This window comes from Eupeodes corollae, chromosome 3 (genome assembly GCF_945859685.1).
Source record: "Eupeodes corollae chromosome 3, idEupCoro1.1, whole genome shotgun sequence".
NCBI lineage: Eukaryota > Metazoa > Arthropoda > Insecta > Diptera > Syrphidae > Eupeodes > Eupeodes corollae.
In genome coordinates, this window is record NC_079149.1 from 22,235,510 (window position 1) to 22,358,888 (window position 123,379).

Genomic DNA, 123,379 nt, shown 5'->3' on the forward strand with positions numbered 1-123,379 from the left:
TACTATTTAATATATATTTACATAAGAAATAAAATACACTACACTACGGATACCGGAAGGGTGCCTTAATAGCTTGATAGTAAAACCAAATGAGTTTGATATAAACCTTGATCGGTTTTTATTAGATTTCTGTTTTGTTTTTAATCAAGAACTTTATATATAGAACTTCTTAGCAATACTAATGAGGAATGCGGGATCACCGGAAATGTGATAAGAAATAATACTACATATTTCACACACTAGTTTCCAACCTGTTTCAACACTTGCCTTTTCATGAAACCTGACATATTTATTTAATTTAATACTGTTAGTATTCGACCTTTAATAATGTTAAACTAAAAGAATTACTATTGAGAATTAAAACGTTTATTATTTTGTAGACCAACAAAGTCCATACTAGAGTGGATGTATTTGCCAGGTTTCAAAATCATCGACATTTTGACTAAATCTTTCGGAATTTTAATTTGTTCAAGATCATATTCTGTAACTGAAGCCAGCTGACCATTCACAACGGCGTAGATACCTCGAATGCGTGCTTGAACCACATGCCTGTGAACAGGGATTTTTCGAACAAAATTTTCTTTAGCGACGAAGCACATTTCTCACTCGGTGCGGGTATGTTAATAAACTTAACTGTCGTATTTTGGGTTCTGAGAATACTCAAGCAATTGAAGAGAGGCCATTACATGCACAAAAAGTCACTGTTTGGTGCGGTCTTTGGTCCGGAGCTAGGTGTGATTGGACCTTACTTCTTCGTAAACGACGATGGAACGTCTGTCACCGACAATTCGGAGCTTTACGGTCATATGATAACCGACTTTTGCTGGTGCAGTAATTTTTAAGCTTTGGTAGTGTCAATTAACCACTAAAATCATGACATTTGACAATGTAAGAATTTTGTTTTCATCGTGTTCACGCCAAACATCTCCGAACTCCAGATAAGAAACAATATCACTCTTTTAATAGCTGAGACACCGACCGAAAAGTGAAGAAAAATGTTAAATGTCAAAAGGCAGGATATTTGAATGATATTGTTTTTTTTTTACTTCATAGCAGGGCCCAAAACTTTATAACGAAATAAAATTTTCATCAAAAGTGGATAGCTAATAATGTTTTTTATTTAGTTTTGCTTTGCTAACTGAAATATTTATTGACAATTTATAAAATTGATAGATATTTCTATCAATACAAAATAAAACATATAAAATATTCCTATTTTATTTATTTATAATAAATTAATGATATTAATTCTATTCAGATCAGATAATCATAACAAGTTGGTGTTGTAAGAGTAGGGTGGCTGAACTTTTGTGATTTGGCATTCATCCATTTATTTTAGTTTAAAAAAGTTTTTTTTCCGATGTTTCTTAACAGATTTCAAACTTTTATAACAAAATTTATTTAAGTATAAATAAACTTGGAGTAGCAAAATTTAAAAAATCTACTTATTTTCATATTTAATTAATTAATTAAGAATAACAAAAAACCGCAAAAGTTGTGCATAATTTTTTCATTCCTAACTAGTTTTTTATGAAATTACGAATAAACACATACATTTAAAATTTATAGTAATTTTGTTTTTTTTTTTTGCGGAATTCCAATAACTTGGCCAATCCCCAAAAAATATCTATACCAAAATGCATACGATATTATGCCAAAACTGTGCTTTGACTTAATTTCTAACCTTTTTTATTATTTTTCGCGAATCAAGTATTACGCAAGTCCAATAACTACACCACCACCAAACTATCTGTCCATTGAGTTTATGATAAAAAAACCAAAATTAAATAAATCTATAGCGTAAATTGGACCGCTTGGCTTTGCTGGCTCGATGGCGTCGTCGTCGCAGTCGCCGTTTATCGACCGACTCCAAAACGACGACGAAGCAAACGGACGTTAGTGAAAAGTGGTCAGAGTTCCTGGCACAATTTCAATTTCAGATTCAAATTCTCATACAAATATCAATTTTTTTTGAAAACTTGTTTCACAAAGGTAAGTCTTTGAGACTGCCTCGAAGCTTCATATCACTTTGTTTGTGGTGTGTGGCTTCTACGAGTATGATACCTATTAACTAATCGAAACTGGGGTCTTAAAGTTGAGTTAGTTGAAAGCAAGAGTTATTGTACTATATAGTAGTTTACAATCTATCTGTAGCTTGCAACTTGTTGAACGGGTCCTGCACGAGTTCAATTTCATGTTTCGCAGGAAAATCAAAATGAAAAAACCATAGGCAAAGCTTTGCATCTTTGCCTAATCTATGCAAATAAGATTTAATAAATAAATTGAAAACCTGGTTAATAATACATAATTTCTTGCAAGTTGTGTTTTTTTGATGTTGTTGTTGTTTGCTTTGGTTGTCTTATGAATCATATCGTAGGTAGAATTATGTTGTTTTTTCTCATCTTGCGTAGACAACTTGTTGGAGATTTTTACAACTTCATGCTGGGACTGGTAATAAAGTGTTCAATAAAAGATGTTCACCTGTTATTCAATTTGCGTACCTATGTACATATAACATAATATACATATGTTATGTATCTATGAGAAGTAATTGGTTTTTGAGATTATTTGTCGTACACCATGGCGTATGAGTTATTTATTTATTTTTAGGCTTTCTTTAATAGAAGATTGTTTGTACAGTTTTTAAGTTTAGAAAGATTGGTAATTTGATTGTCTTTTGACTTTCAAAAAATAAATTGGTATTTACGTTTTATGTACATATTTATTTATGTATCTTTTAATTAAGTAAATGTCACTTGCACTTATAATAAAAGACAAATATTTATAAACATATTTAAATCATCTTTAACTGATGACAGCTAATGGGGAGTCGTTAAATAATCGACAAACCTAGGTTTCTTCTAAATTCAATGACTGCACTGCAAAATAATGAATTCAATATTCTTTTAAAATGGGGCAGATAGCTATAAAATGAAACACATCTTTCCTTTCATTCCGGTTACATGTTTATTGTTTATGCTTATTAATTCCGTCGAATGTTCTTCTACAAAATAAGTTATTTCATTTTAGTAGTGATTCAATTTGCTACAATACAATTTGCTCTGAGAATTCTGAGCTTCCTCCTCTGTTTCCCGTTTTCTCCAGCAATTCTTCGCCAGTTTCTTCCAATCTTGAACACATCCTCCTTATTCGACAGTATTATTTTTGGTATCCAAAAATATAGTGGAAACGTCAGACTCTAAATGTAACATATAGTGGGACGAACTAGAAAACCTCTACTGTTTTATAGATTCAGAATTCCCAAGCTTGTGCTCCATAAAGAAGAATGGAAGTTGAAGTGTAAGGAAGTAGTATGTGAAATACTTTTCTCATGTATACAACTACCCTAAAATAAACAAATAGCTCGCTTAAAATCTACTAATTTGACTTGAAGATATTTTTTCATGTAAGAGTTCGATGGAATCAACACTTACAGATATTTGTACTTCTAACAATTTCTATTTGCTTCCCTTGAATTGCTCACTTTTCACTTCGTTTCAGGATCATCATTTTCGATTTGCCCAAGTTGCTGCATGCCATCATTTGTCTCTGCGATTGAAACTATTTATTTCATTTGCATATATTAAGCCTGAAATTTTTGTACGACGGAGCACAAAGTACCTCTAAGAGAATCCTGGGTCCTTATGAATACCACGGATTTTAGCTGAAATATTTCTAATTTTTTTTTATTTTTGATATCTTACAACATTTTTTCCACCAGATTCATTTTTGACCATAACAACCTGCTGCAAATTTAATCCCGATTGGGTTAGAACAATCAAACCCAAAGAAAACTGTTGGTTTTATTTAAACTGCAAAAAGGTCAAAGATGTAAGTTTCCGGATTTATATAGCCAACCCCGCTGTTAAAACCCCAATTAGTTAAAACTATGTCCCAAAGGTAGAACATATTTATGGTCATTTGTAAATAAAAGTGCGCAACACTACGTCATCGTTGGTTCCTACACTTTAATCAAATGACGCACCTTTTGTAAGCTTGATTGATGAAACCAATTTGCTTGGTGCACCGTTTGCTGTCAATTTGATACTACTAAAGAGTGATATCACTCCGCCTGTACTTGAAAGCTTAAACAATTCAATAGGACGAATTTTCTTTGGGACTTTTTCAGTTGCTGGAGTAACTAAAGATCATGCCATTAACAAATCTGCTAAAGATGTGTTCACGCCTGCAAAACCACTGCGTAAGCTTTTACATGTGTAATATTCTACAAGTCTTTTACCGAGTGGATGGAAAACAGCATGTCTCCAGCCTCCTCACCCTCTAACTGTCATCCCATTGAACTTACTTTCATTCTTTCAGAGATCATGGAAACGCTGACAATAAGGCTTTCGTAGCAAACAGCTGTTCTCAAGGTTTATCTTACCGAATAATGGAACAAATTTGTACATCCTTTTGGAGAAAGTAGGACTATTGCACTTGATATCAAAGGCATTTGATAAAGTTTGAAATAAAGCAAACTTATCGAAAATGCGTTCATTTGGTAATGATGAATCTCTTCTTTCTTGGGTTTGAAATTAAATTTCAGACCGTTAAATTCAAGTACAAAGGCTGCTGGTGTGCACCAGGGCTCTGTTTTGTCTCCTATACTCTTCCTTATGATGTTTTGTCCGAAACTTCTACTAAATTGTTTCGCTGATGACAGTACGCTCAGCTTTTTATATTCATATTTAAGATTCTCATCCTCGTTCTTTGGATGGAGACTACCAACGGCACCGTACGATAAGCTCATTAAATTCTGAACTTGAAAGCATTGTTCAACGAGGAATCAAAACCTTGTAGAGTTTAATGCTTCGAAAACTAATTGTTTTCTTCTGTTGCAAAAGCTTAATCCTAACTCAATGTCACTATTCATAGGTGGTACTTGTACTTAAAAGCTTTCAGTATGTGCTTGATGCACTCCACTTGTTGTGGAGTGATTACATATTTGACAACGCCCAAAATGCTTCTAAGTGTTTAGGTTTTCTCCGACAATGCCAGAAGTTTTGTACCCCTTCTGATCTGGCCATAATTTACAAAGCTTTTATTCGTCCAAAACTTAAGTATAACTCTCATATTTGGGCTGGTACTCCAATAACGTACTTGAATCTTTTAGATAGAATTGAAAAGAGGGCTCTTAAAATGATAGAGGATCGTTCTCTTACGAAGTCATTTACTTCTCTTGAACACCACCGCAAGGTCTCATGCCTATCCTTGTCTTATCGATATTTTTACAAACAATGCTTTAGTGATATAGCCAATTGTATTCATCTCCTCAAACAATTCAACCGTAATACCCCTACTTGTAGGAATGCTCATAAGTTTACCCTTGATCCCAATTTTGGACGTACTGTAAATTATAGGGATACTTTCTTTAGCCGCCCTACACGAATGTGGAATCCTATACCAAGCTCAATATCTCCCTCTCGTTACAATGTACAAACATTCAAAACCAACGTGCAACAGTGTCTCGTTTGTAATCCTATCCTTTCCTAATTGCTCGGACTGTATCTTAACATCATAAGGGTATGCATAACCCCTTTAGTGCGCGCTAAAATAATGTCTTTCTGATTAACTGACATTTTTAGAAATTGTTTTTCAGCATTTCATCATTTCTCAAAGCCAAAGTTAAACCACATGCCAATAAATTAAATGCTTAAACCAATTACAGAAGTAGTTATAGGTCAAAAACTCAATGTTATTTGAATATTTATAACAATGTTTTTTCGTTTTTCTTTACAGGAGTTAAAACCAAATACTCATAATGAATATTAACCTCAAAGGCCAAGGACTCCGTTTATGTAAGTATCTAGTTTTTTATTAATTTCGTTTTCATCATAATTTATGTTCGTAAAGAAGTAATACTTTAAATATTTTAATTTAAATTACAATTAAATATTAACGTCAACAATAAAAACAGTCATAGTAATTATAAAAGAAACTCACTAGAAAACATTAAAAAAAAGTATTCTTTGTACTTGTTGACATTGTCCAACTACTTAAATTATTGTTTTTCTTTAAGGCTATTTGCGTTCACGTGTGGTTAAGTTTTTGTTTTTATTTCTATTCTTATTTTTATGTTCTGAATCAAATATTTCTTAGTAATATTTTTAAACAATCACCCAATCACTTGAATTTAAATAAAAACTAACATAAAGAATTATAACTCGTTTAAAATTTGATTACTTTCTCAGACCATTTCAACTCAAGTTAATGTTTTTTAGTTTGTTTAAAGTGAAGAGAACGTTTATTTGAATCATGTCTTGAAGGTTTTTAGTTAAACGTACAGGGTTATTCATTTTACGGTATTTCGCATGATCTTGGCGGCCAGTCGATATTGACTTTGCGAGAAATTAAGTGGCCCGGGATTGTTACTTGAAATAAAGCCAAGAGTTGTGTGGCATATGTTTCGTCTTGTTGAAACCACATATTCTTCTATAGCTGAACAAAACAGAAGCTGAAAATAGTAGAGTCACATGACCATAGCCCTCCGAATTGATTGTGACTGAATTGAAAAACCAAGGCCCGATCACACCTTCGGATCAAACAGTGAATTTTTATGGATTTAATGGCCTCGTTTCAATTACTTGAGGATTCCCAGAACCAAAAATAGGCAATTTTGTTCGAAAATCGCCGTCAACCGTCTGTTGTTCAAGCACCAATTCGTCTTATCTACCACGATGTTGTGAATGGTCAGCTGGCTTTAGTTGTTGTGTCAGCTGGACTTTATATGGATGTAGATACCCAATAATGTGCCTCAAGACAGTGCTTATTCCTGAGAACGACAAAGAATCAACACATTCGGGTCTTCGGCAACACTTTCGCTTCGAGTAATGATACTTTCAGTGGTACGACCGAAACGATGATGCACAGGCCTTACAAAAGCTAAGACCAATGTGGTCTGTTCAAATTTCTTTACAATTTTATCAATTGCTTGCGTAGTTGGAGGATTATGTAAACCAAAATCTCCACTTAAAGCACGATATGTGGCTGTGGCAGAATCAAAATTTTTCTACTTAGTTTGACAGCTGCCGAATTCCAGGCCTATACTTTTGAACCCACACAATGCATAAGTCGTTATTATGTTTCTAAAAAGTGTGATAAATATCTAGAGTAAGAGAAAGTTTTAACTTAACTTCAAGATGGGTAAATAGGTTTTATAACACGAATAGCAATACATTTTCATGGAAATAAACTCATAAAAACCTAAAATAAGTATTTCAATCAATATTTGCACCTTCAACATTCACATTCAATTACTCATTGCAACACTTATTAGTTTACTCTTTTATTTTTCTACAAAGCCTTGTGTACCAATAAATGATACAAGTTCATACGTTGTATGTCCTCTAAATGCCTTTTTTCGAAAGTTACATCTATTACAAATCTTAAAAACCGCAATATTTGTATTATGACTTATCCACTGCTGAAATAATAATATTCATTCATTAAAGGGCTTTGATTGATATTACTCAGCAAAAAGATTATCGCATTTTTTAAACTATCTAAAACCTGTAATTATAAAATAAATTACTAAAATAAAAAGGTAATTAATGCGTCACAGATTTAATGTTGAGAGATGTTAATTGATCTTAAATAATAACCTTTTGAAACTACAGTGGTAGTTCAGTACAACAAATATTATTGTAACAATTTATCGATAATCCGAAGTTTTTTTTCAAGTCCATTAAATTATCGTAACTTTAGTTATGATCAAATATTAAAAACGAAAATGAAACATTATTTTAATAATAATTACTATTATTATTTTTACAATAACTCTTACAAACGTCTTATCTTAATTGTTTGTGAAAAAAATATTGTTTTCTTTAACTATCAACATTTTCGGGAAAGTAATGGCTGTTTACAGAACATTTTTAGAAACAAAACGTAAAAATTTCTGATATGAAGAAATACAATCTAATGTCAAGTATCATTCGTTATATTTTAATAAATATGATTTAAAATCATGAAAATGAAAATAAAAATGAATCAGCATAAGTGTTCATATATGCGTTTCGCCCCGATATAATGGTTGGGCTCATCAGAAGATGATTATTACACCTTGTACTGACGCATATTTTCTAAAATAAATCGAGATTCCATAAAATCCGAGCTACATAAAGCTACTGCGAATTATATAGTTGCTGTAAGTCTTCAAAGAAGATAAATTGTAGCTATTTTTATTGCCTTGCTATGGGAATTTTGATGAAGAAATATTTTACTTTTAACAGTTGAATCATTCGTTATACTGGATTACTACTGTAATTTTAGAACAGATAAAAAGAAACTCGCATAACTAATAAATGCACATATATTATTAATAATATCTCCGTTAAAACTCGTCATTCACAAACTAACTACTGTTTCAATCGATTAAATGTTCATCAATCAGTATTGGAATATAATTATCATCAGGTTTTGATCTTTGAACTGAATGAGTTATAGGAGCAATCTATATGACACTTAGAGTAACATTAATTAAGTACCTTTGTAATTAGAAATGTTTATGTATGAATGGCGATTCCAACAGCTGATTCGATAAATAAATTTTGTACGTAACAAAATAGTTGCTATAGGAAATATGATGTTAGATAGATTATTAGGTTGGAGGGGGAAGGGATAGGTACGGATAAGTTAGAAATAAGAGCATTGAATCATTTTTGATTGTCAATATGGGCTATTTAATTCAATGATGTTTTTTCTTCAATTAAATACACGTGGTTTATTTATTAGTTTACAAATTTGTATTTATTAATTGGTGGTATTTAATAAATAATTAAATATTTCCATAACAGCGTTTTTCTGTATCTAGCTAAACATAGCAAAATCTAGAGCTAATGAGTATTTTTAAAAGAACTTAACTTCCCATTATTTTGAAGAAATTGTGAAAAACATGGAATGCAAAATTTAAGTTTTATCTGTTTTCTGTCAACACATATTCAAGAAGTTAAATCAACATCGCAGTATTTTCGTAGAGCTTCGATTTTTGTATTGAAACATTGCAGGGAAAACACTGACTGTCTTAAAACAATATTAATGTATGATATAACTTTAAAGTCAGTATGTTTCTATGTTCTAAAAATGTTTATGTAAAAATTAAATTTTTATCAATAGGATATTTCTAAAATATTATTTTCTATTCGAAAATCATTTTTTAATAATTTTTTAGTTTTTTTTTTGAAAAATAACTCAATAAGATTTTTAAAATTTTCAATTCGTCGAATAGGACCAATTTAAAACACTTTATATGAAAAGTATGTAATATGCAAGCAAATATAAATTTTTTTTTAAATTTTTGAAAAACCTTTTCCAGAATTTTTCGATCTTAAAGAAGAAGGTTATCTCATATCATATGTAAAAAACCTTTGAAAGTTTTGGATTCAAGAACATTTTTGGTCAGTAATCTCACCAATCTAACAAAACTCTACTTTTTCCATATCCGATTCATCATCTAAAATTGTTTCTTTCACTCTTGCTAATTTTCATAAGGCTCTTTACAAAATACAGTCTTATTGCAATTTTTGGACAAAATCTAATTTCTAGACTATTTTACCATAAAGAACAATTTTTACTTACTTTGAATTTACGGTTCTTATTGACTTAAAAATACTCTTTATTTATGTAAGTTTAGGAAGAGTAAAGAAAAGCTTATTACAAGTAAATTCATATTAAATTAAATGGATCTCTAATGCATGGCTATTAGCTAAACAGAATGTCAACTTAAACAAATTCTATTTTTTTCAAAATTATTCATATATTTTACATACTCGTATCTTTTCGCCCAAAACCATAAGACCCAAATCCTTAAATGTCATAAAGCCCAAAATTGCAACCAAAAATCTCAAAAAGTTAAATTGCCAAAAAACCCAACGCGAGTGTCATAATGCCCAAATAAATTTTAAATTTTCAAGTTGAAAGTTGTCATTTTGACCAAAATAATGTTTAAATTTGAATTTGAATTTGGAACGACATCAGAGTTGTGATTTGTGACATTTATTGAAGACATTACGCCGATTTTGATTTCTATCGATTCTATTTCTAATCACCGAACGATATAAAATACAAATCGTAAAATGCCATTAAGCCCGAAAAGAAAAATGTGGTAAAAATATATCACTTAAAAAACGTCACAAAGTCAAAATAAAATGTTATAACATTTAAACCAACTTTCTATGTCTTAATGCCCATATTTAAAAATGTCATAACGCCCAAAAATGTATATCAAGCAAATATTTTGGGTGGTTGCATTCTCTTAACAGTTATAAACAGTGAGGTATGTATGAGGGTATGCTGCCCCGCGCAACTCCCCTGCTTATACTCCCTATAGGAATTGGGGTAGGTGCAAAGTAGGGTGTAAGAAAAGAATCTGCATTCAAAATTACCTTTTGGACCATTCAATTCAAGTAGTATTGTACGGGTTCAAATCTGATATTCATAAAATAAACGCTGGTGTGCCCAGGGCTCCGTTTTGTCCACGACGCTTTTCCTTATTTTTATAAATGATCTTTTGTCTGAAACTTCAACCCACTATTCTCATCCTTGTTCTTCGGATGTGGACTACCAACGGCAGCATATGATAAGCTCATTAAGTTCTGATCTTGACAGCATTGTTCAATTGGGAATCCAAAACCGTGTAGAAACAACTATCAGTTCTAGGTGTGTGCATTACAAACCACTTGTTGTGGAGAGATCACATATTTGACATCACCAAAAACGCTGATAAGTGTTTTGGTTTTCTCCGACGATGCAAGGAGTTTTTTACCCCTTCTGATCTGGCTATAATTTACAAAGCTTTTATTCGTCTAAAACTTAAGTATAACTCTCATATTTGGGCTGCTGCTCCAATAACGTACTTAAGTCTTCTGGATAGGATTGAAAAAGAGCTCTAAAGATTGGAGATCGTTCTTTTACTCAGACCTTTGCTTCTCTTGAACACCGCCGCAAGGTCTCATGCCTGCCATTGTTTTATCGTTATTTTTATAAACAATGCTCTAGCGAAATAGTCAGTTGCATCACTTCCCTAAAACAATTCAACCGTAATACCCGTACTGCTAGGAATGCCCATCAGTTTACCCTTGAACCCAATTTCGGACGTACTGTTAAGTACAGAGATTATTTCTTTAGCCGCATCATACGAATGTGGAATGCCTAACCAGGCTCAATATTTCTTATAGTATCCTCCTTTCCTAATTGCTCGCACTTGCTCATTATAAGGGTATTCATTACCCCTTTAGTGAACGCACAATAAAAAATAAAAAAAAGAAACTTTGCATAGACACAACTTCGCACCTGCCACAAATCCTATAGTGGACCCAAGTAGGCGGATGGCAATGGGCAGCATGCAGCGCAATACATATTTCAGTATTTATAATACCATTTATATTTATTATTATTTTTATTTTTATTGAAAATATGACTTTATTTCGTTCTCTGAAAGTGTTGCATTTTCTTCTGATAAAGTTTTTCGGCTATGAAGCCATTTTTGGGCGACATGGTATTTTTAATATGTTGATTCTTTTTATTTGGAATTTCATAAAACCCAAAAACTTTACCGCCCAAGGAATCGTAACATTGACCAACTCATACAACAAAAAAATGTTAAGAGAATTGTTTTAGGCAATATGACATTTTTAATTTGGGTGAAATGGTTTTTAGCGAAAAGACTTAACGCCACAAATAATGTTTTAAGAACAAGAACGATAGGTTTCAAATAAACGGAATTTTAAATGTAAGAAAAATTTAATAAAATCAATTTTATGTGATATATATTTGTTTTAAGCAAATTTGTATTAGTAAGACCATCATTTTGATTTTAAGTTCCTGATTTTTTTCTTCGTGACTCTTTGTTTCCTTGAAATGGTCTTCACCAATTGCAATGAGAATATAAATCTTGAAATTTTGTCCATTGTTTAGGTCTACATTGTATTTTGTTTGTATTTATAAACTATATTTAATCGAATTCGTATGACTTTTACTTATCAAGTAGAAAGGCACCAAACTGCAAATCTAAATAGACATAATGGATTTATTTAATTGAAAAACATTAAGACAAAGATTATTTATTTGGTTTTTATTACACTCTGAAATAATTATCGTAAAATTAAATACGGAGTCCATTAATTCAGAAATTTAATTTGGATTTGTTTATCTATATTGAAATCGTTTTTGTATACTATTATCATTAAAGTATTCTCATATTCAATAATTAATTTTAAGAAACATTTTATTAATGTCTACTCAGTTCTAAAATATATATTCTTATTAGATTTTGGACTCCGGATACCATTCAAGCTTAACTGTTCCAAAACTGTATCAAACGACCGAACCAATTTTATGATCATATCAAAATTATTCGTGGAATAGAACTTCCTTCAGTCTTGATTGGATTTGATAAAATCGTTTTAATCATTTGAAAAAAATGTTATGAAGTTAAACTTAATTGATATCCGGGAGTCAAAATTTGTCAACTTTTAGTAGTAATCATAATATCGTGGCAAGCCCATTAGGAAACTATTTTTTGTGTTCATTAAAATTTAGTTCCAAATGTCTTAATTATATATCAGATGTAATAAATTATTAACACCCTGTAACTTTTCATTTTTCTTGAGAAAAGATTGAAATGTTTGGCAAAAGATGATGCATACTTTTATGATAAAACTATTTGCTTTGTTTGTTTCTTACCAAAGTTGCATATTTAAAGGAGATATAATACAAATACAAAATAGAAGGCAATTGTGTGAGCTTTTTTTATGACCTATGTTTAAATTTAAATTAATTTTGATGCAGAGGTCTAGCTTTGTATATGATTTACTGAGCAAAAACAAATTAATACATTTTCTTATTAGGGGACTATCAACTAAGCGACCATATAAAGGGACAGGATATGGTGATCATAATGATCTATGGTCAAATATGTGTTAAAATTGGAACGAGAGTATTAATTTGGATTTAAGTATTTCTACATAATGTAATGATGAAATTAACAGACAAATTGCAGCTATAAAGTAGAACAGTCTATGTACTTTAGTTCATAGTTTTGAGGAGAATTATTGAAACACTTCGATTTAAAACTTTCCGTATGTTTAGTGTTATATTTTTCTTAATAATACCGTCGATGTTATAGTCAATTCAACAAAAGCAAAATCCTTTATGGTTACACTAAGTCTTCAACAATTAAACTTACGTATATCTCATTTCTTAGAATATTTCCTCGATATGTTGACTTATAAAATTAGAAATCAAATCGAAATTCACTGCACAGTCAAAAGAATCCGGTATTGTCTTGAAATAAAAAAAAACAATATCGTGCGTCACTCGTACCTACCTGTGTGTAGCCGTAATTTATTCGCACCATAATAATGAATATTACTGCAATTTAAAAACTTACTCAGCATATTTATTTCGAAATAAAGCATTATAACTTCGCAATGTCTATACCACCTATGTTTATAAAAAATTAACCACATTAATTCACTTGTTCGATTGTTTCTTGTGTTTGCAATGTAGCTTTCTTTGTGGCCACAAGAAAAAAAAACAAAATTAACACTGTGTCAATTTGTATTTTTCACACGTTTTTTTGATCAGAAAGGCGTATCAAAAAGAGACGCACAAAAAAGTACACATCAACAATACAATATAACAATAATATCGATATCAAGGTAGATATTTAATGTGAAGGACCCTTACTTAAAGAGGATTCCTATTGAGTGAAATCATCAGAATTTCTTTTCTTTTTCTTAACAACAATAAACAATATTTACTTAAATTTCAATGTCAAACAATTACATTTGTTTACGTGAACAATAAGCGCGCGAGTACAATTGATGTGGTTGATCTTTTCTTTACAAGCAAGAAAACAAAAGAGTTGAACAGCAAACTTCCTGATTTATACAAAAGAAAAGAAATATACTTATGTACCTGAGTTGGATAGTTTATTTTAAAATTAATCACTGTGGCGCTATGAAACAATCACAAAAAATAAAAGTGAAAATAAAGAATGATAAATCACAAATTGAAGGCATAGGTGAACCTTTTGTTAAGATTACATGATGTGGTAATTTAGTAAATTTTGTTAACAGATTTGACTTAAGAAGTAATTTCATAAGAACTGTTGAAGGTTCTTTTTAAATGATGTAAAGTTATTATTTTATATTAATTTCAATGCCAAAAAGAATAAAATTTATAATTATCAACAAAGAGCCTCTCTGTAGGTATGAAAAAAATTGCTATTTTTTAATTGTTAATGAAAACTTAAATTTTGTGAAGCAAACACGCGCCGCCGCAGATAATGTAATCACATTTTGGAAGTACATACATACATAATTTAGTTGATTTAAGCAATTAAGCTTTTGCGGTGAAGGCTGTGGATTTGTCTTTTTTTTGTTTTGTTTATTGGCAGAAATTAATTATTACCAAAGTATGGTGTACAAAAGACTGGTTTTGTTATAAGCAAAAAAAGAAGCAAATGATTTTTAATTTTGTAGGCAAAAAAACTTTTCCTTAAACTTAAATTATTTTGTCACGTGAAAGATTTAATTGTTTATGCAAATTTTGTACTCATCATTGTTTTACCTTCTTGGAATAATGTTTAATTTAATTGACCTCAGCGTTTCCAATCTATTTTTTTTTTTTTTAATATTATGTTTTATTTTGTGGTAAGAGATTTCAATTTAATTTTCTGCTGTCAATATCAGAAACCACAAATTCTAATCTAGACTACACTTTCATAATAAGCAGAAAAATGATTGCAATCTCTTAAACACCAAATTAATGTCAAGTCCAAAACTTGAAGTGAAAGTGAAATAAGTGTTATATTTGAATTGAAGTCCCATATGTGAATTCATACTTATAGGTCTCCAACTCGTCTAAAAGTATAATTCAATTATTTTTCAGAATCGAAATACCATTGCTTTTTTTAGACTAAATACATAGGTATATATTTTTTATAAAACAACTTAAGGTTGTTGCTAATGTGTACCGTCAACAAAAAGTTATAAAAGTTTTAAAAAAGTACCAAATGTATTTCTATTCTATAAATTGATTCTATTTTTCACACCTTTGTAAAAATTATCTAAAGCTTTGACTGAGACTATTATTATTTTAGGTTTTCTCTCTCCACGCTTTCCAATCTAAAAATAGATATTTGTGTATACATAAATTTACGCAAAATATTTATATTCCAAAACAAACAGCATTATTGACAATATATGGAAGTGTAACTACAATGTAGGGTTTTCCAATTAGACCTTTCATTTTGAATAACCATTCAGAAACTACTCCATTGCTAAAATTTAAACTATACACGCGTTTAAATTGAAATTTCTTATTGGACAACCCTATATTAAGTTCAAATAAAAACAAAAATATATATTTGACGTTTTCTATAAAATATATTGACATCATAGAAGAACCAATAAATAAAACGACTGCTTACATTTCAAGCATACAAATGAATGAATATCGAAAAATTAATATGATCAACAAAAATAGAAAAAACAATAATTCTTGTTTTTTTGTTTTGTAAGTATTTATTTAAAATTTAAAAACTTGAATGATAAACATAAAATTAAAAAATATAACAGAATAATATTATAGCTAATAGCTTTATCAAAAATTTAAAACAACAAATAAAAGAAAAGTAAGACTCAAGATAAATTGCTGAAGTAACACTAAACATGGCTAAGAGACTTAAGTCAGTTATTGAATTAAAAGCTAAGTAAACATAAACTAATGGCTTATTAAAACAGAAACAAAAAGTATTTGCACCAACTTAGTCAGCTTATAAATATTGTTTTCTTTTTTTTTTAAAGTCATATGTACATATATCCTAGGAAGAGAAAATTGAACCTACGTGACAAGATACACGAGAGCCCGAACTACAGAAACTGTATATAGAAATGAAATAAGAATAATAATTTTTTAAATAACAATTTTGTATTCATTAAACGGATTTTAACAATTAAAATATTGACTTATGTATCCACATAAGACAAAACGACGTATTTTTATGACAACTTAGACTTTTTTAAATGTTGCAAACAGTCTATTTTGAATGACAAAAATTTTTATTGAAAAAAAGTTCAAAACCTCTAACCCATTTTCCCTTCCTCGATAAAACAATGTTAACCTAGTCAAATTGATTTGATTAAACTTGAAAGAATGAAACACATTTGATTTGATGTTACACAACAATGTTGTACAAGTTTTCACTTCAGTTCTTTTGTGTTGAATGGATGACAACATTTTTCCAAGCATCTGCCCATCCCAGAAAATAAAAACAAAAAAAGAAAAATATAACAAATAAATTAATCAATCTAATTTAATAGAATGACAATAATCAATATTATAATAAATAAAATTGAAAACAGAGCAACGAATGATCTAATTTCATTTCCACAATGAATGAGTTCAATGATGCGGATAGATCGCGCAGTGTGAGTTTTGTTACATTTTTTTATTTCTATTTTGATTTTTCTTTTATAAACAAAATAAAAACTTAATTTCTTCCTGCATAATGCCAGCTGCTGTTGATTTCTATATACTCGTACATATGTATGGATGTTATATTTTCAACAACAGGGCCACAGTTGCAAATGTTGCGCAACATAAAATAATCGCGCAACCAGCAGCGAGCAGGTATAGACTTAAGATTGCACACAAAATTCAGCTACACAACCATCACTATTTTTCAAGCCGGCGCGGCGGCGCAGCTTAAATTACATTGGTGCAGAATAATTTTTAAATTGGAGTAAAACAAACAAATTTATATCAATTATATCAAAAAATATAAACATAAAAAAGAGGCTGGGATGCGACCCACGATGATAACTTCCCATCCCGTTTTGTAGGGAAGTTTGTAGGTTTTCGTGTTGGGCTAAAAAAGTTGTTAGTTGAATTATTCTTAAAAAATTAAAATTACCAACTATATTTTTCATATAAAGAAATAGTTTAGTTTCAAAATCTAGTTTTGTTGAAGAGATTTTTAGTCGAAAATCTTTGTTTCCTATTTTAGTAGCATTTTATAATTTTTTACAAATTGGATGAATGAAATTAATTTAAGAAATATCATGAAATGAACATGAATTTTTACCAAATTTGCGTACTATTTTTTTTATAAAATTAGGTGGAATCCACAATATCAAATTTTTGAAAAGATATTTGAGTAGAAAATCACTTTTTACTTTTTTTGTTGACAACAATATTTTTTAAAAGATAAAAGTAGTTTGAATCCAATATCAAAGTTTTAAAACGATATTTCAGTCGAAACTCAATTTTTACCAACTTTTATTAATTTGTTTGTTTAAGTTTTTATTTTTCATAAAAAAAAACTGTCAATTCTATTTTTTCAAAATTTTACTTAATGTTGACGCCAATATTTTTTAAAAGATAAATAAGTTAAAAGCCAATATCTCAAAGTTTTGATAAGATATTTGAGTCGAAAATCAATTTTTACCAGTTTATGTTAAATTTTCTTTTAATTTTTTATTTTTTGTTAAAAAAAATGTCAATTCGATTTTTCTCAAAGTTTTAGAACGTTATTTTTCATTGCACAAAATTGTTTTGGAAATAAAATCATTTTGTGTTCGTAAGGTTTTCGAGGTGACAATTTTTTTTTTAATTTATTGAAACCACCGTTAATTATATTTTTTTCAAAAAATATACTTGTTTGGTATTAAGTTACAATATAATTAATAATTTAATTCAAGTCCCTAGAGTTTTTGGTTTCGTAAGATATTTACGATTAACCTTTTTTTAAACTGCTATGGTAAATAAACCACCCACGCTATTTTCTTGAGAGCCCTTTCTGCATCTTTTTGCCATATTATCTGTATAACAAAATTTATTTGAAGTCGATATCTCTTCTGGTTCTTGAGCTATGGACGACAAAAAAAACGTCGCGAACATTTTTCTAAAAATCTTTTATTTCGACTCTAGGGACCTTGAAACGTTGAGAAATGTTAACATTTTTAATTTGACAAATCGGAATAATTACAATAACTTCCCATGGGAATATAATTAAAAAACCTATTCCTTATTCCGAGTTATCGAATGTTTTAAGTTTTAAAGTGTGGTTAAATTTTTAGGGGCGAATTAGATTTTAAATAAAATACAAATTATCTAAAAATGAAGTGTCATTTCTTTTTATTATGATAATATTTATATAGTTCAATTATGTATAAAATAAATTATTGGCCAAATGGCCACCTCTACCTCGGCGGCACACCTCCAACCGATGATCTAAATTTTCGATGACGCTGAGGCATAATTGCAGTTCTTTGCCGTTAATGTGCCGAATTAACTCATCCCTTAGCTCCTGATTTATTTCCCGCTTATTGATGTACACTTTTTCTTTCAAATAACCATAGAGAAAAAAGTCCAACGGTGTCAAATCACATGACTTTCGCAGCCAATAGCCATTACAAACACGTGAGATAACACGGCCATATCGTCCACGTATCTTCCATTCGGGACTTACAAATTTTGTTATCATCTCACGATTGCGAATACCATTCACAGTTACTGCCTGACCGTCCTAATTTTGGAAAAATACGGACCGATGATGCCGCCAGCCCATAAAACGCACCACACAGTCACTCTGTGTTGCATTGGTTTTTCGACAATCACAAATCGGCAATTCTGCTTCTTAACGAGCCACCAAGGTGAAAATGTGGCTTATCACTGAAGATGGTTTTCTTCCAAAATTGACTATCCACTGTTGCCATTTGTTGGCACCACTCCGACGCTTGAAATGGTCAAAGGGCTTTAGTTCTTGACACAATTATGCCTTGCAGGCGTGGTAATAGCCACTTTTTAAGCAACGACGAGCGTAAGAGTTGCAATTGTTGAGCACAACGACGAGTTGAGGTGGACGGCTCTCTAGCCACACTTTTAATAGTACCATTTTTCTGATTGTTAGCACATTTGGACGATGAAATTGACCCAAAAATCAATAAATCAAAAAGTGCACGATATCATTTTCATTTGAACGCCCCTTTTTCATAATAAGTCTGAAAAACTGTAACGCGTTTTTTTATTGTGTAGCTCTCTATGATTCAAATTAATTTATTCTGAAATTGAGAAATATCAAATGAAATCCAGAAAAAAACAACTCGGCTCTTAAAATTAAACCACCCTTTATTCGAGTGAAGCTCTCGGCTTGAAAGTGTTACAGAACGACCCAAACGTGATTAGGCAAATTTTTCGCCGTTTCTGTAGTACATTTTTACAAGTTCAAAGCATTCCATTTTTTAAGTGTCATTCTTATTTCTTAAGTGTCAAATATGAAAAGATGACAGCATCAAAAGTGACAGCTGCTAGGATACATTCTTATCATTTGTAGCACCAATTTTAACTGAAGGCGAACAGTGAGTGAGTGAGTAAAAATAAAATAAGACACTTTACAGTTGGCTTCATTTATTAATAATCCATTATAGAAAATTATGACAGCTGTCAAAAAAAAATAAACCGCCCATTCGAAAATGTCAAACTATTTTTCACATTTTTTCATTAACACAGAACTACGGAACGCAAAAGATTGATAAATAATTTAATATAATACAAATTGTTAATAATTTTAGAATTTGGTGTTCTTTTTCATACTTTCAACCCCACTGTTTGTCTGTCATAGGTATTATATTGAATGTGTTAGCAACGAGTTCACCATGCTGCAGCCAGCCACATTTGCAGCCGCCACATAGCTGCAACTTCATACTACACTAAAAGTGCTGCGCAAGAGGCAAGATTAAAGTTGATTTTCAGGTTTTTCTTGTGAGTTTTGGTTATTTTTACCACCTCTCTCTTCACATCATCCATGTGTAAACATATCTTCAATAGTTGCCACAACTTAGGTTTTCTGTTTTGTTTTTAAACTAAGATGCTGCATGTGAAAATAGCCAAGCTACAAAAATACAAAAACCTCAAAAATAGTATATGCAACAGAAGACTTTATATGAAATACGATTCAGAAGCTGTAAGATTTTTAGTCAACACACAAGGTGTGCTTAGATACATAAGATCTCATGGTTTCAAGCCTAATGACTTCTTTTTGTGAGTTTTAAGTGAATTTCTTCATATTTGAGGGTAGACAAATATTGTAGGATTTTGTAAATTAGGACTTGAGAAATTGACATGTAAGAATTTGTATAAATTGGAAGATGACTTCCTGAATTTGTAAATAGTAAGCTGATTTTTCAAAAAACCTAGAAACCATGTGGAGGAAGGAAGAGTAACCCCAAAAACACGATATTGACTATAATTTCACTTCTTTGACGTTGTTTAAAGTTAGTATCTGCACAGATATCTTTAAACTTAAGGTCATGACTGCAAACAAATCTCCATTCACTTATACCCTGTGGGGTCAAATGATGGGAAATGATGTTGCAAAAGCAAATGACCCACTAAATTGACTTCAGTATTTGAAGTCTTGAGTTGAAGATGACATTGACCGGGCCATGGCAGTGGCCCAATTAATCATTAAAAACGAAAAAGTGTAGAAAGAGAAACTCAACGAATATTAGAAGAAACGAAACTAACAAATAATGAACAAAAAAAATAAACAATTACACAAAACGTATAAATAATAATTATTTGTCTGCTCCAACAATTTTTTGGTTTGGCTTTTTATTTACTCTTCAAATAGATTCATAGTTTTTTAATTGCATTTTATGACGCTCTGCTTCATAGTGGAAGGGGTTTGAAACAAATTATTTGTAAGCAGAATTAAAAATCATCAATTGACCTTGACTCACAGGTGCTTTGACATTTTTTGTTTCTCGTCTTTTAAACTTTTGTTGAAATTTTTGATTTAACCAATGAGAGATTGCGAAAAACTTTGTGGTTGCATAAAACAATATTTCGTATATTTATAAAAATTGAATAAAAGAAAACGCGATAGCTAATAATAATAAGATACCTAATTATATCTTTCATTCAGCTATTTTGTTCATGAACTTGAAAAAAGGCCAACGGAATAGTTTTTTTTTAATGATAGTTTGCGAATACCAAACATAAAACCGAAATACCAAACATAAAACCGAAAGTTGGTAGCAATTTTTTGGTAAATAGCTTAAGGGTAGGTTGCGGTTTCAATTAATAAATTTGACTCTTGATAAATGTCCCGTGAAGCTTAAAGTGATTCAATAAAAATGTGTCCCTGAAAATGATGCTGTGCGTGTGATAATAATCACTTGAAAATCTTTGATGATTTTGTAAGCTTTTAAAAATTTTACTTCTGGTTTGATGAAAATTATTAAGTTTTTTTTAAGCCAATGACATTATTAAAGAAATCGGTCAAAAGGTAATATGAGTTTGCAATTTTTGGCATAATTATTTTTTCAATGTTAGTATATTTCAGAATATCAGTGGGAAATTTACTAATGGCTAGAGGTGTAATCAAACCATTTAGGTATTGAAATGGAGTCAAAGGCGATTGATTCGTTAATACATATTTCTCACACTATCCTAATTTTTTAAGTTTTTTTACGTAAGTTGGCTTCACTGGCTTGGAACTCTTGTAACGGATGTATTTTTTAGAAGTAAGTTTTCGGAGCTGATTTTTTGACAGCTGTCACTTGATTTAAGCTAAGATCAGTTTGCCATTTTATCTACACTAATATTATAAAGAGGAAAGATTTGTATTTTTGTATGCAACGAATAAACTCAAAAAGTACTGGATCGATTTTAATAATTCTTTTTTCATTAGAAAGCTACATTATTATTAAGTAACATAGTCTATATTTAGGACTAGATAACTATAGAAATCTTTAAAAATTCCTATTAAAACCAACCTAATGTGTAAAAAAAATTATCCATAAAATGGCTTTCATCGCATATGCTGCGAAGAGTATTAAAAGATAGGACAAATAATTAAATGACAAAAGTTTAAGAGAAGAACAACAAAATGTAGTTGCTGCCATACCGCGCGGTACATATGATGTTAACGAGTTGTCAGAATTTGTCAATTTAAATGTAACCAAATTAGCGGCAGATCAAAAAATAGCGTAAGATGATATAATTGAAAGTTTGGAAAATAACAGTGGTCAACTTTTTTTTTCTGGACGCTCCCGGTGGCACGGGTAAAACCTTTCTTGTAAATTTAGTATTGTCAAAAGTTCGCTTATTTCTGCAAAGCCATTAAATGATGGAGAAACGGATAATTCTACGTTTAAATTACCGTTGGCTGTTTCTTTAGATCCGTAAAAATGGTCCACTTGGAAAGCTCTTACAGGACGCGTCGCTGATCACAATGAGCCATAGTGCTCATGTAGAAGCAGTGGACCGCATATTAAAAGATGTAAGACACTCATGCAATATAATAGGTGGCATATCTTTTGTTTTCACTGGAAACTTTTGTCAAACTCTACCAGTTGTAACACGTGCCGACGTTATTAAAGCTTGCCTCAAAGCATCACCTTTCTGACTATCAATTAAAACTCTCAATTTGGGCACGAACATGAGATCAGTCTTATGCAATAACCGCGGTGGTAATTTTTCTCAGAAAATATACCTAAATTAGGAGACGGAAAATTTACTACTCCAATTGCAAACAGCTACCAAGTACTGTCGGATATTCACAGTCTAGAAATTGTTATAAACACATCAACAATCTTACAGTAAGAAATTTCCATTGGCTCTGTTCGAGACCGATATTGTCACCCAGAAACGACTCAGTAAATGAGATAAACGAAATTATTATTGAAAGATGACTTTAAATATTACAAATCAACTGACACCGTGTGCAACATTAAAGATACAGTGCACTAACCAGTGCACTAAATTCCTTCAATCCAGCTGGCTTGACACCTCATGAACTAAAATTAAAAATAAGTACGCCTTTTATGCTTTAAAAAATGTAAGCCCTCCCAATATGTGTAATGGTTCAAGACTAATGAACAAAGAATTAAGAGATAATGTGATTGTAGCAACTATCATTACGGGTTCCGCAGCCGGTCAGCTGGCACATGTTTCGCGGATCCCGATGATACCAACTGATTTGCCCATATCTTTTTTGTCACGTCAGTCGATTTGTCTTGCTTTTAATATTTTGTTAGACAAAAAATTTAAAAACATTATCTTTCCTAATACTTTACATCGAATATCAATTTTTAAAAATTGTGCGTACAATACTTCTTTGTAGACTTTAATTTTTATGAAAATATCTGACTGTTGGATTTTTATAAACATTACTTAATGTCGAAAACAATATTTTATATAAGATGAAATTAGTTTAAAGCCAATATTTCTAGTTTTTTAAAAAGATATGTGAGTCAGAAATCAATTTTTACCAAAGTTTTAGCATTTGTAAAAAAAAATTGTTAATTAGAATTATACCTGACGTCAAAAACTTTTTTTGTTACATAAAATTATTTTAATTTTTTTATTTAGATTCTAATGACTTTGAAACTTCGAAGCATGATTACAAAAACCTCCTGGGAAGTTAATAATATCAAACCCTTATCTTTTTTAAAACATACAAATTTTTGGCCATACCATCAAAATATATGAGTTTTATTTCTTCATAAAAACCACAAATCTTAAAAAACACGTTTTACTAAGTTTGTATAACTTTTAAGTTTCTTCGTTCGTAAACTTCATTATAATGAAAAATTTTGTTTTTTATATCTTTTTTCAATGTAAAATATTAAAGTTAGTCCTAATTTGAAAAACCCATAACATAAAATATGATTCATTTAGTGTTTTGAAGGTGGGAACGCTGGCATTTGAAACCTTTGAAACCTGTCAAATGAGCTGTCATTTGAAGTGACATGATATCAATTGAATTTTTAAAATTTGCGCTAATGGATAGTTTAAAAATCAATTAACGTGGTTAAATTTTGAAAGGTAATACAAGAGTGGTAAACGTAGCCAATTTTAGTGCATTACAAAAATAGTCATCATAAACGACCAACTACGGAAGCGATTGTCAAAATTGAAGAAATTGGAAAAAATGAAAAAAATGCTGAAGCAAGTGTTGATAATGATCCAAATTGATTATTTTCCTGGCGTTTCCAGAACTTGAAGATTTCGTCGGTGCACCTCATTTTTAACAGCGATTGAAGATCATGACTTGAATGTTATGGGGTTTCAACAAGACGAAGAAATGATAACTTTCCTGGTCGTGTAATTTAACGTCAATATTCTATATATAGCATTTGATTTTGTATGATTATGTATACACAGAAGAATTAGTTGCGATTTGAAACCTGAAGTTATGGCCGAGGCACTGCCTGAAATGTACGAATAATTGATAAGCTAATCTTTCCTAAGCGACCATTTAAATGATTTTGTTTTTTGCACATTCCATGGTAAAGTTAAAAAATGTTATTTAGTTCCAGTATTTCAAAAACTCCAAAACAATATTGTTATTTGTATTTTCAACACCTTTTGAAGGACTGCAAATATTTTATGAGACGAAAAATATTAATGGGTGCTAAAAACTAAAAACCTAACAAAAAATGTAAAAAAGTTGGTAAAAATTGATTGATTGATTTTCGACTAAATATCTTTTCAAAAATTTGAGATTATGGCTTCGAACAGATTTTAACTTATAAGAAATATTGTTTTCAACATTCGAAAAAATGTTGGTAAAAATCGAACTGACAGTTTTTTTACAAACAAAAAAAAATAATAAAAGTTGGTAACACTTGATTTTCGACTTAAATATCTTTTCAAAACTTTGAGGTATTGGCTTTAAACTACTTTTATCTTTTAAAAAATATTGTTGTCAACGTTCAGTAAAATTTTGCAAAAAATCAAATTGACAGTTTTTTTACAAAAAAATTATTAAAAATTTGTAGAAATTTACTGTCGACTCAAATAGCTTTTTAAAAATTAAAAATATTGTCTTCGAACTTGTTTTATTTCACAGAAAATATTGTTTTCGATATTTAGTACTTTTTTTTTTATAAAAATTCAATAGTCTTTTTTATCCATAAAAAAAAATGAAATCTACAAAAAATAGTAAGCAAATTTGGTAAAAATTGATGTTGGGTTCTTGATATCTCTCGAATTAATTTCATTCTTTAAATTTGTAAAAACTTAAGAAATGCTACTAAAATTGGTAAAAAGTTGTTTTAGACTAAAAATCTATTTAACAAAACTAGATTTTCAAACTAAACTATTTCTTTTTATGAAGAATATTGTTGGTAATTTTAAAATTTTTAAGAATAATTCAACTGACAACTTTTTTAACCCAACAAGAAAACCTACAAACTTTTAAGCAAGACAAATCAAAATATAGGATGGGAAGTTGTTAGTGTGGGTCTCTTCCCAGCCTCTTTTTGTTATTTAAATTTTCAACACCTCCTGAAGTACTAGAAATATTTTATATGACCCAAAATATTAATGAGTGATAAATACTGAAAATTCATCGTAAGCCACGTTAACATTTTTAGAACAGCCCTTTTAACGGTTGCTTTTTTATCGCTGTCATCGTGAGTTTGTTGGATTATTTAGTTTCTTCACATAAATTCTTTTTAAATTTAAAAATATCGGATAAACTTTATATTTTAAATTAGATACTAATCACATTTTGATAAAATTATTGTTAAAATTGTTCACCAACATTTATTTAGTAGATTTTTTACTAAAAGAACAAAATACATCTTTTTGCTGATGCTAGTTCTTATAATGTTTAAAAACAAATGTTTATACACATTGTAAATATAATTTTCTAATCCTCATTATTTAAGTATTCATTGAAAAATCAAGCACGTTTAAGAAATCAAATCCATCACACTGTTGCTTTGGTATATGGCGTATGTAAACGACCTTGTATATAAATTTCATTTCCATCACTTTAACATCGCCACCCAATAATCAAAATTCTCCACCTGTTCCTTAACAATACCTCACCCAGAAATGAAACTAAATCAGCCTTTAATCCGGCTTCGAAACATAAACAAAATACAAAAAACAATAATAAATCTTCTGCTTCAGCCCTCGTGTGCCGTCACTACCACATGAACAATCTTCTTCAAGCCCATCCCGTTTCGGTGTCAGACGTTATATTATTCAAATACCTTGGCTTCTAAAATGTTTGCTCAGCCATGCCCTCTCATTGATCTGACAATCAGACATTTCACATAAAATTCAAAACCTAGATTCACGTGGAGGTACGAGTACATCAAAAATTTAGAAATCTCATTGAGCAAAAGCAATAAATTTACGAAATCTTCCAAAATATGAATCCGAGCTTTGATGAAAAACAAAAAGAAGAAAAAACCACCAAGTTTTGAAAAAGAGAGTGATAAGACATAAAACAACAACTAGTTGCTCTGGTTGCAATATTGTGGCCTTAATACCTACTCTCTATATGCACGACTTAAAAAATAGATACTGGCCAACCGCAATATGAGCAAGAAACCGTGCGTTCGTCGCGTCTGTTAGTCCGGTCTGCAGCTAGCGCAATCAGAGAGTGAGATACATCAGCAACGGGCCAAGCCAAGGCAGGCCCAACAATAAGACAAAACGCAAGCCACTTGTTTTTTTTTTTTTGAGAAATGTAGTATTGTGTTAAGCCCCATTCAAAAGTATCTACACAACAAAGTCATCAGAAAAAGTATCTAGGTAGATATACGAATACAAGTCGAGCCACAGAAAGAGTATCTCAATCCGGTGATTAAAGATTTCTTCAACTTTAGTTACACCGAGTGTCGTCGTCGCGATCGTTTCAATTTCAAGAGCGTCAAGAAGAAGCAACATTTTTGTTTTTTTTTCTTTCGCTTTAAATTTTGTTTAAAGAAACTTCTTCGTTTTTCTTTTTACTGCCGACGAATGTTTTATTTATTTCAATTTTTTGAAAATTCGGGAAAACTTAAGTGTTTCAAAAAAAGAATTCCTCGAGAATTCTAGTGAAAAAAAAGTGTTTCAAAAAGAAATATAGAAAAATAAAAAGAAGAAGAAAGAAATCCAAAACGTGTCTCATATTTTAATTTAGGTATATTTTTGAGTTCTTCTTAAAAGTATCTTCAAATATTCATACAAAGTGCATCTTCACTTCGCTTTCATTTTCGCTGAAACAAAAATTTAAATAAATTCACCACACGCAAAGCAGAAGCACATAAAATTAATATTTTAAAAAGTTATGTCAACTCAACTCAAAAGAATCGTAAAAGTGAAATTTTTCCGGTTAACTTGATTTCGTTCGGAGTTTTGGTGTCTCCAAAAACAGAATTTAATTTTCATTTAAAAAAAACAACGAAGAATTAAATAAAAAAAAAAAAGTAAAATCAGACAGAATAAGTTCAAAGAGTGCGCATGCAGATTTTATTTTGATTGTCAAGAAGTGTTAACATCAAAAGGTTTTATGTTTTAGGCTTAAGATGAAAAGTGTAACAAGGTTTTATTTTTTTTTGAGAAAGTTGTTCTTTTTTTCTGTTAAGGAGAAATTTGTTTATTTTGTTCTGATTTTTAATTTTTTATTTTTTTTTAGTATTTTAGTAACTGGGTGTATTAATTTTCTCTGTTGTATTTTTGTTGCAATATACATTTTATATGCGGAAAAGCATGCTCAAATGTTGATGATGCACCATGTCTACCTTTATATCTCTCCACCTCCTTTAAGTTTAAAAATTCCAAGAGTGTATTATATGGAAGAGGTATTTGTGATACGTGATCAGCCTTTTTTTAGAGCTGGAAATGATAGTGAAGTTATAAGATACGAGTATGTTTAGATTTTTGTTGTCTGATAGTTCGATTTGTGTTCCGCATTTTTTCTTTTTTTCATTTTAATTTCATTATGGTAAAATCAAGTGAAGGAAAAAATGTTTTTGAATGGAGTTATTTAGATTAGACCTATAGCAATAATGGTATTGAGGAATTTTCAAAGAAAAATATAAGAAACATTTAGATAACTTTATTTAAATATTGATGACAATTTAAGTGGAATTTCTAATAAATTCGATTAGTAATGTCTTTGGGGTTCTTGGAACGAAGATAGAAGAAAATTTGTTAAAATATTTTGTTTTTAAATAAATTCTTTCGAGCAATAAAAAGTTTCTATGGAAATCAATCGGGTTTAGATACTTTTTAAGATTCTTTAATATTAAATATCACAAACTGATCCGTTTCATATAAATGTGGATGCTTTTTGTAGGAATGTTATGTCGGAAGGTATAAATAGCTGACCTGTTTTGCTGAATTGCTGATAAAATTGTGAAAAAAATACTACAGCACTGATTTTATCATTGATTTCTACTAGAAAAACTATCCCTGATATTTAAGAAGTCGCTGCTTTTCTATATAAATTATCGGATAATTGTTTAATAGTTTTATTTTTATTTTACTAAAGGACAATAAAAGCGTGAATTATGGAGATTTAGTAGATTTCCGATAATTTTTGCAAAAAATTCAAAATGAAATTTTCCGGTATCGAAAATACCGACACATAAGCTATTTCAGCGCTGAAAAAAATATATTTAAAATATACGCAATTTGAATTTCAAGTCTATTAAATAATTCAGGACTTAAAAGGTGGGTAGGTAAAAATTAAGAGTGTTACTCTTTTGATCCAAAGATCCTCAATTGTTCTTTGATTAAGAACATCTGAAAAATTGGTAAACTTCATTTCGAGGAAAATGCGAGTAGTTGCTCTTTAAAAGGCTTTGAATCCACAGAATTATTAGAAATACGGCCTTGGAAAGAATATTTTTAACTTCCCATAGAAAGTTATGGTAATCGGTTCAATTTGTTGAATTGAAAATGTTGACATTTCTTGACGTTTCAATGTAACTAGAGTCGAAATAAATGATTTTGAGAAAAATTACTGTGCGTGCGTGTTTACGTTAGTTCGTAGGCCTATATGTCCGAACATTCGGGAAGCTGTTTCGTCTTTCATAGCATAAGAACCAGTAAAGATATCGACTTCAAATAAATTTTCGTATACACATAATAATGTAGAAAGGCCTGTCAAAAAAATTTGCGTCTGCGGTTTTTTTACCATAGTAATTTTAAAAAATTGTAAAAAAAATATTGGTAAACCCTAAATATCTCACGAACCAATAACGCTAAAGGCTTCAATTGAATTGTATATATTTTGAAGAAAAAAAATCCAATTAACGGTTTCTTATATATCTAAAAAACTGAAAAAAAAATATTTCTCACCTCGGAAATCTTACAAACAAAAAATGATTTTATCTCCACAATAATTTTGTGCTACGAAGAATAACGTTTTTAACATCCCCTAAAAATTTGATAAAAATCAAAATGACAGTTTTTTTTTTTATAAAACAATAAACATCTAAAAAACCATTACCTACTAAAAGTTCGTAAAAATTAAATATCGTTTCAAATATTTTTTTAAAAATTTGAGATTAAGTGCTTCTAACTTATTTTATCTTTAACCAAATATTGTTTTTAACATTCGATAAAATCGAATAAAGTGTTTTTTTTTTTACAAAAAATAAAAACCAAAAAAAACACTATTAAAGTTTGGTAAACCTTGATTTTCGACTCAAATATCTTTTCAAAACTTTGAGATATTGGCCTTAAACTAGTTTTATCTTTAAGAAGTATTATTGTCAACATTTAAACGGTGATTTTTTAAGAGCTTGAGAACTTTAAAAAAAAAAACGCATAAAATTTGCAAAATCTCATCGATTCTTTATTTGAAACGTTAGATTGGCCCATGACATTTACTTTTTGAAGATAATTTCATTTAAATGTTGACCGCGGCTGCGTCTTAGGTGGTCCATTCGGAAAGTCCAATTGTGGGTAACTTTTTCGAACATTTCGGCCGGAATAGCCCGAATTTCTTCGGAAATGTTGTCTTCCAAAGCTGGAATAGTTGCTGGCTTATTTGTGTAGACTTAAGACTTGACGTAGCCCCACAAAAAATAGTGTAAAGGCGTCAAATCGCATGATCTTGGTGGCCAACTTACCGGTCCATTCCTTGAGATGAATTGTTCTCCGAAGTTTTCCCTCAAAATGGCCATAGAATCGCGAGCTGTGTGGCATGTAGTGCCATCTTGTTGAAACCACATGTCAACCAAGTTCAGTTCTTCCATTTTTGGCAACAAAAAGTTTGTTAGCATTGAACGATAGCGATCGCCATTCACCGTAACGTTGCGTCCAACAGCATCTTTGAAAAAATACGGTCCAATGATTCCACCAGCGTACAAACCACACCAAACAGTGCATTTTTCGGGATGCATGGGCAGTTCTTGAACGGCTTCTGGTTGCTCTTCACTCCAAATGCGGCAATTTTGCTTATTTACGTAGCCATTCAACCAGAAATGAGCCTCATCGCTGAACAAAATTTGTCGATAAAAAAGCGGAACCGAACACTGATTTTGGTAATAAAATTCAATGATTTGCAAGCGTTGCTCGTTAGTAAGTCTATTCATGATGAAATGTCAAAGCATACTGAGCATCTTTCTCTTTGACACCATGTCTGAAATCCCGCGTGATCTGTCAAATACTAATGCATGAAAATCCTAACCTCAAAAAAATCACCCTTTATTAAGATTTTGAGAAAAATTGAATTAACAGTTTTTTTTACAAAAAAATTAAAAATTTAAACAAAAATTTACAAAATTTGGTAAAAATACATTTTCGACTCAAATATGTTTTCAAATCTTTAAGATATTGGCATCAAATTAATTTTATCTTTACAAAAATATTCTTGTCAACATTCGCTTAAATTTTGAGAAAAATTGAATCTTACAAAAAAGTAAAACCTAAAACAAAAAACAAATACTAAAACTTGGTAAAAATTTACTTTCGATTCAAATATCATTTCCAAAAATTACAAGTATTGGATTCAAACGTATTTTATCTTACAGAAAATATTGTTTTCGATATTCAGTAATTTGTTTATAAAAATCCAACAGTCCATTTTTTTCATAAGAAAATAAAATCTACAAAAAACAAAATTTTTAAAAATTGATGTTCAGTTCTCGATATCTAGTGAACAATAGAAGATTATGGCTTCAAATTAGTTTTGTTTACCCAATTTATATTTGTTTATATAAGAAATAAAAACTTTTAAGAAATGCTACTGAAATTGGTAAACATTAGCTTTTGACTAAGAACCTGGTTAACAAAAACAGATTTTGAAATTGGTAAATAATGATATTCTCTTCTCGATATCTTTTGAATAAGTGAAGGCAAATGATTTCATTCTGTGCTTAAGAATTCAATCAATATGTGTCTATACAGGCTCAAGCAACAAGATATTTCATATTTTAAAAGACAATGACAAATAAATAAACAATTTTATTGATTTTTGAAATTGGAACCAGACCTCTTTGTGGTTCCTAGTAAACTGATTTAAGTTTGGTTGGAGGAAGGCCTCAATCATGTGACAGTAGCGATCCGCATTATCTGTAACTTTTTGCCCATTTTCTTCGAAAAAATACGGACCTAACACAACAAATTCAGCAACAGCACACCAAACTGTCACATAAGGGCCACGCCATAATGATTACTAAAAACGGCAAGTAGACCTCTATCTATCTTTGCCCGGAATACCATTTTATCTATAAATAGCATTAAATATAAAAGTCTTAAGATACGGGAGGTTTTTTTGTCGGATCATGAAAGAAATAACTTACAAAAAATGCTACAGAAATTGATAAAAATTAGTTTACGATTAAAAATCTCGTTAAAATTTTGTTGATAATTTTTAGTTAATATTTTGGAAAAATTCAACTGACAATTTTTTTAAAAAACAACAAATAAAAACTGATGGTTTTTGAGTTTAGTATTAGGAGAACAATGGAAGATTAACTATCTCTTACAAAATATTGTTATAAATATTTTGTTAAAGTTTTAAACAAATCGACAGTTATCAGTGTAGATCGCATCTCAGCCTCTTTTTATTTCAATACCACGAAAAACAAATACAAATTTAATCCACAGTTTTAATTGTTTTTGAATTTCTCCGAAAAGTGATATGCGAACAATTTTATTTAATTCAACAATTTTCTTAGTTGAATGAACATCTGTTTTTTGATTTAGTTAAAATTTTAAATTCAGATTGGAATTGATATTCAGTTTTAAACACCGAATACTAACTACCTTCAACTTCAAGTCCAAAGATCTTAAAGTTCTTATAGTCTATAGTCAGTTTCTCGAAAAAGGAAAAATTGAGTACATTTCATGTAAACATAACGGTACTTTCAGTCAAGATAAAACTGCTCTAGAGACAACATTAAAAATGCTTACCAGTTACAAAACTTCTTTCGATTTTCTATCCATTGATTTTTTAAAGTTAATTAAATTAACGTTTAAGAAAAAAAATGTTCAACATTCGTTATTTTTTTAAATACATTGTATTCAAATTTCAGAAGTTAAAAATTCTTAAAAGTAACTCCCTTAATATGTTTGGAAAAATCGTAGTTGAAAGGAAAAATTTTAAATTTTGTAAACATAAGCTCATGATCTTTTACAAAAAATTAAAAGTAAAAAATTCTTACTCATTTGAAATGTATTCTTAAATGTGTTATAATTCTATTTAAGGTAACTTCAACTAGAAAAACCAGCCTGTTCCACCCAGTGGTACATTTTTTTATAATAGCAACATAAAGAAAAAACTTCTTTTCATAATAATAACAATAAAAGTTTTAGTCTTTCAAAAAAAAGTTGTCAAAACCAGTTAAGTCGCACTACTTACCATATTCTTTAAAATTTTATCAACGAACTTCGTTTAATCTCTTGTCTGTTATTTTGAGTATTAATTATTATTTAATGGATTTTTTTGGAGCTCAAAATATTCACAACTAATACAGCATTAAAATTGTTATATAAAAATAATGAATATTGATTTATTTTTGGGAAACCTGAAATGTGCACATGGTTGCAAAAACTAAAAAGTTTTATTTTAATCCGCTCATAAATTAATTTTTGTGATATAATATTGAATGTTAGACCTTTTTATTTTGAGTCTTTAAAATCAAAACAAAATTAGTATTAAAGTCTTTTTTTTTTTGTAAAAAAATCGAATGCATAAATATCGAATTATTGACAAATAAAAACCATAACCAGTTGATATTCAAAAAATATGTATTTGCATAAATGAATTTTTAACATCTCAAAGATCTCTCAGATTCACTACTTTGTTATGACAACATAGCATAGTTTGAATGTAGAATTAAATCAAGTTTGAGACTAATGACTTCTTTGAAATACTATTTAACTTAAAAGTTAAAATTACTGATTTTTTTCAATTTGCGAAAAAATGTTGTTTAACTTAAAACGGAAATAGTTTTCCAATAAGAGGTTGCATTTTGGATAATCTGCTTTTCAGCCAGCTGTGAATTTTAAAGCATTTATTTTTGGTGTTTTATTTAAAAAAATGCACTGACTTATGCTTTAATAATGTATTGAAGTTGGTTAAATTTACTACAAACATTGTGCAGTCACAGTTCGAAGTCCATTCCATTGGTATCCCTTACAAAATTCTCATTTTCTTATCAAAATAAAACCTCTTATTGGATAACCCTATACATTCTTAAAATATAAAAAAAAATAAACGCAATAAGAGGATTTTCAACTTTATTTATATATTATTTATTGACATGATGTAAGCAGGAATGTCTGTAGTATTTCAAGGTTATACTGTCTATTTGTGACGACTTCAAACATAATTAATTATAACTTGCCAAAATTTTATCATAGTCAAAATCAAAAGATATTCCTTCATTCTACCTAATTTGTCATCATACAAAAAATTATTCTCAAAACGATGTTTAAGACCCAAGAATATGCAAAGACGATCCCACAACATAACAACTGACAGCTTTGATGTTGACTTTGCGAGTTGGTACATCATCAATTCTATATCTATAATCTTAAGAGAACATTCCGACTTTTAACTAATAAATTTAAATGCCGCTCCCAAAATTAAAAAAAAATTCTCAGAATTGTTTACAACTTAGACAATACCCATTCATCTTTTTGAACATCACTCATATAACCAAGAATTTAAATAGAAAACTTAAATAACATTGAAAAGGTAAATTTTAAAGAAGATTTTTATGTAAACAGATAAAACTCAAACCCTTTTAAGATCATCATAGATCGTTTCTATATATTTTAATCTCAGCTTAAGCTAGTTTTAAAATCGACACAAAACAAAACGTACCCAAAATAATAATATGTACGAAGTTACCTAGAACCAGAAATAAGTTCATTAATCCTAAACCTAAACCAGTTTAAAATATTTTATTAAAGCCAAACCCTAACTATGGACTAGGCTCAAATCTTGGAGCAACGAAAGACGTAAATAATTCAAGCTATGGTAATTTTATGCAATAAAAATAAAAATAATCTTTTCCAACGTTCCTACAGAATTTTCTTCCTTTTTTTTCCTGGCTTACAAATAAGAAACTCTTAAAGATATCTATAGGAGATATCCAAGAACGAAGTGGGAGAGCTATGACCTTGGATCATGTTGTTGTGGTTTGTTGTGATTTGATTGCGTGTAAGTTGAGGTAGACCGGACAAAAACAGGATTAAAAATTACTCCTGGGTATAAGGGTATTTTATTGGTTTCAAAAGAAACCTTTAACGGAAAATAGGACTTAAGTGGACAAAATTCATTTAAACGTTAAAAAATAAAGAAAAGACAAATGAAAAAGAATTATTAAGTTCTGTTCACCTAACCGGGTTTTTGTTTGTTGTAATTTTTTCATGAAAAACAAACGTATGGTACCAGTTAAGCATAGTGGGTTTTAAAAAAAAGGTACAAAAATACTTAAGAATAAAATATGGGTTTTATGTGACCAGGTTTCTACTAATCGGGTTTCTTTGCAATGTATATCCAAGCAGAGTATTAAAATGAAAGGGGAAAGCAGAGTTCAATAAATCATACCAACATTCCTGATGTTCGACTGAAAAACAAATCTCTATTCCTGACAGTACTTGCGGAGGGGTAAACTGATGGGCATTCGTAAAAGTTTGAGTATTTGAGAAGTGGAATGCAATTGGATATTCTTTTAGATTATTGCTTATTTAAATATCGATAAAAGATTGGTAGACATGAAACATTGCACTAAGACGCTGTACAAGTGATGTTAAAGTAATAGTTAGCGTTTTAGATTAAAAAAAGGGATTCTTAAAGCCTTAAGTTCTTAAAGCATTAAGGCCTCTTAAGGAAGTGTTGTATTTAAAACTTTTGTTTACAAAAGGGAAATGCTAATGCTGAAAAGCCAAACCATATCTTTTCTTAAGCCCAATAACATTACCAAGACACTTAATGGAAGAAAAGTTCCGAACTTTTGTATGCGACTAATTTTGTACCCTTAATAAAATAGAAATTATTTTATCCGGTTGGTGATTTGCAAATGTAACATTCTTGTGGTTATCTTTTTACTGTCATTATATTTTTATTCATCTTGAAAATTCTTTAAGTAAGTATATGCAGGTACACTTTTTAGATTAATTGAAGCTTAAGGTACATTTCTTCGGAAAGGCAATAAAATCAAACCAGTTCATTTTATTTTCCAATTATTATAAAATCAAGGAAATAAATTCAAACTGAATTAAGTACTTTTTTCACTCCTTGCTAAAACTTACTTGATCATACTTGAACATATTCTGGCAAGTCTTTATAAGTTGATAACACAGATTAAGGCATCACACTTAAGTGGATAAAAGGCATTAAAGTCTCTAAAATTGATCTTAAATACCAATCACGTAAAGAGTATGAAACTTTAATCAAAGTTATATTAGACCACTTTAATTCATAATGTTATTTATAAACATTATTTTGCACTCGCCAGAAAAGATTCTTAAGTAGTAAAATAAACCATAAACTGACTCCAATAAAATAGAACTCCATAAACTATATAATTTACATATAACATACATTTTCGATCCAAGAAAATTATTTAAAAATAATGACTTTTGAACTTTTATTAGAAATTCGTCCGGTTTATCAAATATATAGTAAAAAAGAAGAACAAAATATTCAACATTACTTCATATACAAAATTTAATTTCATTGCTTTTTATTTTGTTGTATTTTATTTAACTTTTAGACTTACTTTGGACCATTTATAGTAGATAGCCTTTACACAAGGAATTATTTATAACCTTAAACGTAATGAACTAGAAGTTATTTAATCACCATTATTAATAAAATCTAGTCGATTATAAATTGAACTGACTAAAGTTCAAATAGTAAATCAATTTCCTGTACATTAAATATTTTAAGGGCAAGGTAAACTTCATTTAATAACATAATAATTTTAATTAAGTTCGTAGTTACATTTACTGATGTCATAGATTTTTTGTAAATTATTCTATAAGAAAAACATTTTACATTGTTATCGTCTTGAACGTCTTTAAAAACAAAATTAAAAATTCGACAAAAAATTACTAGTCAAACTTCTACTGTTATAATAAATAGTGAAGGTTTTTGTTTGTACAACTTTTCCACACTTCAAGGTTTGCAAAATCTCAACATTTTATCACTACCTGTCTATATAGTTTAATAATTTATGCACATGAATTAATTATGAAAACCAACAAACTATACAACTTGTTTTATTTTGCTTTGTTAAGAAATATTCCAATGAAAATAAGACTTTTTAAATAAAAATTTAAACTAATTTCTATTCATACAAAAAAGATATCTTTTGAAAAAGAAGACTTTAGGTGAAATTAGGTTTGAAATTTTTCAAAGTTAATCTACAGGCAATTTAGAAAAAATATTATATTGCAAATTTCTTTCAAAAATTATTTCGAAAAATGCGTTTGAAAATAATAAGTCCCTCTAGGGACTTTGAAATTTTTAGCAATCCACACAAAATAATGAAAATTGTTCAATTTGTTTTTATTTCTCTGTACCTTTAAATTTAAACTGATTTGTATTTATTTATTAACTCAACTTCAGAACAATAATTGTTAAACATTTCTTTGCTTGGTCTTTACTTTGAGAAGCAAATTGTTTCTAAATTATGGCAAGGTTTACGGGAAGATCCAGGTGGACATTAAGCTTAAAGTTTTAAATTTAAAACTTATAGGAAAAAATAGAAATCGGTAAGGCATTCAACATTCTTGATGTGTGGTTCAAAAACGAATTTCTATACTTGACAGTAATTTGAAAAAGAAAGTGCGCAACTCTACGTCGTTGGCGGTTCCTACGCTCATTTCAAATGACACTCCTTTTATAAGCTCAATTTATACATCCAAATTGTTTACAACACAGTTTGCTGTTGATTCGATGCACAAGACTCCGCCTGTACTTGAAAACGTAAGCGATTCTATGAGATGAACCTTCTTTCGCACTCGTTCAATTGCTTAAGAATTTAAAGAACTTGACATACACAAATTCACTGGTCCGGTTAGTATCCCTGCTATTGTTCTGAAGAACTGTTCTGCAACACTGGCAGAACCGCTTCGTAAGCTTTTATACTCTATAGGTCTTTTTCCGAGCGAAGGAACAGCATTTGTCCAACTTGTCTTTTAAAAAGGTGAATTTTACTCAGCCTCTAACTACCGTTCAATTGAACTTACGTTACTTCTTTCCCAGGTCATGTAAACGTTGATAGTTTTTCATCTTAAGAAATATCTTGAAGAATGAAAGCTTCTTAATGACCAGAAGTATGGCTTTCGTAGCAATAGGTCTACCGATAATCTCATGGTTTATCTCACCAAACAATGGAACAAATCTTAACATAGTTTTTGAGAAGGTAAGATTATTGCACTTTATATTTCAGAGTTTGGCATCAATCCCTCTTATCGAAAATGTTTGCTTTAGGTATTGACGAATCTCTTCTTTGTTGGATTAAAAATTACCTTTCAGACCGTTCAATTCAAGCAGTATGAGAAGTTGTCAAATCTGATATCCAAAAAAAAAACGCTGGTGTACCCCCGGGTTCCGTCTTGTCTCCGACATTCTTCCTTAATGTTATAAATATTTTTTGTTTGAAACTTTTAACCCACCTAATTTTTTCGCTGATGACAGTTCGTTCAGCTTTTCATATTCTCAAGATTCTCATCCTAGTTCTTCGGATGTGGACTACCAACGCAGCATATGAAAAGCTCATTAAAGTCTAATCTTGACAGCATTGTCGAATAGGGAATCAAAAACAGTGCAGAATTTAATGCGAAAGCTCAAAACTGTCTACTGTCACAAGAGCGTAACCCTCCTCCAATGCCAATGTTCTGTGTGCATCACAAATCACTCAGATGATGCCAGAAGTCTCTAGCCCTTTCTGATCTGGCTATAATTTACAAAGCTTTTATTCGTCCAAAACTCGAGTTGAATTCTCATACTTGGGCTGGTGCCCCAATAACGTACTTAATTCTTTTGGATAAAATTAAAAAGTGAGCTCTAAAATGATAGGAGATCGTTCTCTTACCTAGATTTTTTCTCCTCTTAAACACCGCAGCAAGGTCTCTTGCCTATCATGGTATTAGTTATCAGTTTACCCTTAAGCCTGATTTCAGATGTACTTTTAAGTAAAGGGATTCTTTCTTTAGCCGCACAACATGAATTTTGAACGCTTTATTGTTCTCAATATTTACAAATCATTAAAATGTGCAGATATTTAAAACTTATGTGCATCGGTGTCTTCACTTACTAATCCTATCCTCCTTTCCGAATTACTGACAGTATGTTTTATTATTATAAGGGTATTCATAACCCCTTGAATTAAAAGAAAACTTGACAAATTAAAAGTGAAATAATGTTTCCTCTTTGAATGTTAACTTGCTTCAGGTGAAAAAAAGTTCAGTTAAAATAAAATATCAAAAACAACACGAGTTTCTATTAAATTTCTCAAATCCATTTTAAGTAAATATTTAATTTCTGTTAGATAATATAAAAAATCTCTTAAGCATCTTGGGATTTCCATTGAAAAGCAAAATTTGCTAATAACTTTAATATTTTCAAAACAAATAAAACAATATTTTCTTAGATGTTATATTGTTTAAATATAATAAAAAGGTTCCTGTTTTCAAGCTGTTTAATCATTTAGATATATTGTATTGATATTTTAATTATTAATCGATACTAAGCTGTGCAACTTTTATTTAATTAAGAAACACTCTGATATGAGACTTTAAGGTGTTTACAATATCTATGAGCACAATTTCGTTATTTGGTTTCTAAATTACATTAAATTAATATTCAAGTGACATATTAATATTATTGTCATATGGTTGAAAAATAAATGACGTACGGTGATTCATTATTGACACATAGGTTACGTTCATTTTTTTTTTAAATTTCATTTTAAACAATTCAAATAATGAAGTGTTGACTTTTGAGATCGGTATAGAGGATGTGCCTCTGTCTATATGATGATAGAATCTAAAACAAACCTTTTATAGAGCAAGTTTATTTGTAATACAAAAAGTATATTGCTTCGGATCTAAACTGTCAATGGCTGTGAATATTAAATGAATCGAAAAGGTGTTCTTGAGTGTGAAAAAATTGTAGCTACATTTAAGCTCCCGGAGCTTTGACTATAATAGACTTTATGCCTAGAAATTTACGTGGATCGAATTATTAAGTCTTACATTTTTTTAAACAATAGTTCTCATATATTACTGTCCATGTCTAAAGTCTTCTAATCCAACCAATTACAAAACTGTAGGGTGCAATGTTCATAAAGTTAATTATTTCTATGGGATATTATATTACCTATAAATAAATTCCATATCGACTAAAGTTTAAGTATAAATATACTTATAGAAGATAAAATTACATTGTTTGTCAATGTAAAATAGATCAATTAGGTATTTTTTTTAAGTTTCTGATTATAGCAAATTAAAAAAATGAGATGACACACACAGGGTGAGTGTGTTTAAATTCTTAGAACAATAATTAAGAAACCTGATGTGATAAATAAATAATTGTATATCAGAAAAATATGGACATTATGAGTAACGATTTGAGAAAAAAAAAATAGGAATATCCTGTTCAATTGACCAATTACCAATATTTAAAAAAAAGAATTATATTTATAAAATTACCACAATTGAAGGGTCAAGATCAAGACTTATTTCAATTAACCTTTACAACATATAAGAAACGATGGTTAATAATAATTGAATGATTTTTTATAAATGGATGAATTTCGTTTAATTTATATAATAAGGGTGATTTTATGTGTACCAAGTTCAAGAATTTGAACGAAGTTAATTAAAAAGCAAAAGCTTCTTATTTTTTTGTAATTTATACCCTTCATCAAAATAAAGACCAAACCTTATAAAAGCCACTTTTATGAGACTAACTTCACCTATATATTTGTTTTAAAGCCACATTAAAATTCTATAGAGTTTATAAAATAATCCCTTCAAATAATTGTATTTGATTTTTCGAAAGCCTTGTTATGTAATATTTCACCAATCAAAAAATTACGTTTTATTAAAAAGATACTTGATACCGTTCGTTACAATATAATTTAGAAGCAAATATTTATAAACTAGACTACTCCAAAAACTATAAATTTTGATTTTAAATACTATATCAAGTTTTTTTTAATTAGATCCAAAATAAAAATCTAAAAATTATGTAAAGCTAGAAATACCACAACCTAAATTCCAAATACTCCGGAATTTCTTCTTGTTTTTGGTTGTTTTTTTGTAAAGCTCCAGAATGATTTACCTATACTTTACCCCTAAACCAGTCGTTTCTCAATAGGATGAGGAATTCAGTGAAAGTTTTTGCTTGGAATCGAGTGAAAATTTATATATAAAACACCATAGGTTTTGGAAGTGAAGGCTGAAGAAATTAATCTCCAGTTGGGACCTTAAGTTGTGGTGTTTTTAGCTCTACTTTTGGGTTTTGTGAGACAAAGAACTCGATATCGTCGAACCTTGAAATTTCACACGAACGTAGATGTTAAAAAATTGTAATTTAAAATATCTACCCCTTCAAAGTTTTTATTGCATTTGTAAAAAAAACCGAACTCAAGATTTTAATCAAAAATGGCATTACGATATTAGAGAAGTCGAAAAAGGTGGCTCCCCGCGATTCGGTACTTCTGTCAGTCTGTACACCACCCCCACCACCCGCGCATATACCATTGGTTCGATTGACTTCAAATTTGGAAATTAAAGTTTTAAGCCGACTCGTGTTGGGAGTTATTTCCATATTTCTTTGGGCTTAAAATTGTTTGGGAATTTTTGATTTAAAAAAACTTAAATACTTTTTTTTCGAAATTCGATATCTCAAAAATAATAATAAATGCTTCAATGTTGTTTTCCAATGCGTCAATTGAAGCGGGCTTGTCTGTATAGACATGAGCTTTACAATAGCCCTACAAAACATAATCTAAGGGCGTTAAATCTCACGATCTAGGCGGCCAATTGACCGGTCCTGAATGTGAAATAAAATGTTCACCGAATTGGCCTCTCAATAAGTCAATTGTTGTGCGTGCTGTGTGGCATGTGGAACCGTCTTGTTAAGACCACATGTCATGCAAGTCAAGCTCTTGCATTTTGGCAAAAAAAAGTTGGGTAGTACAGTCCAATGATGACACCAACCCGCTCTAGCAATGCTTCTGCTTATAAACGTACCGATTGAGCTGAAAATGAGCTTCGCCGCTGAACTCAATTTTTCGGTTAAAAGCCCGCCATGAACTTTCTTAACAGAGCACGCATTTTGATAATAAAATTCAATAATTTGCAAGTGTTGTCCGCTTGTAAAACGATTCATGGATAAATTTTAGACCAAATTGAAGATGTTTGGCAGTGAAACAAAACACGAAACGTGCGTCAGCTATTTGAACCAGTGTTGCCAAAAAGATAATAGCTAAGAAATTACCCTTTATTTAGTAACTCAAATTTAAAAACTTTAGATCAACAATATTTAAATAAAAACAAATTCACTTTAACGATAACTTCAACTTTGGAAATAAAAATTTGCAAAGTTAATGTTTTTTTAGGAATCAAATGTCATTTCAACTTTTGAAAACAAACTTTTTTGCAGGTGAATTTAAAAATTTAAAAATACAGGAAATATTTTAAAACAGACTCTTTCGATAACCAAGCAATTTTGTGCGACCCTGTTATGTATTTAATTATGTAAAACAAATGTTAATATTTTTTATTTAATATTACCAAAACTAGCTAACAATGTTTTGTATAGTGTTAAATATAGGTCTTACGTCAACATTTATATTTGTTCTCATGATAACCAAGTCGAAAATCAGCTTTAAGTAATTTTCCATAAATATTTTTTTAGGTTTTTATTTATACGAAAAAAATATGTCAATTGAACTTCTCTAAAATTCTTCGAAAGTGTTAACAATAATTTTTCTTAAAGAAAAAATAACTTTGAAGTCGTAGTCTTTAATAATTTTTAGTAGTTTTTTTAAGTTCTTCATTTTTTTGTTAAAATTTGTCGATTTGACCTTTGTTAAATGCTTACTAGATGCTAAAATCATTATCTTCTTTGTATAAAATGAATACAAATATTTAAGTGACAAATATATTTTTTTCTTAGTTATAAACAAAAAAATACATATCTGTAAAAAAAATTTAAGTCCATATTAATTAATTTCCAAGTCGAAAGCGTTTTTGCTTCCTGAAAACACCCACTGCATTTTCTTAAAAGTCTTTTGTGCATATCTTGCATATCTTTAAAAAAAAATAATTGAATTTAATGTCCAGAAGTAAAAACGAAGAACGGTACAAAAATGTCCAAAAAACCGTAACGAATAATTTTCCATTAACATTTTACTAAGTAGTAATTTTGTATTTTTTTACGAATATAATAGCGGCTCAAAAAAGTAAAACCTCTCTTTACGTCTTGCTAACAATAATATTACATACTATTTTTTAATAAAAAACAGACCGAACCGAACATGTCCGAACACTGACAGTCCTCAATTGTAGGCTGGGCCCTGCCATCTACAGCTCTTATATCATTTTTTGAAGAAATTTTGCACAGCTAAGAGTTAAAATAGCCATTCCGTGATTTTAACTTTAGCAAAATTTAAACAGCTGCTAAGTTGTTAAAATCGTTTAAAATTAGGTAAATCATATTTTGGTACCCGTGGCATGATGGTTAGTGCGTTGGATGGTCAAGCTATAGGTCTTGGGTTCGATCCCTGCCTATGCCATGTCACGGGAAATGCCTCCTGCGAAGAATTGACAAATTCTCCAAGCCTAATTCTTGTCATGAAAAAGTGCTTTATCAAATTAGCGGTTCGGATTCGGTTTTAAACTGTAGGTTCCCTCCATTCTTGACAACAATACTCGCACACAGGAGTAGTTGAGAGTTGTAAGTATGGATTCAGACATTGAAAACTTGGCGAAATATTAAAATTTTCAATTTGTCAATCGGTAAGATTACAATAATTTCCCATGAAAATCAACCAAATCGAAGCTCAACACATGCGTATTATCACTATTTATTACAAAAATGAAATGCTATCGTTAATTTTTGCAATATTAACATAAATCTAAACTAAAAACTAACATAATTTTAACTACTTTTATCAAACAAATAAACTAAATTTAAATCATGGAGATTTGAGATTGCTGTTTGATAATTCAATGAGATTTAGAAGACGGAAGATATAATAAGAACGGAAAAGTATGACGCTCATCCAACGTCAGCGTATTCAAGAATTGGCTTGCCCAAAGAAGAATACAGAATTTTAATAACAAAACCAAGTGTTTTCTAAGCTTTTTTATCATATAATTATAGTGATCAGTTAACGTTAGTTTTGAGTATAGTACAACACCAAGAACAGAAAATCTGTGATGAATTAAACACATAGTCATAATTTTTATATTAGGTTTTGCATGTATAACACATTCTCTAACCTTTATTAATATCTTAAATCAAACGATTTTTATTTCACCATTCCTTTTATTGGTTTCGACCTTTTTACAGGTCTTTACAATCCTTAATTTTTTGAAAATTTGCAACATTATTCATTTAAAACAGATGGAAAATTAATAATAAACAAAATAAACAGCAATGGACCAAAGTGACTCTCTTGAGGAACACCAGATTTTTTTTAAACTGACATCAAGGCTATCGATCTCTTTACTATTAAGTTCATTGCATTTGGCTTTTCTAAAGGTTAATTCTAAGAATATGCATTTATTGGACACGTCCCACTCTTTGAATTATCAATCCAACAATGTACCTTAAAATGATTGCCTTTTATTTATATAAATTCATTTCGCATACCTGAAAATATATGTCAAAGTGAATGTCCCTCCAGACATAAATAAGATAAAGGTTTTCTCTGAACTTAAAAATCCATTAGCAAAGGTCACCCAATTGTTTTAACTTCACAAATTAATTACCTGCCTCCTTAATAGATAATCCACTATATGGATAAGATTTTATTATACTTTCTCTAATTTCTCTTCAATTATGACTTCCTTTTTAACTACCTTTACCTATTTTAAATGGATACAACAAAAAAAAACTTATTTTTCTACTTCATTTAACTTCTATCTAATCGAGACCAAATGCATTAAACGTCTTTCCAGTATTCTTCATTTTTATTCGATTGTATCTTTTCGTACAATTATAATCTATATAATTACAAATAATGCATTTTATTATCCATCATCACAATTCACATCTTCTACTTTCAATTTGGTCTCCATTTAGCCATCAACATTTTGTCAACATCATCAGTGACTTTTCTATAAACATTCCATAGTTCAAAGTCAGTGTGACAATTCTATACTCACCACATTTGTATTATTAATCACGAAGTATGTCACTAGGATGAAAAGAAATATCACAACTTTTACAACAATAAAGTTAATAATAAAAGGAAAAATAATAATAATAAATATGTAGGTAAACAAACACGCATTTTTGTTTGGAAAAAAAAGTAAATACTCCTATCACCACATTGTGCATTGAGGTCGCTGCGTTTTCTTTACTGATTCATTGCCGCTAAAATACTAGCAAAACCGTCACCACCTCCCGCAGCCGCCATAGCGTCGTCATTTTAACGTCATTGAGCTCATCAGCTTATAGATAAACTAACGAAAGAGTGTGTAACAGGGTGGTTCAGATAGAAACAGCATTTTCAATATTTTATTAATTTGTATCTTTTAAATTTTTGGTCGAATTTATTGTAAAATTTGTTAAAAGGCTTAAGGTAATAAGCTCATCCATCGTGACTTATTTTCACTTCTAAATTTGTCTCACTTTCACTTAATAGATGAAAAATCGTCTCACAACTTCCTCAATTTGACGTCAGAGTCTTTAAATGAAGAGGCGTCAAAAATATAAAAATAAACTAATCCGTTTTTTCTCATTTAAATGTATCTTCAATTATCTCACTATGAATAAGAACTGTTTTTGAATTTTGAAAAACAAAATATTGCTGACGTAAGAATGACACAAAATGAAGAACCATCTTGTAAACGGTGATTTTTTAAGAGCTTGAGAACTGTTTTTTTTAAAAAAAAACGCATAAAATTTGCAAAATCTCATCGATTCTTTATTTGAAACGTTAGATTGGTCCATGACATTTACTTTTTGAAGATAATTTCATTTAAATGTTGACCGCGGCTGCGTCTTAGGTGGTCTATTCGGAAAGTCCAATTTTGGGTAACTTTTTCGAGCATTTCGGCCGGAATAGCCCGAATTTCTTCGGAAATGTTGTCTTCCAAAGCTGGAATAGTTGCTGGCTTATTTGTGTAGACTTTAGACTTGACGTAGCCCCACAAAAAATAGTCTAAAGGCGTCAAATCGCATGATCTTGGTGGCCAACTTACCGGTCCATTCCTTGAGATGAATTGTTCTCCGAAGTTTTCCCTCAAAATGCCCATAGAATCGCGAGCTGTGTGGCATGTAGCGTCATCTTGTTGAAACCACATATCAACCAAGTTCAGTTCTTCCATTTTTGGCAACAAAAAGTTTGTTAGCATTGAACGATAGCGATCGCCATTCACCGTAACGTTGCGTCCAACAGCATCTTTGAAAAAATACGGTCCAATGATTCCACCAGCGTACAAACCACACCAAACAGTGCATTTTTCGGGATGCATGGGCAGTTCAGTTCTTGAACGGCTTCTGGTTGCTCTTCACTCCAAATGCGGCAATTTTGCTTATTTACGTAGCCATTCAACCAGAAATGAGCCTCATCGCTGAACAAAATCTGTCGATAAAAAAGCGGATTTTCTGCCAACTTTTCAACTACGCATTCGTGTGGTTGGTTTAATGTCCAATAAAGTAAACTGAGTGCGAAACTTGGTCACAATCGCATTAATTGTTTGCTCACTTGGTCGATTATGAAGACCATAAATCGGACGTAAAGCGCGAAACACATTTCGAACCGAACACTGATTTTGGTAATAAAATTCAATGATTTGCAAGCGTTGCTCGTTAGTAAGTCTATTCATGATGAAATGTCAAAGCATACTGAGCATCTTTCTCTTTGACACCATGTCTGAAATCCCGCGTGATCTGTCAAATACTAATGCATGAAAATCCTAACCTCAAAAAAATCACCCTTTATCTATACTTGAAATGTCAAATATCTCTGTCAGTTCTTATTTAAGGATTTTATGAATAAAATTATGTTTCTTTATGAATCACCCTATAAATGTGAAAATTAAATTTTTATATAACTTAAAACTGCACACGCTTGTTGCAATTTTGTTTATTTGTTAATTTTTTTTATTTTTGTTTATTCATTTCGTTTTGTTAAGCCTAAAGTTAAAAATATTGTTTAGAGAATCATTAGACCGCTTACTTTACCAGAGAAAATTCAAACACGCCATCAAATTGCAATTATTATCTCTCATAGATACATAGACACATAGATGCTTTGAGTTTTGAGATTTTTGAAGCCTTATACTGCTTAGGTACTTCAACTTGTAACATTTTTTTCTTTACTTTGTTCAATCGTGTGATCGGTCATTTGTCCGTTAAGCATGGTTGAAGATTCAAAATGTGAGATTAACGCTCTTAAGATTCGTAAGACATTCAAAGAGCGAGATTTTATTCTTGTTTTGTTTTCTTATTTTTTGCTGTTGTATTAATTTAATGCCTCAAAGACTGCCATCATTAAAGAAAACAAAAAAATTATATATGATTGCACATAGAAATGTTATATAGAGTATGTGGTAGATAGTTATAGATACTTAGATAGAAAAGACCTGCCCATAGGTAGATATAATTGAATTTTATTGAAGGGAAAAGTGCAAATTGTTAAGATATGGTGAACAAGAAAAAAAAACAAATAAAATACCAGACACAAGAATTTTAATTATTGTGAGATTAAGATTGATTTGCAAAAACACAGTTTAAAATATTTTCTTACAAATTAAAGATAATTGTATTTATAAGAGGTTCCTCAAAGGTGAAAGAAAAAGCAAGTTGGAAAAGTGTAATTGTTTGGATAAAAAAAACTTGTAGTGTCAGCTTTGTCCATGGGGAATGACTTCGATGGAGGTTCTCATTCAAGGGCACGCTAGTCGCAGCTATTTTAATTATTGAAAAATTTTTAAACATTTATATCATTTACTTATTATTTCAGTCGCATAAATCTTTGGAATGAAAAACAATTCAACTGTGATATGATATCAGTTTACTCTTGAGAACACAGATTCTTTCATTAATGGCACTACAAGAATTTTTTCTAAACTCTTCTAAAATTGAATACTTACTTAAGAGTTAAGAGCTAAGCGTTCATTAGAAACATTTTGCTGAAACTATTTTTAACTAATTAATTACATATTGCTACACTAAAAATCTACTTTTGAAATAGAAATTGTAGCTATGACTGGTGTAGATCATTTAATGGTACTTTTAAACTTTCAGAGACCTCGAAGATCTCCAATTATTTAACTTTCAAGTTTTAATTTTTTTTTTGTATTTTTTGAACGATCTTAAAACTTTATATAGGGTCCAGAGACATAATTGTGCTATTTTTGGAAAATGCGCAAGGAGTGGCCGTTACAGTCAATGGCGATCGTTATCGGGCCATGTTGAACGAATTTAAGTTTACAAAAAGTGAGGAGGAGGATATTGGTAACATTTTGCTTCAACAGGACGGCGCTACGTGCCACACAGCCTAAGCTCAAATCGATGTTATTTGGCGGACCCTATCTATAAAAAAAGAAGCTGGGATGCGAACCACACTTATAACTTCCCATCCCTTCTGTCGATTTGTCTTGCTTAAAAGTTTGTAGGTTTTCCTGTTGTTTTGGAGATTAAATCATTTTGCATTCGTAAGATTTTCGAGGTGACACATTTTTTTCAGTTGTTTTGATTTATAAAAAAAACGTTAATTGGATTAAAAAAATACATGAGTTTGGTATCACGTTACAATATATTATATACAATTTAATTCAAGTCTCTAGCGTTTTAAGTTTCTGAGATATTGAGGGTTAACCAAAATAAAACCCTTTTTTTCAAACTGCTACGGTAAAAAAAACACCCACGCAATTTTTTTGAGAGCCCTTTCTGCATCTTTCTGCCTTATTATCTGTATACCAAAATTTATTTGAAGTCGATATCTCTTCTGGTTCTTGAGCTACGAACGACGAAAAAACTCCCAAACATACGGATCTACAAATCTTTTATTTCGACTCTAGGGACCTTGAAACGTCAAGGAATGTCAAAATTTTCAATTTGACAAATTGGACTCATTACAATAACTTCATATGGGAAGTTAATAAATTATTTTCGAATACTGAGTGTGTTTTAAAAATGAATCCCCAATCCCCATATATTATTGAGATAGTTTAATAGTAAACATTACTTTGACTAATATCCAGCAAATTTGACCTTTCAAAAATCTTCAAACCATCTTCCAGTGTTAATACAAACATTGTTTGTAGATTATTTTAAGACTACCTATGTAAAAAAAAATGTAAGTCTTTTATTTCCTAACTATTGTTATTCTTTTCAACGAGTCAATGCAATGTTCTAAGCTTACAGACCTTTAGAAATATTTATACTTAAGGCCAGTCAATAAATACGGGTCTAAAAATTTAGTTGCGAACTATCGTCGTCCTATAGTGAAATTGTCTGCTATTCCCAAATTGTTTGAATCCCTTGTTTGCGACATAATTTCCTTGAATTTGTCTTCTGTTATATGTGAAAGTCAACCATGTTTGTGAAAAAAGTCTACAGTTACTAATTTATTACAATTCTATCCTTTTTTTTTGGATGCATTCAAAAAATCACGCTTATGTCGATTGCATCCTTACAGACTTCAGCAAGATATTTGACAAACTAAGTCATGAAATATTGAACTCAACGACCATTTCGTTATGTGTATTTCGTCACATCTTAGAGACATTAATTATAACGTCTTGTTCAGGAGTAGCCCTTCAAAGTCAATTGACTGGTGTACCCCAAGGGAGTCACCTTGGTTAATTGCTGTTTATTTTGTTTATTATTAATTTACTTCTGTTTTGAGTAGTTTTATATCGGAGGTGAAATTCAATTTTTCCAACTATTAACTGCAGCAAGGATTGCAAGAACTACAAAAGATCTAAATCAATTTGATTTTAAAGGTTGACAAATAAAATATGACTATATTTCAAATTCGTTAGATTGAAATACAGAACACAGCTTTTCTGACGACCTAGGTGTTATTCTAGACTCAAAACTAGCGTTAACATTAAAAAACTTAATTTCGTCAAAAGATTTTAACGAGAGTTCTGTGAATCATATGTTATTAAAATTCTGCATGTTTCTTTTGCAAGACCAATATTTGAATACACTTGAACAGAAAGAATTTATCGTAGGCTTTAAAGATTTGGTCATCGTTTTTCAGCGTGTGTTCAAAAAATTAAACAAAGTTAACTTTAAGATAACAATGAAAAAACGGTATTATCGAAATGATCATCACTGCTTAGGTTTCAGTATCCATATCCTTTTCTTTAAAATTTCCATGACCAATTGAATCGTTTGTAGGTTACATGTGACCTCCAAGTATAAAAGTTTAAAGGTGTTAAATCACAGTGGCTAAACTCTTCGAGAAATGACGCTTTCAGGATACTTTCCCAGCAAAGTTGTGGTTGTTTCGTTGCTTGTGCGTTATGTTTAAAAAACACGTGGCACGTTTAGAGTGGATAGGTTTTTCATTCTTCGATTTACTTAGCGCAATGTAACGTAGCCCTTGAGGTGAATAGGGACCCGAAGATGATTTGTTCATGAATATCTGGATAATTTCTGATGCATTTTAATGACCCCATTTAAAAAATTATGGGGTTGCAAATGATCGGTCGAATTGAGTTCAACTTAATTATAAAAGTCATATCCAAAATATGTATAGTTTAAAGAAATCGACAAAACCTTACTCTCTGCAGGCTGTAGGAGATATGTTCCCAGTTGTTCTTTAGCAAGGCACGTGGTTTCGATTTTTCACATCAATAACTTGTTTCAGCAGCTGAAATTTGTCCACTAGTTACACGATAGCTCAAAAGTGTTGAAGGCTTCCGAAATGTGACTTCAAAAGGTTCACCAATTTTGTAGGGGATTTTAATAATTTCAATGCGTTGTTGAGGTGTGTTTCGTCTATTTTCAGTAATAGAGCAGTTTTTACTTGTCAATTTTCCAAAGTTAACAGCTTCAAAAGTGAAAGCTGCCAAAAAGCAGGTTATTCAAAATGGAACCTCTTATATTATTAACTGTCTTAACATCAATATTACTTTTATACAAATAAAATAAAAATAAATAAAAAATGTTTATAACTTTGCCCTTTTGTTTCATTATCATTAAGTTCAAGCTTAAAATATACCTAACCTATATAATATTATACTATTTAACTTGTTATGATTATGTACTTGATTTATTGCTATACGCCGAGAATCAAGGCAGTACAGGCAGTAGTTGAAGAATAACTACAAAAATATATAAAAAATGCAACAGCATGCATAAGTATGTAATTGAGATTGAGCTACACTTTCTGGTATTTTATTTTTTACTAACCTTCGCGATATGACATTGATTTAGTTGTTGGTAAACAAAAAAAAAAAATGTTGCACGAGTAGGTTTATAAACATTGAAAAGGTCATAGGCACGAAGTTGAGGTATGCATCAAATTTTAACGAATTTTTCAAAATAAGCAATATAAACATTTAATATTGACTCATTGTTGATAAAGTTTTTTTTTAAATGTTTTAAACATTTGAATTAAAATGTTCTGAAGGTGAGGAAAAAGAAAGAAAAAAAGAACCACATCAGGTAAAAAGCATATAAGACCTAAATTTAAAGAGTAACTATTTGATGGTAAAGTGTGACTTGGTGTCAAATTTTGAACAGATTTTTATATTATGTCCCTTAAATTTGAAACACTTTGATTCTTCATGTATTTACTGTGTCTCTTCTTCAATTTCATTTAAAATTCTATTGCATGTCATACTTTATTGATTTGAGGTAAAACTTCAATTTGACTCTATTACTTATACAACTTGCCGTTTTCTGCTATTAACTATAAATATTGTATTTTCCAATAAGAGGTTTTATTTTGAATAGCCTGCTATTTGTTCAGATGTACTGAAAATAGAACAATACAAAATTTAACAACGTTAGAAAAATTCACAATAAAAATGATGAACCTTTTACAGCCAAAGTTCACTATTTTAGAAAAAGTTTCTGACCAATATTTCTTTTTATTGCACACTGCCAGCCACTAGGATGAGGACACACATTAAAGAACCGATTTTCGCTTTTTATAGCTGGTGAATGTGCTGTGCAATCAAAAATTTATATAATTAAAGGGTAAATTTGAAACGAACTTTGGAATTCCCCATGATAAAAAAATAAACAACTTGAAAAGGGTATAGAAAAGTCCGTCACAAGGATTAGACTACTTGCAAAACGTCAGGAAAAATCAATGACATATTTACATTTAATGTTTAAACAACATTTCTGTATAATGTTTGTTGTCATTAGTAATGAAACGACTATGTCCACCATTTTCTTATATAACCTCTATAAAACGGAAATCTGGACACAGGAATCACGAAAAGCCTCGATTAAGGTGTCCTTGTCTTCAACCAACTTCATAAACTTTATTAAAAGACCATGGCCAAATGTATTCAATTATGTGAAAGTGTGGTGAATATAGGGACCATGGCAAAAATTCCACGTCTTCTGATTGAATTCAAGTTCTAACAAACCTCGAAGTGTGAATTGGGGCATAGTCTTTTGGAAAATTTAAAGCAAAAATGAGTTTTTTTTTGGATTTAAACGTTTCAGCAAACATTAATAGCTGTGGAGAAAAACTAAAAGTCGATTGTGCCATAGTAGGTTATAACTTCCCACACCCTAACACCTGATGTACGGCTATGATTTCTTTCCAAAATAAGCTCATCCATGGAAATCAAGATCATGGAAATACAAGTTGTACCCAACGCGTTTTCATTCACTAATCCAAGTAGCATGCTCTCTAGCAATATGTTGGCTTGCAACTGTTGGCCCTTATTTTAGTCATTGGTAGAGTTCAATTTGAGACAAGAAGTAGAATTAGCCGCTTTTGTCACGATGTTTTTGCTAGTGCCTTTTACCCTTTTTGGTTTTCCCATATTTCCGTGAATCAGCAATATGATTCCTTACAACTTTCTAGCTTCTGTCAAGGATCCTTGCTACTGCACGTAATGAGAATCGTAAATTCTTCAGAGCATTTATTTTTGCTATTTCTGTAGCTGTCAAAGTTTTTCAGAGCCCATGTGTGTTTGAAATTAATTTAAAACAGTTGTTTTCAACTCTCTTGTAGGTACTCGTATTCTAAACAAATTTTTTAAAAAGATCGCCCTTGTAAGCTCCTGATTGGAAATATTCGAAGTGGCCTCATCTTAGTGGATCATTTTTTTATAACCTTTTTTAGTATTAAAAAATTCCAACGCTCTTTTCCAATTTTCCATTTAATTATAAGAATTTTTAATAGTGAAATACTTACAGGTCGCAAAAGTTTTCGGGTACATTCAACACTTTTATCAGCTATTAAAAGCAAAAATCTGTTTCAAAATGTGTGTCCTCATCCTATATTTCACAATTTGCTTTTTAAAGTGAAAGAAACTCTTGATAAATACTCAATTGCATAGATATCAAAATGAAAGCTTTTATGGGAAGGCCCTTTACATGCCCTTTTAAACCATAAGTTACTTATCAAAATTGACGATGTTCGGTATTTTATGATTTTTTTTTTCATTGCTGTTCATACAAAAATTACCTTAAAATTGTTCTCATAGTAGTTTCGTTGCCCTAAGTACCTTCAGATAAAATCAAGGTCGCCACCATTTATGTTATTATCAATAAAAAGATTCTGTGTCTGTATTTAAATTTCTGAGCTTTTTGTTGTTTTTGATAGATAGCAAGTTCCACTTGAAAGGTTAATTAGCATATAAAATCACTTTTCATTATAAAAACAAAAATCTGTTACGCGGTTTGAATTTAATGTTGATAAAAAAATTCATTGTATTCATTGATTCAACCAACAACATCGTTGCATATTATCTACTTCAGCAAACATGCTGCAGGTCTTTGAGTCTTTGTTTTTATTTTATAAACAATTTATTATGAATATGGTATCAAAAAATTGAACAAAAAGGCGAAAGTGAAAGTTAAGTGAATGTTTTTTTTTGTTGAAGCAAAACTTGTGTTTATTTAAATTAATATTACAACAAATGTTTAAATGTGAAAATTTTATTTAAATATAGGTGATTTTTTTTGGTTATAATTGTTTAACCAAATTTTAAATATAAGGAAATAAGTTTTTTATTTAATAAAAAACAAACAAACACAAAATGCATGGCCAAAGGAATAAATGGTGTACAAAATTGTCGAGCACATTTCTACGAAAATGGTGTAAGTATTTCTGTTATATTATAAATATTTTTAACTTTTTGTTAATGGCTGAAAAGAGGTTTTGAATTATTGATCATTTAAGTGTCTCATTCTTACAATTTTTATTAATGGCCGAAATTTGACAATAGCGACCAACTTGGAACACAGATGATTACTGATTATGAATTCTATAGCAAAAAGAAAAGGGCCTAAATGGCAGCCCTGTGGTATTCGAAAATAAAATGTTCACAAAAATATGAACACAATCATTAACCTATGAAGTTTGAGTGCTATTAAATATGATAAAGGCAATAAAAATCAATCTGTTGATTAGTCGTAATTTATGATTATTCTAAAAGTTTATAGACTCTTTTAAAGAACATTTACCGCGTAAGTTAAGTAAGTGACTTAAGTTTATGTGAATGAATTTCAATTACTTTTATGATAATTTATGATGATGGAAATTACATTTAAGTGTTTTTAAGCTTTAATGTTATCTTATTTTATTACCTCATCTGCATACCGTTTAACGCTTTGGTTTATGTTATTTACACAAATATCATAATAATCATAACACGCATGTTCATTGTAAAATGTTCTCGCGCAGCTTAATATCTTCTCGAGTTTATTAAATTATATCAAATGTGACATAATAAGACCACCATCACCTGACTTGGTAACCGCCATTCAATTTTGCGTAAGACAATAAAATTGCGGTCTGTGAAAATGTTGACAGGAATTGAATTAATGAGAGTAATTTTATGTTACCTTTTAAATCATGGGTAAAGAAAAACTTAAACGACTCAATGTGGTTTGACACCATTTCTGGACCGAACTGACATTTTTCTGTCAACCAAACCAATTTCTGAGAAGGTAACTTAATTTGGTCCAAGTGTGTTAAGGGTCTTATGTTGTCTATAAGGAAGTAAATGAATTTAAGTTTTTGATTATGATGGAAGAATATTTAATGTTAATAAAATTAAAACATTTAATTAATAGAACACACGAACTATCAAATCATTTTTGAACTTAAAGTCATCATCATCAGAATCATGTGAAAATAGTGAAGGTCAATTTTAATCTCTAAGATAAAACAATAAGAGATAAACACTATTTCTGAATATTCTATCTATTATTAAGTTTTTTAAACTATTTTTATACCTATTGTATACCTAAATAATAAAACGACTTTGATTTGATTTGTAATGTTTTAGTTAAACATTTCCGGTTCTGGGAACTAGTTATGAAAATATACGGAAATTGGTTCATCTTGAAAGGAACTACTTAATGTTTTTATGTTAAAAATAAAGTTCTGACAACATAATTTTAATTTTTAAGAGAATTTTGAATTACCGAAATATTGTCTGTAAACTTTAACATCTCAAATTCAGTATTTGAATGAAATGCGGACTAAATGAAAGAAACTTACGTTTTTAGTAAGTCATTTGGACTTAATAGTTTTTAAACAACAACGTGTAAAGATCAATCGTTAAACAATTTAGTAGTAAAGGATGGTTAGATTTTAAGGGTCGTTATTGATTTTTAATAAAGCACAAATTATTTTAGAAATTATTTCATTTCTTTTATTTATGAAAATATTGGTAGAAGACGCTGAGGCATAATTGACCATTAATGTGCCAATTTACCTCATCCCTTAGATCTAGAATAACTGCTGACTTATCGACGTACACTTTTTCTTTCAAATAACTCCAAAAAAGAAATCTAACAGTACCCGTGTTTTTTTGGAAAATCTATCAATAGTAAAGTAGGATTTTACACGAATAACAAAAGCAGTATCCGTTGTATGAATACTGCCGATAAAAGTTCAAGTAGAATCTTACTACGTATGGATTTTTGACATTTATACGAGTCTCGAATGGATCTTATGTGATTTCTTTCTAAAATGTTGGTACGATTGATATTGCATTCGTATGTCTATGGCAGTGTTCGTTGAGTAGTTGTGTATTTGGAATCACGTGTTTTCCAATGGTAAAACAAATCAATCTGTTACTGATATTATCTAGTTTTGTTAATGAAAATGCACTAAGTGGGCTTATTTTGCAAGAATAGAAAAGATAATTAAGTTTTGCTATTTTTCCAGTTCAGGTTAAATAAATCTTTTTGGTTTCCACCGCACAAAAAGATTTAAATATGATTAAGTTTGACAGCACTTTCTAAAATGGAAAATTGTGTTTCGATATTTCTTATGAAGTATAATAGTTTGATTTGTGTTAAACAATGAAGAGGTGAATAGTTCAGCAAATCAAGCTCATTTCAACTCGATTCAATTATATACAAAATTGAGCCGAGCTTCAAGCTCGCTTCAATACCACATGTTAATTTAGTAGTCTACGAACAAACCCCCTTCTTGAAGTTTTTCTTTTATGTCAAAGCTGCAATTGTTAAATGAACTTTCTTTATAGAATCTCAATATCCAAATGTTTTCTTACCATTTATTCTTAAAAAATGTCTATTTTATTAGTTTTTTTTGCTGAAGTTAATTTAAACTTTTCATTTTCACAAAACCTTCTTATATTTGTGTGTTTTTTTAATTATTATTCTGACAGATCTTCTTTCAGTTGAACCAATTTTTAAATACAAAAATCTGGCTACTGCCGATGCGTTTTCTTGGGAATTTTCTACTATACTATTTATAGAATGCTAAAAAAACACGGGTAGTGTCAAATCAATTGGCGATCAATTGACATCGCCATATATCCATACCTCCCAATTCGGGCTATCAAAAGTTCGCCTGATTGGCCTTATTTTGGAAAAATTACTAAAGGTGAAAATGAGCCTCATCACTGAAGATAATTTGTATTGCCACCTTTCTGACCATTGACCAAATTGAAATGAGGCTTTAGGTCTTACGTCAATGGTACCTTGTTAGCATGTAAATGCAAGTCCTTATACATAATGTTCATTATCGAAGAGCTAGCGAGGTGCAATTGGTGGGCACGACTCGACGATGAGTTGAGATGGACGGCTATTCAGTTTGCGATAGATGCAGCGGTGTTTTTATAGACCCGGTTTGTTAAAATTTTTGCACGATTTTTCTGATTATACGCACATTCGAACGATTAAATCGACCGAAAAAATCGGGATGTGAACGCCTATTTTCATAATAAGCCTGAATAAGTTCAACGTGTTTCTCTATTGTGTATTTTTCCATAGTTCAAATTGAATTAGTCCAAAAAATGAGAAATGTCAAATGAAATGCTGAAAAAAAACTTGATGTTTAAGTTTGGTTCACATTTAACATCGGCTTTTCAAATTTAACCACCTTTTATTTTTGGCAGGATTTTATTTATTGTTAAAACTGTCAATTGCAATTATATAAAAATATTACCAGATGTCAATTTCTTGAAGTATTAAATTATTCTAAAGACAATATTAATTTCTGTTCTTACATTATTCGAGATGTGAAACATCGGGATTCATTTTTAACAGCTATCTCTTTTGAACCTGTCATCTTATGACATTTGACAATTTAAAACTACACCATTACTAAAAATGGAACAATGACCGCTTCCAAATATTTACACAGTATGCAAAACTTAACCATTTTTAGTTGTCCTGAAGCAACTTTTTCGGACAGAAATATCAAAACTGAAGGAAATTTTTAGCTGTTCGGATAAGTAGTTAGTGATGCAAAGAATAAAAACTGAGAATATTGGATCTAGACCATAAAGATGTGATTTGCAAATGTGTAAATTGGTAATGGTCGTGAGAAGGATATACTTCTCCAACCGTAGACGTTTCAGAAATGTCTCCCATTACTTTCCCATACAAAATAATTGTTTTCTTACTTCAAACCTCTTATTAGAAAATTCTTTATTATCTATTTGTCTTTGTATTAATGTGAACCAACATCTTTGTTTCAAACTTAAAGCAAGTAATTTACATATCAAAACTTTATTACAATTTAATTATCTACAACTTCATTCAGATCAAAATTGATCTTGTGAAGATCTATTACAAAGCTGTTAACAAAGAACATGAGGCGAACCACAGGGCAGCCAATAAGTACCTTTTTATTTCTTAACCAAATAAAAACATCACGTGTTTACTGTTTTTTCTACACAGAATAAATACAAAAAATATGGTCACACAATAATTATTGCACTTTGTGTGATGAATCTCAAAACATTTATAAGTTATAAAAATGACATCCAGAGTGTAATGAATATACTAATAAATCTGTCTAACAAAACTCCATTAAAAAGCAAACAATTTAATCATAAAGATAGCAATAAAATGTAAACATGGGTTAAAATTTACATATGTACATTTTGTAAATCCTAATCTTTAATTATTGAAAATTTCCACATCTCAACAATTAGGTATACCATTTTTTAAGTGTATGAAGAAAATGAAACCTGTCAGTCATTACAACATTACGAAAACACAAAATTAAAGTGTCAAAAGTCATAACCACAGCCAATGAGAAGTGTTAGCAACGATTAGCAAGGTCGTAGTTATGAACAATTTTTACAATGTAAACAAGTAAGAGTTACAAATACAGTAACATTAAGCAATAAATTTAATAATATTTATTTAATTTACCTCTGATATCATTGCTGACGCACAAAGTTAGCATTTAAATTATATTTTACAAGACGTGTCAAAAATACCAAATAATCAATTTGACACATTAAGAAAGATGTACAAATTCGAATAGTGTGAACATTTCCTTAATTGGCTAAACACAAGGGAGCTGTTGCATCACGTTCAATGTCAAAACCAATTTAAAAATACGTCAATCAAAAATTTCCAAAAATCTAAAACCAATATTTCTTTTTATTCTCTTTACAGGGATCACAATAGCATTTGCAGTATGCCTAATTATCCTTGGTATTCTAGTCGCATGTGGATTTTCAGCACTCATCAGACAAATAATTGACCATCAGGTGGCGCTGAAGGAAGGAGGTCAAACATTCGGTTGGTGGTCAAAACCACCAGTTGAACCAAGAATGTCAGTTTATGTCTACAATGTCACAAATGCCGATGAATTCCTCAATAATGGTTCAAAACCAATTCTAGACGAATTGGGTCCATATGTTTACACGTAAGTACATTTTTACACATGGATTTTTAAAGAATCATTTAAGACTTCAAAAATATCAAAGACCAGATAAATTAACTTTAATCAAATTGTCTATGTTTGGAGAAGGAAGTACAAAGTAATTAATTAATATTTGAATGGAAATAAAACAAAACCGAACGGAAATGATAAATCATTATCTTTGAAAATCGGAAAATGATCATCAAGTAATCAAATCAAAGTTATTTAGATGTGATGATAATGATTATGTGAAAAATCTCAAGGTGTAGATGTAATTGCCATAAAAGTTGCATGTCTGCAAATTTCTTTAAAATGTGTGTGGATTGTGATTCGTGTTAAACGCTTTGATAAATCTTTGGTTATTAATGGAAATATAGGACAGTCTTGTGTTTTTTTGTTTAAGTCACAAAAAATTAGGTGATTAGATGATCGAAGAAATGAAAATCTCTTTTCTTCTAATGAGAGTGTTTTTTTTTTGTTTTTTGAGCAATTAAAAATATAAAAGTTATCAGAAAAGTCATTAATTAAAAGTGATTGAAATAAGGCTATATAAGAAATAATTAATAATAATAAATAACAAGCTAATTACATAGTTTTATATTTAAATAGAAGTTTATATTTATTTTATTAATTAATCATTTGCAATCAATAAGTGACCTTTTCACTGTGAAAGTTCAACAGTTAAAGTACAATTTTTAATTAGAAAATATATTTGATATTGGAAAAAGTTGAACTTGATAAATCAAAAGTTCCTATAATTATTTTATTATTGATAATTAATGACTCTTAAGTTAAAAACCAAATCAAGTACCTGTCTCAAGTTTTGCATTTCAATAAATATAATGTTAGTTTAATTCGAAGAGAAATGAGTATGAGTAATAAGGTAATGATAATTGGTGGCAATTTAGAACGAGTAACACTAAAACATTATTTTATTAGTGAACTATACAATTATTGTGTTTTTCTTGGAGTTTTTGAAAACATAGAATAGGAATTTAAGACAAGTTAAAAATTGCAATCAACAGAAGTACAACCCTCAAGAACTTTTTCTTATGTTAATTTTGAACATTATTAAAATTTTTGAATATTATTGAAAGGAGTTTATCGTTCACTTCAAAAAACAGTATTCGTAAGGAATAGAAAAAAGCTGATATGACAACAATGAAGCCAATTTTTCAGTCCAATAAGGCACAGAGAACAAAACACAAGGGAGTTGTTTTAGACCTCTGATAATTCATTTTTTCTAGGCACTATGATACACACGAAACCGATTATTTAGTTTTTTTGATTTTATTTTATTATGAAAAAACGGACTCTTGGATTTTTATATAAAAACTACTGAATATCGAAAACAATATATTCTGTGAAATAAAAAAAGTTTGAAGACGATATTTTTAATTTTTGAAAAGCTATTTGAGTCGAAAACAAATTTTTACCAAGTTTCAGTATTGTTTTTCTTAGGCTTTTATTTTTTATTAAAAAACTGTCAATTAGATTTTCCCAACATTTTACTGAATGTTGACAACAATACTTTCTAAAATATAAAAGTAGTTTAAAGTTAATATTTCAAAGTTTTTGATAAATATTTGAGTCGAAAATCCATTTATAAAAACTTATATTCATTTTTTTGTTTAGGTTTTATTTTTTCTAAGAAAACTGTCGATTCGATTTTTCTCAAAATTTGTCCCAATGTTAAAAATAATATTTCTTATAAGTTCAAATTCCTAAAAAGCCATAATTTAAAAATTTTGAAAATATATTTGTGTTGTAAATCAATTTTTACGAACTTTTGTTAAATTTTAAGTTTTTAGTTTTTGTAAAAAAAACTGTCAATTCGATTTTTCTCAAAATTTTACTAAATGTTGAAAATAATATTTCTTATAAGATAAAATCAGTTGAAAGCCATTATCTCCCATTTTCGTAAAGATATTTAAGTCAAAAATCAATTTTTACCAACATTTAATAATTTTTTTTGTTTAGGTTTTATTTGTTTGTAAAAAACAGTTAATTACATTTTTTGCAAAGTTTTTCCGAATGTTGAAAAAAAGATTTCTTATAAGATAAAATAATTTTGAAGCCATTATCTAAAGTTTTTGAAAGGATATTTGAGGCGAAATTAAATTTTTAACATCTTTGAGTAATTTTTTGTTTAAGTTTATATTTTCTGTACAACAAAAAAAAATGGTCCATTTGATTTTTCTCAAAATTTTAACAGATGTTGAAAACGTTATTTTTCGTTGCACAACATTGTGTTGGAAATGGAAGCATTCGTAAATTTTGGTAAATTCGTAAAATTTTCGAAGTGACAAATTTATTTTTCTTCAGTTTTTTCGATTTATAAAAAAATCGTTGACTGGATTTGTTTCCAAAAATATATTAGTTTGGTATCACGTTACAATATATAATATGCAATTCAGTTCAAGTCTCTAGCATCATTGGTTCGTGAGATATTTATAATTAACCAAAATTGTCACCTTTTTTTAATTTTCTTGAGAGCCGTTTCTGCATCTTTCTGCATTATTATCTGTATAACAACATTTATTTGAAGTCGATATCTCTTCTGGTTCTTGAGCTAATGGACGACGAAAATAACGTCGCGTACACACGCGCGCACATACATCTTTCTAAAAATCTTTTATTTCGACTCTAGGGACCTTGAAACGTTGAGAAATTTCAAAATTTTCAATTTGACAAATTGGACCCATTACAATAACTTCCTATGGGAAGTTAAAAATATATAGGAAACATTCAATACAATAAAAGACTCAAAAAAAAGACTCTAGCTCAATTTTCTTGCTACCTTTTCTTGCAAAAAGTTGTGGTGGATTGCTTAAGAAAAAGCTATAAGCCGTGACAAACTAAATATCGTTCATCATTCGCACTTGATCCCCTACTCTACCTTACACCTATTGCTAAACTTAGCAAACAAATAACAGCAAGGTCTGCTATTCTCCTCAAAACTTCGTCGCAGTGGGTTAACAAAAAACATTTGCCACTCCGTAATTCTAAGGTATGTAGAATCAATTTCAAATCAAGTCCACAACTACAAATCCACAGAAACTTACAAATTTCTATACCTTCCAGATTTTTCTGGAAGGATAAGGCATTCCTTTAAGATGAGTCGGTCCACTTTTTTATAGAGATGGATCAAAAAGAAATGAAGGCGTTGTTGTAGGTGAATACTCTGAATGACTGAAAATAAGTCTCTCATTCCGCCTTCCCAATTATTGTAGCCTATTCCAGGCGGAACTTTTGATGAACACATTCTACCACGCTATAAAGAATGCAAACATCAGGTCACGAAAAATATCTTGCCTACACTAGATTTAAAGCGCTTATAAGGTGCTTGCCATCTGTGAGCAGATCGCATATAAGCTTGATAATCGGTATCATAACCGGGCACCGGAAAAGCAGGCCACGCAGATACTCGTATTCTCAAATGACATTTGCAGAAACTGTATGAGTAAGGAAGAGGAGGAAACAATTCCTAACTTCCTGTGTACATGCCCTGCTCCAGCTCAAAAACGAAAGACCTACATACCTAGAAGAATTCTTATATAACGATCCCAACAATCTCAAACATACTTAATCAATCTTTCACGTTTCGTTAAGGATTCAAACTGGTTTCATTGAGTTTAGAAGAAAGCCTCAAGACTCATGTGGTATTAAAATAATTTACCATTAAACTGGCCCAAGTAAGTCCTACTCTATCACGGGCAGCCACTTAAACCTAATCTTAACATGAAAAACACTTAGCAAAAATGACGCCTTGAAATAAAAGTTATTACCTTGCAATATCTAATACTTACCAAAGGGACACATGAAGAGGAAATTTATCTTAACAGATGGTAAAATACGCAAGAAAAGGGTTTTCAATAAGTGAATTGATTTTAACATTAAAGAAAACGAGTATTTTTTTTAAGAGAAATCAATAGCTGCTTGTTTCCTTATTTCTAACAGAACTTAAAAAGACTCAATAACTACCGAGGTTTAAGGGCTTTTTAAGTTCTGTAAGAAATAAGGAAACAAGCAGCTATTGATTTTTCTCAAAAAATACTCCTTTTCTACGGACTTCTCCAGAAATATTTTCAGTTATTCCAGAGCAACGCAAACTGTCCCAATCTTCACGTCACCAACTTTTTTGAACAGTTCTAAATGTTCTCAACAGTTTCTTTTTGGGCGAAGCAAAAGACGCCTCATAATGTTAGAAAAGTTCTTCCGTTTTTCTAAATGTTTTACAATGTCACCTCAAATTGTTTGTTACCATTATCACATCAAAGTTGAATGTCCCATCATTACTACAAAAAAAAGATTAGGACAAATTCTATCAGGTCTATTAGTTTTTTGATAAGACAGAAGCCTCTTTTCAATTACTTTAGGTGACAAATAAAGTTTCTGTTTTATTCACACTTTTTTGTTTCATTTTTAAACCACTGTGAAAATAATTACATTTTTTTTCTGTGATGTAATATTACATTAAATCAACTTTTCACCGGGTTGAAAAGAAAATTACATTATTTAATCTTGTGATCTTTTTAACTTTTCACACACTTTAAATAAATTTAATAAGTCAAAACATCATTGCTGTTTGAAGATAATATTTATGAAATTATTCAAATTTGTTTGCTTGGTACTTAACTTTTTATTATAAGTTAATTGGCTGTGATATAAAAATATTTTTAAAACAGAGCTTTCTGTTTGATATGCTAATTATTCTACAACAAGAAAATGTATTATTGTTCTTCGAATACCAAGAAACAGGCGTTCGTGAAAAAAAAGATCCATAAAAAGAGAAATTAAAATTCTAACTACTAATACTTACTGCTAAATATAAAATAAATAAACCATAAATTATTCGTCTTAATAATTTAAACAGACTTAAACGAGGTAAAAACGACACTTTTAGAAATCTTGACGGCTCTTATATAAAAGTCCTACATTATGTAGTGTGAAAATAAGACTATTAATTCACTATTTCCTAATTGTCTTTTTCCAAAACGCAGTGTTTCTTCAACCTTCAATAAAAATTTGCTAGAACTCAGATAAAGAATGACAAATTTTAACTTCTGTAAATCTTAATTAACTAAAACAAACTTTTATTTCAATGTCTTAAGGAGTTTTCCAATAAGCCAATTAATTTTCAAATGCTCCCTATTTGGGCAACAGTCATCTTTTGAAATTCGACAAGTAAAAATTACGCAATTACTAAGAATGGAACAATACAATCTGTCTGTATAAAATATTACTACAAAAACTGATACCTAATTTTTTTACTGGCATTAATTCTCCAATTTTAAATCACAATTGGCCAAAGAGGTCGTCTAATTGAACGCTTGAGAATTTTTTCTTTGGAGAAACGCTTAAATATTGATTGAAGAACTTAAAGATGAAATTCATTAAGTCATCAAAGGACATACATACGCAAATATTTATGCTAATATTATCTTATAAAGCTTTAAAGTTTGTTTGTTTTGTTTGCATGTTTGCTTGTTTGTTTCAACCCTCTTTTATCCTGAACTACTGGACCGAATTAAAAAATTATTTCAGTGTAAGATAGCCTATTTAATGGTTAAGGCTGAAAGAGATATAACATCACACTCAGATTAATAAGTTCGGACAATAATGAATGTTTCAAATTCGGGCTTTATTTCAATTTTGAGAGTTTCAACTGCGTAAATGCGTAAATAGTTCTATAAATAAGTCCGCAACAGCATATGTCTTTCTTTTCAAGTTCGCTCACTAAAATCTTTTTAAAGCTAACCAAATTTGTTCTAAAAAAAAGCATGTACCTAGGTTACAAGACAGGGTGTCAATATTTTTTGAAAAATTGTAAAGCAACTTTAAAATTTTGTAGTCTACTCAAGAACCTATAAAACTGGATATCACTATCTTGACGCCACTAACCAATAACTTCCTGGCTGGCACACATTTAAGCTTCCTATATCATCTATGTATCCTATTTGGCTTGACTAATGCATAATTTCTTACACAATCAATTGCAAATGTAAAACCATACCAAAAATATCACTTAATTTAGTTTAAAGTTATAAAATTACAACTTAATCCATGGTATAAATAAGACGCATAAAATGTGTGTGACAACTTATTTCAACCGGTTAAGTGGTAAGCCTATTTGTTTCTCAACATCAAAGAAAATAAACACAAACTCAAGAGTGTCATTGGTTAATAGTTCAGTAACACAAAAAATTTAAAACACTACCCAAGACATAAAATTCAGCTTCGAAACGGAACATCATGTCCGTTATCGACATCGATGTATGGCGTCGCGTTTTTATACCCCGACTTCCGAAAAGTGTTACACAAATGATTTTGTTTTATTTGACATCGAGTAAAGTGTTCGTCACGATTTCTTTTTATTGTTTACCGCCACTGTCTTCATAGTGAACACCTACAACATGACACAAATTAGTAGACGCTGAAAATCAATAATTAATAACGTCACCTGTCAAATTTGACACATGAACCATCAAATACTTTTGAAGAAAGTTTTTTTTTGACATTTCAAACGAGTAATGGTTGAATCATTAATGAGGTATGAAGGTCAATTTTGAACTTTTGAGATATATTGATGTCAAACTTACAGGTCCCAAAAAAATGTCACAGAGCCTCTCAATGGTTCATTCATGTTGGGAGAAATCCGACTTTATGGTCAGTCTTACATCAAGTTACGTTCAAAAGACTCTTGAGTGTAAACTTGCGTCGAAATTGTATGTAATTTAAGTTGCATAACAGCTGTATTCGATTCGCCTCGGAAAAAGTGTTAAACAAATGAAGTCTTTACATATTTCCATCAAACCTAGATAACAATGCAACCTTAAGACACATTGTTTAAACCTCATAGTTTTCCGTCTTTTAAAGTTATTATTATTGTAACCAATTTGTTTATTTTTTCTGTTTGGTATAAACTGGTGTGATGTGAATTATTCCACTTTTCGTCATCATGGTGCTCTTATAACTTCGTAGTCGCCGCCATGCTACCGTCTGTCCGTCATGACAAAAGCTTCTTTGCGCTAAATACCTAAGCGCACAGGTTGTGTCTTTTATGTGTGTGATAAACTTGTTTCACTGACTCAGGCATGGCATGAGTCTTGACTGATGTTGTTGATGTAATGAGTGACTTTCTCTTGGCCAAGCTAAAAGATTGGTTGATATACAGGTAGGTACTAAATTGGCACAACAAGTTTACATATGATTGAAAAAGTAGACGACAAGTCCAAAAAAGAAAAAAGATATCAGAGAGGAAGTTAGACAAGTCAGAGACATTCACTTGCTTACTTTTTTTTAATATAAGTCGTTTTGATGATAAAAAGAGTAATATATGGAAATGACTATGTTGCAGCAGGCTTTTTGAATTGGGTACAGTAAAACCCGGATAAGGCATTCATAGTTTAAACAAAAATTTAGATTTTTTTCTTATAAAACCCATCTTACAAATTTCTTTGGCTTAACTAACTTACCCGCTAAATTACCTTCTATTTTATTCATCTAGTTTTAATGAATTTTACTTGAAAAATTCTTCTAAGCACACGTTTAAAACCAGCTTAAAAAGACAAAAACTTCTTTTCTTTCGATCTTACTTGGATATCGTGCCTTGAATTTTTCATAACTGCCGTGTTCTTTATAATTATCCAAGGCGAATAAGTGGAATTGAAGGCAAGGCACTTACACAGGTTTTACTGTATAGGGTTTGTGTATTAAGCTTAAGTATGATATAAAATATTCATTCATATAGAGGATTAATGATATCGGATTTCATAGGAAAAATTGTTATCACACTTCTTGCTTACCGGAGTTTTTGTTTGCTCAAGATTTATGCAATGAGGCTCGTTTGCCGGGAAATACACTATTATGTATACCTTCATTATGATGACAGGCTGAAAAAAAACATATTTACATAATTAATTTTAATTTGTAGTAAATTAGGAAAATTTATATTAAATGTTTTTGATTTATCACATTTGTAAGTTTAAAAAAAAAACAATTTCTTTAAGATTGGTTTTGGAAGAAGATTTGAAATTCTTTAATGATGACTTTTAACATATCTTGTCAAAGCAAATAGATCAAAATATAGTCTAAATATGATAAAGTCATAAAAGTTATGATTCCACTTCTGACACCATGTAATTTAATATTTCCTATAGGCATAGGTTACGAGCTATTTAAGAGAACCTCTTTTAACTAAAAGTTATAATCTATTTCGGTAGAGAAGATACACTTTATTGAACTAGACCTGGTCGTGCTTTCCATTTCTGATACCATGTAGTAAGCAAAAATATTGTGATATTGAGTAACATCCCTTTAAATTTTAGACGATCTTGTATCCAATATTACATTGAAATTATGCCAAGTCAATTCAATACAAATTTCAGAATATTGTTTCTCAGATAAGGATACTTTTTGTTCAAAAGTCAAGACCAAATGATTGGATATCTTTTTATTGTAAATGTAAAAGACTGATTTGGGGTTTTCTCAACTGATTTTAATGGAATAAAATTTTTTTAGTATAATTCTTTTTATCAACTTCCATCTACCTTCCCATCCACTCATCTTTGATCATATCAGAAGCTTTTTCACCTATCATAAACGAAGCAGCATTAGTATGAGCTGTTGGTGGAAACGGTATGATTCCTGTGTCAGCAACTCTCAACTTCCTCAAACCGTGAACTTTCAACTGAGGACTAACAACTGATGTGGGATCATCTTCAGGTCCCATTTTACAAGTGGCAACTTGGTGATGCAGAGTATAAGAAAGAACTTTTATCGAACATCTCCAATAATCATCACTTCCAAATTTGTGATCTTCACATCCAGGAGTTGGAATATCGTGCAATGTTGCATTGATCTTTTGCATAGCAGAAGTTTTTGTGATACGAATTGCTTCCTTGATACCCTCAAAAATAAACTCAACGTCCTCTTCAACTTCGAAGTAATTTGGATCGATAATTGGTGCATTTTTCGGATCAGCACTGTTCAAACGTAAATGTCCAGCAGACTTGGGATGAAATTGCATCACAAGAAATGAAAAAACGTCTTTACCCACTAGTGGCTCAAACAATTTATTATAGACGTCATCTCGAATATTTGCACCTCCTTTCATTCCTGTTCCGGTATCTTTGGGAAATCCAGCTGAAGCTATAATTAATTCTACATCAGGCAAATCAGCTGGTTCCTTTGAGTTCGGGGTTTTAATAAAAGCCAATGATTCTACACCACCTATGGTGGAATATATAGTTGATGGATCACCATTTTTGAACTTGACAAAATCCACTGGTCCTAAACGACTTGCAGAAAGTGTTTGTCCAGTTGTGTTGACTATAAAGATAGGACCGAAAAAACTCATGTGATCGTACATAATTTTGCCAACAGGGAGTTCTTTGATTATCGAAATCCCAACAGATGTAAGTACGTCATTAGGACCGATTCCGGAAAGCATCAGCAACTGCGGAGAATTGAAAGCACCTGCTGATAGAATAACTTCCTTCTTAGCTCGAATGGTGTACTTTTTGTTTCTATACGAAAATTCTACTCCATAAGCTGAATTCGTGTCAGTATCAATTAGAACCCTAGTAACGGTTGCAAAGGTCAAAATATGAAGATTCTTTCGTGTTCTTCTCATTGGGTCCAAATAAGCCTTTGCAGCTGAATGTCTGTGACCTTTTTTAGTAGTGGCTTGAACATATGATACTCCCATCTGTGATTCTCCATTGTAGTCGTTCAGCTTATGACCAGCTTCTTGAGCTCCCTCGACAAAGGCATGTGCTATATCAGTTCGATAGGAAACATCTTCCACACTAAGAGGACCAGTTCTATTGTGATACGGGGAACTTTCAAGGCCTACCAAATTTGCATTTTCTGATCGCTTAAAAAGAGGTAAGACATCTTCGTAAGACCATCCATAGTTTCCTGCTTCGGCCCAATGATCAAAATCTCTCTTATTTCCACGGTTGTAGATCATAAAGTTAATACCACTAGAACCACTTAGAAGTTTACCTCTTGGAAGAGCACACTCGTTATTTATCATACCTTGGCAGGAGTTCTTTTGTGGAACAGATTTATAACCCCAATTGGAATCGGTCTTTTGCAAAAGTGACGCCATAGCTGGAATATCATGAGCAGCATTCTCTTTTCCTCCAGCTTCCAATAGGTAAACAGTCCATTTAGGATTTTCGGAAAGTCGACTTGCGAGAACACAACCTGCTGGTCCAGCTCCAACAATGATAAAGTCGTAACTTGAATTTTCAGCTGGCACTAAGTAAAAAATTTATATCAAAGCATGAAAGAAGAAGGTTTCTATATACTTACAATCAGCTGGAAGAAGTTCCCCAGAAACAAAATCACCAGCATTAAATCCAAACTTCAAAAGACCCCCAAGGTTATTGGCTAATTGTGTCTTTGTAAGAGTGACATATAGTAGAACTATCAATAGCAGAAGGTTCAAGTTCAGCATATTATTGTAAAGTTTAAATGTTTTGATCTCATCAACTACCAACGAATGGTGGATTGTTATAAAAAGCTGAACGATTTTACACTCTCTTTTAAATAAAGTCACATTAACACAATGGGATGAGTTTCTATTTGCAAATATTTTGTGTTAAAGAGGTATAATTTTGCAAAAGCACACGTTAAGGGCCCTGAGGAAAAACCCATCACACTCAATATTCATACATGCATATTTAACTAATAGAATAAATTGTTTATAAAAATTTTAAAAAAACTGAAGAATAAAACAGGTTGCCACCATCATTTGGATAAACAAAGTGGAGTTTATAGGCTTTACGGCACTCATCTGCTTATGCAGCATTTCGATAATTTTTTACATTTAAATTGCAAATGCTCCATTAAGACTTTTAATTTTTGTTATCTTATTTTTTAAAGCTTTTAAAAACTTTAAAAAGATCTTTTTAAAAAGTTGTAAATAAGGATACGTGTTGTTCTTATTCGTATAAGCTTTCTTCAACAATGGTGTAAGCTTATTTCTTAATCATATCTAAACTCAATAAGTTCCAAATTTTATATTCTCGCCTTGTCTCGTTTTCATTTAGCTTTTCAATAAAACTTTATACCCTGCAGTAAAGTGTTGGCAACCCTATGAACAAAAAAGAAGAAGCTGACAGTTTAAGGTAGCTAAGAACGAAGCGTTACCCTAGAAATTAACGTGTTTTCATTGTTAAATTTTGACGGCCACTATTCGTTCTTCAATTTCAAGAACTAATAATTCTAAACAATAAGGGAGAAGAATTTGGTACCTGAAATTATTTTAAATTAATTGAAAATCTAAGGAAATACTTCTATTGGTTCTGTATAAATACAAACTTAAATCAGGAAGTTCAAAGTGTAAAAATAAATATTTGAATAGAAAATTAAAGAACTTTACAGATTTTATTTAGTCAAAAATTATTTATAATTTAATTTATGATAATATATGATTTTTTTCACTCAGATGAAATGATAAAATTTAGTATTTAGTTGATCACTTCTAATACGCATGGCATAATTCGATCGTATAAATTTGCTCTTTTGATTTAATTTAAAGGAAAAGTTGTTTTAATTTGCATTTATAGGCCACAAAGTTTATGTCGGAAGCGTTTAAAAAAAATAATTCCAAAATAAAATGATGATGAAAATTACCAAATATTTTGTTATTCGAAAGATCATTCCATATAAGATGAATTATTTCTGACATTTCTTTTGGTAAAATTCGAATCACTAACTTATTTAAGATGGTAGACAATCCGGGACGGACCTGAGCCTCAACCAACATGCGTCTCCAATTATCTCAGTGCCTAGCTAGCTGTCTCCTCCATTCTCAATCTATTCGGACTGGAACAAAAATCACCCGTAGAACCTTTTTGATATCCATAAAGTGATTATCGATTAGAATTTTTTTGATTTTTTCCAAGATCTTCCGTAATGTGAATATTTGATCAATGGTTGACTTTCCTGGTCCACATTGGTATGGACCAACACTTTTCCTATTTTATTGATCGTTCCAATTAAGAATAAAAATACTATGACTTCAGAATTAAGTCTTACAGTTGGATATTTCACTTTCTTAAGTTAAAACAACTCAAGAATAATACTTCATAAATAAAACAATACACATAAGTTCCTTCCTACTTTTTGACATAAGAGTCACTCCTATTTATTAAATTCCTCCAAAAATTTGATTATTTTAAAAGAATACAACAAAAATCGATAACCTTCAAAGTCAAGTCACTTAAGACTTACTCCCATTCATAGATGATCATATCAGCAGCCTTTTCCCCAATCATAAAAGAAGCAGCGTTTATATGACACGTTGGGGGAAATGGTATAATTCCTGTATCAACCACTCTCAATTTCCGTATATCGTGAACCTTTAGCTGAGGATTTACCACTGACGTTGGATCACTGTAAATACCCATTTTAGAAGTAGCAACTTGGTGATGAAGCGTATAGGACAGCGTCCTTATCGAACACCTCCAATAATCATCACTTCCGAAAGCGATATGTTCACATCCTGGAGTTGGAATGTTGTGGAGAGTTGCACCAATCTTTTGCATAGCAGGAGTCTGGGTTATTCGAATTGCTTCCTTGACACCTTCCAGAATAAATTCAACATCTTCAGCTACTTCAAAGTATTTCGGATCGATAATTGGTGGTTCTTCTGGATTATTATTCTTAAGCCACAAACTTCCCACAGACTGTGGATGAAAGTGCATTATGAGAAACGAAAAATGTTCCCTACGTTCAAGGGGGCGAAACATCTTCTCATAAATATCATCACGTAAATTTGCTCCTTCCTTGAATCCTGTTCCATAATCTCCAGCTAAACTTGAAGCTATTGTGATAAGTTCAACATCGGGTAAATCATCTGGTTCCTTTGAGTTGGGAGTTTTGATAAATGTTAATGCTTCTACGGCGCCAATGCTTGAAAGTTTTGTATAAGGATCACCGTCATAGAATCTGACAAAATCCATAGGAGTGATATCGGTGAAAAATAATGATTGTTCAGTTGTGTTCACCGTAAAGATCGGACCGATGAAACTCATATGGTCATACAAAAGTGTACCAACAGGAAGTTCCTTAATTACCGGTATTCCAACAGATGTTAGCACATCCCTAGGACCAATTCCGGAGAGCATTAACAGCTGTGGTGAATTAAAGGCACCTGCTGATAGAATCACCTCCTTCCTAGCTCGAATAGTATATATTTTGTTTCGGTGGAGAAATTCAACTCCAAATGCCGATTTTGTAATTGGATCGATCAATACTTTGGTTACTCTAGCAAAAGTCAATATATGAAGATTCTTCCGAGAGTTTTTGATCGGGTCTATATAAGCCTTCGAAGCACTGTGTCTATGACCATTATGAGTACTGGCTTGAACATACGACACTCCCATCTGTGATTTTCCATTATAATCATTCAATTGATGTCCTGCTTCCTGAGCACCTTGAACATAGGCATCAACTATTTGAGTTCGAAACGCTACTGTTTCCACACTCAATGGTCCTGTTGTATTATGATAATCCGAATATTTAAAACTCTCTAAGCTAGCTGCCTCGACACGTTTAAACAATGGCAAAACGTCATTGTATGACCAACCAAAATTACCGTTCTCAGCCCATCTATCGAAGTCTCGACGATTTCCTCTATTGTAGATCATAAAGTTGATGGAACTCGTTCCACCCAAAACCCGTCCCCTAGGAAGACCACACATATTGTTATTCATGCCGAAGCACGAGTTTGCTTGTGGAACAGATTTGTAATTCCAATTGGAGTTGGTTTTTTGTAAGAGCGGAACTAACACTGGAATATCGTGAGCGAAATTCTCATTACCTCCGGCTTCTAGCAGATAAACGGTCCAATTAGGGTTTGCTGAAAGTCGATTTGCCAGAACACAACCTGCTGGTCCAGTTCCGACAATGATGAAGTCGTAAATTGCATTTTCCGGTGGCACTAAGAAAATTAAAAAACCAAAGTTTAAGTTTCAGAAGATTTTCTGATATTTCTTACAATCAGCTGGAAGAAGTTGTTCAGCTAAAAAATCACCAGCATCTATTCCAAAAGTTAAAGCGTCTACTAAAGACTTGATTAATCTGGCCTTTGTACTATGAAGCGAAAGTAAAAGTATCAAACCAAAACAAAAAGTCGACCGAAATAATTCTTCTTTGACCTTTGACATACTTTAATAATTCAACTTGAGCTATACTCCTGTGCTAAAGCTAGGTAAGCAGAGACTAATTCAAATAAGTCTTTGTCATTCTAAAGCTAGTCATATGTATTGAAGAAGTAAACAATGTAATAGTTAATACAAAATCGTGACGGAAAACTAATAAAATACTTTAAGAACTTAGCGATAAAACTAATTAAACAAAATTAAGGTCTATTCACACTGATGACAGACAAATCATTCAACATTTATATAAACAAGTTCCGAAACAGAATTTTCTGAAGAATTTTCAGGAAGAAGTAATATTGAAATCTTCGATTGATTACTGTTAAAAAATACCAATCTAAAAGCTGATATTGACAAAAATATGTTGTTTATAAAATCTTCTAAGTTCTTGACTATTTCGAATGCTATTTTATTAATGCATCTTCCGTGGATTCTAAGCTGTTATGTCCATCGCAATTCTCCTGATAAAATTCTTTTTCGGAAAATTAGCATCATTAGCAAATGTAATAGCCTAAAATTTTGTCTCTTCATTGAAGAATTTCCTCAGGCACTTTCTATGTAAGCTCATTTCAAAATAAATTAATAAAGTATTTTAAAAAAAAACTTAAAGTATGAACTTTGTAAAATGTTTATTCCCATTCCATTTTAATCATATCGGATGCTTTCTCCCCGATCATAAATGACACTGCATTAGTATGTCCTGAAATCAGCTGTGGCAGAATTGAAGAATCGACAACTCTAAGACTCCTCACACCCTTAATTCTCAATTGTGGATCAACAACTGTTGTTGGATCATTCAAAGGTCCCATTTTGCAAGTTCCTACTTGGTGATGCAACGTATAAGACAATACTTTGATCGAACACCTCCAATAATTGTCACTACCAAATGTATAGTCCTCACAGCCAGGAACTTGCTTTCTGTACAAAGTTGCATTGATACTCTTCATAGCAGGTGTTTCACCAATACGAATTGCCTCCTTGATTCCAGCCAAAGTAACCTCAATATCATTGTCAGAAGCAAGATAATTTGGATCAATAATCGGCGGAGTAAAAGGATCACTATTTTCTATCCAAAGTTTACCCTTTGAAATCGGATGGAGTCCAATTACGAACATGGAAAAGTGTTCAACTCCCTCAAGAGGCTTAAAGACAGTGGAATATATTTCATCCTTAAAATTCCCAGCTACCTTTAAGCCCTTTCCGTAGTCACTGGCTAAACTGCCAGACAAAAGTAGTATCTCGACATCAGGACGATCAAAATCGTCGCGTGACTTATGACTTCTGTAGAATGTCAAGGCTTCGACACCTGCGGGGCTTGATATCCGGGTACTGGGATCTCCATCTTCGAATTTTTGTATATCCCTAGGAGTTATGCGTTCTGTGAAGAGTGTACCTCCCTTGACATTTGTTGTGAAAATTGGACCAAAATGAGATAAATGCTCGTACATTAAACTGCCAACAGGAAGATCAACTATCTGTTCGATACCGGCTGAATCGAGAACATCTTTTGGACCAATACCCGACAAGAGAAGCAATTGGGGTGAATTAAATGTTCCCGCCGACAAAATAACTTCCTTCCTAGCTTTGATGGTGTAACTCTTGCCTCTATGGACAAAATTAACTCCATAAGCCGACAATGTCTTGACGTCGATTAGGATTTTAGTGACAGTTGCAAAAGTCAAGACATGCAAATTCTTCCTCTTGTTCACAATTGGTAAGACAAACGCCTTGGCTGCAGTGTGTCTATGTCCATTTAGAAGAGTAGCCTGAATGTGAGACGTCCCAAATTGAGTGGCTCCATTGTAGTCAATCTTTGGATATCCCAAAGACTCCGACCCTTCCACAAGAGCATTACCCATGGCTGTTCGAAATTGTACATCTTCAACACCTAGTAAACCTGTGGTATTGTGATAGGGCGAATCATTCAATCCAATTAAATTAGCTTTTTCGGAACGCAGGAAGTACGGTAGGACATCGTCGTACGACCAACCCACGTTACCCGCATCAGCGATTCGATCAAAATCCTCCCGATTTCCACGAGTGTAGAGCATGAAATTAATGCCACTTGATCCACCCAACATCTTACCCCGGGGAAGAGCACACTTGTTATCCTTCATTCCGAAACAAGCGTTCTTCTGGGATGTTGACATATAATTCCAATTGGCTTGAGTAAGTTGAAGATTCGGTGCCAAAACTGGCAAGTCGTTTACAATGTTTTCCGTGGCACCAGCTTCAATGAGAAATACGGTCCAGTTTGGATTTTCGGAGAGTCTATTAGCTAAGACACAACCTGCTGGTCCAGCTCCAACGATGATAAAATCATAAGACGAATTTTGAGCTGGTACTGCAACCAAAAAATAAAGAATTTCAAGACAAATAGTATGTGAAGTTTTGTTGCAACTTACACTTCACCGGTTTTGTTCTTTCGTCATTGTAGGCATCTTGCCCCATTTTCAAAACCTCTTCAACACTTTCACTGGCCGCTAAGTTAATATTACAAAAAACTATTACTAACAAAACTAGATATCTTCCAAAACTTTTCATGATAGTTAAAATATATTCTAGAGAGGGTTTACACAATTCCTCTCAAGGTAACTTACTTGACTTAGCACTGAGGTTCAATTGAATTACAACTGCCTTAAATATGCGGAACTTCAACAAGCTTATCTAATATTTTGTTTGTGTGATTAACGCACATCCATAAAACAATAAACGAACAGCTTTTATTTGTTTTATTTTTAAGCTCTGTTCACACGTTAGAAAAATGTGCCAAATTAATGATTTCAATTCTTTACTTCTTAAACTTTGAGTTTATGTAAAGTTAGAAGAGTAAACACTGAATTGTTTTATTTAAAGATTTAGGAACTTATTTGATATAAAAGTTAATTTGTTTATTAAAATATATAGATTTTACCGAAATGCTTCGGAAGGCTTATCAAGATAAAATAACTTTGGTTGTTCGTGTAGGCTTCATACATTTTATAGAATGAGGTTCAAGGTTCTGATGTAAGGAATTAGTAGAAAAACTGTTATTAAGAATTGGTTCTGATTTTTATTGTTTACAAGAACTAACAAACTATAACTGACATTTGTTATAAAATAATTAGGTGGCACAAGAGTCCGTAGAGAACTAGGGCCTAGTGACTTACAAACCTTAAATATTCCTGTGTGCATGCCATTTCAGGAAAAGTAGGGACCTAAAATGTGTATGCCGAATCCGAACGGCTAATTGAGAAAGAACTTTTCATGGTAAGAATTACTCTTAGAGGATTTTTCAATTCCTGTTTCAAATAGGTCCTAACCCAACAAACTTTGTGATGTAGCTAGGTCTCTAGCTAGATGTCTCCAGCTGCGCACTTTCCACTTGTGTGCGCGACATATTTTGCGGTCTTTTTTTAATACGAAGTCTTCTGAGAGTGGCTTAGGATACTTTCTCTAATTGAACGTTGGTTTCCATTTGCTCAGAACAATAGCCATCTTAGACCTTGGACAGCACGTGGGTCCATCTCCGTAAGGTCTTTAATAGTTGGACAGACATTGACGTCGGAAGATGTTTAAGTAATCATATAACCTTTGTTAAAACATTCTTTGATAACAAAAGGTTCGGTAAAGCTGTTTCCAATTATTGGTTGAGTTTGACACGGACGCCTAAACTAGACATGGATGTATACAACTAATCCCTATAGATTTTGTCATATGCGGCCTCGAAATCGATGAAAAGGTAGTGACTATCAAATTTGGTGTTCTTAATTTTTCTTCAGAATCTAAAAGCTTTACTTCACTCTATTCATTGTCATTCTTTCCACCGATATCTTTCTCTTCTCTTATTTTCCTCTAGTCAGACGAAAGCCAAATAATGATAAATCTGCTAGAAGTAGTCATTTCATTCAGCAATTTTGACACAAAACATAAAAAAGTAATGACAAAAATTAAACGTCATTTGTAAGTGTCAAAAAATTGATTGTCATTTACTCATAACAGGAAAAAAGTGACAAACATATTTCCTAACCATTTCTTAGGCAATTTTTAGTCAAATTTATGACGAAAATTTTTATAAAATCTTTGATATTTGTTGAAATCTTTACAAACAATAAAAATATAACCTTTTTATATCAAGGCATTTTCTAATAATTTTGCTTCCTTCTCTTTTTTCTAGTCAATCGTGGGAAAAAGTCAATATCATAACAAATCGCAATGGAACTCTTAGTTATAATTTAAAAAAGGTCTACATATTCCGTGATGATTTATCAGTGGGATCTGAAGATGATGTTGTTATTGTGCCAAATATTCCCATGTTAAGTGCAACATCACAAAGTAAACATGCCGCAAGGTAAAATAAATTAACAATCTTCAAAAAATAAAACATTCATGTTTAAAAACAAAAAATCTTATTTCTTATAGATTCTTGAGATTGGCAATGGCAAGTATTATGGACATTTTGAAGATCAAACCATTTGTTGAAGTTTCTGTGGGACAACTTTTATGGGGCTATGAAGATCCATTATTGAAATTGGCCAAGGATGTTGTACCAAAAGAACAAAAATTACCATACGAAGAATTTGGTTTGATGTATGGCAAAAATAGTACATCACTTGTAAGTAACATAAATAAACCTTATACGCCTTCTTTCACTCAATCAACTTCAATTTGCTTACACTTTAGGATCGTATTACAATATTCAGTGGAGTCAATGATATCAACAAATTCGGTATAATTGACAAGTACAATGGTCATTCATACCTGCCACATTGGGTTGGAGACGACTGCAACCGACTGAACGGAACCGATGGATCCATTTTCCCACCTCATCTAGACCACAACCGCACTTTGCACATTTACGACAAGGACTTGTGTCGTCTTCTGCCTTTGGTCTTCCAAAAGGAAGTAGTAACTAAGGGTGGTGTTAAGGGGTACCGTTTCACACCGCCAGAGACTGTTTTCGCCGATGCCGAAACACACCCTGAAAATATGTGCTACTGTCCCGGTGGTCCTGGCTCATGTGCTCCAAACGGATTGTTCAATGTTTCATTGTGTCAATATGGTAAGTTTGAGTATTAGACACTTGAGATCGTTCAAATTTCTAACCATGCTTATATTCTCTTTCAAGATTCACCAATCATGCTAAGTTTCCCACATTTCTACCTCGCTGACGATAGCTTACGAACAGCCGTCGAAGGTATTTCCCCACCAGAAAAGGAGAAACATCAACTTTTCCTTGATGTCCAACCAGTAAGTTCTAAAGCCTATCCAAAACTAAGAACTCCCTAAATTTCTGTTTTCTATTATTAACTAGGACATGGGAACGACCCTACGTGCCCGTGCTAGAATTCAAATCAATTTAGCTGTCAGTCAAGTGGTTGACATCAAACAAGTGGCCAACTTCCCCGACATCATTTTCCCAATTATGTGGTTCGAAGATGGAGTCGATGGTCTTCCCGAAGAGATTACAGACTTAATGAATTTTGCTTCAACTGTCCCACCAATGGCCAAGCAAATCCTAATGATTGCACTCTTCCTACTTGGTGTTGTTCTTCTTGTTCTAGCAGTTTTCTGCCTTATACGTGGCTCAAACCGACAGAGTACATTACATTTGGAAAATTCAAATTACCTCGCAACGGCGCAAGTCGATTTGGCCAAAAAGAAAGCAAAAGAAAATAAGCAATAAAACAAAAGACGAAGATAAGACAAGTTTTGTAATATATATCTTAAAAAAATCTTCCTTTTTCCATAAATCTACTCGTATATTATATTTCGAATGTCTCAACAACTCAAAATAAAAGAAGACTTGAAATATGAGCTTTAAAAATAAAATTCACTTGTGGCTTTCTATCCAACGAATCAAAAACGTTTCAAAAAAGCGCCACCTATCATCAATAAACGACATTCTCAATAAAAAACCATCACAAGGAAGCATAGCTTTCGAAAATCCGTCCAATTTCTTTACTTTTTTTTTCTTCTGAAACGGTTTACTCAATCCCTTCCAATACCTCATGAGTCTCAAAATATACAAAATTCTAAAAATTAAGTAAGAACTAAAACTCAAATTGGTCTTTAAAAACAGAAACAAAATAAAAAATACTATGGTTAAGTTAATAAAAAAGAAGTAAAAAACGAACAATTTAATATTTAAGTGGTTGTATATATTTAAAGAGAGAAAAAATAATTATATTTTGAAGAATAAAATATTGGAAATATAAAATTACAAGAAATATTTTTGTTTATACGATTTAAAGAAAAAAATACATATACATTTATAAATATTTATACAAAATAACAATATTTTAATTTTTTTATTTTTTTTTTGTTGGTTTAGTTTTGATCCAATTTTTTATTTTTATTTTTGATATTTGTTTTTTTTTTATTTATAATTTAAGTTAGCGGGTTTGTAACTAAAGAAACAAAAATTTAATCAAATTAATTTTGTATATGGTACGATTTTGTTTATATTAAATACACAAAAAATAAAACTATAAGTCGTGCATGAATGTGTGTTGTAGTTAAACAAATAATAATAATGATAAATTGTATATTTGGAAATAAAATATATGTTTTTTTTTTATTTTTGAAATTAGTTTTTGAATTAAATTGGTGTCTTTTTACTCTACAGAAGTTTTAAAGGTGGAGTAAGTTTTTGTTTTCGACATACAAAAAACAAAATGGCCGCTTTGAACTGTCAAAATTTCTCCGTCTGTCACATAGGTTTGTTCGATTTTCGTGACAGGTCGAAGCGAGTGTCAAAAAACTATTAAAAACTGCAATCTGATTTCTTCAACCGACAAAAAATGTGGAATGTAAGAGTGCCCTAAAACGCTGTAGAGCAAATAATGTTATTGCATACACCAGTGCAATGTTATAAACATAAGAGTTAATTCAGAACTGTAAATAGAGACACTCTGTGTTAACATTGAACAGACCTATTTATAGCGTCTTCGATTTGTATTTTTGGCAAGTTTATATTTTCAGGGTCTAAGAGAATTCTATACTCTCAGAAATATTCTCGGTTATTCACTCCAAATTTTTTTAAAAATCTTAGGATTTTTAAATTTTAAGGGCCTCTGTTAAATTTTGAATGAAACACAAATTATTTCGGAAACTATAATCATATCTTTTTATTTTGATAATATTGGTTACTTTCTTATTTACTTAAGGTTGCGTTACAGTCTTATGTGAATCAAGCTCGGTCCCTAGCGAGATGTCTCCAGTTTCGCACTTCAAGTTGGGTGAGGTCACTTTTCACTTGTGACCCGCGGTCTTCCTCTACAAAGCTGTCCTGCGGGTGTTGATTCGAAGACTTTCCGTGCCGAAGCATTGGTTTCCATGCGCTTTACACGACCTAGCCATCTAAGCCGTTGGACTTTAATTCTTTTAACTAGGTCAGTGTCGCTGTACAGCCCGTACAGCTCGTCGTTCTATTCCACAGGACCGTTGATCATACAAAAACCTTTTCTTTTAAAACGACCCAAGGTTCTCCACCGTAAAGCAGGACGGGGATGATCAAGGTCCAAAGAAACAGCTGTTAGCTACCTCATAGTTACGTTTGGCGATGGCGACGTTTTGAACAAGAAGTCATTGTTGTAAGCCCTTTCTTGATGACACCATATACTTTGTTTTTCTTTCATTAACCGCTAAACCCATTTTAGTGCATCTAGTATTGACGTGGGAGCACTGAATTATTCTTTCCAGTGCGGTGTTAAAAATAAATCACATGACAGTGCATCACCATGTCTAAAGCCTTTTTTGACATCGAAAGGTTCTGTTAAGTTGTTTCCAACCTTTGTGAAGTAGCGTGAATTCTCCATGATCATCCTGCACAAACGGACGAGTTTGGCAGGGATGCCAAAACTAGACATGGCTCTATACAGGTCGTCCCTGTAGATCCTGTCATGTGCGGCCTTGAAATCGATGAAAATATGGTGGGTGTAAATTTAGTGTTCTTGGGTTTTTTCCAGGATCGCCCGTAATGTGAATGTTTGATCGGCTGTGGATTTTCCTGGTCTAAAATCACACTCATAAGGACCTATCAGGTTGTTGACGATGAGCTTAAGACGTTCACATATTACGCCAGAAAAGATCTTGTAAGCGATGTTAAGTAGACTGATGCTTCTACATTTGGTGCAGTTTAGAAGGTCTCCTTTATTCAGAATCGGATAAACAATACTAAGGTTCCATTCATCGGACATGCTTTCTTCCGACCATATCTAACAGATAATTTGGTGAATGTTCCCAACAAAATGATCTCCATCAGCTTTGAAGACCTTGGCATTCTTGGCATCTGCTCCAGCAGCCTTGTTAGGCCTTAGCTTAGATATGACATTCTTAACTTCGTCTAAGACAGAAAGACGGGATTGTTGGCTTTCGTCGTCTATGTTGAATGGATCCTATTGCCTGACAGCGGAATTCGGTTCGCTGGCGCCGTTATATAGTCGGTCGGAAAAAAGGAAGCAACAACATTTGGATATCAGAAGAATCTTGGCAAGGATCAACGAACGCAAACAGTTAATGGCTCGAATAACTGCTGCACAAGAGGAAGAAAGAAACGAGCTGGAGTCCTCGTATTGCATGAAAAAAAAGAGAGGTTCACCGCAATGTGCGCCGCGACAAGCGTAACTACATCAACGCATTGGCGCAAGATGCAGAAGATGCTGCAAACAGGTGTGAAAGCAGGAGCGTTTACAGAATAACCAAAGAGCTGACCGGTACACACAGCTCAAAGCAACACCTAGTGAAAGAAGTAGAGCAAGTCAGAAGGTGGAAAAAACACTTTTCCTCAGTTTTAAATCGAGTGTTTGCAAACAGCGTGCAGCCGATAACTTCTGAAGCGCCTGAAGAAACTAATCCCCGAATACGCACCGCAACTTCTAGAAAGGATAGATTGTTGCCGAAATTAAAGCAGTTAAGAACAACAAAGCGGCAGGACTTGATGGAATTCCCGCAGAGTTTTTACAAGCAGCGCCAACGTCATCAAGCGATCTGCTTCATAAATATTTATAAAAGAAGCCTGGACCACCGAATACTTAACCCATGAGTGGAAGAAGGGAATTATCGTCAAACTCCCAAAAAGAGGAGATCTTACAAAGTGCGAAAACTGGAGAGGAATTTGCGTTCTACCAGCCGTTGCCAAAATAGTAGCAAAAGTTACACTGGAACGCATCAGAGAACACCTTGAGGCCACACTCGATGCCGAACAAGCGGGATACCGCTCTGGATCGTCCTGTATTGATCATATTACCACCTTGCGAATCATTACAGAACAGTGCGTTAAAAAACGATCACCACTACACCTTGTGTTCATCGACTTCGAGAAGGCCTTTGATAGCGTTAACAGGGAGTATATCCGAAGCGGAGTCTGAAAGGTCTGTATTCTGTCGTCAATATTGGTTTTGTTGGTGTAAGCGATGTATGGACTTTGATGTCCTATTTAAAGCACTTGGATTACGCGAACGATGTTTGCTTACTATCCCATATGATCATGGATCTCCATCAAATGACAACAAATGTGGAGAGAGAAGCAGAAGTTGTGGGGCAGAAAATTAATTGCGGAAAAACAAAAATGACCAGCCTCGGAACCCGACCATCCTTTCAAATAAATATTTTCTCGCAACCGTTGGAAAAGTGGAGAGCTTTCAATACCTTAGAAGCATCGTTTCCATCGAAGGTGGAACCGAACGGGACATCATCTGCCGCATCGGCAAAGGTAAAGCAGAGTTCGGTATGAATAACTCCATCAGCTTAAGAATAAAGCTACGACTGTTTCGCACAAATGTCGAATTTATGCTTCTTAATGGGTGCAGCACTTGGAAGGTTACTTCAGCGATAACAAGAAGGCTGCAAACCTTTGTAAATAGATGTTTTCGTAACATCCTAAGGATTTTCTGGCCAAACCGTATTTCAAATGAGGTGCTTCATAGAAATACAGGTCAGGAACCTATAGAATCTATAATACAAAAACGTAAGTGGCAATGGATTGGAAGGTAACGACTGCATTGCAGGCCAAGCAATCCAGTGGAATCCGCTCACATAAGAAGGAAGACAAACTGGACGACCGAGAAGCACATTTCACAAGACAGCTGAGGCAACAGTCAGCGTCACTAGGCAAGAGTTGAAGGAAGCTGAAACTCATCTCTGGAAACCGTACACGATGGCGCGAAGGCGTATTAGAGGCCATATGCCTTTTAAGGGGTTCCCAACAGACTGAACTCAGAATTGTTCAGTCCGTTAGGAACACCTACGCGCCATCTTGTACGGTTTCCACACCTAAGTAAGTAAGTCAGTTATACAGTATGCATAAGTCGTCCTTTCATATCCTCAGTATTGACTGCAGGTCCACTATGATGTATCCACTTTAGTCTTTGCAGCCTCATCTTAGATAATATTAGAAGTTATCGATTTCCCGGCGGATTTCTCTGCAATAATTTTTGTACAGGGACTGAAGATTACAGTAAAGACCATATATGGTTAGAACAATTCTGGGCGAAAAGATATATAATAAAAGGGTTCTCCATTTTGTGGCTTGAAAAGCATAAGCCTGAAATTCGACATCTGTCAAACTACGTTGATAAGACAATTTTTTTTTCAGTTGAAAGTCTGACATTTAAGAAAATGGATCGCTTAACTACCGTACGTAGGTACGTCGAATGCGTGCTTGAACAACAGACATTGGACGGCGATTTTTCGAAAAAAAAATTTGTTCAGCGATGAAGCACATTTCTCACTCGGTGGGTATGTTAAAAAAACAAAATGTTCATATTTGGGGTTCTGAGAATCCTCAAGTCCACAAAAAGTCACTGTTTGATGTGCTCTTTAGTTCGGAGGTGTGATTGGACCTTATTTCTTCGAAATCGACAACGAAACGACTGGCACCGTTAATTTGGAGCGTTATGGTCATATGAGAACTGTCTTTATTGTGCCCGCTAATAAAAAATACGACTTGAAGAATATGTGGTTGAAACAAGACGGTGCCACATGACACAGCTCAAGTGGATATGGCTTAATTTCTCGTCGTGGCGATATCAACTGGCCACCAAGATCTTGCTATTTGACACCGCGGGACTTTTGGATTAACATTTGTCAAGTTATGGCTGAGATACAGCCCAATATGTGCCAAAAGGTGGTCAAAAATTACCTCCAAGGAATCGATGCTTGCAACAACTCGCCAGGTGGCCATTTAAATGATAAAGTCAACGTTCAAAATTTAAAATAAAAAAGAAATATCATAAACAAAAATATTTCATATTAGTTTCATTTACTTTTACTTTTGAAATCGCTAAATGGATAACCCTGTATATTAGAAAAAAAAAAACAATTTTTTTGATTGCCATGTGTATTATTTTAAAAGTTTAATTATTATTTATTCAATCGATTTCGACTTTTGTGCAAATTCTAAGTTTATTAACACCTACATACTTCATTTTTATCAAATTTTTAAATGCAAGCCAGGGCACAACAATAAAGTCTTATCAAACTAAGAGAATTGAAGTCTTTTCAGAGGCGCTTAAATTCATCAGAGATATATTTTTTTTTTTTTTTTTTGAGTAAATGACTTATGTAACTTTTTGTTAATAAATCTGTTTTATTTTTCTGCGCGTTTGTTTTATTAAACAAATGTTTACCCAGCGGTCTACCAGCATTGTTAATTGATGCCCCTTCGCTTTACTATTGTTATATTTTTGTACACAATTCTTAGCTAATTTATTTCACTTGCTTAAATAAAAAGAATTATTATCTGTTCAATTTTAATATTATGGTACCTACGCACATTTCAAATTTTCGCCAACGACAAAATTTCGACTAATCAATGTACTTTACACCAATTAATAGCTTTTTCTTGGAATAAGTCGATTTTTTCTATTGCAAAATATAATTTAAACTTTTCATAATAAGAGATTTGAATCTTTACATTAAGACAACTTTTAGAAAAAAAAGCACAGGAAATGTATGGCTCTGATGTGCCGTAGTCTGCAGGGACCTTTAAGAAATATTAATGCCTCTTAAATTAAAACTCAAATAAAAATGTGTTTTCTACTAAATTAATTAATCTTTATTTTCCGACAAAGCAATGATGTTGGTATACCGAAGAAACGGTCCTATTTAAAAGAGCGTATGATTTTGAAATATTCATAAATTCAGTAACACTCGTGCTGGTTGTTCAACTCTAACGATATGCTGAATTTTGTCAAATTTGGATTAAGTTGCCTTTTGGCGACAGTTTTACTTTTTGCTAGTGCTGGCAATGCACAAATTGCAAACGCTGCTGTGAATCTTTTAACTTTTGGCCTAAATGCTAAGGATTTCATTTCTGAGGAACTTCTTCCAGCTGATTGTAAGTACAACCAAAAAAGGCTCTTTTTCTCTTAGACTGGGGTTCAACTAGGTTAATTCTGGTTGAACCTATGCCTTAATCTTCTAAAATCAGTGAACAACGATCATTTAATATATGATATATTTGTTATTTAGTGCCACCTCAAAATGCCAGTTACGACTTCATCATTGTGGGAGCTGGACCAGCAGGTTGCGTTCTGGCAAATCGACTCTCTGAGAACCCTAATTGGACTGTTTACCTGTTGGAAGCTGGAGGAAAGGAAAACTTCGCTCATGACATTCCAGCTTTGGTGTCACTTCTCCAAAAGACTAATTCCAACTGGGGATATAAATCCGTTCCACAAAAAAAATCTTGCTTCGGTATGTACAACAACGAGTGTGCTCTTCCTAGGGGCAAGCTTCTAAGTGGTACCAGTGGAATAAACTTTATGATTTACAATCGTGGAAATAAGAGAGATTTTGATCGTTGGGCTGAAGCAGGAAACTACGGATGGTCTTACGATGATGTCTTACCATATTTTAAACGATCGGAAGCTGCAAATTTAAAAGACCTTGAAAATTCCCCATATCATAATACAACTGGTCCTCTAAGTGTTGAAGATGTTTCATACAGAACTAAAATAGTTGATGCTTTTGTTGAGGGAGCTCAAGAAGCTGGTCATAAATTGAATGACTACAATGGAGAATCACAGATGGGAGTATCATATGTTCAAGCCACAACCAAAAAAGGTCACAGGCACTCAGCTGCAAAGGCTTATTTGGACCCAATTAGTCAGGAACGAAAGAATCTCCATATATTGACCTTTGCAACCGTTCTCAGGATTCTAATTGATACTGCTACGAATTCATCTTATGGAGTTGAATTCTTGTACAGAAACAAAAAGTACACCATTCGAGCTAAGAAGGAAGTTATTCTATCAGCAGGTGCCTTCAATTCTCCACAGTTGCTGATGCTTTCCGGAATCGGTCCTAATGACGTACTTACATCTGTTGGGATTCCAATAATCAAAGAACTTCCGGTTGGAAAAATTATGTACGATCACATGAGTTTCATCGGCCCAGTTGTCACAGTAAACACAACCAGACAGACACTATATGCCACCCGTTTGGGACCAATTGACTATCTGCGGTACAAAACTGGTAGTCCTTCAACACGATTCTCGACCATAGGTGGTGTGGAATCATTGGCTTTTATCAAAACCCCTAATTCAACGGAACCCGCTGATATGCCAGATATTGAAATAATTATGGCTTCAACAGGCTTTGCTGGTGATTTTGGAACGGGATTGAAAGAAGGCGCCAATCTGAAGGATACAATTTACAATACCATGTTTAAGCCACTTGCTGATAAATTTCAAGATCATTACACAAATTTGATTTTGCTGTTCCACCCTAAATCATTTGGGTACATTTCATTGTTGAACAATGATCCAACAACTCCACCAATTATCGATCCTAACTATTTCGCAGTGGATGAAGATATTGAGGTAATTTTGGAGGGTGTCAAGGAAGCAATTCGAATTACAGAAACTCCTGCTATGCAAAAGATCGGTGCAAAATTGCATGATATTCCAACACCAGGCTGTGAAGATCAAACATTTGGAAGTGATGATTATTGGAGATGTTCGATTAAGGTTCTTTCTTATACACTGCATCATCAAGTGGCCACTTGCAAAATGGGACCGTCTAGTGATCCAACAACCGTTGTTGATCCACAATTAAAGGTGCACGGTGTGAGGAAATTGAGAGTTGCTGATACAGGAATCATACCAATTCCACCAACAGCTCATACCAATGCTGCTTCGTTTATGATTGGGGAAAAGGCTGCCGATATGATAATAGCAGAGTGGCAGTAGTTTATTTCAAATAAAAAAATCATTTGAATAAATAAAATTATTCTAGCAGTTTTGAAATAGAGTCCTGTATACGCTAAAACTTTTTTTTACAGCAAGGAACTGTCACTTAGTGGTTTTCATGAACCGAAAGACAAAGGCAACAGGTCTCATTAATAAACAAACAGACCTAAAATCTGTCAAACTAAAGTAAACAAATGAATGCAATTGCATTTTTGAAAATATATTCATTTCAAAATAAGGGTATCACGATTTCTTTAAGCCCTATTTTATCGCTAAAAGTTCTGCCAGAACAACGCTACAATGATTGAGAAGGCGGAATGAGAGACTTAATTTCAGTCATTCAGAGTACAAACCTCCAACAACGCCTTCATTTATTTTTGACCCATCTCTTTATAAACGTGGAGTGCCCTATCCTCCCAGAAATATCTGGAAGGTGTAGAAATCTGGAAGTTTCTGTCAAATTGCAGTTGAGGGATGGTGAAGCCTGTGTGGTTTGTAATTGATTTTAAATATCTAAGAATTAGGAAGTGGCCAATGTTGTTGTTAATCTTGTTCGACAAAGCCTTGCGGCGAATAGCAGAGCTTGCAAACATTTGTTTGCTAAATATATCAAGGGGTGCTAGGTAGATCAAAGTGTCCAATGCCTCAAATGCAGTCATGTGAAGCGCTCCGCTTATACATATGCAAGTTGAACGTTACTTATTTTCACGTTTTATAGGTTTTTCTAAAGCAGTCCACCTTGAACTGTACGAGCTATGTCCAGATGTAGATGCGTTTAAAAAAATCTAAAACACGCCTTCTTCCCTAGTTCCGCCATATCGAGTAATTTGACAAAAACGCTCCAGCCCCCAAGACGGACTATGGGAAGACTAAAACTTCGCTACTAGGATCGCGTGGTTATTGACACATGAGCGCTTGGTCTCGCCAACTGGAAGGAGCTGATAAGAGACCGCAAACGATGAAAGAACTCAATATTTCAGTCTGAGACCTTCAATAGATAGGTAGCCGGATAAATAAAGTAAGTACAGTGGACGTCCAGTATAACGAATGATATAATGTTCGAGGTCATTCTCTATAACGAGAGCGTTCGTTATATCGATCGACTTTTCCATTCAAAAAAATTTAAGTAAGTGGTTGATTTATTAATTTATTTATTAATTTGTACAGCCTATTTTCCATATTAGAAAACTATCCCTTTCGCATAGATTTACGTTGTAGAGAGCCATTGTGTGTCAAGTTCAGGTTCTTCAAAATTTTTGTGCGACTTTTCTTAATCCCACATATTGTTGATTTTGGCACACGGAATTTTATTGAAATTTCCTTAAGTGAAACGCCTTTGTTGCCCTCATCAATAATTTTGACTTTGTCTTTTAATGAAAGCCGAGTACGTTGAGATTTTGTATTCATTTTAATATTTTGTACACAAAACTAAATCTACAAAATTATTACGGAGCGTTTCAACCAGACGAGACTTTAAAAAACAAAAACATTATTTAACTGCTAACATTATCTTGCCGTCATGTCATTGAATATGTGTGTGTAAGACCGTACATAAAATTCAAAACTGCATAGCGATAGACAAACCAAAAAATAAGAATTCTAACAAAAATGTTTTAGTAGGCGATGCGAAGACTAAACGAAAAACAGAAAGCTTGTTACAGTTTTGAACCTTTGGCGCACACACATACATATGTACGAGAATAAACTTATGTGTTGACATAAAAATATATGCACTGATCACAATGGCAAGAAAAAAAATCATTTTAAGGCAATATATATACGCGTTCGTTATATCGGATAGCAAATTTTTATCATCGTTCGTTATTTAGAGATGTTAATGTAAATTTCAAAAGCGTTCGTTATATCGCAAATTCGCTATATCGGGCATTCGTTATATTGGACGTCCACTGTACAAGCAAAACGCGCTGCTATGTGTATCATAAATAAATTACTATATTTAAAATTATTAACATTTTTTTGTTTGTATTTTTTGTTGTTATTACTTTTGCCACTCTGCTATTATCATATCAGCAGCCTTTTCTCCAATCATGAACGATGGAGCATTTACATGAGCTGATGGTAGCGTTGGTATAGGTGAAGTGTCAGCGACTCTCAATTTTCGTATGCCGTGTACCTTCAATTGTGGATCGACAACTGTTGTTGGATCACTAGAAGGTCCCATTTTACAAGTGGCCACTTGGTGATGCAAAGTATACGAAAAAATCCTGATACAACATCTCCAATAATCATCACTGCCAAATTCGTGCTGTTCACATCCAATGGTTGGAACATCAAACAATCTTGCACCGATCCTTTGCATAGCAGGTGTATTTATAATTCGAATGAATTCCTTCACACCCTCAAGAACAAACTCAATATCTTGTTCCTTGAAGTAATAGTTGGGATCGATAATTGGAGGAGTTAATGGATCTCTATTTTTCAAGGTAAGGAACCCAAATGATTCCGGATGATAGTGGAAAATTAGACCCGAAAAATGATCTCTTCCCCTAAGTTGCTTGAACATCTCATTGTAATATATATCTCGGAAATTAGCGCTTGGACTCAATCCTGTATTGTAGTCACTAGCAAAGCTTGCAGAAACCATAATTATCTCAACATCGGGCATCTTGGCTGGTTGATTTGAATTTGGTGTTTTGATAATAGTCAATGCCTCTACGCCACCTATGGTCGAGAATCTTGTCGAGGGATCACCTGTTTCGAACCTGAGAAAATCAATTGGTCCCAAACGGTCAGCGAAGAGTGTTTGTCCTGTCGTATTTACTAATACAACTGGACCAGCAAAACTCATGTGATCGTACATAATTTTTCCAACCGGAAGTTCTTTGATTATCGGTATTCCAACCGATGTTAGCACATCCCTGGGACCGATTCCGGAAAGCATCAGCAACTGTGGAGAGTTGAAGGCACCTGCAGATAAAATAACTTCCTTCTTAGCTCGAATGGTGTACGTTTTGCCTTTGTAAACAAATTCAACTCCATAAGTTGAATTCGTTTTAGGATCAATTAGAACCCTAGTAACGGTTGCAAAGGTCAATATATGTAGATTCCTTCGTTTGTTTTTAATTGGGTATAAATAGGCTTTTGAAGCCGTATGCCTGTGACCTCTTTTGGTGGTGGCTTGAACATACGATGTTCCCAACTGTGATTCACCGTTGTAGTCATTCAGTTTGTGACCAGCCTGTTGTGATCCCTCAACAAATGCTTCAGCTATTTTAGTTCTGTACGAAACATCTTCAACACTTAGAGGACCAGTTGTATTATGATATGGGGAATTTTCAAGGCCTATCAAATTTGCAGCTTCTGATCGTTTAAAATAGGGTAAGACATCATCGTAAGACCATCCGTAGTTTCCTGCTTCAGCCCAGCGATCATAATCTATCCTATTGCCACGAATATAGATCATGAAGTTTATGGTACTGGTACCGCCTAGAACTTTACCCCTTGGAAGGGCACACACATCGTCGTACATACCCTTACAGGCATTCTTTTGCGGAACTGAGTAGTACCCCCAATTCGAATTTGTTCTCGGCAGAAGTGATACAGCAGCTGGGATATCATGAGCGGCATTCTCCATTCCTCCGGCTTCTAACAAGTAGACGGTCCAATTAGGATTTTCAGAGAGTCGATTTGCCAAAACGCAACCTGCTGGTCCTGCTCCCACAATAATGAAGTCATAACTTGAATTTTGAGCTGGTACTGAAAATTTAAATAGTTTTAAATCATTTAGTTCACTGATTTATGTTAGTTTAGACAATGATCCAACACACTTTGTACACTAATTTGGTGAAAGAGTTATTAGTCGAATCTTTGGTCAAGCTGTCAAAACTAGCTACACAAACTTACAATCAGCAGGAAGAAGTTCCTTCGAAATAAAATCTTGAGCATCCAGGCCAAAAATTAAAGTTTCCGCTAATATTTCAGCAATTTGTGCATTTCCAACACTGACATATAGTAAAACTGTCAAGAGTAGAATTCGAAGTTTAATTTTTCCAAAATTCGGCATTTTGTTAGAAGCAATTTTCAGGACGGCCAACCGGGAGTAATTGTGAGTTTTACTGAACCTATGTTATGAAGACGTTATGGTTTTATGCTTTTTTTTAAATAGAATCTGTAGCACGTTTAATGAGCTTCATAAATTTTAAAGATAACTTTTTTATTTATTTACTTTGTAAACAATATTTTTTTTTCTTAAAGGTACCTGCACACTTATGAACTAGGTGTGCACCAAGTTTAAGTCTGCGAAAAGCCGAGTTCTTGTGCACTGTGAGGAATAGACTGCCTCGTATTCTGCTGTACACTTTCACGGACCGCGGCGATGTTCTCGTCGATCTTGCGTTCCTTGAACGTACGGGTGTTGATTGTTTACTGGACCGGTCTTCTAAATTTGGCCACCAAACGTTTAAGGGCCACTACAAAAACTCATTTTACTAAAAATGTTTTATCATTTGAACGTGCTGTTTAATCGTGTAATTTGACATGATGATTTGGTAAAAACCGTTGAATAATAAACATAGTATTTGACAGATGCCTACAGAACATAAGGGCCACCACGGGGCGCCAGAATCTACCCGCACAAATTTAAAAACCCTATATACCTAATTTATTAGAAATGTTTAACCAACACTTTTTCATATATTTATTTCGAACTTTCACAAGTGTGCAGGTAGAGTTAAATTCATGACCCAGTTCCAAATAAAAAAAAAAAAAACGAAAATTGAAATTAAAAATGCCAACATTTCAAAAGTAATTCATAAGACAACATTTTATATTGAATCACGTTTAGGATAAGCGAAATAATTTAAGGCCTCTTAAGCCGTAACAAAAGAGTTTATGTAAAATAGAAAAATTTCTTATCACTAACTTGATATAAGATATAAGGAACTTATTCTTGGATTTAAAAATACTATTAATAGAAGAAGTTTTTAAAACAAAGTAAGGTAAATTAAAACAATTAGGAGGTTATGCAAATAATTAATTTATAGTACCGAATTGAAACATAAATATGTCTAAATAATCTAGATAAACGTGTCGTTAAACTTTAATACCAGGGCCGGCCACAATGAATACTCTTACTTACTTACTTATGGTGGCGCTACATTTCTATGTGAACTAGGGCCTCACCTAACAAACTTCTTCATCTTGCTTGATCTCTCCTCAGTTGCGCACACCGAGTAGGGTAAGGAACTTTTTACTTGTATGCACCACTTGATCCAAGACCTTCCTCTACTGCTCTGCTTTGTAGTGCTGGATTCGAAGACCTTACAGTCTTCAGCCGTAGCATAAATTTCAAATGATCAATATCTTTCATGGTCAAAACATTACAATAACTGAGGAGCGTAAGTTAGTGCGGGGAATTCTTTCCTGTGCCACCTAAATTTTTTTTTAAACTGCCTTCAAAACCTACGGCTTATCAAACTATATCTCCGCGCCAATTTTGAAATAACTTGCATACATCTTACATCAATATACACATAAATCTATTGTTCAATTTTGAACTTCCCCTTGAATATCATTTAAACACATTGCAAACAGCAACGGCCCAAGAATTGACCCCTTAGGAACACCAGACAAAAGTGGAGGCATTGTTTCCTCTGCAGATAAAGCTTGCCTTCTTCTCGAAAGGTAAGAACGCATTAATTTGGAAGATGATTTCGAAAATAGAACTGACTTTCCATTTTTGAGATCAGAATGTTATAAATAACCATATCAAATGCCTTAAAAAATCAATCAGTCCTAAGAATGAAAACTTTACATCGTCAATTGCACACCTTCAGTCATCAGTAATTTTGAGAACTGCAGATAACAGCTGTGGTTCTTACTAAATCCCGGTTGGTAAAAACAAAAAAGTTTATTATATTTTATGAAGCTTGAAATCTAGCTATGCAAACGTTTTTCTAAGACCTTTGAAATAAATGGAAGGATCGATATGGGTCTATATTCACGGGGTGTTAGGGAGGTTGGTTTGACTTCTTTAATTTGAATTGATTTTGAAAGGCTGAGAAACATAAGGTATAAAATTCGGTGCGTTTTTAAGATTAATTCGAAGATTGAACTTTTGCAAACTCACGGTTCCAAGATCTCTGATATTTTCCAAAGTTTTTTAGGGGACAGATCTTAACTTGTTTCGCAAAGCCCGAAAAGTGTTGTGAAAATCTTTTATGCGTATTTGGTGCATGTTTAATTGGTTCCGGAATTTTATACTGAAATTCAAAAATTAAATACTGGCTAACCGCAGGGCTCTGTTTTATCTATTACTCCTTTTTTAACATTTTAAATTATTAAAAAAAATGTCTAAGGCAAATCTGCTACAAACCTTAATTTCCCAGATGTGTACAAGTTTAAATTTAGGCTGACAGCCAAACATACGAAAATGTCGAACGCTCTTTTCTGACCTTAAAAAGAACAAACAATTCCAAAAATATTCAGACTCTTTTATTTTTGAAAGTTAAACAAAATTTCATGAAAAAGACCGGAAACATAATGATCTTCACTCCATTCAGACTTGATCATATCGGCAGCTTTCTCGCCGATCATTAAAGAAGCAGCATTTGTGTGTGCCGTTGGTGGCGCTGGTAGAATACTTGTGTCTACTACTCGTAACTTTCTTACTCCATAAACTTTTAGTTGAGGGCTTACCACTGCACTGGGATCGCTTGAAGAACCCATTTTACATGTAGCCACTTGGTGATGCAGGGTATAGGACAGAGTTTGAATCGAACATCTCCAATAATCGTCAGTTCCAAATTCAAAGTTCTCACAGCCAGGCACAGGATTTGTGAACAAAGTTGCATTGATACTCATCATGGCAGGTGTTTCGGCCAAACGAAGTCCTTCCTTGATTCCAGACAACATAACTTCAATGTCTTTATAGTTTGAGAAATAATTTGGATCAATCAGTGGCGGAGTGAAAGGGTTGCTATCCGCTAGCCATACTCTGCCAGTTGACTTAGGGTGGAATGGCATAACCATTATTGTGAAATGTTCTGTTCCTTCTAAGGACTTAAATCCTGTAGTATAAATGTCGTCCTTGAAATTTCCACTTTCTTTCAGAGCTGTTCCATAATCACTAGCCAAACTCACTGATGCCAAAATTAGCTCAACATCTGGCCGATCATCACCATCATTGCTGGAAATGGATTGTTGTGACCTTATGAATGTTAAAGCTTCAACTCCTCCAATGGAAGACAATCTTGTAGATGGATCACCTGCTTGATATCTTGCATTATCGTCGGGAGTTATTCGATCGACAAAGAGAGTAGCTCCGGTAGAGTTTGTGGTGAATGTTGGGCCAATATGAGACATGTGATCATACATCGTCTGCCCAACGGGAAGATCAACCAACTGTTGAATTCCCACAGCCTCAAGCACATCTCTCGGACCCACTCCTGACAACATAAGCAGTTGTGGAGAATTAAATGTCCCAGCTGACAAAATTACTTCCTTTCTAGCTTTGATCGTGTAGCTCTTACCCTGATGGACAAAATTAACTCCATATGCCGAGAGGCTTTCATCGATGAGGACTTTTGTTACGGTCGCAAAGGTCAGAACACGCAAGTTCTTCCTTTGGTTCAGAATTGGCAAGACGAAGGCTTTAGCTGCAGAATGTCTGTGTCCATTTTGAGTCGTCGCCTGAACAAATGATGTTCCAAATTGTGATTCGCCATTGTAATCAGTCTGAGGATAACCTAGATCCACGGATGCCTTGACAAACGCCTCAGCCATTTGAGTTCGATATTTAACATATTCTACACTCTGCAAACCTGACGTATTATGATATGGAGAATCTCTCAAACCCTCCAAGTTTGCTCTCTCTGATCGCTTGAAGTACGGCAGAACTTCCTCATATGACCATCCGAAATTTCCAGCTTCTGCCATTCGATCGAAATCTTTTCGATTTCCTCGATTGTAGATCATAAAGTTAATGCCACTCGATCCTCCTAGAAGCTTCCCACGAGGCAGAGCACACTTCTTATCGTTCATACCAAGACACGCCTTCTTCTGCGGTGTAGAGGTATAATTCCAATTAGATTCTGTCAAGGGCAAATAACTTGTAAGTGCTGGAATATCATGGACAATATTTTCCGTTGAACCAGCTTCGATGAGAAAAACAGTCCAATTTGGGTTTTCGGAGAGTCTGTTAGCCAAAACACAACCTGCTGGTCCAGCTCCAACAATAATGAAGTCAAAACACTCATTTTCAGTTGGTACTATATAAATATAAAGAGCAAGAGAAGTCTAAGAAAAATTTCACTCAAAAAAGCAGCTTTTTGTTCAACTTACATTCAACCGGTTTAACCCTTTCCTCATTGTAAGCATCTTGACCCAATTTTAATATATCCTCAATACTCTGACTGGAACCAAGTTCAAGGCAGCTGATGAATAACAGTAGTAGTTCCACTGAAAACCACTCTCGAAATTTAAGCATGGTTTCTCAATTAGTTGATGAATTTTAAACTAAACTCAGTTAAAGATGGAATTGGCTTTTATAGGAATCTTTGAACTTAGATGACTCATGTTTAAGATTGCATGAATACAAATTTATATAAGAACTTGATTTTTCAAATAAAAAAATTAATAGAAAGTTGTACAGTAAAACCCGAATAAGTACCTTTTAAAGATTACACATTCGAAACCAGATGATCTGTTAATTTAGCTCTTCCTTGTGCTTTAAGCCTTAAAATTTAACAATAGCAAAGTAATGATCTAAATCTACATTAATGGAGAGTAATGTAAATTGTAATGTAATTAAATGTTTTTGTTATCTATTTGTTGTTAATATTATATAAGTATATACGTAAGTGCTTATTTATATATGCTATATGCACTTAAGCGGCTTTTTTTTGTTACTACTGAACCCGCATAACTGCCCGTCAAAACTTGTTATTACAGGTGAAACACTTTTCCGGGTCTCACTGTATTTGTCTTTTTGTTTTAATTTATGCAGGTATGCTTTAAGTTCTTGTATATTTATTTAATGCAATTCACTTTATTAAAGAGATTATTTGAAAACCTTGAATTATTGTTGTTGTTCATGTAATAAAAAATAAACATCAATCAAATTAATTTAGCTTTAAGACCCTTTAAAATTTGTAAGTAATAAAATTTCATCCGATACAAAACTCAAAAACTTGAAATACCTGATCCTATTAGTTTTTTCTCTTTTCTTAATTAAATAATTAAATGAATCAAGATTACATAGGGGTGAAGTCAATGTCCTGCAATGACCCAAAATTATTTAATTAAATTATTTTGTCTTGAATTTGTATTTTATTTAAAATATCAAGTCTAGAATTGCTTGATATACCAAACACTCTTGGAGCCTTATTAATTTTTGTCCACCGTAATTCTGGGAGTTCAAAGACTCTCCAAGCATTAAAACTTCTTTCGTTAAAATCTCCAAAATTTAGTTACTGAACTTAAAATGTATGCGGATCATTCAACAAAGTTGGTATTGTTTGATTATGTTTCATAAATAATTGATAACTTTTCTTCCAATGAAATAATTTCGAATGTTACACTCGTTTTTCAGAACTTAGATTTTCCACTTTTTTTAGGTAACAAGGAGCAGTGTTAAAATTTTGGAATTTCAAAATATCTTCGATGGGAAATATTTCGAGAGAAAATTCTTTAACGATTATGCTATGCATTTCTGGTATTTTTGGTTTATTCAATACACAATTTTTGATCATCATCCAACGTTCTGTCAACTTAGCCAATTTCTCAAATAGGTTAAACATTGAAAAAAAAAACGATGTTGGTCTCCGTCATGAGAGCTATCTTTTTGTTCCTTATGTCATCTTTTAAAATTCAAACATTTGTATCTCTCTTTCAATTACAGTTAACAATATCTAACCATTAGTACCACAAAATAGCCATCTACCCGCTATATCGGAAACTAATTCCTAGGTTTCAGAAATCAAACACTTATGGCTCAATCACAAAAACGCTTCAGCTTCGGCTTTACCTGGCGTTTACGAGTTCAGCCATAGAAATTCAATGCATGCTTTCACAATGGAGCTTCGACCTCAAGTTTCGTTTGACAATCGTAAGGAAAAGAAACGTAATGTAACGTATTGTTGCTCCAAATGGAAGCTCTAGTTCAATTATCTAAACATTTGTTTTGTCTGACAGCTTAACAGCTGTAACAAAATGTCAAAGAAATTAAATGCATGCTATCACAATGGAGCTTCGACCTCACGTTTCGTTTGATAATCGTAAGGAAAAGAAACGTAATGTAACGTATTGTTGCTCCAAATGGAAGCTCTAGTTCAATTATCTAAACATTTGTTTTGTCTGACAGCTCAACAGCTATAACAAAATGTCAAAGAAATTAAATGCATGCTATCACAATGGAGCTTCGACCTCACGTTTCGTTTGACAATCGTAAGAAAAAGAAACGTAATGTAACGTATTGTTGCCCCAAATGGAAGCTCTAGTTCAATTATCTAAACATTTGTTTTGTCTGACAGCTCAACAGCTGTAACAAAATGTCAAAGAAATTAAATGCATGCTATCACAATGGAGCTTCGACCTCACGTTTCGTTTGATAATCGTAAGGAAAAGAAACGTAATGTAACGTATTGTTGCTCCAAATGGAAGCTCTAGTTCAATTATCTAAACATTTGTTTTGTCTGACAGCTCAACAGCTATAACAAAATGTCAAAGAAATTAAATGCATGCTATCACAATGGAGCTTCGACCTCACGTTTCGTTTGACAATCGTAAGGAAAAGAAACGTAATGTAACGTATTGTTGCTCCAAATGGAAGCTCTAGTTCAATTATCTGAACATTTCTTTTGTCTGACAGCTCAACAGCTGTAACAAAATGTCAACAAACAAAATATTTGCTCTTTGAAAGGATGAAATAATAGAAATGTCATTCAAAGCAACCTCGAAGCAGGCCCACCGTAACGCAGACGAAGCCGAAGCTGAGGCTAAAGCGTGTTTGTGATTCAGACATTACTCCTGAACAATTTTTGAATCGTTTAAGTCGCTCTACTCAACGATACAATCAATTTAGTAAACGAAAAATTTAGTAAGCGCATTAACCTCACTCGTAGGTGGTCTCCATAATCAAACAACTTAACACCGCTGTACTCCTATCTTTAGGTTATGTGAATTTGCTTGTCAACGTGTATAAGCCTGAGATGATTGACACCTAGGAAGAGAATATTCGGAGGGTTATTGCTAACATACGTCCCCAATTGGTGCGAAAAGTGGTCGGAAATTAGTCCACTGGGCTGGAATTAATTCGATTCAGTCGAAATAATTTTCAAAATACAATGGCAAACTCTAGTCTTTATAATAAAGCTAAATTCTTGGCCATAACATCATATTACATGCGTTTTATTTCTTCTTGAAAACCACACGTCTAAAAAAGCACCCTTCACTTTCCCAAATTTGAAAAATCATACAAATATTGTCTGTTTAAGGGACGATGTTGAATGTGAACTGCATCGAAACGTCAAAGCTTTTTCTGTATTTAATTTGACATTTCTCAATTTCAGGCTAACTCATTTAAACCATTGGAAGTGATGAGCACATTTGTACACCAGTGAATGAAGCACCATCAGATGAAGGTATGCCATCGAGGATGCGAAAGATTTGTCCGACATTTTGTTTTATACATAATTGAACCTTACTAATATTATCACAATAAAAAGAAATGACAATAATTTCTAAAATAATTTGTGTTTTATTCAAAATCAACATCAGCCCTTAAAATTCAATCACCCTTTATAAATACTAACATACCTTATAATCTCTTTTTATCAGTGGTTACTTGCTATAGAAAAACCAAGCTATGAAGTAGGCCAATAAATATAATTATGGAGTATTCATCTTTTTTTAACAGCCTGAAGAAATTCTTAAATAGATGTTATATTAGGGTAAGACAATAAACATCGACCTTAATTTATTTCATATCACAATTAATTAAAAAAATGGCCTTAGCAAAAATCTGAGTAATGCTTCTTATTCTAGAATAGCGTAGCCTATGTGTCACAATCTTGTTTATTTTTATTTTTAAAAAATGGGTTATTTATATTTTGACACCAAACAATTGAACTTATTTATTTATTTTCCCTTTAATAATTACATTTATGTTTATGTCAATGTTTATATACTAAACAAATTTAGTTTAGTTTCGTTAAGTTTCGCTCATATTCGCGTAGTTAACATCTATTCGCACTCAAATCGTTTTATTAATTTACGTTACAAAAACGATTATTTTTGTATTCACTATATTTGAAACGTCGTCGTTCATACTTGGTATCGCTTTAAACTGGTTAAGCCTCTTATAAGCACCAACAACCCTCCGATACTGACGGATTTACTGTTAATAACCCACGCAAATGAAATAGGGACAACGAACCTCGGATCTGTATGTGGAATGTTAGATCCATTAACAGACCACCTGCAGCCGAACAATTAGCGGACGCCCTAAAATGCTCAATCAACTGTCAACCAGATTGCGATCGACGCACAACACTTGTCCAGTATACAGGATGTCCGGAAATTCCACGGGGTCAACATTAAATAGGACTACTGCCTCGTTGTAGCCAAGGTACAGGTACGGATATCCCTATCCAAGCCAAAACATGGAAGTACTGTGAGAAGTTTCAACTTTAGACGGCTACAGTCGCAAGAAACTTCCATGACCTTTTCCGATCGAGTCTCTAAAAACCTTTTTTGGAAGTCCTATGCTAACTGCTTAGCATTGAAAACCAGTTGCAATATTTCCTTACAACTATCAGAGAACTATCAGGGAGTACGTGAAGAGCGAATAGGGAGAAAGAGGGATGTCAAAACAGGAATGAGGTTCGTAAATTTTACTAATGGAGAAAAACCTCCCAAGGGTACCAGCCACAAAAAGAAGCTTGTATCAACGATCAGAGGAACATTGTAGTAGGACCGCAGTCTATGTTGAGAAAATGGAAAGACCACTTCTCCAAATTATATAACGGCGATGACGAACCTAATTCCGCTGTAAGGGAGATAGAAACACTCAACCTAGGCGACGCAGATCAACAATATCGCCTAGCCGACCTCGACGAAGTGAAGATAGCTATATCTAAACTGAAGTCAAACAAAGCTGCTGAAACTGAAGGCATCGCTGCCGAATTGTTCAAAGCTACATATAATGAGTTGGTAGAGAGCATGCACCAACTCATCTGCAAAATATGGTCGGAAGATGAGTGTAATCATAGCATAGTTTGCCCGATACAAAAAAAAAGAGACCCTCTGCTCCTTAACATTGCATATAAGAATCCTTTCTACCGTCTTATGTGAATGTCTGAAGCCACTCGTCAACAACCTAATAGGTCCTTATCAGTGTGGCAGATCTTGGAAAAAACCCATTAACTTCAAATCGATGCCCACTATCTCTTTATCGATTTTAAAGCCGCGTATGACAACATCTATAGAGAAGAGCTCTACAGAGCAATGTCTAGTTTTGGCATCCCTGTTAAACTTATTCATTTGTGAAGAATGACAATGAAGAATGCACGCTGATCTATCAAGGTCAAAAAAGATCTCAACGAAGAATTTGATGTCAAAAAAGGTTTTAGACAAGGCGATGCACTGTCATGCGACTTCTTCAACATTGTTCTGGAAAGAATTGTGCATTCAACACTAGAGGAACAATCTTCTAAAGGTTCATCCAATTACTCCGATACGCAGATGATATTGACATAATTTGAAGATCAAAACGTGATGTCAGTGGAGCGGTTTTGAGCATTGCGACGGAAGCAGACAAGATGGGTTAAGTAGTCAATGAAGGCAAGACCAAGTTATCAAAAAAGAACGACGACGTCTTGGAAAAAACGGCACCATGGAGAGCTATAACTTTGAGGTAGTTGAAGACTTTGTGTTCCTAGGCACCGCTAAGAATTCAGACAACGACACTAGTGCTGAAATCAAACTAAGAATAACTCTTGCAAATCGCTCTTCGTTAGACTTAGAAGGCAATTGCGTAGTAAAGTGCTCTCTCGAGCATCACCATCTATAAGACACTTATCACCCCGGAGGTCATTTATGGAGCTGAGGTCTGGACCCTGTCAAAGAAAGATGAGAGCTTCTTAGGATACTTTGAGAGACAAATTTGTCTGGTGATTTTTGATTCCGTCTGCATAGATGGAGAATGGAGGAGAAGATACAACAATGAACTGTACGAGCTGTACAGCGACATTGATGTGGTTAACAGAATTAAAGTCCAATACAACTTAGTTGGCTGGGTCATGTTGTGCGGAAGGTCTTCGAATCCAACCCCGAGAGACGGCGCAGTAGAGGAAGACCCCGACTCAGTTGGCTCATGCAGGTGGGTGAAGACCTCAACCAACTTGGCGTGGGAAACTGGAGACAGCTAGCTAGGGACCAAACTGGCTGGAGACGCATGTTGGTTGGACTGTAGCGCCCCCTTAAGTAAGTAAGTCTTCTTTAATAGGAATATCCATCTTTTAATGCTTATTTGAATTTTTAAACAAGAGACATAGAGAAATTCTTATAGGATAAGTTCTCAGTGGTATGACTTTAAACAATTTCAATGAAATTTTACTCTAAGGATTTACTTACTTAGTGCATATTTTTATCATTTTAAAACAAAAGCACGAAATAAATTTAAAAAAATGCCTATTTGCTTATAACTTAACATTTAAATTAGGATAAATATAAAACAAACTAAAGTATCTTCATTTAATAATCTGCTTTTTAAAAGAAGATATAATTTTCAAAAACCGTGTTAAATGTTTATGGGTACCTATATACTTTCAAGATAGAGAACAACAATCTGAAAAATGTATACCTACTGAAAAAAGTGCTGAATGAACTCGCTTGTTTTTTAATTTTGATTTGTTGTTTTCAACTCGTATTTTTTAAACAATTTAACACTTTCTAGATGTGCGTTTTTGGGAACTAGGAATTAGGCATTCTATAAACGACATAACACGGTGATTTGAATTAAAATTTTGGGTCCAAGACTTTTAAAGTTTAATAAGCACACGAACTCAAGTCGATTAGTAACTAGTATTGTAAAATTTTCGCTGATTAGGTCCTTGAAATGCATCGAAATGATGCGTACTTTTCAAATCGGAGAGTAAGTTAATAAGGAGAACAATCCAATAACTACATCCTTTTTGAAAAACTTCTCTATTCTTAACTTGTCACTGTTTTGTAAGGTTTTTCGGCTTGCCATGGCATTGAACCTTACTTGTAAATGACAACATGTATCTTTATTAAAAATAGTTTAGAAATGAAATGGTTTTTATTTGAAATGTTAACTAAGACACTATATTTTTGTTCAGCTTTCATAACTTTCCAAAAAAGCCGATTTTCATCACTGACTACGAGCGAAATATTTATTTGATAATAGTCAAAACTTTTGAGGACGGAGGGGTTATCAAATGATTCTCCAAAATCTCCAAATTCTCTGTTTGAGTGCATATTTTTAAAGTTCTAGCCTCTAACATCTGTAAACCTTAATCTTTATGGTTTTTATGTTAAGGTTCGAAAAATAGTTCTTTAAATTGAATAAGCTAATAAAATTTGTGTTTCAAATAAAAATATTCACTGTTTCTATAATTCAAGCAAAAATAAATATTAAAAAACATTAAATATTTGCACTGATATAAAAAATCACAAATGTAGAAGATAAGAATGTGATAACGCTTCCGAATCCGTTCGTAGCATGCTTCAGGTCTGCTAAATTACTCAGGAGTCTTAACATTAATAACATTTTTGTTATCTATGTTTAAAATAAAGAGCTTGAGATTTTATGAGTTTTGGCGTCAAAAGTACTCGTAAATAACTAACTATTTGCACATTCATAATCTAACCTTTTTTTAATATTTATTATTGTCTATCAAAAAAAAACTTTCTTGCAAAAATCTCAAGTATAAAAGGCTTCTCTAATAACGTTCGTGCGTATTCCCTTTGAAGTTATCTTCACATGATGCTGGAGCATTTCGTGAAACTGTGGATAAACTGTCTCTTGATAGTTCTTTTAATTGTCAATGAGGCTCATTCAAACGAGACCCCACAGTATATTAAAGACATTTTGGCAGATGCAAATGAGACTTCAGCAATTTCAGACAATGATGGTAAGTATACAGAAATTTTAAGTAAATATCAACATTTTTATAAATTTTCTTTGCTTTTCAGACCCTGCTCAGAATTCTTTGTATGACTTTATTGTTATTGGAGCAGGAACAGCAGGCTGTGTCGCTGCAAATAGACTATCTGCCAATCCAAATAATACCGTTATTTTGCTAGAATTAGGAGGCCCCGAAAGATTGGCTCACCAAATGCCAGTATTGACCACAGGTCTGCTAAAAACAACAAACAACTATGGCTACCAAACAGTACCACAAAAACACTCTTGCTTCGGAATGAACGATAATATTTGTGATGCTGCACAAGGCAGGTCTCTTGGAGGAACATCTTCTATGAGCTCCATGATATACAATCGAGGAGATCGTTCAGGTTTCGATAGATGGGCTTCAGCTGGTAACATTGGTTGGTCGTACGATGAAGTTCTACCTTATTTTCTACGTGCCGAAAATTCCAGCTTAGCAAACTATGAAAACTCCCCCTATCATAACTATTCTGGAAAATACATAAGCACTGAAGATGTCAAATTTAGAACACCATTATCTGATGCTTTCGGGAAGGCGTGTCAGGAAGCAGGACTGAACTACATCGATTATAATAATCCTGATGTAAAAAGGGAAGGTTGGTCATATACACAAGCTACTACCAGAAATGGACGTAGATACAGTGCCTTCAAGGCTTACATTGAACCAATTCAAGCTAACCGACCAAATCTTCAAGTTCTTCCATATTCCTTGGTCACTAAGATTCTCATTGATGTCCAAACAAAAAAAGCTTATGGGGTAGAATTTGAACGACTCGGAAAGAATTACACAATTAGAGCTAAGAAAGAAATAATTCTGTCAGCCGGGGCCTTACATTCACCGCAACTTCTCATAGTTTCAGGTGTTGGGCCTACGGAAACTCTCACAAAAATTGGAGTACCCCAAGTCGTTAATCTACCTGTTGGGAAGACTCTGTTTGATAACGTAGGTTTCTATGGACCCGTGTTCACCACAAACACCACCGACGCCACTTTATATATTGATCGCGTTGAACAGAGAGATATTTCAAAATTTCAAGATGGAGATCCTTCGACAATAGTTTCAACAATAAGTGGCTATGAGGCTTCGGCATTTATCAACAATACCATTGAACTTTCGATGATAGCTTCTAGTTTCTCTGTTGATTATGGAACCTCGTACCGAAAGGCCCTGAACATACGTGACGCCATTTACAACACGGTGTTTAAGCAGTTAGAAACTACAGACAATTTGGTAATTCTTACGGTTCCATACAATCCCAAATCCAAGGGTAGCATTTGGGTTGAGAGTAGTGATGTTAAAGTTCCCCCGAAAATAGATCCGAACTACTTTTCCAATCAGGAAGATGTTGAAATGATTTTGAAAGGTGTCAAGGAGGCAATTCGAATTGTTTCCCTTCCTGCCATGCAGGCAATCAACGCAACTTTATTAAAAACCAAAGTTCCTGGATGTGAAGATTTTCAATTTGGAACTGATGACTATTGGAGGTGTGCAATCAGGACTCTAACCATTCCTAGGCATCACTATGGTGGTACTTGTAAAATGGGACCTGCTTCTGATGAAACTTCAGTTGTTGATGCTGATTTGAAGGTCCATGGTATTGATGGATTGAGAGTTGTTGATAGTAGTGCAATTCCTGAAACAGTTGCTGGTCATACCGAAGCGATTGCTTACATGATTGGCGAAAAGGGTAGTGATATAATAATTAATGCTTATGCTTAAGGGCTGCTAAGGTCTTCTGTGTTATTCTATTAAAGTTTTGTCAAAATAAATTGTATCAGTACAAAATAAAGATGAGTCTTTGAATTTGTTGTAATGTTCAACAAATGCACAGACTCATTCTAATTTTGTCTAAAAAACTGAACAACAACAAACCTCACTTAATGCGTTATTGAGTGGGATTGAATATATAAAATACCCAAACTGAATAAATAGCAAATTAAAGAAAAACCTTAAAGGCTACAAAAGAAACCCCAGAATTAAAAATACCAGAAAACATGACAAAACAAACACCTAAGAACTTGAATACCCATAATCTTGAATCTCAACATGACGAATTTTGAAAATTATCAAAACTTAGAAGAACCAATTGCCTTCTTAGTCCAAAGAAGCAGCGATTTGCAAGAGTTATCTTAGTTTGATTTCAGCACTGGTATCTTTGTCTCTTTGACCACTTAACCCATCTTCTCCGCTTTCGTAACAATGCTCAAAAATGTTCCACTGACATACCGCTTTGATCTTCCAACTATGCCCATATCATCCGCGTATCCGAGTAATTGGATTGACCTTTTGAAGATTGTGCCTCTAGCGTTGACTGCACAATTCTTTCCAGAACGATGTTGAAAAAGTCGCATGACAGTTCATCGCCTTGTCTAAAACCTTTTTTGACATCAAATGCTTTGTTGAGATATTTTTTTAACATTGATAGATTAACGTGTATTCTTCATCGTCATTCTTCACAAACGGATAAGTTTGACAGGGATGCCAAAAACTAGACATTGCTCTGTAGAGCTCTTCTCTATAGATGCTGTCATGCGCGGCCTTAAAATCGATAAAGAGATGGTGGGTATCGATTTGAAGTTTCAGGGTTTTTTCCAAGATCTGCTGGAAAGTAAAGGTTTGGTCAATGGTGGACTTTCATGGTCTGAAGCCACACTGATAAGGACCTATCAGGTTGTTGATGAACAGCTCTGGACCTTCACATTCTAAGGACCTCTGTAGTTGGCACAATTTAAGAATGGGCTTTCTTGTGTATTGGGCAAACAATTCTGAGACTCCAATCATCAGGTCTCTCCATATTATCAGAATGGACTGCGGTTCGACTACGATATCCCTCTGATCCAATTTACAGTTCGTGACTGGTACCTTCTTAAAGTTTTGTGGTAAACCCTCTATCTCCTCGATCGTGGGTTTCTCAATTTTGGCTCCTCAGAATGTACGGACATCTTGTACCTAAATTCTACATACATAAAATCCAAAATACCCGAAATTCTCATAAAATTACAGGCAATCTCCGTCACCCGTATGGGTTTATACAAAATTAAAAGCCCAAAATTAATGTTTAAAATCCCAAACACCGAAAACATAGTTTTGGATAATTCTTTGAGCTTTATAGAAACATACCTTTCTAGATTATTTCTTATCTGTAACTGGTGTTTCAATTAACCATGAAATAGGATTATGATTACCCATCAACAATTTTGTATAACTTACTCCTAATCGATTTTTGAGAAGTATGTGCCCAGTTTCAAGCCGTAATGGTTTTTTAGGTCCTTAACAGAAATAAGGAGTGATCAAAAAAAATATGTTAGATCTAAGGCTGCTACAAACCTTAAGGCCAGAAATGGTTGGCGGTGGGCCAAACAGAGAACAAAAACTTTCCAAATCAGCCCAATTCTTAATATTCCCGGGGAAAACAATTCCCTTGTTCTCCCGAGAATAAAATTCTCCTCTTCCGAATTCCCCGGGAGACAGTTTTTCTTATTGCAGCAAGAATCTTGTTTAAAGAGGGGTTGTCAAGTGCACGGTGTATTTTTGCAGTGCTCCGACGAATTTCTTTCGTTTCTTCAACAACACCCTTAACTTACTCACACAGCTCCTTTTGTACTACGAAGTTGTCTTTTACTCCTTCGGCTAAATCCTTTAATACAATACTTTTACTTGCTTGTGGTCGAGAAGATCTTTGTGGAATATTTAATGGCGTTACTTCGGATGCCTTGGCAGGGTCCGTCTTATCTTCTGCCTTACCCCGGTATATCGGCTCTGCCGGGGCTGACCTCTTTTTTCCGACCTACTCGTAGGACCAAAATACAATAAACTTAAACAAAATGGACGAAATAGACAAGACGAACGTAGAACCCTCCACAGACTTGGAAGATGAGCTCTTGGCCTCCAGCCAGGAGACTTTGAAGGGGAGCTCATTTTGCGCTGGTAGTTCAAGCACTTGTGAGCAACCCAAAACCACAGAAAGTATAGACAGTGCTATTCACAGCACTTCTATACTTCCTAAACCGTATACAAAACCGAAACCCTCGAGTAGCAGTGCAACTCGTGGAACCAAAAAGCAATCAGAAGGCGCTCTTCTCAGGAACCGCTTCAAAACGGCCTCTCACATTCTTGCCAAGATTGCCAAAAATGAAGAGACCGGAGTGATTCATGAGAGGGACGCCCAAGATAAAATAAAGTACCAGAAGGTTGTTGATGAATACAACAATCTTCTGGCCAGCCGAGAAAAGGCCGTTAAGCGAAACAGATCTCAAATAGAGATCTGCACGTTTCAGAAAAAGAGCAAGTTTGACGACCGGACAAAGCCAGTGAAAGCACCATCTTCTGGAGAAGCGCAACTGCGTACTCTTAGTGAGGTTGTCAGGGTTGACCTCCACGTAGCAGTTGTGGATGAGCTCTCCACAAACAGCAAAGGTCTACTGAACGTGTGGAACGCTATCGAGGGCAAGCTCTATGAGATGGTGTTTTTATACACTATAACAAACAGTGAGGGCCCCTACCCTAGTTTTGACTCTGGCGAGATGCTCAGGGGGCATAGGGTAATTAAATGTGCGGACAGGTTTTCTAGGGATTTCCTTAGCGTTTTTGGTAGCAAAACGGCGCACTACAGCGCTAATTGGATCTCAGGCTAGGTTGCCTTGAGATCGCCATTTCTACCAACCTACTTCTGCCTGGACAGGTTCGATTTCCAACGATAGGAAGTATTCTTCAGCAAGCAGTTCCGTTGGGGATGGAGAGGAAATGGTCACTTTTTTTGCTGGCTCTAATTTTTCCTTATTCGATTTCCTTTTCCTTTGCATCCAGCCCAACCGTTGTTGCAGGAACACCTTCTACGGAGTCTTTCATTCCAATCAAAACATAGATGGCCTGTTCGTAGTACAAAAAGGTTGCTCCTTACTAGGTCCACCACTAGTCCAATTCCTTGCTTTCAGGTTCGCAGCCGCCTTTGATCGAACATATTTTTTCTGATCATCACCACACGCAGTATCGAGTTGAGCCTGCATCAAATTCAAAAGCGTTTGAAGCTGACCCTTGTTTGTTGTTTTTGACCTTAACATATATTTGAAATGTTATCAATTATTATCTCCAGCTCAAGTGTCGGGAACAAACTAGCGCCATATGAATTCGTATTTTCCCTTTTTAAGACATTTAGAATAGCTACTTTTTTTTGGAGTATTTTTTCCCATTTCGAACTTGTTTAGAATAAGGGAAATTGAAAACGGAACAAAATCCCCGGGAATTTTGTATTTAGAATGAGAGAAAGGGGAAAAGGGAAATATTTTCCCGGGAATTGTCATTTAGAATTGAACTGAATATGAAGAGGCTGTCTACGGCTTAATTGGAGAGAAAGAGTCGATAAAAGGTGTAACAGCAAAACCTTTTGGCCTGGAAACAAGAAAAGAGGTAAACAAAGGAAATGTTCAACCTCCGGAAAACGAACCTGTAGTTGAAGGATACCTCCAAGAATTAGTAATTGAAGCCCTCGTCCAAGTACAAGTAGTACAAAGAAAAGGACTGCCTCAGAAGCTTTTGATGAGGAACTTAAGACTCAAAAGGAGTTATGTCAAGGGTATAGTTGAAGAAACTAAAGAAATTAGAAGAAACACCACAAAAGTTTATCGAGCCCTTGACAAAATTTATGAATTAAAAAAAAGTTATGAAGATTTCGCCATAAAAAAAGAAAAAATTAACAGAGTTAAACGATAAAACCAACGCATGGAGCAATTAAGAGTTCAAGACATTTTTTATTTTTATGATTTTTAATTTTAACATTAGTTGCTTAGTGTGTATGCATATGAATTCCGTTTGTTTTTGCTGTTAATTCATTAAAAATGTGTGAGATTAAATAAATAAATGAATTACTTTTGAATAAATTAATTAATGTTTTATTGATGTATTCATATGTTTAAAGGTTGATTCCTACACATATTTTGTCGTATTCTCTGCGCCGCTGTGGTATACACAGATCTTTCTTGTGATGCTTATGGTTGAGCCATACCAACACTTTCTTCATTTCCGACCCCAGTTTGATACCATCCCTCAGCAAAAAAAACGTAAACATGCTCCCAATTTAGTGATTGGTGGGATTCCAAAACGCTCACTGGACATGATGAGGATTTCCAAGAAGTATTTAAATGAAACCTTGTTTAGTCTATAATACTTTTAAAACCTAAGAAAAAAATGATTTTTTTAAAAATTATGATATACAACATTTGAATAAACTAATGAATTCTTACATCCACTGAGGCAACTCCAAGGGATTCGAACTATCTCTAAAAGATCTTCTAATAGTCCTTGGTTTTACATGTTCACTTTCTTCACGTAAAATTCATGCCGCGATTGAAAACATTTTAAAATTTTTTTAATTTGAATTTCCTGTCAAACAATACGGAACAGCTGATTCGAAAATCAAAATTCCCGATTTCGAAGGGAAAAAAGTCCGGAGAACTAGTTTCCCGAGGAGTTATTTTTCAAGGTAATATTTTGAATTGGGCGTATTATGTTCATATGTTTTGAATTTCTTTCTTCTCCAAAAAGGCTTCATTAAGTTTTGACTTATTACATTTAAAAACTTCATATTGCATATTTCTAGGATTTGATTTGATTTTTGACAACATAGCAACATGTTGCAAAGAAATTAAAGCATCTTTTTATCTCCAAAAATAAACCTTGAAGAAAATGATAACTCGCTTTTATTTATATTATTAAAACACAACAAAGTAATTTATGTACGTATCTTACGTCCTCATAATAAAAACAGACTCAGATAAAAACTGGCTAGTCGAGAGGGTGCGAATACTTATCAACTTGTCTCCTGCTATATTATCTAATCATACTAATTTTTAAAAATTTGATTAAAAACAATCAAAAGTATTATCAATTGACAATAAATATTATTATGATTTGTCACCTCCTCCTCCCCCGTGTTTCGTCTTCGGTTTCAAAAATAACTATCTTCACATTATTGATAATATTTATGTTCTTATGATTATTTTAAGTATGCGGCATTAAACTTTTGCAGATTTCATTCACAATCAAGGCTACACTGACTTTAAGTATTATAATTATGTTTTTTTTTGGTGTTGTTTTAATTTGTCAATCTAAAAAAGAAAAAGAAATAATTTAATTATATCTCTTATCAATTTAGGTACCTCTATAGTTGTCGAGGGAAATATGTGTAGCGTGTTTATTTTTTGGGAACAGCTAGGTACCTAAGAAGGGAAGAGACTTTTGTTTGATCGATTCAGTTGTGAAAAAAGTTACAAACCTAACCGACATAAGAGGTCAGAGAAAAAAATAAATATTAAGTAAATCAAAAGAAGCATTTAATTAATAAATAAGAATTAAATGTGATGTGAATTATATTTTGTTGACGTAATCAAAATAAATAAAATCAGTGCAGTAAAGTCTAAATCTGTAGTGTACTTTCTATCAAGACTTAAAAATAATTTTTTTTTTCTACTGATAACAATTTCTTAAGTTAATAAGAAAACGAAGTGTAGTTCATTGAACTTGCGGTGGTAAGTTAGTATAGAAAAATACCAAATCACATTTAACAACATGTGAATAAAAGTTTAGTTATTGTAGACTCAATCAATTTAAATTTGCTTATGCGATAATATAGACTAATGAATGTGCTAAATATTTGTTTAAATTTTAAGATCTAGTCTATCAGCACTATTGCAGTTGGTAGAAAATCTTTTACTTTTAAATTTTGAACAGTTTTGATTAATATTATTAAATGTGTTAATTTCTGAACGAATTAATGGTTAAGTATTTAAACGAATTGTTTATTGTTAATAATGTTTAACAGCAAAGTTAATATATTTGAAATATGTTATAGGTCTTATTTCTTGGAATAACTGCCAAAATTGCCCTTAGGTCTTTCGCCAAAACCATAAACTAAAAATGTCATAGCTCCCAAAACAATTGTTTTATAATTTTTGTAGTTTTACAATTTGGGCAATATTGCCAAAACTTTGCACTACACAACTTTTTTTGGATTTATAAAATTCCGAAATAAATCGAAGCATTCGGTCTTAATGCCCAATAAAATAACATTAAGATATTAAAAATGTCATATCGCCCAAAAATTGTTCTGTAGTCCAAGAAATTGTTTGTTTTGTTTATTGGCCAAAAGGAAACATTAAACAAAATAAATATCAAATCGTTCAAAAACACGGAACGTTAAGAAAGCGTGACAATAGTGTGGTGATTTTAATCTTGGTTACATTGACTGGCGTTAAATAAATTGGGTGGGGCAACAGTCCGTTGAGAACTAGGGCCTAGTGACTTACAACTCTCAACCATTCCTGTGTGCGAGTAATGTTGTCAGGAATGGAGGGGACCTACAGTTTATATGCCAAATCCGGACGCCTAATTTGAGCAAGCCCTTTTTCATGACAAGACTTACTCTTGGAGAATTTTTCAATTCCTCGCAGGAGGCAGTACCCGTGAAAAGACTTTAGATGGCATAGGTAGGGATCGAATCCAAGACGTCTGGCATGACAGTCCAACGCACTAACCATCATTCCACGGGTACTACTGGTATTATTTAGATGGTGAAAAATCATTGCCCATTTTAAGTTTCTAAGTCGAACTAATTGGCAAGAAGGCTGACTTTATTTCTTTAAATAAATATTATAATTCGTTGTTTACTTGCTATAGCAGAAAGATCCTTGGATTAGATGTAAGCAATGTTCAAATAATTTATGTTTAAAAGTGTTCAGCGGTTCGTCCCTGTGGTTCGGAAGAGATTCGATTCCCTCCCTTTTGTTATCTAAATATGCGATGCCACTTAGAAATGGGTTATTTATTTTCGATAAGCCCTATTTATAAAAGTGGTCTACAGCACTTTATTAAAAAACTAGAGACCAGTTTCAAAACTTTCAGCTTTTTCAAAACTTATTGAAAAGTTGGTTGTCAAAAGACTCAATTTCACAGTGAAAGATGTTACAACTCTAAGACAGCTTGGTTTTGTAGTGGTCGCTTCACTACAACTAATTTGTATCATTTCATAAACTTTCGTGAAAGCTTTTGATATAGTCCACCACCGACTTGTTGTAAGAATGATAGGAATCATATTTATCGAATCGTAACTATATTGTTAAAATTAAAGATTTTTATTGGGGTTTTGTCAGCCTTGCCTCGGGGTACTTATTTCGGGCTGCTCCTATTCAACCTATTTGTATCTTCAATTGATGACTGCCTTAAGTTCCAAAAAGATTAACGACGACATCGACAGTACCCTCAGCTTCTCATACTCGTTTCTAGATTCACATCCTTGTACTTCGGAAGTGGAACTTAAACGGCCTGCGTATGATAAGCTCATTAAATTCTGAACTTGACAGCATTGTACAATATGGGGAATCAAAAACCGTGTGTAAGAGATAATCTAGGAATAATAAAACCCGATCACCCTGTACACATTTCTAATTTATAGTACACAATTTATATTATATATGTACACAACATTCTCATATAAATTAATTTTATAATTATGACTGCTACTGTAAAATCGAATGATTTATGTTGTATATAATATGTACGTATCAAGATGTTATGTACTCTCTTTGACAGAACTGTTAGTTTTTCAATAATAAAAGATCACTTGTAATAAAGCTTTCTCTAAGACAAGACGTGTCTTTTAATTTATACATGAGAACTTATTATTAATTGTGCATGGTTTTTTGTGTTTGCATGATAATTTTGAGTATACCTATATTAATCGGTTATACGTGTAGAATTTATTGCTTCGAAAACTCTATGCTGTATCCTGTGGTTAAAGCGTGACACACCCCTAATGCCACTATTTATGAGTGGCACTTGCATCCAAAAAACTTATTAACTGTCAGTACTTGGTATGTGTATCACTGATCACCTTTTATGGAATGATCATATATTTGGTATTGCCAAAAATGCTGCCAGGTGCTTAGGATTTCTCCGACGGTGCAAGAAATAGTTCACCCCTTCTGATCTGGCTGTAATTAACAAAGCCTTCATCCGTCCAAAGCTTGAATATAATTCGCATATCTGGGCAGTCGCCCCTAAAACAAGTTTAAATCTCTTGGATAGAATACAAAAAAGGGCTTAAAAAATGATAGGCGATAGAACTATAATCGAAACATTTACATCGCTGAAAACCGCTGTAATGTTTCATGCCTTTCGTTGTTTTATCGATATTTTTACAAATCATGTTCTGTTGAATTAGTCAGTTGCATTCCATCCCTTAAACGATTCAGCCGTAATTCTCGCACTTTCAGGAATGCTCGTCAGTTTACCCTGGAGTTCAATTTCAGGCGCACTGTCAAGTATAGAGATTCTTTCTTAATCGCACATCGAGAATGTGGAATGCTTTGGCCAACTCTGTTTTTCCCTCCCATTTTGATGTTCAGAACTTTAAGACCAATGTATGTATATAACCGGTATCTCCTTTGAAATCCTTCCCTATTTTCCTAATACTCGCACGTTTAAATATAAACATATAACGGGTACTAATAACCCTTTGAGTGCCTGTAAATTATAAAAAAATGCTTTTTTCAGTAGTGCAAATATAACCATCTTGAGCTTAATATCTCTAAGTGTAAAATATTTATAGCCTTTTTATTCAACACTAAAGGAGCTTTTCAGTTATAGTCTTGGTTATGAAACTAATTTGTGTCAAATCTTTTAGTGGTAATCGAAATAAAGGACCTTTGTGTCATTTTTGACACAAAAAAAGCTTGTGATTTAAACTTGAGAAAAATGTTAAGAGATATCGTTAAAAATATGTCAAATAACTTTTTCAAGATTTTAAGGAAATAACTAAAATATATATGATAATTTATTACATCATTCAAAATTTTGCGCCAATATTTGTTTGAACTTATCGTTACTTATACATTGCTTACATGTTGTAAGATAACAACAAATATTTCTTTTCATTTATTTATCAGGTACCTAGTTAATAAAACTAATCTTATTATATCAGTTCACGTGTTAGTGCAGGGTAAATTAAAAAAAAATCTTTTATTTAGTTCAAAACAATCAAAAATAATAAAAGGCCTAATCAAAAGGCTATGATAACCATTATGTCTTTTAGTACAGATTTTTGAGAAAAAGTATTTTAATGTTGAAATACTTCTGCTATATAGTACACAATTAAAGTTGAAAATTAACAGTCAAAATATACAAAAGGTTTTAGTTGGTGACAGCTAATTTCTTATAGCCATTTCAAATATTTGCGATTGTATGTCCAAAAAACTTCACGTATTTTATCGTTTAGGTCTTGAATTGATTGCGGAGGGTTGACACAGGCCTTATTTTTGCACTTGGTCACAAAGAAAAAAGTTAAAAATTTTAAAACACAAGATCTCATTTGAAAATTGTGAAAGCATCTTCAAGAAATAACACGATCAATTTTTTTTTCTTGCAAAACTCAAATTATTTCGTCAATGTAACAGTTGCAGTTAAACCAACCTTAATTTCGAATGAGTAAGTTCCAAGCATACTTTCTGTGCACCAATAACAGTGTCGGTGAAGATAAAAGACTTTTCATTAATCATTCCTTACATTTTCTGAGCATTTAATACTACAAATCTGTTTATTATAGTAGCCATCGAGGTAAATTGGGTCTTATGATTTTTCGATAAAAATTGGACTTGAGTTTTTGTGTTAAATTTAATTAACTTTAAAAGCCAAAAAGTAATGTTGACGCACACGATTTCAATTCTTTATATCACTAACTTCTCCTAACAGCTCACATTTCTCCTAAAGCTTCACTTATGGCATTAAGTTAAGGTGGTGCTTAACAATGACCCAAGAGTGCTTTAAAGTGTGACTTTTAAGTGAATTTTTAGATTCTCAATTGGTTAAATAGAGCATTTTTCGTTTTATTTTTAGGAATGACATAGTTGTAACTTGTCAAATGGCAGAAGATGACGGCTTAAAAAGTATCAGCTGGTCAAGTAGCAAGCTACTCTCAATAAAACTAATTATTGGAAAACCCTTAAAAAATATATTTAGGGTTCAACATTTTTATTCTAAGCTTAAAGGTGACCAAATAGTCAAACTTCAAAACAACAATTTGAAGTGAAAAAGGATTCTTTGCACCAGAGTAAAAGTGGGACATTAAAAACTGTTTTTAAGCTTTGTACTCTATTTCCAGTCTTGTTTGGAAAATCAAACTACTTTTATAAAATTTAATTAAATCATACTTCCTTAATAATATGCAGTTTTGTTATTGTTTTAACAAATTATATGTAAATGACGTCAAAGCTTTTAAATTGCTAATAAAAATTTTTGGTTAGGTACTTCAAACTGTAGTTATTGTTGCGACGCATAGAGTTGCGTGCGCTGGGCGTCCGGCACTAAACCTTCGCTTTTGTTTAATTTGTTGTATTTATGAATACCTTTGCTTTTAAAAAAATCATGTAATCAACTTCCGTGGAACATGTTACAGTTTTGGTTTTTTTTTAAACAAATATAGCCTGCAATTCATTAAGATATGTCGTGATAATAAATCATTAAAGGTGAGAATAAAGTTCAAATAAAACAATTAACATAAATTACATTGGGTGGTATTTACTTAAACCTTGGTCTTCGTCCAAAAAGTTAATAATGTAGATTTTTTGTAGAGCATAATCTCTTCGTTGGTATAAATAAAACTACATATTTTTGTTAGTACTTAGAAATGTAAACTAGCCTATTAATTAAAAAATGTATAATTATGTAAATTTAACTAATGTTACTCCAAAAATGAATAAATAGTTCCATACGGAATCGTTTTACAGTCAATGAAATATGTTATTTGACTGTGACTTATTTTTAAAATTGAGTGCTATTTTTGTGTTTTATTTAACAATCAGATCTACATTATATCAAATAGGTTAGTGCTGTTAACGAGCTAGAGGGTCAAAGCAGTACACATTTTTAGTATAAATCCAAGTCCTATAATCTTACCTTACAAGCTTTGCCCCTGTGAGAAAAGAGTCTGTTTTAAAATATTTTCTAGATTTATTTTAAAATTTACCAATTTTCTTTGCAAAATAACTTATTTAATTTCTCAAAAAAACCTTAACTTATAATTTTTTATTTTGAAAATCGTTAGACATTTTTTTAATTATGACATTTTAAAATTTTGTTAGTAATATTTTAGGTATGCTATACTTATGCGTCTTACTTTTTTCAGTACTGTGCAAGAAGAACAATTTTCAAAAATTAGTTGTTTAACTTCCCATAGGTCCGATTTGTCAAATTGAAAATTTTGACATCTCTCGACGTTTCAAGGCCAGTAGAATTGAAATATAAGATTTTTAAAGAGGTGTCTGTCCATGCGTGTGTACGTACGTTTGTGCGTCTGTGCCTTCGCGACGTTTTTTCGTCGTCCATAGCTCAAGAACCGGTGAAGATATCGACTTCAAATAAATTTGGTTCTACAGATTATAATGCAGAAAAAGCTCTCAATAAAATTCCGTGGATATTTTTTTTACCATAGCAGTTTTAAAAAAGTTTAAAATTTGGGTGAACCCTAAATATCTCACGAACCAAAAACGCTAGAGAATTGAATTATATTTTATATTATATATTGAAACGTGGTACCAAACAAGTATATATTTAAAAAAAAAAACCAATTAAGTTTTTTTTTATAAATCAAAAAAACTGAAAAAAAAATTTGTCACCTCGAAAATTGCACGAACAAGAAATGATTTTTTCTCCAAAACAATTTTGTGTAACAAAACATAACGTTTTTGATATAAGGTAAAATTTTGAGAAAAATCGATTTGACAGGTTTTTTTTACAAAAAATTAGAAACCTAAAAAATAATTAACAAAAGTTGTAAAAATGTATTTTCGGCTTAAATAAATTTTCAAAACTTTGAAATTTTAGCTTAATTTTAATTTTATCTTATGAGAAATACTGATTTGAACATGGGATACAATTTCTCTAAAAATCGAATTGAAAGTTTTTTAACAAAAAATAAAACCTAAAAAAAAGCATTTCCAAAAGTTCGAAAACATTTATTTTCTACTCAAATGTCTTTTAAAAAATTAAAAAAAAGTTGGTTTCAAACTTATTTTATCTCACATAAAATATTATTTTGTTTTGACATACAATACATTTTTGGTAAAAATCCGACAGTCCTTTTTTTCATAAAAAAATTAAATCTATTCAAAAAAAGTACGAACATTTGGTAAAAATGATGTTCGGTTCTCGATATCACCTGAACAATAGAAGGTATTGACTTCCAATTAAATTCATTCATCCACTTTGTAGTTTTTTATATAAGAAATAAAAACTTTTGAGAAATGCTACTAAAATTGGTAAAAATTAGTTAACGAATAAAAAATCTCGTTAACAAAAATAGATTTTGAAATCAAACTATTTCATCACATGCAAAATATTGTTATTAATGTTTAATTTTTTTTGGTTAACACATAAACACGAAAATATACAAACCTTTTAACCAAGACAAATAGACAGACAGGATGGGAAGTTATCAGTGTGTGTGGGTCGCATCCCAGTCTTTTTTTTAACTTTTGCAATGCTATAGTGTGCCCAACCAGGGGGTTGCAAGTGCCAGCATGTCCCTTCACACATACTTCAATTGTTACACTCAACATTAAAAAAGCCGGTCTTATTTCTCCAAATAATTTCGCCTTATTTCACTTTGTCAAAATGCAAAATGAACAACTGCTGAAAATTTGGCCTTATATCTATTTCGTCTTGTTCCACTCGGTTTTATTTAACTGGACCAACTTTTTTGACTTGTCCACTATCGTAAAATAAAATCCCTAGGCCTACATTTTTTTGAACCTCAATATCACAATTAACCTGAAGATCCATAAGAATTGTTTGCTTTTTTACTCCAATAAACTATACATCGTGTCACATTAAACGATTAATATGTCAAAATTGTTGTCCTAACTCATTAGTTTTACAGTCAATATATAACAGATGTAACTACCGGAACTATGAAACTGACAAGATCAAGAAACATGATAAGTTATATCTTGGTGTGATATTAAAACATTATTTTTATTTAAATTTCAACAAATGCAATGACAGTCAATCGCACGACTTTAAATAATAATTATTAAATATCCATCTACATTTATGTAAATTTTTAATTTACAGCTTATTGACACTAATGAAAATATTATACTGATGACGAGCTGTCATATCAGAGAAAACCCGTCAACCGTATTGCCTTTAGGATTGCATTTTCATTTCTTTTTAAATGATTGAGTCCTATCTCAACTATTTATGTCATGAAATATTAAAAATCATAAAAATAGTATTTTTATTGCAAAAAGTGTTTGAACCTGATTCTAACTAGGTTAGACAGAAGTACCTATAAAGTCGTCTTATATTATTATCTCCTTATGAAGCCTATCGACACCAACTACTTATAAATGTAGGTTAGAGACGTGTTTAATTGAGCTATCAAAGTCTAATAAGATTGGAATAAAAGGGTTAGTAATTTTATGTTGATTTTATTCAGATGCATTTACACTTTATTTAAAGTCTATATTTATCACACAATTAATTCCGATTTTAATTTATCAAACAATAGAACTTTAATTGAATGCTTTGGTTTAAACAAATAAGAAATTCTTGTATTGCTAGGTAATTAGATTATCATCTAGACATCTATGTAAACAGTAAATTGAAGTATTGTAATTACAGTTGCCATTTAACACTTTAAATGTATTTATAGATCAATCAATTATGATACTCTTTGATTAGGTATTTATTTGTTAATAGAAATTGAAAGTTTATCGTAATGTACATAATTATAAAAATTGATTTAATTTTACATAAACCTTAAAGTTTATATTCCAAAGATTTTCTTGGTAACATTAATAGACCTAATGAAATTTGTTTTTAAATAGCAAACAAAAAAGAAGGAAGAAAACCTATCACCTTTGGTTTCTTATAGTTGAATCATATGATTTATTTATGCATTTAATTGTTGTTATGTTTAATAACGGATATTTTAAGTTATAATTAAGAACTTGACTTGTAAATTTGCATAAGGAGTATAAAATCAATTATTTTATCAAAGACAGAAGAAAATATAGCACATGGATAGACATATGAGTCTTTTGTGCATTTAGAAAATCAACTGTCAACAAGAATTAAGATAACTTTTAGGGTGCCGTACAATAAAGCCAACTTTCAGTAATAAATAAGCCTATTTCACTTTTTATTTATTTATTTCTTTATTTAGCTTAATACAAGCTATAACTAAACTTAACATAACATAACTTAACTTAACATTTTTTTTTGTTATTAGTTTTCAACAATAATTCATGTGGGCCCTATAAGGCCCACATAAAAGCTCTTTAAATGAACAAGAACTAATAATTTTAATTTTATTAAAATTAAAGTTAAAAGGTGGGCAAGGAATGCGGACTCAAAAGGAGAACAAGACTAACATAACAGCATTGGACACTGGTTCAAACTGCCCGTAATTAGTGCGCTGATGAGTGATATAGAAGAGGGAAACAAATCACAAATTTTGAGGGAAGGGTTGTTAAGATGAATATCACTCAGGAGTGCCGGGGAATTTATACTGCCCATTAACAATTGGTGAGCAAATAATAAATCAGCGTTTATGCGTCTAATATATAAGGGTTGCAAACTAATCAATTTTAATCGATCGGCGTATCATCCCAGGAAAGGCCATATAATTCAAATCGAACGCAACGTCTTTGAACATTTTCAATTCTGAGTGAATGATTTTCATAAAAGGGGGACCATACTTGGCATGCATATTCAACATGAGGACGGACTAGGGAAATGTAAAGCGCTTTCGTTACAAAGGGGTTGGAAAATTCTGTTGACCATCTCTCAATAAAACCGAGAGATCTATTATCTTTATTAATAATTTGGTCAAAATGGGAATGGAAATTCAAGTGTTTGTCACAAATAATACCGAGATCTCTAATAGAATCGACTAAGTTGACGGCGTCATTAAGGAAGTAGTATAGTCTATGAGATGGGATTTGTTCGCGTGAAAAGGTCATTTGTTTACATTTACCTACAATTAACCCTAATGTTCAACATTTTTTTTCATCCGCAAACATTAGGATATCTGAGTTTTTTAATTTAAGACAGACATCGTAAACAGATTAGACAAAGAGAAGGGGCTAAGATAATTACCTTGTGGGACTCCAAAAGTTGAATATATCGGACTGGAGACGAGTTAAGGACTCTATAAGTTCTATTGGCAAGTAAGAATCATATCCTTTTTATAAATGTAGATGGAAAGCCTAGGGCTCTTAGTTTGAGATAAATTATCTTATAGGATATTTTATCAAAGGCTTTGATGTAATCAGTGTATACAGAATCAACTTTATTACCATTCTCAAGGGCAAACTTTGGATATAAATTCAATTAAGTAAGTCGTAGTGGATCTACCTTTAAGAAAACCATGTTAAGCGGGGAGAATAAGGGCTTGCAATGGAAATAAACTGAATCATAAATTAGGCTTTCAAAAAGTTTTTGGATGCATGAAAGTTACGCAATAGGTCTATAATTGCTAATTTCAGTTTTATTGCCTTGCAGTTAGAGGCTTTGACAGGGAATGCATACTTTTTTTAGAATAACTGATGGGACGGCATCAGGACCAGGGCTAAAGTTTTCTTTGAGGCTTACGATGTTGCCAAGTACCATTTCTTCAGTTATTGTGAAAGGTGAAAGAGAAGTTTGAGCGCAACCATCTAAGTAATTAAAGTAGTGAGGATCAGGATCATGGAGATATTCAGTATACGATTTGCTAAAGTGTTTAGCAACTAGGTTTGTTATAGTTGTTGGATCTGAATAGATTATGTTGGAGAAACTCATTGAAGGTGGAAACCCATCAGATTTTCGTTTGACTTTTATAAACTTTAAAGATTCCCTTGCATCAGAAAGAAGATTATGTTCCATTTGGTTAAGGTATTGGTTATAAAGGCATTCCCTTAATTTAGAGAAAGAATTACAGGCGAGAAGATAGTTGTTGTGGTCGGTATCAGATTTGGACTGTAAAAAAATCTTCCAAAGCTTGTTACGGGTATTTCTTAGGCTACGGAGCTCTCTGTTTTATCACTAAGGAGAAGAGGTGAAATCTTTTTTTGCGAGAGAATGGTACTGATTCTTTAACACAGTATAAAAGAATCAAATAAAACCAATTTGTAAAGGACTCTACTGTTGAGTGGGGGGAACTTAATTCAAAGTCGGCTGAGCTAAGGAGATTGTTGAGTTTGGAAAAATCAGCCCTACGAAAATCATAACAGTAATTCTCCATTACAAAAAAATTGTTTTCAAATTCAATGAGGAAGGAGAGATTAAGATTTTGTAACGTATATAACAAGGCTAATTTTCGGCAATTGGTCTTATTACACTTAAACGAATTAAAATAAGGCTAAATTGGTCTACCCCAACTCTTACTGTTATGTTGGACCACCCGTAAAAATAAGTTGGTCTCATTTCTCAAAATATTTGGTCTTATTTCAATTTGTCAAATTTCACTACGACCAACAGCGCAAATTTGGCCTTATTTCGCTCTTCTTTATTTCAATAATAAGGCCAAATTTTATTTATTTCAAAACACTTAAGGAAAAACTGATGAGCATTCCTAAACGGAAAAGGCTCAGTAATTGAACGATCGTCTATCATTTTAATTCTATTCCAAAGACATAACTACGTTATTGTGATACCAGCTCAAATACGAGAATTATAAACGACTTTTGGTTGCTTAAAAGCTTTGTAAATTATAGCCAGATCGGAAGGGGTGAACAACTTCTTGCATTGTCGGAGAAAACCTAAACACTTAGCAGCGTTGTCAAATATGTGCTCACTCCACAAGAGATGGTTTGTGATGCACATACCTATAACTGCAAGCTGTTCAGCCTGTTTGATGCAAGTACCACCCATGGATAGACAGCATTTAATTTTCGAAGCACCGATTTTGATAACATAACACTTTAAGGAGCTAATCATACGCTGCCGTTAATAGTCGACATCCAAAGACAAGAATCTATCTACAAAACCTATATACGTCCGAAACTTGAATATAACTCTCATCTCTGGGGTGGTGCTCCAGTAATTTATTTAAGCCTCTTGGACAGTATTCAAAAAAGAGCTTTTAAAATGGTTGGTGACATTAACATAATCAATTCGTTTATATCACTCGAACATAGACGCAAGGTTTCTTGCCTCACCCTTTTTTACCGTTATTTTAACGGACTATGCTCTAGTGAAATAGCCAATTGCATTCCTCCCCTTAAACAATTTAACCGTAATACCCGCGCTTCTAGGAATGCCCATCAGTTTACCCTTGAGCCCAACTTCAGCCGTACTATGAAGTACAGAGATTCTTTTTTTAGCCGTACTACGCGAATGTGGAACGCCTTGCCACGCTCTATCTTTCCCTGTCATTGCAATGTTCAGAAATTTAAAACCAATGTACACCGACACCTCCTATCCAACCCTTCCCTCTTTTCCTAATGCTCACACTGTGTCTTTGGCATATTAAAAATATAAAAAGCCCTTTAGTGTTTGCTAATTATAAAAAAAAAACAAAAAACAAAATAATAATAACAATATTTTGGTTGTCAATATTTTAAAGTCAATATCTTTCAGTGTTCTCCTAATACTTGAGTCAAAAACCATTTCTTAACAGTTTTTTGTTGTTTTCGTGTTTTGTTAAAAAAAGTTGTCAGTTGATTTTTCCTAAAAAATTTAACACTAATATTTTCCATATGATGAAATAGTTTGATTTTGAAATCTTATTTTGTTAACTAAATTTTTAGTCGAAAACCAATTTTAACCAACTTTTATTTATGTTGTTTTAGGTTTTTATTTTTGTAAAAAAAAAACTGTCAATTTGATTTTTCTTAAAGTTTTACCGAATATTAAAAGTAAATTTCTTAAAATAGAAAAAATTTGCTTGAACCAATAAACTCAAAGTTTTGAAAAGCTATTTGAGCCCAAAATCAATTTTTACATATTTTTATTAATTTTTTTTGTTAGCTTTTTGTTTTTGGTTACAAAACTGTCAATTCGATTCGATCTTAAAATTTTATAGAATGTTGAAAACAGTATTTCTTATAAGACAAAATCATTTTAAATCTCAAATTTTTGAAAAGATA

The 123,379-nt window shown here is 32.4% G+C and overlaps 6 protein-coding genes across 6 annotated transcripts; 2 read left to right on the forward strand and 4 right to left on the reverse strand.

Moving 5' to 3' along the window:
- Window positions 1-26,632: 26,632 nt before the first annotated feature.
- On the forward strand, window positions 26,633-87,169 carry LOC129950371 (uncharacterized). Its single transcript, XM_056062314.1, has 10 exons — window positions 26,633-26,935; window positions 53,563-53,710; window positions 58,505-58,757; window positions 77,091-77,264; window positions 77,336-77,528; window positions 77,597-77,975; window positions 78,042-78,163; window positions 78,228-78,592; window positions 85,063-85,253; window positions 85,388-87,169. Exons 2-10 carry the CDS (start codon window positions 53,650-53,652, stop codon window positions 87,106-87,108), a joined length of 3,459 nt encoding a protein of 1,152 aa, XP_055918289.1. The 5' UTR covers window positions 26,633-26,935; window positions 53,563-53,649; the 3' UTR covers window positions 87,109-87,169.
- LOC129952315 (glucose dehydrogenase [FAD, quinone]-like) lies at window positions 70,878-73,146 on the reverse strand. Its single transcript, XM_056064851.1, has 2 exons — window positions 72,772-73,146; window positions 70,878-72,714 (listed from the first exon to the last, which is right to left on the reverse strand). The coding sequence occupies exons 1-2, from the start codon at window positions 72,938-72,940 to the stop codon at window positions 71,000-71,002; spliced, it is 1,884 nt and encodes a 627-aa protein (XP_055920826.1). The 5' UTR covers window positions 72,941-73,146; the 3' UTR covers window positions 70,878-70,999.
- On the reverse strand, window positions 73,545-77,041 carry LOC129952317 (glucose dehydrogenase [FAD, quinone]-like). The gene is made up of 2 exons (XM_056064853.1): window positions 75,340-77,041; window positions 73,545-75,278 (listed from the first exon to the last, which is right to left on the reverse strand). Exons 1-2 carry the CDS (start codon window positions 75,476-75,478, stop codon window positions 73,564-73,566), a joined length of 1,854 nt encoding a protein of 617 aa, XP_055920828.1. The 5' UTR covers window positions 75,479-77,041; the 3' UTR covers window positions 73,545-73,563.
- Window positions 87,170-89,037: 1,868 nt separating the features above from the next.
- Window positions 89,038-91,169, reverse strand: LOC129952316 (glucose dehydrogenase [FAD, quinone]-like). The gene is made up of 2 exons (XM_056064852.1): window positions 90,973-91,169; window positions 89,038-90,825 (listed from the first exon to the last, which is right to left on the reverse strand). Exons 1-2 carry the CDS (start codon window positions 91,130-91,132, stop codon window positions 89,108-89,110), a joined length of 1,878 nt encoding a protein of 625 aa, XP_055920827.1. The 5' UTR covers window positions 91,133-91,169; the 3' UTR covers window positions 89,038-89,107.
- A 2,385-nt stretch (window positions 91,170-93,554) lies between these two features.
- On the reverse strand, window positions 93,555-95,558 carry LOC129951138 (4-pyridoxate dehydrogenase-like). Its single transcript, XM_056063154.1, has 2 exons — window positions 95,410-95,558; window positions 93,555-95,336 (listed from the first exon to the last, which is right to left on the reverse strand). Exons 1-2 carry the CDS (start codon window positions 95,552-95,554, stop codon window positions 93,562-93,564), a joined length of 1,920 nt encoding a protein of 639 aa, XP_055919129.1. The 5' UTR covers window positions 95,555-95,558; the 3' UTR covers window positions 93,555-93,561.
- A 7,509-nt stretch (window positions 95,559-103,067) lies between these two features.
- Window positions 103,068-104,978, forward strand: LOC129950372 (glucose dehydrogenase [FAD, quinone]-like). The gene is made up of 2 exons (XM_056062316.1): window positions 103,068-103,223; window positions 103,285-104,978. The coding sequence occupies exons 1-2, from the start codon at window positions 103,073-103,075 to the stop codon at window positions 104,976-104,978; spliced, it is 1,845 nt and encodes a 614-aa protein (XP_055918291.1). The 5' UTR covers window positions 103,068-103,072.
- The last annotated feature ends 18,401 nt before the right edge of the window (window positions 104,979-123,379 follow it).

Excerpts from the sequence above, each read along its gene's own strand:
- LOC129950371 (XM_056062314.1), top strand. The coding sequence starts at position 53,650 with ATGCATGGCCAAAGGAATAAATGGTGTACAAAATTGTCGAGCACATTT. Across the intron at positions 58,758-77,090 it reads TTGGGTCCATATGTTTACAC|TCAATCGTGGGAAAAAGTCA; the intron begins GTAAGTACATTT and ends TCTTTTTTCTAG. Across the intron at positions 78,164-78,227 it reads TTTTCCTTGATGTCCAACCA|GACATGGGAACGACCCTACG; the intron begins GTAAGTTCTAAA and ends ATTATTAACTAG.
- LOC129952315 (XM_056064851.1), bottom strand. The coding sequence starts at position 72,940 with ATGTCAAAGGTCAAAGAAGAATTATTTCGGTCGACTTTTTGTTTTGGT. Across the intron at positions 72,715-72,771 it reads ACAACTTCTTCCAGCTGATT|TGCCACCGGAAAATGCAATT; the intron begins GTAAGAAATATC and ends TAATTTTCTTAG.
- LOC129952317 (XM_056064853.1), bottom strand. The coding sequence starts at position 75,478 with ATGAAAAGTTTTGGAAGATATCTAGTTTTGTTAGTAATAGTTTTTTGT. Across the intron at positions 75,279-75,339 it reads AAGAACAAAACCGGTGAAGT|TACCAGCTCAAAATTCGTCT; the intron begins GTAAGTTGCAAC and ends TTTTGGTTGCAG.
- LOC129952316 (XM_056064852.1), bottom strand. The coding sequence starts at position 91,132 with ATGCCGAATTTTGGAAAAATTAAACTTCGAATTCTACTCTTGACAGTT. Across the intron at positions 90,826-90,972 it reads GGAACTTCTTCCTGCTGATT|TACCAGCTCAAAATTCAAGT; the intron begins GTAAGTTTGTGT and ends TTAAATTTTCAG.
- LOC129951138 (XM_056063154.1), bottom strand. The coding sequence starts at position 95,554 with ATGCTTAAATTTCGAGAGTGGTTTTCAGTGGAACTACTACTGTTATTC. Across the intron at positions 95,337-95,409 it reads AAGGGTTAAACCGGTTGAAT|TACCAACTGAAAATGAGTGT; the intron begins GTAAGTTGAACA and ends ATATTTATATAG.
- LOC129950372 (XM_056062316.1), top strand. The coding sequence starts at position 103,073 with ATGATGCTGGAGCATTTCGTGAAACTGTGGATAAACTGTCTCTTGATA. Across the intron at positions 103,224-103,284 it reads AGCAATTTCAGACAATGATG|ACCCTGCTCAGAATTCTTTG; the intron begins GTAAGTATACAG and ends TTTGCTTTTCAG.